Raw genomic sequence first — 124,692 nt, forward strand, 5'->3', positions numbered from 1 at the left:
ATTACATACCTTTCAACTTCCATCTATAGACAGAAAAAAAAAAGTTGTGGTGGTATCACGTTGGTACATAGAGATAGCTGTACTCATTAGACTTCTATTGCACACTTATTAAAGCAAGCCCCTATTCAACTATGAACCAGACAATGCATAATAATAGGCTAAGATTAAACAAAAACAAAAAAAAATTTCCTACCCTTTGAGCTAGAGCTAGGAGATTTGCAAGGTTTTTTCATCAATCTCCCATGGTTGGAAATGACTCGTCTTCGAGTCAAAGCTCTGCTCAATACATGTCCCATAGTATGGTTGCAAATCAGCAACCTAGAAAGTTGCTAATACCTCCATATCTCCAGGTAAGTCAATCTGGAATGCATTCTCACCTTGATCACGCTTAAGCACTCGAAATGGACCCTCAAATCTAGCATTGAGTTTGTCAAACTTACCTCTTGGGAAACTTTCTTTGCAAAGATTTTCGGTCTGAAAAGTGCATCTTTAGAATTGGGTGGAACGCCAAGTGGCTTTAGATTCCAAGGTTCCCTCTATAGCCAAACATTAGGGAAAGATCATTTATGCGGATACTGACAAGATAATTCTATCGGGCAATGAGGATACTCTAAACATTCCATTAGTTATATACCAACATTCCAACAAAAATATGTGTATGCACCAAAAACCCCAAGTTTAGCGAGGTAAATGAATTAAAAAGAGATAAATTTTAGCGAATGGTACTGCTATGGTTGGTGATGAACTCGCTTTGGGGAAAAAATGTATTAGTAGCTTATATGTCGTGGGCGGATTACTTTACTTATTAGTGAGCGTCTGATATATGGAGATATTTATACTTCTTTTCACATATGGAAATATGAAATTCAGACTCATGCATGTGACAAGCAACGGTCCTAAAAGAATTACGTACTAACGAAATACCACATCTAGAAGCCCATTAACTCCGCAATTTAGACAAAAATGGAATTGTGAGGCTGGGATCTTGGGTAAAGACGGATGATATTTTAGTAGGTAAATTAACGCCGCAGAGCATAATATCATGAAAAATGGATAAAAACTCTAGCTGCTACTTAGTATTGGCAATATCTAAAAAAGTATCTAAAAATATCAAATTTTGATATTTGTTTCCTATCGAAGTAAGGAACCATGGCATATATGTTTGGAATATATTCCATCTTGAGAGAGTTGAAAATGCACTATTGAAAGGTTCTATACATGTGCCCTTTCTCAAAGCATTTCTTTAGACAACAACCCCACTTTTTCCTCTTTTCAGATTGTAAATATTTTTCAAAACATGAAGTGTGAATCAAACCCATATATGAATTGAAATTGAGATACTGATGTGAGTTCTTCCCTTCTAAATCAAACATATTCATATCTAAAATGGGTTGGCAATAAGTTCTTTCAAAACTGACTATTTGTTCTTCTGTTAGAAGTGTCCTAGAAATGTCTGCGATCGAATAAATAGCTCTGCAAAAAAATGGATCAGATCAAATCAAAAAATGAAAAGATTTGTAAAAGACGTGCCCACGGTAAACGCTGGTAGCCAAGTGCAGAGCGGATAGCAGCTGAAAGCACTACTAGAAATCTGTTCATTTACATCACGTCATTTAAATCGGTCAGACTTGCACATGATGTAAAAAAGTAAGTTAACATCGTTTTAGAAAAATACCGATTTAAATGTATACCATTAACATCGGTTGTTAAAATGACCGGTGTTAAAAGTTTTGTTTGAAAATTTGCGGGAACCTCATTTCATGGACGCGCTAAATGTTTTAATGAATTCAAGGACGCGGGGACTAAAACTTAAAATTTTCACACTTGGAAAAAAATAGAGCCCCAAAACTGAAACAGAAACCCTAAGCTCATCTCGAGCTCCTCCCAAACTCCACTCGAACTCACCGCTCTTGTTACCTTCATCGCCTCCTTCATCTACCTCCTCGGCTCCTTCATCTACCTCCTCTGACCAACCCCGACCCCGACCACAACTTCCTCCTGCTTTCTCCGCCCTCCTACCCCATCTTCTGATGACAAGTATAATCTGTGATTGAAGGAGGTTGAATCGGTTCGACCCCGACCCCGATTGCGGTTTCTCCAACTATAATTTCCGACGACCGAACTCGAAATCGAAGATGGGGCACAACCGAAACGCCATTTGATGCCCAGATCTAGAGTGAAGAGAAGCAAAACGAAAAGTGAAAGCTAAACCAGAGAGAGGGTTAAAGGTCGAGGATAATGGATGCGAAGCTAAACCAGCTGACTCACAACTTTGGGTGTTTCAAAGCGGTGCTGATCCGTAATGATTTTGCACTTAGGTTGAATCGTAAAGGTAGCTCCTTTTCACTGAAATTGAATACCCTTTTGGCTCTTTTTTGCCTCAATGCTACTCTTTCTTTCTTGCAGGCAACTCCTACTTTTATGAAACTGTGCCATGATTATAATCATAATCAGAGTAGCAATCTAGAACGATGGAAGATGCTCCTCCGTACCCCATATTTGTTCGATTCAAATGTCTCCAAATTCCCACTCTTTGCATCATCTTCACCATTTCAACAACTCAGGATGGTGCTTCATTGTGTATAATAGCTTCCCCTGTTCTTGATATTGGGTAATCATTCTTGTATTAAAGTTTTGATTTTTGGATTTTGATCCAGTTCAGATCGTGTGATTTTGTGGTTTTATTGTGATCTTATTGGATGGTAGATTTGTATTATAATGATGCTTCTGTACTTATTTTTTGGAGTTGTGGACTTTATCCTTTGAAACATACAAAGTCTTGGGTTCATTGTCTTCTTCAGCATGAATTAGGAACTCATGAATTCTCTGCATAATACATTGCTGAGATGTAGGTCTTCTTTGTTTGCTTTGACTATGAGAGTACTCATTATGATTCCTCTATTGCAATTGTTTTGCTTCTCAGGGAGAACATTCCTGCAGTGTTACATGGGCTCTTAAGTTCTTTTAATTTACCCTATGAGTTCATGATTTGATTGATCAATCTCAATATTTATGTTTTCCATTGAGAAACCTCTACTGCCTAAGAAGATTGGAAACTGTAAACCTACAAATATCATTGCTATTCTCTATAGTTGCTTTTTGTTTGGCTACCGTGAATTGGCAGGAAGCAGAATCTGTGTCAATGTTTGCGGTTGATTTCAATTTCTTGGTTTTATGTCATCATGATTGAACTATATATTCTCGTTTAATCACTCTAATGTTTTTTTTTTTTTCCTTTTGGATCAGACAACCCTTTCTACATTAAGATCTTGAGTTGTTGCTTGCATAGTTCTCATCAAATTTTGGTGTGGAAGATCACGTTGGTCATTTGACATGGGTGCCGTGGTGAATTCCATAGATAAAGACGACCGTATTCCAAAAGAAGCCAAGGAGATTCTACAATCATTGGCTACCAAGTGGGAAAATGTAGCTGATTCCACTGCCTTGTAGGTCATCCCTCTCAAGGGTGCAATGACTAACGAGGTGTTCGAAATAAAGTGGCCAACAAGCACCGGGGAAGTCTCGCGAAAGGTTGTGGTTAGGATTTACGGTGAGGGTGTTGAGGTGTTCTTTGACAGGGATAATGAGATCCGAACATTTGAATACATGTCAAAGAACGGTCAGGGACCTCGTCTGCTTGGCCGTTTTCCTAATGGCCGAGTTGAAGAGTTCATCCATGCACGGGTACTTCATTCCAGTGTTTACTTATCTTTTCTATCATTCTGAAAATAGTGGCAATGCTTTACAAATTGTAGACAATTAATGCTTTTTATTTCCCCTAATATTATCTGTATATATGTGTGTTTGTGAAGCAGTGTTATTGGAATTTGTTTGAAACCTTTGTTGCTTATATATATGGACTTCTATTCTACTCTTGCAATTTTAAGACCGCCTACAATTTTTCTTCATGCTCGACCTGAGCTTAGGAGTATATAGTATGGCCATGTACTCTTTTCCTCAAAGCTTAGTATGTTACTGGTCGAGATCAACTTTATTATAGATAGTTATTTTCTGCGATTTTTTCAGTGCCATTCCTGTGTTACAATTATGTTTAGTGGTAGTTAATGTATGAGAATTATAACCACACTCATTTTAGTTCTAGGTTAAATGGCTAAATTGCATAGAAATTCAAAATTGAAGATTTTATACATCCTTGAATGCGTGAAGTACTTTTATTCCCTTCCTGAAAAATGTGCTACATCTTTCTTTTCAATTGTGAATTTCAGACACTTTCAGCATCTGATCTACTTGATCCAGATATATCTGCTCTTATAGCTACTAAAATGAAGGAATTCCATGATCTTGAGATGCCCGGTCCAAAGGATGTCGTCCTCTGGGGCTGATTGAGGTACATTTCTTTGTTCTTTCCTACATTCTCTGTAAAATTGTTACTAATATTTGTATCTTATTTTGAACAAGGTTACAAATTGTCACCTACATTAATCTTCTATTGATTTACGATATCTGTAACCAACACTTTGTCAATGTTCCAGAAATTGGCTGAGTACAGCTAAGAGATTGTGTAGCCAAACACAGCTAGCTTGTTATGTCTAGTATGTCTTGTCGATCAATTACATAGCAATGATATTTGTAGACCTGATAATCCTTCTTTTCCTCATCAGGATATACGTTTTTCTGTGGATTGTCAAAATGTAAAAGGTGAACACTACATGAGACAGTTTCCTTGTTTATTTTTGTCTCTCAGTTAAACCAAGTGCAGTTCTACCAAAAGTTACTTCTATCCAAAGGAGTAGTAATGAAGTTTTCCCAAAGTTGTGGAGTTGGAAGGAGATGGTACCTAGTATTGCTGATATTGATAACTGTTTCATGGACCACAGCTTTGTGCAACCTTTGCTTGTGGTATTTACCAATACTTGCGTGCGTCTGAGGTGAAGAAAAGGCCTTCCACAGATTACATGGCTTGTGGAGGTAATTGATCTTTGTTGATAGCTTGACATAGTTATTAATTAGTCTGTGTACATGGAATAAGGATCAGTTTTTTACCTTTAAAAATGGACTTTCTTAGAAATAAAGAAGAAAGAAAATACAATTCACTGATTCAAGTTTGACTGCAGCATATAATTCAAATTGTTATTGAATAGATTAAAACTTGTCTTTTTTTTTTTTTAGGGATTGTTTGGTGGAAGAACTGAAATAACACCTGATTAGAGGGAGAAGTTCTTGTAGCGGCTCCAGCATGTGCAGTAACAAGGTCACAGTACCATTCTTAGCATGCCCACTCTTGCTGATGGAAATTCTAAGCAGTTTTCTACTCAGTAGCAAAATCCACTCTTGCAATAGGTTCTCTTTACTGTCTTTGGTTCTACATATCCATCCTATAAGTTTCTTCAACAAGCAACTCATTTTAGGTTTAGGGTTTCTGCGTTCCTCTTTAAACTTGGTTCTCGGTTCTTAAGATTGAGTTTGTCATTCAAAATTTGTTGACTATTCTTTATATCAGCTTAAGGGATATGTTTTGTTCTGCAAAAGTAATTTATTTCTTAATTATGAATTACAGAAATTATTTTTGCACAACATGTACTAGTCTGAGCCATGTACAGCGTGCCTTAAGTAATTTACTTTTCTTTATATATATATATATATTTACAGGTTCTGGCATCGCTGGACAGTGCCATAAAGATAGAATATTTATCTTCAAACTTTGAGACTACCGGTGAGCTGCTATATTCCTCAAATGAAAAAGGACGTTCGTGTTACTAGCAATTTTTCTTTTCCTGATAGCGTTGTTGTGCTTCCATGGTACCACTTACAACAGTTGTTGTGGCTCTTAGGCTCATGGAGTTTGATATATGTGGCCATCGTAAACATGCTAGAGAAGAAGCTGGAGACTCCGAAGAACAAGGAATCTGGGAATTTTATAGTAAGTAATATCATAATATCATATAATTTATTTTAGAAAATTATCCGGAATGGGTATAATGAGGAGGAATGAATCACTTGGTTAGTGCATGCAGATGTTGTGTTCCTTAATCAAGTAATCAGTAATTTTCTCCCAGCCATTAAGCATTCAAGTTTTGTCAATAGAAGATAGATGTGTGTGTACAATTGAAGTGGAAATATTGAAATTAAGCAACTGTGATTAACTGCAATATATTTGATATCCATATACTTATTTGCTGGTCAGTGATCCTGATCAACTGTATTAGATCCTGATCAACTGTATTAAATACTTTCAAGGTGCATAAGTGAAAAGAGAGGTGGAGATTTTAATTATGGTTTTAAAAGACTTCTAGAGAGATATATATCTATTTGAGTAAAATAATGAGGGATGTTGATTGGACTTTGGGTTTGGTATAAGCACAAGGCTGAGAAAGAAAAAAGAACAAAGAAAACAATTAATCACAAGGTCGTAAGAACTTACATCCTTCTTTGTTTGCAGAGTGTTAAAATTACTTATGTATTGATTGTTCATCTTATATTTTGTTCTCTTTTACACTTGGCACATGATTTTGACAAAATACTTTATATTTCCAGAAAATATGAGGAGATCTGTGCACCTGGTTGAAGAATTTTGTTACATTACTTATAAAGTCCCTTATTGATAACACATGTTTTAAGGAAAGAGGTAAGACTTTATCCTACTTGGAGTGAACTGTGGGATTTTACCCAATGATTGTGACTTATATGTTGTTTTATACATTTTAGTGGGCAGTAAAGGCGTGCAAATCATATAGCCAAAATGATATTGACGAGGTGTGCATTGAAGTGGCTGATTATATACAGAGTTTGGTGTAAGACTTTTGGCTTCCATGATTTTGAGTAAGGCTAGTTTTTGCTTTGAAGCAAAGTTTGGTGTAGAACGTACTTTTGTAGTTGGTTGCTAATATGTTTCTAGGCTAGCCTTTGTAGGTTTGGGGTTTTATTTTGTGAACTATGTGGAATCATGAATTTGGAAAGAAAATTAATGGAAAGCCCCAATTTTTGGGTGATAAGAAATGTATTTCTTTTTCCAGCAGCTAGATGATTATTTGCACGTCATTCTTATATTTATATGAGCTGATGTATATAAATGGGAAACAAAACACTAATGTCAAAGAAAACGATGTCAATTCAAAGATTACAAATCAGTACCTAAAACTGGACTGATGTCTCATGATTATGAACATATTGAAATGTCACCCAAAAATCGATGTACAGAAAACCAATGCACATCGATATCTAAACACCAAATCGTTATCTACTGTCAACGTACAAATCAGCTGTTATAAAGTAAACCGATTTACCATGAAATACAGGACATCGGTTTTGAAAAATAGAAATGACGTCTACAAAACTACTAGACATCGTTTCAACTAACGAAAAGCAATGTTCCTAGTAACATAAAACATCATTCTTAATAGATTAACTGATGTTGCCTAAAGGCACATACATCGTTCTCATGAGAATAAGGCGGTAAAATGCACGTAAAAATGGACACGAACATCTAGTATTTTTTGGAGACTGATGTCTATGAGTGTATTAGACGTCATTTCTGAAATTGTAATCGATTTAAATGTTCACTTAGGTATTGTTCGAGATATACTTTATTAAGCATAAAATGTGAAAATATGAAGAATTAAATATAGTTAACATATAAGATTATGATGATTATAATGATTATACATCGATTTGTTTTTTAGAATCGATGTTGGTTGTTGTTTGGGACATCGGTTAAAAACGCGCTTATACTGATGTCTATATCTTTTACATCAGCCACAAAGACATCGGTCAGAATTTAGTTTTACATCAGTTTTGGACTGATGTAAATGAATAGAATTCTAGTAGTGAAGCATCTACGTAGTAAGCCCACCCCAAGATGAGTCCTCTCCTATTCTGACTTCTCCATATCCTCTAATAGCATAGCTAAGATGGCGGTGGGTTTTTTGCCCCTGCAGGGGTGGAGCGACAGAATTTTTGAGTATTCAAGAGAAGGTCACGGCGAGACAAACCGTTTATCATTACAATAGGTGTCAAGTGGAAGTGCAGTGATGTATGCAACTAAGGCATCCTAACAGACCAGAAGTTTTCTTCTTTGAACTCCATATATCTTTGATGCATGTCTGCTGCTGTTTTGTACTTCTTATTATTTTCTTCCAATCTCTTCTTAACTTATGAGTGCAAATTTTTCATATGTGCTGCCATGTCTTCAGCATCACCACTGAATTTGTTGGTGATTGGCAGAGGAAGTAAATCAAGTGGGTCATTTGGAATCACCCCATGGACTATCTCAAAAGGGCACTTTCCCGTTGATCTATTCTTAGACATGTTGTATGCGAACTCAGCTTGTGACAAAGAGAGGTCTCAATTATGCTTTTCTTCTCTAACAAGACTTCTTAAGAGATTTCCAAGAGATCGATTTACCACTTCAGTCTGACCATCTATTTGAGGGTGATGAGAGCTACTGAATTGAAGACGAGTTCCCATTTTACACCATAGTGTCATCCAAAAATGGCTAATGAACTTAGGATCACAATAAGATGTAATAGACTTAGGCACCCTATGAAGTTTGACAACCTCTCTGAAACACAACTGAGCCACATGAATTAAATCAAAGGTTTTGGTGCAGAAAAGAAAATGCGTCGTCTTGGAAAATATGTCTACCACCACAAGAATAGAATCAACCCCACATCTTGTCTTCGGCAAGCCCAAAACAAAGTCCACAGAGACATCTTCCTAAGGTGATTCAGGAACGGGTAATGGTGTATACAATCTTTTATTCTTAGACTTATTACTTGGCTACATGGCACATTCAACACCTCTCCACGTGCTTAGTAACATCTCTATGCATTCCATTCCAATAAACTTTTCTTCAACTTACCCCAAAGTTTTGTCACGCCCAAAGTGTCCATCAAGGCCTCCCTCATGCAATTCATATATTATAACATGTCGTAAAGAACATCTTGGTATGCACAAGTAGTTGCCATAAAACAAGTATCCATCATGCAAGAAGAACTTCAAAGCCTCTCCTTCTCGAAAATCTTTCCAAATCTTCAAAAAGTCATGATCGTCTGAAAATTATTATTTTAGAATTTTTATAAAAATAAAATTATTATCTTGTCTTCATTTTTTTTCATTTTCTTTTATGAGAAGTTTAAATACACACCCCTAATTACTTAATACACACTCCATACTTTTTTTTTTTCTCTTTTTAAAAAAATGATCAAAGGATTTCACTCCTACCCCCATGGTGACTCGAACCCATAACTTCGTCATTAGGTAGTGGGTGCTCTAACCACTAAGCTAACACCACTTCGTCAACACTCCATACTTAATACACCACCCATTTAATTTCTCATTCTAATATTCTACTAAATACACAACCAAAACTACCTAAAATATCCTTAATCTCAAAAATCATGAAATATCCTATTATTTGACTATATTAAGGCTACTATTTAATATGATTAGTATATTCCAGTATATTGATGTTTTTAATTGATGTTTTTAAATGACCATATTGATTACTTGTGTTACTTATTCAAAAATCCATAAAGATTTATTATTGTTCCCTTTAAATAAATGCATATAAATTGGTTTTATATTATTTGAGTTCTCATCCACCAAACACCATGTTGATCAAGTATAAAATTATGAGTTGAACATTTAACCAAAACTATATCACTAGTTTCTCTCCAATGGTGGAACTACAAAGTTGTCATTAGAGGGGCCAAACAAATTAACAATTACAAAGTTTTTTTACCCGTGATGTTTTATATTAGAAAATAAATGGATTAATTGTATCTCTTAGAAAAAAGAAAGAAAAGGAAATTAACTAAAAAATGGGAGTAAAACGATCTGTTTTAAAAACATTTAATACCATTGATTTTGCAATTCTAAATATTATGGCTTCTAACCTCATTTAATTACAATTTATTTTAAAAAAAATTAAATTAGATAGTTTCTAACTTTATTCTTGTACTAAACTAGGAGGCCATGTATATAAATTTGTTGTGTTTATCTAACTATTTATACATAAATTATTCTATATAAGGAAAATATGACTTTTTCTTCTTTTTTTCTAATGCATAGATGTCTGTTTTGGTCATTCAACCTACCTACAAAATCTAATTTGAAATATAAAATAATAGAGATGTGTATTAAGTGATTAGGGGTGTATATTTAAAATTTCTCTTCTTTTATGCATATTATTCTTTTAGGATTTCAAATCCAATCATAGAGACCTGCATAGAACTCAACATAAATGATATTCAACTCAATGCATTAGCAAATTTGTTTTGGAGGCCAGATTTATGCCGAATTGGATAGGTAAATTCCTGAAAGTAAGCCCCCCATTTTGCATGTCTAGCATTTACTTTGCATTGGCCATTGATGTACTTCAGAGCCTCATAATTTGAGAATAAAATGAACTCTATGTGAATCAAATAATGGCGCCAATGTCGCAAGAAATGAAAAATAGCATAGAACTCCACATTGTAAGTTGAATAGCGACGCTTTGCATCATGGAGCTTCTCACTACGAAGGCAAATGATTTTCCTTCTTGACTCAAAACAGCTCCTACTTACTTGTGGGGAAGCATCACAATCTAAAGAAAATATCTTCTCAAAATATGGCATTGCTAACACAGGGACAGTAGTCATTTTCTCTTTTACTAACTCAAAGCTTTTAGTAGCTTCCTTACTCCATTCAAATTCACCTTTCTTTAAGCAATCAGTGATGAGGGCTATAATTGAGCCAAAATTCAGAATAAATTAACCTCCTATAAAAAGGAGATAGTAAATGAAAGCTTCATACCTCATAGATATTACTAGGAGTTGGCCAACTGCGTATAACATCCACCTTGCTTGGATAAACTTTAATTCCCTCCTTTGAAACAACATAACCAAGAAACACCAAGCTATCAGTTAAGAAGTCACACTTCTTAAGATTGGCATATAACTTCTGTTCTAACAATACTTGGAATACTTGTCTGAGGTGATAAGCATGTTGTTTTTCATTCAGACTGTACACCAAAATATCATCAAAGTAAACCACCAAAAACTTACCAATGAATAGTCAAAATATTTGATTCATGAGGCACATGAAAGTACTTAGTGCATTTGACAATCTAAAGGGCATGACAAGCCATTTGTACAACCCATCTCTAGTCTTGAAGACCGCTTCCATTCATCTTCAAGTCTGACTCTTATTTGATGGTACCCACTCCTTATATCAATCTTGGAAAAAACCTAGGAGCCACTTAGCATATCAAACATATATCTGGATGAGGGATAAGTTAACTGTAACAGTTCTTCAGCAACGCACTTCTTAGCTGTGGGATTCTTGTTTTTATATCTCTTAGGGTCGTAGCTCTCAACCTTAGAACAATGACTTAATTGTGGTAACCTATCTAGCACCTTAAAAGAAAATAACTAAAAACAAAGCTCAAAGCCAAAAATCAACAGCCAAAAGCCCAAGCCCAAAGGCCAAACTCTAGCGACAACATGGGCCTGTGAAAGAACTCAAAACTTCTTTGGACACTTGGGTGAAACCTTAAAGACATTGGCGACCCCAAGTTCTATAAGCACCTAAGCCCTTGGAACCCAGAAATCTGTGGGAAGAACTAGACCTGCATCGCAATTCTTTGCCGCCCCTTCCTCAGCCAGGTTGCAGGGTGAGCCATGACAGCGCTGCCGCACACTAGCACTTGTATTGCGTCTCCATCAATCTATTACAAGGCCCATCAACCAGTGCACCTTGACGCAGCTTAGGGCCACCATCATCTGCAACTTCGTCAACTCCTCACAAAGCAACAACAATCCTCATTGCAATCGAGCCTCCTCCCTCCAAAATTGGTTAGTACAAGATTGACAAAAAACCCATCTCTCACTACAGCTTTCATCCCTTTACTTCAACTGTTGAGCTAAGGCCGTCGTGACTTGGTTTCCCAGTGATCCAGATCGGGCATAGCAGAGCCACCCCCATAGAATATGTGGAGGTTGGAGTAAAGTACTTGGTTGGTTGGAGCCAGATTGATGGCCTCGGTAGAGTGGGTAATGGCAGAGTAGACAGTATTGCCATTGGCTTTGGCTTCAGCTTCGTTGACCACATATGATCCTTGGCAACAAATAATCAGACGACTAGCAAGGTCGCCATAGATGCCAGCTTATAGCTCACTCCCATGAAGCAGGATGATAGTGATGACAATCATTAGTGAAGTTGATGGTAATTGACATTAAAAAGCAGCGGTGATAAAATACAAGAAACATCTAGGGTTTAGGAGAGTACAAGTCATTAAAATTCTCCATTGTTTAGATCAATTGGATGTCTAAATATAAAAAATAAATAATAAAGAATTAATATAAAAAACCACAAACGGATGATATTATAATTTCGGGAGGCTTTAGGTCAAGTTCAATTTAAGTGCCTTGCGGATGAATGTGTAGAACTTTATAATACACTACTATTTTTGGTAGGAGTCTTATCTTGTATAGAACCCATCTCGCTTGAGAACTACATGCTTGGTTATACTTCATCAAAGTGAACAAAACTACCAAAACTATCACACCTCACAGGGCAAGATTTACCAATGCAACCAATCAATTCACCCCAGCTACATAACAAGACCACACCAAAAATTTTCTACAAAAGTGATTACTGTTGTTTAGCTTGCCCAAAAGTAAAAGGTCTTTCATATTTTTTGACTGCTTGCTATCTTGGTAGATATATCATTTTATCTTTTGATAACATATCTTGATACATTTTGAAATAAAATTAAACAAATAAAAACCAATATTGGCAGTCAGTGAAACCAAAATAATTTAGTTGTAAATTGTGGGAGATGCAGAAGTCATGTCTATCTAATGCGAGTACCTTTTCCTGAATTCCACCTTCAATTACAACTGGGCTCTTCAAGAAAGAAATTGACAGGAGAAAGACTTTGAAAAACAAAGAAGATAAAGGTAATAACTCTTGTATAATTGCTTGATGTGTTCATGTACAGTAGGATGCTATTTATACAACATTTGATGAAGACCTAGCCACTAGTAGACAATAGATCACATGTGCTATCTGAAGGAGTTGTCTGATGTACAATTGAAGTGTGTGGTTTCGGTGAAGTCTGGAGCTGACATATAACAACAAAGAACTGGATTCTTGTACTATTGAGATAGTGCACGATTTGTCTCCTCTTGTGGGGAAGAATTCCAGATAGTTCCTTTGGGTAAGGATTGCCTATGTGCATCCTCATTGCTGAGGCTGCTATGGTGATCATCTTGCTATGAGATTACAGTGTTATTACTTCACCTCTACAACAGCTTCAACTTGGTTCAAATATTTTGGAGATTTCCTTAAGCATCATGATGCTCACATATTAGCTTGATCCCAACAAATCTGACAGTCGAGTCAGAAAGAGTAAATATCAAGCATTTCATTCACTCAAAATCAAAATCGGTTACGCAGTCTATTTTCTCACTTCAAACTAATACCAACAAATGAAAATTAAAGACAAATAAAGGTTTAAAAGGACAACCTTACACTGTTGTCTGCTGTTTTACCTCCAACATATAAATGGTTGATTAGGCAAAAAACGAGGAACAATTATCACTATGATGCTATTCTTAAGGGGGAGGAAGGAAAAACAAACAAACAAAGTGGATATACGCCAAATGGCAAGATTATAGAAAATTTTACCAAGCACCAAACAATGTACATAGTAGTGATTGCACAAGAGAAGTTAGATTCAATACACACTAAAAAGTCAGAATCATTCGAAATCGTGACGGTAATCATTCAACAAATGTGGGGAACTTAACCGAAATCATCGATCAGCATCGGAGGAGATGCAGACATCAGAGGAAGATGTCTACATGTTCGATATCAAAACGTGAATGGTGTGTTGTACTCTTTTTCTCGTTCGACCGGAGTTATTTTTTTCACACTGGATTTTTGTTACTCGGCAAGCTTTTTGACAAGGCAACGAGAGAAGCACCAACGTTTGGGTGACACAAGGGAGAGTGTTACCTAGATTATGTGTCTGCCCCAAACTCTAGTTATTTTTCCGAGTTGTAATAGGGTTAGTTTTACAGATATCATAATCATTGTACGATTGTGTTTGCTTATAAGACTCCAATTCTTTACTTGTATTCATTTATATAAAGAGACCCCTATCAATGAAATACACAATTCATTATCCAAATTCTTTCTTCTGCATAATTAGAATCCCTAAAACAAAAAGCATACATGCATGCAAATAATTGAAAAGCATACATGCATGCAAACATATGTTCGAATAACTGATCGCAACCTGTCCACCACCATCACCAACCATACTTTATTAGTTTATTTCATATACGACAACAACAACGTCGTACAACTTTAACACTATAAAAATGAAGGACCACCGACCTGATGGAAACTTCCCCACAAAGGCAGCAAAAGGCACAGTAGCTAGGTACGTGAAGATGGATTAGACCATCTTCAATAGATTGGTCTTTTGCCACCTGACATTCCAACGAATACTTTTGAAGGTCCAAATTGTTCTCCAACGGATATGCCTTATCCACGTGGATTTGACATTGGCCTCTCCTCTGTCAAATTTGACAGTGTCTGCTCCTTCTGTCTTTTATTTTTTTATTGTTTCTCAGTGCGTCTCTCTCCTTCATTCTCGCTTCTTTCTTCCTTCATCTCACCCAGAACCGATTTCAGCCTACGCACTTCAAAACGCAGCAAATTTGACCCTAACCCAGAAAAATGATAAAAATCTCTTACAACCCATTAGTTTTCTCAAGAATTTGGCTTTAAAGGAGATTCTTTTCTCACTTGGAATTCGAATTAGAGACTTGGAGCAACCGAGCAAGAGATTTGGATTATGGGAGTTCGATTGGCAGCAAATGATTTGAAGGTATGATATGAATGTGATTTTCGCACTTTGAATGAGTGATTCAAGACTTAGGCTTTGCTTTTCAAAGGCTTTGTGAATATGTGATTGTTGATTGTTACAACTGAGTACTTCTGCTGCTTAATTCAATCAAATTGGCCTATAGACGAATGGTTTGGTTTTTGCTTTTCATTATTTTATAGATTGCAGCAAAAGAAATTGATTAAGAAGTTCTATATCATTGACTCCTTGCCCAGATTTTGTTTGATAATCTTCAAATTTACTGCCCAGATTTCATTTGAGAGTCTCCATATTTGAATGAGTGATTGGATTATGAAATTTTGAATCCCATTATCAAACTTTGAATAGGATTATGAAACTTTGAATATGCTGCCCAGATTTTGTTTGATTGGAATCATAGAATTGTAAACCATGTCAAACAAATTGAAGGAATGAAACTTGTGTTAGCAAGCATGACATGGGTTGCGATAGATTTCCTATTAGAATCCAGAATTGGGTTGATGAGCATTATGCACTGTATATCTAAATAACAGTGCACCCTTTCATGAACCATACTGCTATATCACCCCCTTCATAAAACACTAAAGTCTTCCATTTGTACGTCTTGTTGTGGAGTGAAGGCAACAGTAGTTTTGTTAAAATTTTGATAGATTCTCTACCCTTTTTTTTTCTCTCCCTATTTTGAGAAAGAAACTGTTATTACTGATGCTATACTTCCTTTAACAAAACTAATGTTGTTCCCATGTGTGCTCTTATCTTCTTTAATTTTGTTGAATCGGGATGCAGTTGCGATGTAATGGCCTAGTTATTTCTCTTGCGGTACTCATTCTCTTGTTGTTAGCAGTCTAACTGTTTCTAGGCTAATAGGTGTACTTTATGCTTGATTAGTGTATTTGATGCAGCATGCGTGCATCTGATGTCTCATTTTAAGTGTCTTAGAGCGTACCTAAAAAAAGAGTGAGTTTTGGGAATAAGTATATCAGATAATCTCCTCTGTTTTGGATGTATTATAGCTCCGATACAGGAATAAGTTAACTGATTGTTGAATGCAAGTCTTGTAGTAAATTGGAAACAGAGGGCGAAATATGCAGAATAGCTCCCAAAACCAGTAGCCGGTCTTTCTAGGGTTGAGACCTGTGGAGGATACGATGGTGCTAGATAATGCAAGCAAATGATTAGGTTTACCAGTCCCTTTTTTCCTATCGTAACTCTGCAGCATTCCTTTTGGACTTTGTGGATTCTAGAGTCCCTTTTATTTTGATAAGTACAATAATGTATGATCCAAGTGACCTCTTGCGTACCCTTAGCTCCAGGCTACTGATTGTATGATCCAGGTTCTTTCAATTTGGTAGTCAGTAGCTTACAATCTGGTTCTTTCAATTTGTTTTCTTGTTTTGAGTTGCTGGTTTTGTAATTAGACGTGCAGGACCATACAACATTGATTTTTATGTTCTTGAGTTAAATGCCTCACTAAGCTGCATTGATTTTTATGTTCTTTTTCTGCAGATGAGTTAAATGCCTCACTAGATGTGCATGGTTTTTGCTCAATTCGATTGACGTTTAGCTGTTTTTGCTGGGATCTGGAGTTTGTATCAGTTTGTTGCTATATATTAGTTTGTATCAGTTTGTTGCTGGGAAGACGAGTTTGTATCAGTTTGTTGCTATCAAATTCAAGATGTTCCTGTTTGTTGCTAGTTGACTGCTACTTTTTTTTTGCTGTTTCTGTTTCAATTTCCTGCTGTGTATTCCCATCTTGATGTATTCTCATAATCTCAATTGCATCTCTTTTCTCATATCTCTTCATGCATCTCTTAAATGGAACCATTCATTGTATGATCTTAGATTACAAGATAAAAAAAAGAAGGAAAAACAACATAAATAGAATTTTATATATTAAAGTAATATTCAAATTTGACATTTCCATTGGAGCTAAAAATTGTCAAAATGTTGCTATATCAAATTTGCCATGTCATATGTCAAATTCAAATTTGACCAAAGCCAAATAACAAAGCCATTGGAGATGCTCTTAGATGGCACCCACCCAATGAGATTCCTGATAAATTTTTTTTTAATAAGAAACGATTAAAGTGGGTGACTGTAAAGACAACAATTAGAGAAAGAACAGGAAATAAAGCAGTACCAGCACCAATAACTCAATCCAGGAGATGTATTGCTATTGAAAAAGTCGTGCATTTTCTAATCTAAATAAGATAAAGAGGCCAGCCCAATAAGGAAGCAAACCAACCATTCTATTTTTCTAAAAGAAATATCCTCTCCGAGTCCAACATTTGATTGAATACAGAAAAACATAATAAAGTTGGAATCTTTCATTAAAACAAAACACGACTTGAATTGTTGAAATCAGACGAACTACAAATAATACTAGTTGGTCTTAGTCATAACTCTGGCTCCAGGATAGCAATGATCTGTTCAGTCATGCATGGAAGCACATACAAACATACTGACACAGATTTTATGCAAATGATTTTTGGAAACTTCTATTTCATTAATCGAATAACTGATCGCAACCTGTCCACCACCATCACCAACCATACTTTATTAGTTTATTTCATATACGACAACAACAACGTCGTACAACTTTAACACTATAAAAATGAAGGACCACCGACCTGATGGAAACTTCCCCACAAAGGCAGCAAAAGGCACAGTAGCTAGGTACGTATATATGGTTTTACATGATGACGCACGCTTGGGGATTTTCTTCACTGAAACAATCGGGGCGGGTCACGCAGTAACTAGTAGTATAGCTCCTCCCACCGCCGTAACTATCATAGACCGGCCTTCCATAGTAGCCATCGTACTGTAGGTAAAGGGCAAGCCTACCGTAACCATACCCAGTTTCACAGGGACCACCACGACGCCCTTCGTAACAATCCATACAACATGGGTTCACCGACCGCCGCGGAGGGCGAGTTTCGCAGGGACCACCAGGACGTCCTCCGTAACAATCCATACAACACGGGTTCTTCAGCTTCGACTCATCCTTCAGCTTCTCGCCGTCTTTGGTTTTTTCTTCCTTTTGTTTCTCTTTAGACACGTCCTTGGCTTCTTTGGATTTGTCATCCGTGGATTTGCCATCCGTAGACTTGGCATCCGTAGGAGGAGGCTTGAGCTTCTCGGGCTCTTTGATATCGATGCTCTTAATGGCGTCACCTCCTTTGCAGCATAGCTTATCCCTGATCTTTTCAGGACTGCAGCAGACCACTTTGATGATCACCAGGTTGTTCTTCTCGTCGTACGTCTGGTCTCGTATTTCTCTTGTTCACAAATATCCAACCAATAGTACCACAAATCACTTAGTTTACGTTTTTCACAATATTAATGAACCGAACTGGAAGAGAAAAGAGAGACTCACCAGGGAATTTACAGAGAACTTTCTTGACCTTCCTGTAGCATTTTTCACACTGAAGATCTACCTTCAGAATCATAGTCACCTGACATTAATACAATCATTTGCAGAAATTAGATAGATATAGAAAGGAGGTTTTTTTTCTGCAAAACAAGAAGGGCATGATTAAGAATTGATCGAGGTTGATGTTCTCCATCAGGTTCTGTGTTTCTGACAGAAGAATGTTGGATTGAGGTAGTATGTGACAAATTGAAGAAGAAACAGCGCAAAAACTTGAGAATCAAAATGATGAGTAGCAGCCACAAATTTTTTTTTTTTTTTTTCCTGAAGAGGAAAATAAAATTACAACACAAAGCCTCTAACTACACCAAAATTAAATTGGTCTAAGTCAAACGCTAAGCAAGCCGAAAGGGGTAGCTTATCTCGCCAGATAATCAGATCCAGAGCTTGATGTCCAAGAAAGGTAATTGTGTCCACCACAAAATTTGCTTTGCAAGGAATATGAGAGAGAGAGATTTCTAATAGAGTAGAGATGCCTTAGATATCACAAACAAGTGAACGAATTTTCCAAGGAGGGTCACATTTTTGCTCCTCACAAAAAATACATATTGAGAGGAGCAGTATTGATCAAATGGGTGATCTAGTTACCTATATCATAAGAAAAAGAAATGGAAAAGCATAAACAACTTTCTAGTGCATGGAGAAATACCTTCTTTTCCCCCATTGTTGTAGCAGTGAGTGCTCGATCAGATGAGATCTGATGTTTTGAATAGAGTCTTGGCTGAAATGATTGAATGCAGGGGAGGAACTACTATAAAATGGTGCAGGGGTACGTCAAGACCCCCAAGTCAACATCTGACATTTCTTCACTTAATTATTATCCATATACTAAAGGAAAATGATTTGTGGCATCAATCCTAGATGTCATGCCATGTCACCTACACACATCACCTATTTGCCAAATCATATCACGTAATTCTTGAGTAAAAAGACTATCTTATCCTTCCAAAATCTAATGGTTATAAATTATTTTGGTTTTCATCTAAAAATAAAATATATTATTTTAATTTCTTTTTCTTTTTCTTTTTTTTCGTTATATATATAATTATATATATATCTATACTATTATACCATATATATCTATACTATTATATATATATATCTATACTATTATACCATATTATCCTTATTGATTAATTATATTTCATAGTTTTTTAATATATAAAGGTTAAATTGGTAAAAAAAATTTAATTTTAGAGAGCAATTTCTCTTCTTTTAATCATAGTATAGATACATATCCTATCTAGAGCGGAGTTCCGCTTTGAAAATTAACGTGTGAAGTTTGAGTCTTTGGTCACTTTTTGGTCGCATATCCACATCTCGACCGTTTAGATTTTAGGTACTAGTGTATAGATCGTCTCTGCAAATTTTCAGGCAAAATGATGATCATTAAGACATTGATAATTGTCTTAAAGCTAGTACGGTTCAGGTTGACAGATTCAGTCCGTCCATTGGTTTAAACGAGTTAGATACCTTAACGATCATCAATTTGGCTGAAAATTTGCAGAGATGATCTATACACTAGTACCTAAAAATTGAACGGTCAAGATGTGGATATGAGACCGAAAAGTGACCCAAAACTCGAAATTCACACGTTAATTTCAAAGTGGAGCTCCGCGCTAGATAAAATCTGTATATATATGTGTCTGTGTGTGTGTATATATATAATTCGTCCAAAAAAAATTATATACAAATATGTGTTTGTGTGTATAATTACACTTCTACTATAACATTTCAATTTTTTTTTTAAATTTCTTTTAAGGGAAAGCTATTCTATTTTGTATTTGTAAATTTCTACAAATTATGGAAAATGTTATTATTTGCTGTATCTCATTTGTTGCTAATCTATTATTAACAACAAACAACAAAACAAATCATATTCTAAGTATCGCCGATATTTTTTAGATTGTGAGTATTCATCTATTATATATGAAACTTGAAAAAAAAAAAAAAACCCGTAGCACGCGCGGGTCAGTTTGCTAGTTATTAGTCTATATACTAGCATTTCTTCACACATGTTCTGCATGTGCAAGTTATTGTTATTTTTTTTTTTCAGAAAATAAAAAAGAAAAGAATTAGTTATTGCAGTGAAAAGATAATGGGGAGAGAAAAGTGGATTGTAGATACTTTTTTTGTTTATTTTTTAATAAAATTATATTTTGTAAATGTCTTAATTATCCTTATGATTTAATTAATTCTTAAAGTTTATTAACCTTCTAGGGTCATTTATGTCAGAATTCTAGATTTTGGCTGACAAACCCTATTCTCTTAATAATAGTATAGATTAAGCGTGGATGCACGGTTACACTGTTCTAAGGATAGTGTCCTTGGTTTTTTCTCATAATTTCAGGCTGTTGTTGGTGTGTTCTAGGCACAGTAAACAGTCGTTAGATGTCTGGAATATTATGAGGCTGCCATTCAGGCGGGTTGAAAAGTCGTTTTAGATGTCGGGGATATTATGAGGCAGTCATTCAGGGGGGCTGAAAACTCGTTTTTGACCCTGGTTTTCTCTTTTCTCCGATAAGATGAAGTTGCTATTGTTGATATTCACTGTTTCCCAACATCAAAATCAACAGCAGTGAAAGGTCGGTAAGATTGGAGCTTAGTAAAATCAATATCGCCGTCATAGCTATTCATCTGATTTCCTTTGATCGCGGTTATTTCTTTTCACTATCATGACTATGCTAATCCAGACCGAATTTTTACCTTTTTACATAGAGAAAGAGAGAAACTTGGCATGTCACTGATTTTGGGGCATTTGGATTTTCAATCAGTATCGAGATTGTCTGAGGTTTGTTGAGCCGGATAGTTGTTTTTTCATTTTCTGGGTATTTGTTCTGGGTTGGAGAATTATTGGAGGCTGTGAACTCCTTAATCTCTGTTGTTTTTGTTGATATATCACTAGCAGATCGATCTCGGCGATTGGGCCCTCCTTTCTCTATTGAATTGGGTTTGTCAAAATTATCAATAAAGCATCGAAATTTTGACCCCAAGTACTGTTTGTTAAACTGGGTTTCGAATTTAGGATTAAGATTATTGCCTTGCTGGGTCTCTGGATTTTCTTTAATGTGTAATGTATCAAGCATTAACATTTTGTTTTTAATCAGCTCATCTTTTTCACTTTTGACTACTTGCTCTCCTGTAATGCTTTAGCTCTAGGAATTTTTGTGTTTGTCTTTGGAACCATCACACCTTTTGAGCTTATGACTTCATAATAAATTATATGGCATTTTTCAAGTCAATTATATGTCTTCAGAATGCTTTCTTGATTGTACTGGTAAGAGCTCTTGGCCGCCTATTCTATCTATATAAGCGCATATTCTAATCGCGCTAACACGATTATAAGATATGAGAGTAAATATATAGTGCAGACAACTTCCAAAGCAAGGTTGAATAAATCAAATTAATCTCTGTTCTTCCATCCTAAAATTAATAGCTAACTACCAAATGTTTTATAGCTTTTTAGGAATAGAAACCAGGCTACAAACAACTATTTAATCACAATCAATACTTTCGATGAAAAAGATGCTGAATCATTATGGAGAAAGAAAAGAAAGTAGCTTCTTTGAATTGAAAGACATATTAACAGAGTGATATTTTTGATAACACACGACCTGGGAATTGAATCAATTGAAATGCATAATTGATAAATTGAATAGAAATCCTTTTCTGTATGTATATATTTCAATTGATGAATCAAATAGGAATCACTTTTCCCGATTGAAAACTTTACGAGTCCAAGTATAATACAAATATTTATTGTTTATACAAATTTCTCTTCTTTTACTAAAATCTGCTTTGATTTATTTATGTGCAGCTACTTCGTGCATGTAATTTCGCTGACAAAGTCTTCAATATCAGTGGTAAGTGGTAACTCATTTAATATTTACTGTTCTTATTTATCTTTGTGTTCATTTTATGATGTTTGTTTTAATGACTTATAATGATGTTTGTTTAGAAGTTATTCACTGCACAGCATATTGGTTTCTAATTATTTGAAAATTTTTGTGCTATTTACACTATGCACTTTTGTTCTGCATATACTCTTTACTTTAGTGTTGATGTGTTTGAATATAGCTTTTTAGAGCAGTCTCCTATTGAAATAGATGTCTCTGCTTTCTAAATCTTGGTTGATAACTAGATCAATGCTCCCACATCTCATCTATTTAGTTTCTCGTTCATAAAAGTACAGCAGCAAATAACTAAAGTCATCTTTGATATATTAAATTTTAAATTCTTAAGTTGTATTTGAATAATTTACAGATCTGGCCAACTCCTCAATTTCCAGAGAAATAGGATTTATATCTCAATAAAATATGTTATTTTCCTTATTATTATTTTTGAATATTTTCAATTTTGAATGGCTAGATATGAGGATTACATTGATATTTTTAGATTTTGACATCATTTTTTAACCTGTTTTGATTAATGATAAAAATGTTTTATTTTCAATACTCATTATATGGATTTAGTTTCATTTGCTTTTAACACTTTGAAATAGGGTGGGTGTATTCTACATCCTTTATTTGTTTTTCCGGAGAACATGTCTGAGAATAGCAACATTGCAAGGCCCATTGTAAATGACAGATGGATGATTTTTGGCTCTCTTTGCTGATCCTTTAAAGCTTATATTGAATAAATATATCTCTGTTCTGCAAACAGAGATTATTGACTGGTTGTTTTAGCTTCATCCAGGTCCATAGATAAGCTATTAAATTTTTTTTTTTCTGTTTCGGTCTATATGAATGTAAATAATCTTGCAAATGAAAGAAAGCTTCTCTTTTTTTCCCCCTGCCCATTAAGTTTTCCTCACATTTGTTTGAATCGTTAAAACTTCTGATTTCCCTCTTAATTAAAATTTGACCATCCCCCATCTGTACCCTTTAGTCAATGTTTAAATGTTAAAGAGTTCAGTGAATATCGACCTGAGTTACTGATTTTTTTTTTTTTTCCCATTCACTTTGGCCTATTGTACTACCTTAATATAACTGTTTGTCATACTCCAGACATTCATGTATACCAGTGACCTAGCTTAAGCTAATTTATATAGCATCGAGTTAAATAATATACCTTTCGTATAGGTTCTCGGATATATCTTGCATTGGCATTGTAAGCTTATCCCATTCACTCATCTGATCATATGTTTATTTTGTATTGCAATAAATTTTTAACTGCATTTTTTGTTTTATTTATTTATTTACTTCTCTTCTTGATACTTTTCTCATTGAATTTGAACTTCCACCATTAATTCAAAATCTGATATCCAGACTTTGCGCAATAAACGTCATGAAATGTCTGAAGAAGCATATAATTGTTATTGATTTTTTTGTTACGATTGTTTCATGTAGAGGTTGATTCATCTTGAACCAATTATACAATATGGAAACTGAACCAAAATAACAAATGAAATGAAGCAGTCAACTGGAATATTTTGTATGACTACAACATCTAACGCAGCTGCAAATGAAGCAATCAGCTAGAGGATTTTGTACAACTACAATTGGAGCGATTACTTTTTTGAACAAGCTCCAGCAACAGCTTTTGCTAGATTAACTTATAGCCCTTTTTTAGAACTAGGATTTATGCACCAGCTCCAGTTGAGTAAGCTTCAACTAAAATACTGTATAAAACCTCTTTTACTATTTCCATAGTATGTAGCAATTTCTTTTTTGTATTTCTTGAGTTTTGTATTTCTTAATGTTGTCCTTATGACAAAGGACAGTTGCTTAGTCAATGCATGCATTCATGTTTAAAATGCATGAGTTTATGATTTGGAACAAGTCCATATTTAATGCTTGAGATTGTACTTGATATGATTTCGACTCTTGGTATGGAAAAGTTTAAACATTTTGGAATTCCATTGAATTTTTGTAATCAAATTCTTTTTAACTTTGCTTGATATATAGAGCTTACTGGTGTTTTAGCTTAATAGTTTGAAACTTCCCCCCTACAGATATATCGTTCAATCTGAATGGTATAGATCGTTTTGTGTGGTTGGAGTGATATAAGAAGATTATAAGCCAAAGAGCATACCAGTTCTGCCATGGATATGAACCCCAATTGATGTCAGCACCTTGGACAAAAAACCCCACTCTCTTCTGCCTTGACCTGACCCCTGGTAACAAACTGAACATGTGGTTTTATGGTGTTTCTTTTTCTTTGTGAAATTTTTGCAGGTATGTAGTTTTATTTCAACTTACTATCTCCTCTATTTGTGCATCATTACATTGAAGGCCTTTGCCGACAAATATTTATGTGCAACCACATCCTATCAAACTGAAGCATAAACATAATTGTATTTGTCTTCCTCCTGATTCTTGTTAAAGTAATAGAGATTGGAGAGGTTCAAGATGAGTGTGATGTGCAGACCAAGTCTAATGTGACCAGTGATGAGTCTGATGTGACTAATGTTAATGAGCCAAAGACTAATATGCCAAAGGCTATGCACAATGAGGCTAGTGTGTGCAGTGGCGTACCTGAAGCTATGTCTACTACTAATGTGCCCAAGGCTGAGCCTAGTGAGGTTAATATCAGGCCTAGTGGGCCTAGTGAGGCTAATGTTTGTGCCTGCTGTGCGTGGAGTTATGGTCAGCAACAACTCATACTTAAAGCATGACTCTCTTCTCCATTTGATTATTTGAATCTCTTGCATGAAGTTTTAATCCTGAACGTAGCATGATGGTCACGTGGCATGATCTGCTTGGGTATCTGGAAGAATCCAATTCAATTTGTTGTAACAGCCTCTACTCCCTTCTAGTACAAAACTAGCAACAGTGCCCGCTCTTTGCTGCGGGTGAATCATAACCATAATATTTTTTACTACTCTCTAAACTTAAAAAGAGAGGATATAAATGATCGAACTGTTTTCATTACTGTACATCATCTAAAACAAAAGATGATCTTAGTGTTCAAAAAATAGGCCATCTAAGTTTGAGGTTTTACTTGGTTACAGTTGCTCTTGGAACATTTTTCAAAAAATAGTTGGTCTAGTTTTTTGATGCAAAAATAGTTGCTCTAGTTGTCCCAGGTAACATAAAAGGTGTTAGCCTATCCAAAAATTGCTTGCTCCAGTTCCATCTATACAGAATCTGGTGCAAGAGTTGCAATTATATGCTGCTTCAGTCAGTTTTTGGCTTGTTGGGTTGTGCAGCGTTAGTTGATGACATTCCTGGTTCAATGTTAGCTTCCCTGTCATTGTGAAAAAAGAAAACGTAGTTACTGTTTTCATACACTTAAGCTGTCAAGAAAAATGAAGCTGGATGAAGAAAATTTTTGTAGAGAACACCTGCGAGCTTTTTTGTCTGAGTCGGTGCTGAACAACTATCTTCAGCCTTTATTAGGGACTCTTTTTTGACAGGAAGAGATGGGCTAGTGTGCAAGTGCTTGGTTCATTTCCTGTTTGTGGTGTAAAGGTTTCCATGACTGGATGGATGCCTTTGACTATGAAGCCATTTGCTTCATTGATTTTGATCTGGAATATATGGATCTGGCCTTTTGTCTGCTCTATCTCTTGTGGAACTGTCTCTTGTGTTAGATATGGGTTCTTGTTTATCAGGTCTTTGCAACTTGTTCCAAAGAGTTGGTTGGCTTGTTTTTCCAGCAGCTATAGTGTAGCTTCATTGTTTGGAACCTCAACAACAACATGGACCCTATAACTGCATAGATAAGTATGGTTGATATCAATTCATCTATGTGTAAAGATAAATTAGTTAATAAATGTCCAATTTGCCATGGAACTTTCAAGAATTCAAGAAGACTGCAAATAGCCAAACCAAAAATTCACAGGAAAACAATATAACAATCTTGGTGAACTCAAGGAGAAAATTTTGAGGACTCAAAATTCATCTCTATATGTCTGTGGTGTTTAGGAAGTCTGCAAATAGCCAAATTAAAACCTCACAGAAAGCTAAAGAACATGATTAAGCAAGTTCTAAAGATGCTCAAAGGAATTGTATTTCTTTAACATAATGATGATTATGTTAAAGTTTGTCAAAGTTTAGTATTTGATTTTTTGGTTCAGCAAGGTTTTTGTAAAAGTAATTTACATGATAGGATGTAAAATTTCAATACCATGATGGAGTGAAGTGATAAACATGAAAGAGGTATTTGCATGCCGTGTTCAAGACAGATTCTTAGATCGCTGTTTTCTTACAGTTGTCGGTAACAATGTGGGCATGTTTCATATATACCACCAACCATCATGTGTTGCAAATCTGCAGATCGAAGCTTTGCAGTAGACCATTCGTTCCTGTGGTATGTATGTATTAAGGGAGAACATATTGGAGAAAAAGAAGTTAGTAGAGAGACGCAGAAATACAAATAGAGATTCTAGGCAAGATTAAAATTCATGATCATCAATCAAATTTCGAATCAGTAAGTCTTTAACAACAACCAAGTAGAAGTATGTAGATCTAATCCTTTTCACTATATAACAGGAGGAAACACATGATAAGAAGAAATTATTTAAAGAAAAAACATAATAAATATGAAAAAAGAGCAATGAGTGAATGTAAAAGATGCAAAATAAAGTTGCATCAGCACTAATTTAATAGTAAGAAGGATGCAGTTTCGAAATCTTAGAATGCATTGACATATATTCAAACGTACATTAGCAAATACACTGTACCTAAATATTATAATCTATCACTTATAAATGGACTGTAGAAGCTTGTTGTTCTCAAAGACACATTCTGCATAGATTATCATGATCAATAAATTCGTATTGGCATTGTATTGGTTTCACAGCTGCAAGAAACTTGAGTGTATGTTATTCAGCAGCAATTGTAGTTTCAAAAAGCCCAACTGATAAGCCCAGTCGTAAATCACTAAAAAAAAAAAGAGGGCAAAATGTTCCTTTCACTCAAACAGTGCTAGGAACAGTGCGAGCTCTAGGGGCTTTAGTATATGTATAATTAGCACCACACCAATTCTATTGGTGACTATATTTCTTTAAAAATAAAATAAAAAACATCTATTCTAGCAGCAGCTGAAATAAATAGTGTGAAAAAGACAATATCAAATCGAAATCCTGTGGAATGGTACAAAATTCAAGTAGCCTTTTGTTTCAGGAACTCACGGTCCAAAATCTCTCTCAAGCCATAATACTGAACAAACCAATACATTGACTAACACAACAAAAAGGAAGTGTATTGGCAAATTTGTAACTATTACCTTCTTAAGCTGCTTGGTTGGATATAATTCAGTTAATTCCTATCGTATTGCAGTTCATATTCATAATTTTGATGCACAACATAACCAATATATTTTTTCTTTTACTTTGAAAAGCAGAAACCACACCCCTCTGCATCTGGTCCCAATCTGCAGGAGCTCTTCAATATCGAAAAAGCTGTCACCATTGCTCCTCTGCTGCTGTTCAACATCAATGATTTCTGAGCCTGAAATTTAGATTGAAGTATCAAACCATTAAAAATGCATTAAATTCTCAATTAGCAATCACATCACCATGTGGAATAAAGAAAACTCATAATTGAACTGAACACTTTGTAATACAGTTCAGTACATTTGAGCAGAAATCAAAACATGCATGCACCTAAAGAGAGACGATTGATGACTTCCAGCAACATGTTTAAGGCTTCAAGCAACATAATTGAAGTAGGAAAGAATCTAATTTAAACTTAACACCTATAATGAGATGCATGGGAAACTAAAGTAGTTGATAATTAATTAAAGCGATGAATAATCTACAACCGTAAGTCTATATATACAGTGATAAAGTGAAAAGGATCTTCAGATCAGGTTTCTTATCATAGGGTTTCTACCTCTCTTCCAGTTAAGAAGTAGGAGATGAAGACCTGGGAGTTGACAGAAGAGAGTGAGCTCAGAGTACAGATTTGTAATGACAGAAAACAAAACATCACAGTATCTAACAATGCATCTCATTCATGGAACATAATCAGTGCATATCCAGAATGGATCATGTCTTTTCATCAGTTAACCTCCAAAAAAGAAAAAGAAAAGAGATTAAAGTAAAGGAAAGACATGCATGTCCGCATGTCCAAGTGGAAAGGAAGGAAATATGCCCATGTCCAAGTATAGTTACTAATTTGTGCATTATCAATAAATATTACTTTAAAAGCTACCAGTATGATTCTGTCTTAATTAACTTCTGATTTAAGAGCACTCAAAAGGTTTAAAGCATTAAAAAACTTTAATTTGAAAGGACATATTACTTCTAAGTGTTTCACTTAATGATTTGTATTGTTCGTCAACCATGTTGCTGCTCATTAAGCAGAAGAAGTATATAAAATAGAATTGATATTTCCAAGAAATGAAGTCAGGAAAAGAGAATTGAATTGAAATTGAAAAGAAAATTTTGTTCCAATTGTAGACAGTACAGCCAAATGAATCCCCAAAATGAAAAAGAAACTGCACATCACACAGCTAAGAAGGATCTAAGAAGAAAGAAAACCCAGATTCAATGGTCGTGTTGATCACTATAAACTATTAATGTCCAGATTCAATATGATAATGCAGTAACATATAGATTATAGTGATAAATGTCTGTGAGTTTAAAAAAGCTGGTCTCCACAATTTCTTGAATATATGTAACTTTTGAGCTCCAACTACAGAAAAAACAACAAATGAAATTTTCAATAGCTAAAGAAAAATAAAGTTAAAAGAAACAGCAACAACAATTGTAAACAAAACAAACGTAATATACAAAATTCAGAACCATTTTACTCACCACACATTCTTTTGTTGTTTTTAAAAAAGGCACATTTTTTTTTTCTTTTGATCAAAATGCATGGAATTGCTTTCATTAGAATGAAAACTGAAGCACAACTGACAGCTCTTAGTCAAAACTCAAAACAAAATGCTTAAATAGGTTATTCCTTCTCTACACCAACTGGATATATCTTCTCTGATAAGATTTTCAACCAAAAGGGAGGTTACTTTCCTTCTAAAAGGCTGAGTCCCTAATGTGTATGCCTTCTTTGGCTAAACGATGAGCCACTTTGTTTCCAAGTTTATTACTGAAATATACCTGCACAGTTGAACTTTCATTTGAGTATCATTCTCCAAGGCCTTGATATCTTGCACAGTTGTATACATCGTTAACATAACCATTGCTCGGTAATTCACAAAACCCCTGATCACTAAAAGCTAAAATTTTATATTAAATGTCAGAAATAGATTATATACAATTTCCACTTTAGATATAACAAAGACGAATCAGATTAAAAACCAGATCTTTTTTATTTGTTTTAGTTTCCTCTATCTGGTTTAGAGTGCCAAAAAAGTTTGGTTCTTGGAGCTATTCAAAAGCTACAGGAAACACTACAAAGTGAAACAAAATTTCATATACATACAAATAATTGAATTAAATGATCTTTAATTAACAAAAGAAAGAAAGAAGAAAGGTTTTTGTTTTGCTCAATAACAGTGCAAAGCTTATCAGAAAAAGGACTAAACCGTTATCCTCAAAAGGAAACCAGTATTATCAATTGCCTATTTCTATACTTTGGTTCAATCAATCAGAAAACTTGCTGATAGTTTTCCTGATGCCCGCTAAATCGAAATCCTCTGAGAGCAACAGGAGCATTATTAAGCTCACAAAGCAAAATAGATATTAATATCATCAAATGACTAACAATATATAAATTATTCACTTTGCAGCGGAAATTGAAGAAGTTTACCCAATAACAGACATGAAGTCAATATTGTAATTAAGACTGACGATAAAATTAAAGGAGTACAGAAAAATCGTAGCAGCTCAAACAACAATCTAATGTCAAATAGGGGGAACCAGGATTTGATAATAAATTGCACAACAGGCAAAACGATTTGCACATCTCAGTATATTAGAACTGAAGCAAAGCTTTTGATTTCATGTGTTGTTCTAATCAATGTTATAAATCAAAATATTGGTATGTACCTTCTCCAAAACAAACGTAAATTGATTTGTCCTGTGCTCTTTTGTACCTCACTCCTTGAACTTTCACAGAGACTGAAACGACAGAAAACCAATCTGACATCAATCGTTTTCGGAAAGACGATAATATCGGGTAAAAATCAAACAAAATCAGTTTGGGTATGTGAAGAAAAGATGGATAACGACGATATTGATGGCCGAACTCTTACTGTTGGTGATTTTGCATGATTGATAAGCCGAACTCTTACCGGTGATTTTGCATGATTGATAAGCCGAACTCTTACTGTTGGTGATTTTGCATGATTGATAAGCCGAACTCTTACTGTTGGTGATTTTGCATGATTTTGCATGATTGATAAGCCGAACTCTTACGTTAGGTAACAGTGATTCTGGATGTTGATGGAGGCTTCCCGAACACAATAATAGATTACACGTTTTGCTTACATACTCGGGCATCAATTGATAAGAATGGAAAGGAAGCAGGGACAAAATCGTAAATCCGATCACCAGCCCAGCTCGGCTAGAGTCAATACACCAAACGCCTTCATCAGAATAATAGAAAGAAATCAACGCAGAATCGCCGGCTCGGCTTGAGCCTATACAAAACAGACGGCTTATGAACAGTAGGAACGGTAAACCCAACTGTAGTATATTTAAAAGAGTAAAATCCTCATATAGTACCCGAACTATCACGAAATGCACTTTTTGGTACCTACAAATTTTCAAGGAGTCCAGTGGTACCTGTACTATCCCTCCATTAGCCCTTATAGTACATCCGTCCATTATTCCTTTAAAAATGCCTATGTGGCGGTCATGTGACACTCATGTGTGTAAAATAGTAAGGGTAAAATAGTCTTTTCATTCATAATTAGAATTATAGAATTTAATATATTGAATATCTATAATTAAAAAAATATTTAGACACATAAAAAAAGATAAATAATACTCAATTTATTCTTCACTGTTATCGGGACACTTGGGTCAATTAATTTAAGTACTTTTATTTTTGTTTAGCTTTTTTTATTTTATGAAAATTTAATATATACTAATTTGGAGATAACTTTTTTCTCGAACAATTAATAGGATTAATCAATAGAGATGGTAGGTAAATCTAGATATTCACTAAATTCAATTCTAGGTCTTTCTTTTAACCTAGTCTAATTTATTTTAATTTAGTTTAATAAAAATTTTGTAAAAAAAATATGAAAAATAGGTGTTTTACGATTTTACCTATACTTTAACGGAATAATTGATGGAAGTACTAAAATGGCTAACGGAGGATAATACAGGCACCACTAGACTCCGTAAAAATTTGTAGGTACCAAAAAATGCATTTCGTGATAGTTTAGGCACCATATAAAGATTTTACCCATATTTAGAATAGCTACTCTTTCTTTGTTAGTAGTCACGTCTCAACCATTTTGTAAAATTTTCGAGGTAATCAAAGGGGTTAATTCTTCTTCGTTTTTTGTTGTTGTTATTGTTTTCCATATATAAGTGTTCATTCATTGTCTTATATGTGAATATCCCTTTGGTTTTGATGTCCCATTGCAGCTGTATTTTTGAAGTTGTTCTTATTTTAAGGATTTACTCTTCTTCCAGGTTGGTTTGACTAAAAAAAAAAAAAAAAACAAAACAAAACAAGAGAAGAGAAGAGAAGAGAAGAGAATAGGGAAATAAGGGAAAGAAGAAATTCAGAAGAAGAAAAAAAGTGGAGAAATCAAGAAACCAAAGAAAAGAAGAAGAAGAAGAAGAAGAGAGAGATGGAAGGAAACAAGAGGCAGAGAAGAGAGGTATAATTTTTCCATTGAAGCTTCTCAGATCCCTCATTTCTTTACATATGATTATGTGACCTTTTATCTTTAGGTGCCACATGTTGTGTGCAAGTGATTGGGGGTTTTTAGAGTTTGGATCTCATTTAATTAGTTGTACGTTGTTGTCTTTTCTTCTTTGTTTTGCAAAAAATGATGTGGCTTTGCTGAATGCTTATAGTGGAATGCTTTTTTACTGTTAGTATTCTTAATAATTCATACTCTACTCTCTTCAACAGATCTGCATATCTAAAAAATAAAATAGCTTCTCACCAAAAACCCTAGGAGAGATTTTGTCTCTCACCTTAGCTCTCTACAGTGCCCTCGCCTCCTCTTCTCCTAGCTTTCTTCTCTACATCTCTCACCCTCAACCTTCACTCAGCCACATGGCCTCCATTGATGCTATCACCGCTAGTTGTGCTACCTCCCTTGCGCTTGCAGAGGGAGGTAGTGCTTCTGATCTGGGGAGAATTAGTGGCGGCCCTATTCGTCAGTCTTCCAAATCTTTTCTGATTGGGAAGCCTCAGACCTGTCGACCGGTCATCCCTACGGCCTTCAAGGCTCACCTCCTTTGTACCTGGATGGATGTCACTTTAGTGATGTTGAAGACGAAGTCGGGCAAGCTACTTGGGAGTAGTAACAAGAACCATCGCCCTAGCAAGAAGCCGAATGTTGCTGCTTTACGACTCTCTTACCCTGCAGTTACTGGTATTGATCCCAGCCCTAGCGACAAGGGCAAGGGAAAGCTTTAGGCTTTTCCAGGTTTCCTTGCCTAATACTCGAAGTTGAGTCTTCTACTACTTTCATCTTAGTTTCTCTAGTTGTACTCCAATTGAGGTCTCTAGACAGCTAGGTTACTACTTCATGGGAAGTTAGCAGGGAGGATTTTCTTTTCTGTGGTTAGTCTCAATAAGTGAGCAAATGTGTTAACAGTGAGGGTCACCTGTCCTTTGTCTGGTAGCTTATACCATTTATGATTTTGGTGTAAGACAACATTTGATGTACGTGTCTTCTGGCCATGGATAAATGAATAGAGTTATCTATTTTCTCAAAAAAAAAAAAAAAAGAACTGCATATCTAGGGTGTCAAAATGAAAACAAATTGACCTTTTACAAATTGTTCGGAGTTTGGCATGTCTTTCTTCTCAATCAATTTAGTACATATAAAATTTAGGAAGCAAAGAAACCCGCAACATCGCGTGGGCCTTTTCACTGGTACATATACTAAAGCTGGTCCTTGTTCATTACTGTTCATGTAACAGTGAAGTGACGGTTTTGCCCCGGCTTTTGATTGAAATTACAGTTATGCCATATCCTTTTTTTTTTAATTCTGCCATATGCTTTCAAATTTTTTTTATATTTATTTTTTTTTTTTAAGGAAGAACAATTATGTTTTGTATTTGTAAATTTCTACAAATCATGAAAAAAGTTTATAGAAAATTACTCATTAGTGTCATTTTAAAACTTTAATTAACCATAAGGCCAGCTAATTCTTCTTGTACGTATAAGGCCACTTGCATCTTTTCAGTTATTTTGTTTCTGACCATTTTTTCCTTCCTGAAAGAAAACCAACGGCATCATTCATTCTCTCTTTATTGCAAAAAGAAAGTCATTCTCTCTCTTCTCTCTCCCCACGGTGAGAAAACCCTTCCTCACGATCTTGCTCAGCTCCGGCAGCACCCTTCCTCACCCGTCGTCGATTTCGTTCTCCATTACCGTTCTCAGTCGGAGTCGACCCGAACGGAGACGATTCTGAGTAGTTCGGCCTCGAATTTTTGAATCCAAACGGCAAGCCCATCACCGCGTCGTCCAACTCCGGCAACCTGCGAGGCGAGGAGGCTGAAGATGAAGCTTTAACTGACGAGATCGAGTGCGCATAGAGCTCTCAACGGCCTGAGATTCATCAGCAAAGATTGAGTCCGGCATCGGCACCGTCGTCAACCACTTCCAATGTGGAATCAAAGCTGGCTTTTGGTAAAATGGAGGTTTTAGGGTTTCCGACGGAAATTGGGGCTTCGATTGTGAACTAGGACTTGGATGAGATCTGTTAGGGTGCAAATCGAGTCATCACAGCAGTGGTGCTTATGGGGACCCGGAGATGAACTTCAGGAAGGTTAGAATTTGACTTAGTTTGATTTAAAATAAGAGAAATTTCTCTGATGTTCAGTATCGTTTTTCTTATTCTGAGCATTATAGATCCTGTGATTTAGTTCAATTCAATCGGTTCTGACCGTTATGAACTAAGGCAGTACAGAAATGAGATTATAATTTAGCATTAAATTAACTATAAGCTTCGATTGTGCTTGCTTGGTTTCGCATATATATGATTTCGCATGTGATGCTCTTTATGTAGTTGGTATCATATTTGTTATTGGATTTGACAAGAGTCGTGATCACCTTGCCATTGGAGATCGAGGCAGTCGCTGTGGAAAATCAATGCTAGTTTAAATGTTCTTTTTGGGAAACCATGTTGACTCTAGATGCTTAGGCAATGTTGAATTTTGTGCTTTTCTGGTTTCTGTGATCAGGTTAAGGAAGGTAAGGTGAAGAAAGTAAAAGAAATGAACCCTGGTCCACTCATGAGTTCAGATAACGTGCTTCTGTCTAAAAAGAGCTTCATCAGTATACACTACACCAATTTTTCAATCAGACGACAGTTTTTCACTGTCGTCTGATTATAGGCATTGCTGTTGTCTATCTCAATGTCGTCTGATACATAATCAGACAATACCAGAAAACTGTCGTCTGATAATGTTTAGTACAACAGCAGCTACTATCATGTCTGTTGTCTGAATACCACGAAGAACAACAGCAGCTTATATACTTACTGTTGTCTGATAAAGTTTAGTACAACAGCAGCTACTATCATGTCTGTTGTCTGAATACCACGAAGAACAACAGCAGCTTATATACTTACTGTTGTCTGAAGGCTGTGCCAGACAACAGGGGCTTATATGCTTGCTGTTGTCTGAAGGCTTGATCAGACAATATGTACTTGCAAATCCCATTGTCTATCTATTATTGATACTATAGATTTCTTAAAAAAACCATTGTTTGTTGTTTTGCTGGACAATGGCTTTCTCGTTCTTTTAGTCCTTAAAGTATTATAGTTAGATGACTCATACAACAGTTTTTGTTAGGCATTTTATGATGATCAATTATTGGACAATAGTTTTTAGCTGGAATAGAATGGTCCGAGAGACATTCAAAAGACCTACATTCTGCATATATGGGATCCAAATGACAACCCAAAACACATTTATTTATGTAAAGATTCGATACATTCATCCATATATCCAACAAAGTCATTCTATCCCAACATTAACCCCCACGATACTTGTCCATAAATGTGATGCACATTAACCTTGCCTAAACCTCACAAATATGTGAAAACAATGCACCGGCAGCTTTAAGTACATCTTTTTGTTTACCCTCGGTAAGAACCTGCATATAATAATGTAGAGATGAGTGAATACATTATATATTAGTATTATATATCTTAAGAAGCTGTAAAGAGATTGTAGAAATATTAGAGATAAAGGCGTTCAATTAATCAAATGCAAATTAGAGTTATGTTACAAATAAGAAATCTCTTCCTTTGTGCAAATAGAACTTGCTTCATAGCTCATATATTGCTGGAACATATTGAGAAGAGATATAACTGAAAGACTTTGACCACAAAATTGGTTGGACCCCAAAATTGAAATCTGACTACTTAGCCATCATTCTGCCACATAAATAAAGAATACTAACAATCACAGTCTATTAGAAATTCAAGAAAGATAATTGAGGGAAAGGACAGAAACTTGGCCAATAAAGGTGGCCATGGCTTCAAAGACTAACACACCATATACGTATGGATGCTGCATAATACCAAAAGGTTAGGTGTAACTGTGTGGCTTGCGAGGAATGTAACAAGTCTGGAATCAAAAGATTTTGTAACTGGCAAGTTACCTGAGAACATGAACTCCACGCTTTGAATAATTCTCCTGTCAAAATCATTGGTGGCACCAAGAAAGGTAGACCAACTACTGTAGAGCAAAACAACATCTCCATCTGTGGATAAGATAAGATAGAGAACAACATTATAACCGAAGTCACAGCTTTTCCATGAACATGCATCTAATTCACTTTTAAGCACCCACGGAGAATGTGAATCACCTGTGTGGTTTCAGGATTCATGGTAAATATTGCTTCTTGCAAATTACCCAAAAACGAATCCATGACTAGAGCACCCGATACCATCACCACACCAATCACGCTGAAGTTGGGAGACGTTTGTGCATCCGCTAAGGTGAATAGGATCAGACCCACCACCAGAAGGATTGCAGAAACGTACTCATGAGGTGGGTACTTCCGCCTCAAACCTGGTATGAAGGCTCCCATTATCATCACAGGCAAAACCTGAAACCCCAAAAGGACCAAAATCATGAAGTTAACATGAGAGGCTGCAGAGTAACTGTAGTTTGACATATACAGCCAAATAGATATTTATAAACTATTCTTGTCCTATACCAAAGATCAAAAATTCCAACAGAATCCAAATGACACTAAAATCTTAGCTAGAGACCAACTTAAACCCTTTCCCCTAAATTAAGAACAATAATCTCAAACTGGCCATACTAAACAAAATAAAAATATGAAAGGGGAAAAAGAAACGTGTCTTAAGAGCCAGTCAAATTCCAAATCCTCTCTGTTTTACACTGAAATTGTTTCCACTTGATATGATTATCAAGTCAAAATTGGCTGCCTCAGAGAAACAAACAAAGTTTTTTAACATCGCATTTGCTTACCTTTGTTGATTTGAACATTAGCTGTGCAGGGTAGTTGAGAAAAGCCAAGGAGCCTTTGGTAAGTCCATGAGAGCCCATAAGCACAGCAGATAGCTTCACATAAGTCTTCCATGGGTTTACCATTTGCTTGGTGGTAAAGCCTTGAAGATAATCAGAAATAGATACATAAATCCTTGTACAAATGTGAAGTACCACCCATAACTGCAGCAAGGAACACATCAGAAACAGAATCTGAAACAAGCAGGGTCCTAATTGAATTCGAAAACCAAACACTCCACAAATCCAAAACCAAATACCCAGATGTTAACCATTACCTGAATTGTAGCCTGTTATACACATATTCCTGAAAATGGAGCAAAAAGTTAAGATTCAATCAGCAATTAAAAAAAAATACAGAGTGTACGAAAAATCAAGTCATCTCTGAACGTGCAACGAGCTGCATTCATTCTTCAAAATTATTACTTTGATTCCTCCAAAAGCAAACTCATAAAATAATCAAACCCATTGGTCCCATAAGCCAAAACAGAGGATCAAAACCTCATTTTAAAATTATCTGAGAACTTTAATCAAAACAGTAAAAAAAAAACTAATAAACAAAAACCATAAATCTCTTGGAACAAAAAGATTTCTTCCTCATAAGCTAAAGCATAACCCTTAGCTTGATTCAAAAGAAACTAAACACAAAAGAAAATTCATCCCAAAACAAAAAAAAATCCCAGAACCAAACCGAAAAAAAAACTTGAAACCAAAGAGAGTGAATTTACCTCACAGACACCATTAACCAGATAACCAAAGAAGAACCCAGAAGAGCAAAGCAGGAATTGCTGCCATTTGGGTCTATCAGAGAGCGAAATCCCAAACAGAAACCGAGCTTGTTCTTCGTTCTTCATCGTCTTCAACACCTTTTCATACACAAATGGACACCTTTTCACCTTTTCAACACCTTTTCACACACAAATGGACAGCCTATAACCCTAACAAAAAATAAGTGATTAATGGTTCAAATTCCATGGATCCGGAGAACATGACATACCTCTTCCTTCTTGCCTTTGCCTCCGGTGAAAAACTTGTATCCACTAAAGATAAGTGCACCCCATCCAGTCAAAGAGACAATTACAAACTGCAGAAGTACAGAATCCAATGAAAAATAACTTCAAAATTTCATGTATCCAGTAATTTCTCGTATATTAATGGTTCCAAGAACAATCAATACCCAGATTCCTGTTCTTCCCGTAATCAGTAACAACTGGAAAGGAGGAGAGGGTGAGAGAGATACCTGGAGGCTGGACCGCTGGAGCTCAGAGACGGAGAGGAGGAGATTCAACTGGAAATCCGAAATCGAACCCGGAACCCATTTCAACAATTCAACAATCGAACCCGGAAATTACAGATTAGAATTTTAGAATTCAGAAACCCAGAAGGCCAGAACTTCAGAAGAGAAGAAGAGGAGGACTGGAGGAGGGGAGGAGCCGTCGCCAACTCGCCGAGGAGGTCAGGAGGAGGAGAAGAGTAGGAGACGGAGAGGGAGAGGGAGATAGTGAGATACCTCGAGCCTGGAGGTGGAACTCGGAGACCGGAGAGCGGGAGAGGCGGAGACGGGTTGCTGGACAGAGTGACAGACTCTCCAACCCCGAGTTCGGCTGCCCTGCAACAGCCGAGGTGGATGAGGGATAGAATCGAACGGAGGCCCTGCAACAGCCGAGGTTGAAGCCAAATTGGGCAGGTGGACCTGTACAAGACCGCTTCCGATCCTTGTATCGTGGGACGGCTTCTTTGTTCTAGATCTTGGATTGGATGCAATCCATTTGAGAGAAGCTGATGGCTGAGGATTGAGGGCTGAGGATAGTGAGTATATTGAGATCCAGTAGTGATAGCTGAGGATTCGTGAGAGAGTTGGCGGTCACTGGTCACTGGGTGTGAGAGAGAGAGAGAGATGGCTGAGAGTACTGAGGACTGAGGGTTGGTGAGATCGAAAGTGATTTTGAGAGAGAGAAGCGGGAGCTCGGGTGTTTTGGTGGAATGGGGAGGGAAAAAGTTCAATTTTTGATTTTTGTCGAAGTGTTAAAGCAATATATCAACCCTAGCTAAAAGTCAGCTATTGTATCGGAAAAAACAAATTTAAAACTCAGACGACATCAAATATAAGGTACATTGTTTGAAACTCATGTGACAACAGACAAATTAAAAAGCATTGTGTGAACCACTCAAATCAGACAACATCTTTCAACAAGCATTGACTTAAAAGATATCAGACAACAGACACCTAATAACAGTTGTGTGACTAAAAATAATCAGACAACAGCAAAAATCAACCATTGTATAAATGAACCTTGGACAACATCACATAATAACTGTTGTCTGAATTAATTCATTCAGACAACATCAAAAAAATCAACCATTGTCTGAAATGCTATTGCACAAGAGCCAAGAAAAAACTGTTGTCTGATTCAAAAACTCAGACGACATAATTTTTCTTGCTGTCGTCTGATTAAATCAGACGACAGTTAAAATGTTTGCTGTCGTCTGATATGTGTTGTCTGATTCCGAAATTGGTGTAGTGATAGAAGATAAACCTATTGTGGAATCTTGAGATCAGTGATCAATGTTTCAATATTATAGAAATGAAGCCACCAAACATAGACGACCTGACTGGTAGTCTCTCGTTCCCTCCTCTAGCTTTGTACATGTGTTATAGTAGTTTTCTATACCTATGTCAGTGACTTTTTATTACTGGTTTAGTAACTTTATATACCTATGTTAGTAGCTTTTATTATTGGTCCAGTAACTTTGTACATGTTTTATAGTGGCTTTATGCACCTATGTCAGTAGTTTTTTATTATTGGTCCAGTAGCTTTATACGTGTGTTATAGTAGCTTTCTGTACCTATCTCAGTAGCTTTTTAGATTGCTTATTTTTTATTATCAAGTTGATAAAGAGTGCCACGTTTGCGGCACAATAGTAGATTGTTGTTTTTAATTTTCATTTCAAGTACTAATATTTTTTCGTATCTTTGTTCTTGCAGAATTCTTCCCCCTTTGCATTTGTAGTAGTAGATTTCAAAAATCATGTGAATTTGGATATTGAAGCCTCCATTGACCAAGAGATCATTTGGCCAACCAAGAAATGTGGAAATGAAGTCTCATGCTAAAGGTAACAAGATTATGCCTATGGGTTTAGAGGGTCACCATTGAAAAATAATAGTAGTATTACCACATTGGCAATAGCTTTATACAACTATTGTAATAGATTTTCATAACTAGGGTAGTGGCTTTTTACAACTATGGAAATTGCTTTTTACATAGTGATATCATTGTTGAACCCTGCATGCTTTTTATATCATTGAATATGTTTTCTTTTCTTGATTGCAATAGCATTTTTGTTTTGGTTGTATCCTTTATATTTCTAGCTTTGTTAATCTCTCAGAATAGCTTTGTCAGTCTCTGGGAGTAGCTTTTATTTTGCTTGGTAGTAGTTTTTGTTCTGCTTGGTTATAACTTTTGGCATTGATGAGAGTATCTTCTATTTCTGGTGAAAGTAGTTTATGGTGTTGATGACAGTAGTTTTTATTATTGGTGATAGTAGCTTTTAGTATTGGTGAGAGTAACTTTTGTTGGTAGGGATAATATCTTTTGGTTTTGAGGAGTGTTGCTTTTGTTGGTGACAGTAGTTTTTGTTGCTAGTGAAATTATCTTTTTTTGTCGGTGACAATAGCTTATATTGCTAGTGACAGTAGCTTTTGTAACCTCGTTGGAAATTTCACCAGCGTAGCTTTTGTTTGTGACAGTAGATTTTGTTGCTGGTGATAGTAGTTTTTGTGACCTCGCCAAAAATCTCACCAGCGTAGCTTTTGTTGCTAGTGACAGTAGCTTTTATTGCTGGTGATAGTAGGTTTTGTGACCTCACCGGAGGTTGCCAGAAATCTCATCAGAGTAATTTTTGTTGCTAATCACAGTACCTTTTGTGGTCGCTGGAGTTTGCCAGAGTTGGCTGGAGATCTTGCCGGAAAGGAGAGAGAGAATGGTTGTTGACTTTTTACTCTAGTGACATTTATGTAAATATGTTAGTTTTTATATCCAAAATATAACACAAATTTTAATCTAGTGGCCTTATGAGGGATAAAATTAGTTGGTGGCCTTATGACTAAAAAAACATTCAAAGATGCACTTATATGTAATTAACTCTTCATTATTGTTTGCATTTGTTGCTAATCTATTATTAACAACAAAACAAATCATATTCTAAATAGCGCCAATGTTTTCTAAATTGTAAATATTCATCTATTATATATGAAACTTGAAAAAAAAAAAAAAAAAAAACCTACAGCATCACGCGGGTCAATTTACTAGTATATACTAAATACATTATATACTTCATACAACTGTATTAAACTTAGCCTTAATTCAATAAACCCCTTAAAAAACCAACAACATCACTTTCACTTGGACCGCCAGAGTTCAAGGACTCGAATACTTTGACTAAAGAAGCATACATAGAATCGTAGGATTTCTTCCTGAGCTGTGAAGCTCTGGGGTTGTTGGGATTAAGAATGAGCAAACGGGGGATTCCCCAGCCCCACCTCAAGTTTCCCCCTCGCCCCTGTTTCCCATCTGGGGATATTTTCAAATGGGGGATTCCCCACCCCGCATTTGCCATTTTCTCTATATGAACTTTTTTGGTTTTCTATTTGGAAATTTTTTATTTTCTATCTTTTTAAATTTTTTTTCCTTTCTTTTTTTGACAAAAGATAACTCACAAATTATAATTATACGACAATCCAACGGTAGGATCCTCACAAATCACCTAAAGGATCATCTTTACCAATTTATACGATGATCTAAAGGTCGGATCTTCACGGATCACCCTTAGGTTCATCGTCTCAAAATTATACGAAGATCCAACTGTCAAATCCTCACGGATCACCTAGAGGATCATCTTTACCGATTTATACGATGATCCAATGGTCATATCCTCACGGATCGCCCTTAGATAAGTAGTAAATGCGTAATTAATGAGGAGAGAGGAGTGAACCTTTTATAGGTAGGGAAGAAGCTGACCTCTTCCTTGTTTTTGATGTGGGACTGATATGCTTTAGTTCCCAGTTTGTGGAGCTTCTGATGCTGTTTTGGCGCGGCACGTAGCAGCACGTCAGCGGTGATCTGGGGGTGAGCCGGGGCTCAGGCGGTAGCCTGCTTGGTTGTGTTTCCGTAGGTCACACCATTTGTGGTAGTTGGTACCTCTGGCGGTAGCATGAGCGTGGCTCATTATAGTTAATTATGCTTGGCAAATGCTCATGTAAGTACATAAACTTTGCTGCAACTAACCCCAAAGTTTTGTCACGCCCAAAGTGTCCACTAAGGCCTCCATCATGCAATTCAGATATGATAACCGGCACATGAAAGTACTTTGGTGCATTTGACAATACAAAAGGCATTACAAGCCATTCGTACAACCCATCTCTGGTCTTGAAGGTCGTCTTCCATTCTTCTCCAAGTCTGACTCTTATTTGATGGTTTCCACTCCTTATATCAATCTTGAAAAACACTTGGGACCACTTAGCAAATCAAACATATATTTGGATGAGGGATAGGTTCTGTAATAGTTCTTTAGTAGCACACTTCTTAGCTTTGGGATTCTTATTTTTATATCCCTTAGGGTCGTAGCTCTTAACTTCATAATAGTGACCTAAAAAGCAAATAACAAAAACAAAGCCTAAAGCCCAAAATCAATCGCCAAAAGCCCAAGCCCAAAAGCCAAACCCTAGCTACAACATGGGCCCGTGAAAGAACTCAAAACATCTTTGCACACTTGGGCCAAACCTTAAAGACATTGGGGACCCCAAGTTCTATGAGCACCCAAGCCCTTGGAACCCAGAAATCGGTGGGAAGAACTAGACCTGTATCGCAATTCTTTGCCGCTCCCTTCCTCAGCCAGGTTGCAGGGTGAGCCACGACAGTGCCGCCGCACACTAGCACTAGTATGTATTGCGTCTCCATGAATCTATTGCAAGGCCCATCAACCAGTGCACCTTGACGCAGCTTAAGGCCACCATCATCTCTGACATCATCTGCAACTTTGTCAACTCCCCAACAAAGCAACAACAATCCTCATTGCAATCGAGCCTCCTCCCTCCAAAATAGGTTAGTACAAGATTGACCCATCTCTCACTACAACTTTCATCCCTTACTTTGACTATTGAGCCGAGGGCGTTGTGACTTGGTTTCCCAGCGATCCAGATCGGCCCTAGCAGAGCCACCCTCATAGAAAATGTGGAGGTTGGAGTAAAGTACTTGGTTGGTTGGAGCTAGATTGATGGCCCGATGGAGTGGGTAAAGGCAGAGTTGAAGTTGCCGGTAGAGTAGACAACGTTGCCATTGGCTTTGGCTTTAGCTTCGTTGGCCATAGATGATCCTTGGTGACGAATAATCGAATGACTATAAGGTCGCCATAAATGCCAGCATTTAGCCCGCTGCCAACAAGCAAGATGATAGTGATGAAAATTATTAGTGAATTCGATGGTAATTGACATTAAAAAGCAGTGGTGATCAAAAACCAGAAACAACTTGTTAATGTTTGAGATTCAGCAGTAGTTAAATCTTGTTTAATGCTAGTTCACACTTGGACCGCTACTGAGGAGGTCGCAGCACTTCCGCTATCTGTCAAGTAAAATACACAGGGCGTCAAAAGGAGACCGCAGTTGGCGATCTTCTCTACTCCGATGCCTAAGTCAGTCGATGTATTTATGTTGACAGAATAATGTTAGGTAAGTAGTAAATACGTAATTAATTAGGACAGAGGAGTGGAACTTTTATAGGTGAGGGAGAGAATGATCTCTTCCTTGTTTTCGATGTGGGACTGATGTGCTTTAGTTCCTAGCCTCTGATGTTTCAGCGAGGTGACCTTGGCTCGACGCGTCAGCGGTAATCTCGGGCTGAGGCAGCGTTAAGGTGTCAGCTTGCTTGGTGGTGTTTCCGTAGGTCACACCCTTGCTGCTTGTTGGTACCGCTGGCGGTGGTATGAGCATAGCTCATTATAACTAATTATGGTTAGACAAATGCTTATGTAAGTACACAGCTAGGGTTTAGGAGAGTAGAAGTCATTAAAATTCTCCATTGTTTAGATCAATTGGTTGTCTAAATATAAAATAGAAACAATAATGAATTAATAACTAAGAAAAACCCACAAACAGATGATATTATAATTTCGGGAGGCTTTAGGTCAAGTTCAATTTAAGTGCCTTGCAGATAAATGTGTAGAACTTTACAATACACTACTATTTTTTGGTAGGAATCTTTTCTTGTATGGAACCCGTCTTGCCTGAGAATACTTATACTTCATCAAAGTGAACAAAACAACCAAGACTATCAGAGCAAGTCCACCCATTGAGGTTGGCAAGTCAGATACTGTTCACAAAAAGTCACTCTGGGTCAATTTCTTGACCTGCCAACTGACATTCGGTGACCTTTTGTGAACAGTATCTGACATGGCAACCTAAATAGGCTAAGATTAAACAAAAACTAAATTTTTTTTCCTACCTTTTGAGCTAGAGCTAGGAGATTTGCAAGGTTTTTTCATCAGTCTCCCCTGGTTGGAAACAACTCGTCTTCGAGTCAAAGCTCTGCTCAATACATGTCCCATAGTATGGTTGCAAATAAGCAACATAGAAAGTTGTTAAGTCAATCTGGAATGCATTCTCACCTTGACGCTTAAGCACTCGAAATGGACCCTCAGCTCTAGCATTGAGTTTGCCAAACTTACCTCTTGGGAACCTTTCTTTGCAAAGATATTCGGTCTGAAAAGTGCATCTTTAGAACTGGGTGGAACGCCAAGTGGCTTTAGATTCCGAGGTTCCCGCTATAGCCAAACATTAGGGAAAGATCATTTATGCGGATACTGACAAGATAATTCTATCGGGCAATGAGGATACTCTAAACATTCCATTAGTTATATACCAACGTTCCAACAAAAATATGTGTATGCACCAAAAACCCCAAGTTCAGCGAGATAAATGAATTAAAAAGGGAAAAATTTTAGCGAATGGTACTGCTATGGTTGGTGATGAACTCGCTTTAGGAAAAAAATGTATTAGTAGCTTATATGCCATGGGCGGGTTACTTATTAGTGAGCGTCTGATATATGGAGATATTTATACTTCCTTTCACATATGGAAATATGAAATTCGGTCTCATGTAACAAGTGTTGGAGACATCATTGAGTATGAAAGTGTGTGCAAATTTGGTATATGATGTTCCCTACTCCCAAGTATAAGAGGTCAAGTTTTAGTAAAGGGGAAAAGTAAGAGTATCGTACCGAAAGGATTGAGTAACTCTACCCTAGCTAGATCACCGTAAAAATAAACCTAGAAAACATATGTAAAGTCTACCTTTTACAAGTTCACAACCTTAGCCCTTTGGAAGCTAAAGATCATGAGGATGATATTAACAATTGTGGTAGTGAGAGGCTTAATTGATTTTAATTTGGATAAAGAAAATTAAATGCATAAAATAAAATAAACAAATAAAAATGTAGAGACTAAATCAATGAGAAGAATAGAGAATTAGACATCGCACCTAACCTTACTCATGCACAAAATGTAACCCATATTTGATGTAATAACATGCTTTGACAAATTTCCCCTTAGTGCTTTGGTGAAGCTACCAAGAAACCAACTAATCATGCAATTCAACAAACTTTGCTGAAGCCAAGTTAAATTACACAACCTTAGTCCCATTTGTATTTCATTAAAACACAAGTGGGCTATGAACCACAAGTCTAACACCCACTTAGAGTAATTAAACTCACGACATATGCATTAAGTTTAGCGTAAGAAATTCAAGCAACTTAACAATTTCCGTAAGAATCATTAAGCCACCACCTAAAGGCTACACATGCTCACGGATTCAAGAAGTGGTCAAGTTCAAGTTTTCGATTCATTAGTTTCCTGAACATGCTTTCTAGGTGACTAAGCTAGTAAACACGTTTAGTAAGCATTAAAGTTTAGAAGCCCATAGATTCAAAACATGCATAAACATCAAAACACATGGAAATCTACATTATTTGCACATAAGTTTGCCCTAGCCTCAAATCCAACTACTCATAACACATGCTATTACAAATACAAGCCATGAACATCAAATTAAAGAGAGAAGGAAGAGAAAAGAGAAGAACTACCCAACCTCCCACCTAGCTCTCAATGATGTCAAGTGATGAGAGAATTGTTTTAAGGTATGGGATTTTTGGATTTTACAACCCAAAACACCATACACATCCACAAAACTCAAGAACAAGGGCTTGGATGTGTGAAAGCAAGTGTTGTGATTGATTTAGAGTGTGTAGTAACTTCGGTTTTGGTGAAACCTAAGTAGCTACACACCTATTTCTCACACAAACTTATAGAACTATGTACAAGGTATGAAAAACTAACCTAAAACTAGAGAAAAGAGAGATTTTGATACTCCAAAATGGGGGAGCCAAGGGGATGCACGGTTTTGGGGAGAGAGAATGAGCTATTTAAAGGCCAAGGCAATCCAAATCAAGGATGGAGATCAAAGGGAATGAAGGGCTAGATGTGATTGACAAATATGTAAGCACAAAATGTGGATCTAGTTTTTTACTCCACATAGAAATGACTTAGAAAGCCCATAGATATTTTGGTGAAGAGAAAAATTAAGGGTAGAATGGTCATTGTGCAGGGGAACAAGGTAATAAATGGGAGACAAAAGTGTAAGAATGAGACTACTTGTCCTCTTTCAAATTTTGAATTTCAAAATATCCTAGATTTAAAGTCTTCCCACCTAAAGTCTCTAACCCTAGTCAGCTCATCCTTGTCCTCCACACATGTTCTCGGCCGGCCAACTCGGCCGAAAATGTCCTGAATCCTGCGTTGACCACCGTTGACCAATTTTTTGTCCGTTTGCGCACTTTCTTCTCCTTTCTTCCTTCAATTAAATCTCCACCGAGAGTTAGGAATTGGCCCTCGACTTCTTCATACCAAATGTTCCTCCATGAGTTTAGATCATCCATGTAAAATATCAGAGCTTATTTCACAGTGGTTTGGCCGGAACTGCTGCCGAAATCAGTACAGGTCCAGTTTTGCTGTTTTCGTCTTTTAGTCAGAAACTTGGGATGATTTCTTTGAAGGCCTTCCACTCAGAACTAGCTCTTAAAAAAAAAAATTTAATTTTTTAACATTTTTTTATGTTGAAATGACCATTTTAGCTCTCAAAAGTCAAACTTAACGTCCAATTTGGATGAAATAGTAGAAATTAGACACGGCTGATTGAAATTGGAAAGTTTAGGGGGTAAAAATTCAAAATTGAAAGTACAAGGGGTAAAATGATGACAGCCCCAAACCTCAGGGGGGTAAACTGAAATTAATCCAATATTTTTCAAAACATGAAGTGTGAATCAAACCCATATATGAATTGAAATTGAGATACTGATGCAAGTTCTTCCCTTCTAAATCAGACATATTCATATCTAAAAGGGGTTGGCAATAAGTTCTTTCAAAACTGACTATTTGTTCTTTTGTTAGAAGTGTCCCAGAAATGTCTGTGATCGAGTAAATAGCTCTACAAAAAAATGGATCAGATCGAATCGAAAAATGAAAAGATTTGTACAAGACGTGCCCACGGTAAACGCAGGTAGCCAAGTGCAGAGCGGATAGCAGCTGAAAGCATCTAAGTAGTAAGCCCGCCCGAAGATGAGTGCTCTCCTATTCTGACTTCTCCAGAGCCTCTGGTAGCATAGCTAAGATGGCGGTGGGTTTTTTGCCTCTGCAGGGGTGGAGCGACAGAATTTTTGAGCATTCAAGAGAAGGTCAGAGCAAGACGAACCGTTTATCATTACAATAGGTGTCAAGTGGAAGTGTAGTGACGTATGCAGCTAAGGCATCCTAACAGACCCGAAGTTTTCTTCTTTGAACTCCATATATCTTTGATGCTTGTCTGCTGCTGTTTTGTGCTTCTTATTATTTTCTTCCAATCTCTTCTTAACTTGTGAGTGCAAATATTTCATTTGTGCTGCCATGTCTTCAGCATCACCACTGAATTTGTTGGTGATTGGCAGAGGAAGTAAATCAAGTGGGCCATTTGGAATCACCCCATGGACTATCTCAAAAGGGCACTTTCCCGTTGATCTATTCTTGGACTTGTTGTATGCGAACTCAGCTTGTGACAAAGAGAGGTCTCAATTATGCTTTTCTTCTCCAACAAGACTTCTTAAGAGATTTCCAAGAGATCGATTTACCACTTCAATCTAACCATGTATTTGAGGGTGATGAGAGTTACTGAATTGAAGACAAGTTCCCATTTTACACCATAGTGTCATCCAAAAATGGCTAATGAACTAGGATCACGATAAGATGTAATAGACTTAGGCACCCTATGAAGTTCGACAACCTCTCTGAAACACAACTGAGCCACATGAATTAAATCAAAGGTTTTGGTGCAGAAAAGAAAATGTGTCATCTTGGAAAATTTGTCTACCACCACAGGAATAGAATCAACCCCACATCTTGTCTTCGGCAAGCCCAAAACAAAGTCCATAGAGACATCTTCCTAAGGTGATTCAGGAACGGGCTATGGTGTATACAATCTTTTATTCTTAGACTTACTACTTGGCTACATGGGACATTCGACACCTCTCCACGTGCTTCGTAACATCTCTATGCATTCCATTCCAATAAACTTTTCTTCAACTTACCCCAAAGTTTTGTCACGCCCAAAGTGTCCATCAAGGCCTCCCTCTTGCAATTCATATATTATAACATGTCGTAAAGAACATCTTGGTATGCACAAGCGATTGCCATAAAACAAGTACCCATCATGCGAGAAGAACTTCAAAGCCTCTCCTTCTCGACAATCTTTCCAAATCTTCAAAAAGTCATGATCGTCTGAAAATATTATTTTAGAATTAAAATTAAAAATAAAAAAGAAAAATAAAATTATTATCTTGTCTTCATTTTTTTTTTTCATTTTCTTTTATGCATATTATTATTTTAGGATTTCAAATCCAATCACAGAGACCTGCATATATAGAACTCAACATAAATGATATTCTACTCAATGCATTAGCAAATTTGTTTTGGAGACCAGATTTATGCCGAATTGGAAAGGTAAATTCTTGAAAGTAAGCCCCCCATTTTGCATGTCTAGCATTTACTTTGTGTTGGCCATTGATGTACTTCAGAGCCTCATAATTTGAGAATAAAATGAACTCTCTGTGAATCAAATAATGGCGCTAATGTTGGAAGAAATGAAAAATAGCATAGAACTCCACATCCTAAGTTGAATAGCGATGCTTTGCATCATGGAGCTTCTCACTAAGAAGGCAAATGATTTTCCTTCTTGACTCAAAACAGCTCCTATTTACTTGTGGGGAAGCATCACAATCTAAAGAAAATACCTTCTCAAAATCTGGCATTGCTAACACAGGGGCAGTAGTCATTTTCTCTTTTACTAAGTCAAAGCTTTCAGTAGCTTCCTTACTCCATTCAAATTCACCTTTCTTTAAGCAATCAGTGATGAGGGCTATAATTGAGCTAAAATTCAGAATAAACCTCCTATAAAAAGGAGATAGTAAATGAAAGCTTCATACCTCATAGATATTACTAGGAGTTGGCCAACTGCGAATAACATCCACCTTGCTTGGATCAATTTTAATTCCCTCCTTTGAAACAACATAACCAAGAAACACCAAGCTATCAGTTAAGAAGTCACACTTCTTAAGATTGGCATATAACTTCTGTTCTAACAATACTTGGAACACTTGTCTGAGGTAATCAATATGTTGTTTTTCATTCAGACTGTACACCAAAATATCATCAAAGTAAACCACCAAAAACTTACCAATGAATAGTCGAATACTTGATTCATGAGGCACATGAAAGTACTTAGTGCATTTGACAATCCAAAAGGCATGACAAGCCATTTGTACAACCCATCTCTGGTCTTGAAGACCACTTCCATTCATCTCCAAGTATGACTCTTATTTGATGGTACCCACTCCTTATATCAATCTTGGAAAAAACCTAGGAGCCACTTAGCATATCAAACATATATCTGGATGAGGGATAAGTTAACTGTAACAGTTCTTCAGCAGCACACTTCTTAGCTTTGGGATTCTTGTTTTTATATCCCTTAGGGTCGTAGCTCTCAACCTTAGAACAATGACTTAACTCTAGTAACCTATCCAGCACCTTAAAAGAAAATAACAAAAAACAAAGCTCAAAGCTCAAAGCCCAAAATCAACCGCCAAAAGCCCAAGCCCAAAGGCCAAACTCTAGCGACAACATGGGCCTGTGAAAGAACTCAAAACTTCTTTGGACACTTGAGCGAAACCTTAAAGACATTGGCGACCCCAAGTTCTATGAGCACCCAAGCCCTTGGAACCCAGAAATCGGTGGGAAGAACTAGACCTGCATCGCAATTCTTTGCCACCCCCTTCCTCAGCCAGGTTGCAGGGTAAGCCACGACAGTGCCGCCGCACACTAGTATTGCGTCTCCATCGATCTATTGCAAGGCCCATCAACTAGTGTACCTTGACGCAGCTTAGGGCCACCATCATCTGCAACTTCGTCAACTCCTCACAAAGCAACAACAATCCTCATTGCAATCGAGCCTCCTCCCTCCAAAATTGGTTAGTACAAGATTGACAAAAAACCCATCTCTCACTATAGCTTTCATCCCTTTAATTTGATTGTTGAGCTAAGGCCGTCGTGACTTGGTTTCCCAGCGATCCAGATCAGGCGTAGCAAAGCCACCCCTATAGAATATGTGGAGGTTGGAGTAAAGTACTTGGTTGGTTGGAGCCAGATTGATGGCCTCGGTAGAGTGGGTAATGGCAGAGTACACAGTATTGCCATTGGCTTTGGCTTTGGCTTCGTCGGCCACAGATGATCCTTGGTGACAAATAATCAGACGACTAGCAAGGTCGCCATAGATGCCAGCTTATAGTCAACTCCCATGGAGCAGGATGATAGTGATGACAATCATTAGTGAAGTTGATGGTAATTAACATTAAAAAGCAGCGGTGATAAAAAACAAGAACAGCTAGGATTTAGGAGAGTACAAGTCATTAAAATTCTCCATTGTTTAGATCAATTGGATGTCTAAATATAAAATAGAAATAATAATGAATTAATAAAAAAAACCACAAACGGATTATATTATAATTTCGGGAGGCTTTAGGTCAAGTTCAATTTAAGTGCCTTGCGGATGAATGTGTAGAACTTTATAATACACTACTATTTTTAGTAGGAGTCTTATCTTATATAGAACCCATCTCGCCTGAGAACTACATGCTTAGTTATACTTCATCAAAGTGAACAAAACTACCAAAACTATCACACCTCACAGGGCAAGATTTACCAATGCAACCAATCAATTCATCCCAGCTAAATAACAAGACCACGCTAAAATTTTTCTACAAAAGTGATTACTGTTGTTTGGCCTGCCCAAAAGTAAAAGTTCTTTCATATTTTTTGACTGCTTGCTATCTTGGTAGATATATCATTTTATCTTTTGATAACATATCTTGATACAATTTGAAATAAAATTAAACAAATGAAAACCAATATTGGCAGTCAATGAAACCAAAATAATTTAGTTGTAAATTGTGGGAGATGCAAAAGTCATGTCTATCTAATGCGAGCACCTTTTCCTGAATTCCACCTTCAATTACAATTGGGCTCTTCAAGAAAGAAATTGACAAGAGAAAGACTTTGAAAAATAGAGAAGATAAAGGTAATAACTCTTGTATAATTGCTTGATGTGTTCATGTACAGTTGTATAATTGCTATTTATACAACATTTGATGAAGACCTAGCCACTAGTAGACAATAGATCACATGTGCTATCTGAAGGAGTTGTCTGATGTACAATTGAAGTGTGTGGTTTGGGTGAAGTCTGGAGCTGACATATAACAACAAAGAACTGGTTTCTTGTACTATTGACATAGTGCACGAGTTGTCTCCTCTTGTGGGGAAAAATTCTAGATAGTTCCTTTGGGTAAGGATTGCCTATGTGCATCCTCATTGCTGAGGCTGCTGTGGTGATCATCTTGCTGTGAGATTATAGTGTTATTACTTCACCTCTACAACAGCTTCAACTTGGTTCAAACATTTTGGAGATTTCCTTAAGCATCATGGTGCTCACATGCATATTAGCTCGATCCCAACAAATTTGACAGTTGAGTCAAAAAGAGTAAATATCAAGCATTTCATTCACTCAAAATCAAAATCGGTTACGCAGTCTATTTTCTCACTTCAAACTAATACCAACCAATCAAAATTAAAGACAAATAAAGGTGTAAAAGGACAAGCTTACACTGTTGTCTGCTGTTTTACCTCCAACATATAAATGGTTGATTAGGCAAAAAACGAGGAACAATTATCACTATGATGCTATTCTTAAGGGGGAGGAAGGAAAAACAAACAAACAATGTGGATATGCCTCAAATGGCAAGATTATAGAAAATTTTACCAAGCACCAAACAATGTACATAGTAGTGACTGCACAAGAGAAGTTAGATTCAATACACACCAAACAGTCAGAATCATTCAAAATCGTGACGGTAATCATTCAACAAATGTGGGGAACTTAACTGAAACCATCAGGATCGGAGGAGATGCAGACATCAAAGGAAGATGTCTACATGTTCGATATCAAAACGTGAATGGACTCAAATATAACGAGATTGAGAGAATGAATTTTCTGATATATAATTACACCCATTCTGTGGTGTATATAAACAGATTACAATTATACTACAACGTACTACAACTATTGTGTACTACTGTACTACACAACATATACAAGGTAAGTAGTTACAACAATATATTCCCTTGTAGTCTATTCCTAATAGGGAACGATGACTCACACTAACACTCCCCCTCAAGTTGGCGCATATACATCAACCATGCCCAACTTGCTTAGTGAGTCATAAAATGTCTTCCTGGAAACTCCTTTGGTAAGTACATCTGCAAGTTGCTCTTCAGTTGGAACAAAAGGAAAGCTAATAATTTTGGCATCTAGCTTCTCTTTTATAAAGTAACGATCAACCTCCACATGCTTAGTACGATCATGCTGTACTAGATTATGTGATATGTCAATAGCTGCCTTGTTGTCACAATACAACTGCATGGAATTTTTGAGTTTGAAACCCAGATCACGTAACAGATTTCTCAGCCACAACAATTCACACACTCCGTGAGCCATACCTCTATATTCGGCCTCAGCACTAGAATGTGCCACAACTTTCTGTTTCTTACTCTTCCACGTAACCAAATTACCTCCCACAAAGGTAAAGTAACCTGATGTCGACCTCCTATCTGTGATATTTCCAGCCCAATCTGCATCTGTGAAGCCACAAACTTCAAGAATATTGTTGTGTTTAGAAAACAGTACTCCCCTTCCTGGAATTGACTTCAAGTACTTCAGAATTTGCATAACAACATCCATGTGACTCTCACTCGGATTATGCATGAACTGACTCACCACACTCACTGCATATGCAACGTCTGGTCTAGTATGAGCCAAATAAATCAAGCGCCCAACTAACCTCTGATAGCGAGCTCGATCAGTAGGTACCTGATCTGGATACTCAGCTAAGAATTGATTCTGTTCAATAGGAGTGTCAATAGGTCTGCAATCCAACAAACCTGTCTTTGTCAACAAGTCAAGAACATACTTCCTCTGGCACAGATAGATTCCCTCTCTCCCCCTGGCTACCTCAATTCCTAAGAAGTACTTAAGCTCACCCAAGTCCTTCATCTCAAACTCAGAGGCTAGCTGTCTCTGTAGTCTATCCATCTCAACAGTATCATTACCAGTGATTACCATATCATCCACATAAATAATTAGAGCTGTTACCTTACCTTGTTGATGCTTGAGAAACAAGGTATGGTCTGAGTTGCTCTGCCTATAACCAACCTTCCGCATGAACTATGAAAATCTTCCAAACCAAGCATGAGGTGACTGTTTGAGACCATACAGAGACTTTCTCAATTTGCATACAAACTCACCAGGAGAAGCAACTACATACCCTGGTGGAAGGCTCATGTACACTTCCTCGGCTAACTCTCCATGAAGAAATGCATTCTTGATATCAAACTGTCGGAGTGGCCAGTTTAAACTAGCAGCGAATGAGAGCAGAACCCGAATAGTATTCATCTTGGCAACAGGAGCAAAAGTTTCATCATAGTCTATACCAAATGTCTGAGTAAATCCTTTTGCAACAAGACGTGCTTTGTATCGATTCACTGATCCATCTGCATTATGCTTCACGGTAAACACCCAACGACAACCTACAACCTTCTTGCCTTGTGGTGGAGGCACAAGTTGCCAAGTATTGTTCTTCTGCAACGCCTCCATCTCTTCATCCATAGCCTTCCTCCACTTTGGATCCCCCAATGCATCCTGCACTTTGTTAGGTACTGATACAGCAGATATTTGATTCACAAATGATTCATATGACTTCGACAACCTCCTAGTGGACATATAGTTGGCTACTGGGTATTTTTGATTTAGCAGTAAGAGTAGATTCATATCTTTTGGCTGATTGACCCCGAGTGGTCCTATGTGGTAATACATATTGCTCAACATTAGACTCACTACTACTAGTATCAATGGATGGACATACCTCAAATGGGTGATCTTCAGTACCAGGAAGCTGTGGGTCAGGGGTAGAAGGGTTGGCAGGAGGGGCAGGCCTGTCTTCAACCTCATTCTGAGTGATCGAAACTGGTGCTTCTGCTGCTGGAGGCGGCGAGCAAATAGTCTCAATCGGATCCATCAAAATACCTCCTGGCTGTGTAGGTTCTCCTTCTCCTTCTGATTCCTCCTCCTCTCTATGATATAGCTCTTCAAAATATGAATTCTCCCCCTGAAGAGCTGTATCTGAAGAGGACAAATAACTCATGTCTTCAAAGAAAGTAACATCCATAGTGACATAATACTTGCTGGTTGGTGGATGATAGCACTTGTATCCCTTCTGATAGCCTCCGTAGCCAACAAACACACACTTAAGGGCTCGGGCATCCAACTTAGACCTCTGATTTTTTGGTACATGGACAAAAGCAACACAACCAAAAACACGAGCTGGAAGATTGTGAAAGGAGGGTAAGGAGACATGAGAGGCGAGAACCTCAAATGGAATTTTTCCTTGAAGGACACTGGATGGAAGACGATTGATAAGGTGAGAGGAAGCATGTATAGCATCACCCCAAAGATACTTAGGCATATGACCACTAAAAAGAAGGGCACGAGCCATATCAAGTAAATGACGGTTTTTCCTTTCGGACACTCCATTCTGTTCTGGTGTGTGCGGACACGTGGTTTGGTGAACAATCCCATTGGTTTTAAAAAACTCTTGGAACACATGGTTAACATACTCCCCCCCCATTGTCAGAACGAAGGACTTTAATGGTGCTATGATATTGTATTTGAACCAGATTACGAAATGTTTGAAAGGCAGGGAAAACCTCATCTTTGGTTTAAGAAGAACAACCTATGACAATCTCGTACAATCATCAATAAACAACACAAAGTATCGCATACCCGATATAGTGGGCTCTCTAGAAGGTCCCCAAACATCAGAATGAATCAACTCAAAAGGAATAACACTTTTATTAGAAACGCTAGGAGAATAAGTAGCACGGTGACTCTTTGCCAAAACACATGTTTCACAATGTAAAATAGACTCATCCACACCAATAAACAAAGTAGGCATGGTCTTTCTCATAAGACTAAAAGAGGGATGCCCTAAACGGAGATGCCACAACCAAATTTCACTTAGCTTATCAGAACTCGAAGTCAAAGTGGCGCGGGACTGTGCTCCTGGTTTCTCTCCTGCGTATGTCTGATCCAGATGGAACAACCTGCCCCTCAGATACCCCCGACCAATTATCTCCCTGGTGAGAAGATCCTGAAAAATTACATACATAGGATAAAAGGTTACGGAGCATTTAGACTCAGTATTCAACTGGGGAACAGATATCAAATGGTGAGACAAGTCAGGCACATATAACACATTATGAAGTTCTAAGGTGGGAGTAATACGAACTGACCCTGACCCTAACACAGGAAAGGCCTCACCATTGGCATTGGTTACAAAGGACACTGGTGGGGAAGACAATTCAGTAAAATATGATTTATCATAAGTCATATGATCGGAGGCACCAGAATCAATAATCCATGTATCAGAACCAACAAAGGTAGAAATCTTTAAAGCCATACCAATTTTACCTCGACCAGCTATAGAGGCCGTAGGAGTAGCTCCACCTGCTGTATGATGATCTTGTCCAGCCACTCCATAGAAATTTGGTTCTTGGACCAATTGAACAGCAGCTGCTTTCGCCTTAGGACGATAGCCTTGCTTCTTAGGTTTTAAGATGTGGGTTCAACTTCCAACAAGTCTCGCGAACATGCCCAAGGTCGTTGCAATAAGAGCATTGGGGATGAGGGTGGTTGGTGAAACCTTGTGGGAAACCTTGCTGATGGAGTGGGGCTGAATTCTGCTGCTGAAGGAAAGGTGCTGGGGGCTTGGCATGAATGGCTAGGCTGGATACTTCAACCTGTGCATGTTTGACACTTTCCTGCTGTGACTCATCCTTGCAGATGTATGTAAAAGCTGTGTTCAAACTAGGAGGGTCTGTCATTCTGAGCAATTCTCCCTTGGCACTGCTATGTTTCTCATCAAGCGCTCTCAAGAATATATGAACCTTCTCAAGTTCCTTCTCTTTCTGGTACCACACAAGATCTTCCTGATTCTTGATCTTGCAATGACGCTTCTGATCAATTTCAGCCTATACACTCTTCAGCTTGGTGAAGTACACAGCTACTGGTTCCCTATTCTGTTGCATACTGCCAGCTTTGCACATCAATTCATGAACCTGTATAAAATCAGACTCATTTGTATACAAATCTCCCAATGTCTTCCAAATTGTTTCAGCAGTCTCACACTCTTCCACCAACTGTAGCACATCTTCAGTCATGGCTTTGAATAAAAGAGCCATCACATATCCATCATCATCCTCCCAGTTAGCATAGGCATCTGCATCTTCCTTTCTAGGAGCTTTGGTTGTCCCAGTTACATGCCCCATCCTGTGTATGCCACGAAGATGGACAGACATAATCTTCTTCCATGTTCGAAAATTGGTACCATTGAGTTTCAGACCCCTGAAAGAACCACCGTCTGAATTTCGGACAGAAACCTCAATCTTTTGAACCTCATTGATCTTAGAATTTCCACCTTCATCACCACCCATCGTAACAATATAGTAGCAAAACCACAGAGTATGCAGCGGGATAAGAGAATTAAATAGAAAAGTAACAAAAAGGATCGTGCAACAACTTTCTTTCTTCTTCTTTTTTTTTTTTTTTTTTTTTTTGCTGCACGGGTTGGTGACCTGGAGAAGGGCGGATCTGGCTTCTGAATTGAGATGGAGAACCGAACTGGAATTGATGGATCTGAACTAGGGAGATGTCAAGAGAGACGGATCGCCGGGGCTGGGCGACGGAGTCGGAGTGCTGGGCGACTGCGCCGGAGTTCCGCAACGAAGGACGAAGCCGGAGTGTTGAGCAGAAACGACGGAGTGCCGGCGACAGCCTGGGGACAGCAGCGGAGTGCGACCAACTCTGGACAACAGCGACGACCTAGGGTGCGACGAACAGGTCTGAACTTCATCTGATGCCGATCTGATGCCGGATCTGATGCACAGCAACCTGGAGATGACGCCGAAGTCAAAGACAAAGTGATTGTTCTTTGACGGACGCCTAGGATTACAAGTGGAGATGATGGCGCCGAAGTCAAAGGTTTGACGGACGCCGAGGATGCAAACAAACCCTAACAACGGGGTTCTAACTGAATTTAGAAAGAACAAGAGACAAAGTCCTTTCGGATCTTTGCTCTGATACCAACTCAAATATAACGAGATTGAGAGAATGAATTTTCTGATATATAATTACACCCATTCTGTGGTGTATATAAACATATTACAATCATACTACAACTATTGTGTACTACTGTACTACACAACATATACAAGGTAAGTAGTTACAACAATATATTCCCTTGTAGTCTATTCATAATAGGGAACGATGACTCACACTAACAAATGGTGTATTGTACTCTTTTTCTCGTTCGACAGAAGTTATTTTTGTCACACTGGATTTTTGTTACTAGGCAAGGTTTTCGACGAAGCAACGAGAGGAGCACCGACGTTTGGGCGACACAAGGGGGAGTGTTACCTAGATTATGTGTCTGACCCAAACTCTAGTTACTTATCCGAGTTGTAATAGGGTTAGTCTTGCAGATATCATAATCATTGTACGATTGCATTTTCTTATAAGACTCCGATTCTTTACTTGTAATCATTTATATAAAGAGACCCCTATTTTCAATGAAATACACCATTCATTATCCAAATTCTTTCTTCTGCATATTTAGAATCCCTAAAACAAAAGGCGCGTATGCATGCAAATAATTGAAAAGCGTATATGCATGCAAACATATGTGCAGGACAAAAAACATATGCAAATGATTTTTGGAAACTTCTATTTCATTAATCGAATAACTGATCGCAACGTGTCCACCACATCACCAACCATACTTTATTTCATATAAGACAACAACAACGTCGTACATCTTTAACACTATAAAAATGAAGGACCACCGAGCTGATGGAAACTTCCCCACAAAGGCAGCAAAAGGCACAGTATAGGTAGGTACGTATTTATGGTTTTACATGATGGCGCACGCTTGGGGATTTTCTTCACTGAAACAATCGGGGCGGGTCACGCAGTAACTAGTTGTATAGCTCCTCCCACCGCCGTAACTATCATAGACCGGCCTTCCATAGTAGCCATCGTACTGTATGTAAAGGGCAAGCCTACCGTAACCATACCCAGTTTCGCAGGGACCACCAGGACGCCCTCCGTAACAGTCCATACAACACGGGTTCTTCGGCTTTGACTCATCCTTGGGCTTCGACTCATCCTTCGGCTTCTGGCCGTCTTTGGGTTTATCTTCCTTTGGTTTCTCTTTAGACACGTCCTTGGCTTCTTTGGGCTTGTCTTTGAGCTTCTCGGGCTCTTTGATCTCGATGCTCTTAATGGCGCCACCTCCTTTGCAGCATAGCTTGTCCCTGATCTTTTCAGGACTGCAGCAGACCACTTTGATGATCACCTGGTTGTTCTTCTCGTCGTACGTCTGGTCACGTATTTCTCTTGTTCACAAATATCCAACCAATAGTACCACAAATCACTTAGTTTACGTTTTTCACAATATTAATGAACCGAACTGGAAGAGAAAAGAGACTCACGAGGGAATTTACAGAGAACTTTCTTGACCTTCCTGTAGCATTTTTCACACTGAAGATCTACCTTCAGAATCATAGTCACCTGACATTAATACAATCATTTGCAGAAATTAGATAGATATAGAAAGGAGGTTTTTTTTCTGCAAAACAAGAAGGGCGTGATTAAGAATTGATCGAGGTTGATGTTCTCGGGTTTGAAGATTAGAAATCGAATCCATCAGGTTCTGTGTTTCTGACAGAAGAATGATGGATTGAGTAGTATGTGACAAATTGAAGAAGAAACAGTGCAAAAACTTGAGAATTAAAATGATCAGTAGCAGCCACAAAAAATACTTTTTTTTTTTTTTTCTGAAGAGGAAAATAAAATTACAACACAAAATCTCTAACCACACCAAAATTAAATTGGTCTAAGTCAAATGCTGAGCAAGCCAAAAGTCTCGCCAGATAATCGGATCCAGAGCTTGATGTCCAAGAGAGGTAATTGTGTCCGCCACAAAATTTGCTTCTCAAGGAATATGAGAGAGAGATTTCCTCAAACATACTAGAGATGCATTGGATACGAACGAACAAGTGAACGAATTTTCCAAGGAGGGTCACATTTTTGCTCCTCACAAAAAATACGTATTGAGAGGAGCAGAATTGATCAAATGGGTGATCTAGTTATCTATATCATAAGAAAAAAAGAAATGGAAAAGCATAAACAACTTTCTAGTGCATAGATAAATACCTTCTTTTCCCCCATTGTTGTAGCAGTGAGTGCTCGATCAGATGAGATCTAATGTTTTAGACAGAGTCTCGACTGAAATGATTGAATACAGGGGAGGAACTACTATAAATGGTGAAGGGGTACGTCAAGAGCCCCCAAGTCAACATCTGACATTTCTTCACTTAATTATTATACATATACTAAAGCTGGTTGCATTGTTTATCACTGTTCATTACTGTTCATATGACAGTGAAGTGACGGTTTTGCCCTCGACTTTTGACTGAAATTATAATTCTGCCATAACCTTTCAATTTTTTTTAATTTTTTTTTTAAGGGAGAGCAATTCTATTTTGTATTTGTAAATTTCTACAAATTATGGAAAATGTTTATTATTTGTTGTATCCCATTTGTTGCTAATCTATTATTAACAACAAAACAAATCATATTCTAAGTAGCACTGATGTTTTTTAGATTGCGAGTATTCATCTATTATATATGAAACTTAAAAAAAAAAAAAAAAAAAACCCGCAGCATTGCTCGGGTCAGTTTTCTAGCTATTAATATATATTAAGCGTAGATACACTGTTACACTGTTTTAAGGATAGTGGATTGACGGTTTTGTCCTTAGTTCTCATAATTTCAGGCTGCCATTGATGTGTTCTAAAGTGCGGTAAACAGTCTTTAGAATGTCCATTAAAAAAAAAAATACAGTCGTTAGAATGTCTGGGATATTATGAGGCTGTCGTTCTTGACCCGGAGAAGTTGCTATTGCTGTATGGATAAGGATGATTGGGAAAAAGGGCTTCGTTGCGGGTTTGTTGGTACTGTTTCCCAACATCAAACGTGGCCATCATCTGATTGAATCAACAGCGGTGAAAGGTTGGTAAGATTGGGGCTTAGTAAAATCAATATCGCCCCATTCATCTGATTTCCTTTGATCGCGGTTATTTCTTTTCACTATCATGACTATGCTAATCCAGACCGAATTTTGCCTTTTTCTCTCTTCCTCCCTCTTGCGGTCCTGCCTCCTAAATCGAACAGCAGCAGCTGCAGCTCTCGCTCTCAACTTTACATAGGGAGAGAGAAACTTGGCAAATTTATCAATAAAGCATCGAAATTTTGACCCCTAGTACTGTTTGTTAAACTGGGTTTCGAATTTAGGATTAAGATTATTGCCTTACTGGGTCTCTGGATTCTCTAGCTTTAATGTGTAATGTATCGAGCATTAACATTTTATTTTTAATCAGCTCATCTTTTTCCACTTTTGACTACTTGCTCTCCTGTAATGCTTTAGCTCTAGGAATTTTTGTGTTTGTCTTTGGAACCATCACACCTTTTGAGCTTATGACTTCATAATAAATTATATGGCATTTTTCAAGTCAATTATATGTCTTCAGAATGCTTTCTTGATTGTACTGGTAAGAGCTCTTGGCTGCCTATTCTATCTATATAAGCACATAAGCACATATTCTAATCGCCCTAACACGATTATAAGATATGAGAGTAAATACATAGTGCAGACAACTTCCAAAGCAAGGTTGAATAAATCAAATTAATCTCTGTTCTTCCATCCTAAATTTAATAGCTAACTACCAAATGTTTTATAGCTTTTTAGGAATAGAAACCAGGCTACAAACAACTATTTAATCACAATCAATATTTTCGAGAAAAAGATGCTGAATCATTATGGAGAAAGAAAAGAAAGTAGCTTCTTTGAATTGAAAGACATATTAACAGAGTGATATTTTTGATGAATTGAATCAATTGAAATGCATAATTGATCAATTGAATAAAAATCCTTTTTTGTATGTATATATTTCAATTGATGAATCAAATAGGAATCACTTTTCCCGATTGAAAACTTTATGAGTCCAAGTATAATACAAATATTTATTGCTTATACAAATTTCTCTTCTTTTTACTAAAATCTGCTTTGATTTATTTATGTGCAGCTACTTCGTGCATGTAATTTCGCTGACAAAGTCTTCAATATCAGTGGTAAGTGGTAACTCATTTAATATTTACTGTTCTTATTTATCTTTGTGTTCATTTTATGATGTTTGTTTTAATGACTTATAATGATGTTTGTTTAGAAGTTATTCACTGCACAGCATATTGGTTTCTAATTATTTGAAAATTTTTGTGCTATTTACACTATGCACTTTTGTTCTACATAAACTCTTTACTTTAGTGTTGATGTGTTTGAATATAGCTTTTTAGAGCAGTCTCCTATTGAAATAGATGTCTCTGCTTTCTAAATCTTGGTTGATAACTAGATCAATGCTCCCACATCTATTTAGTTTCTCTTTCATACAAGTACAACAGCAAATAACTAAAGTCATCTTTAATATATTAAATTTTAAATTCGTAAGTTGTATTTGAATAATTTACAGATCTGGCCAACTCCTCAATTTCCAGAGAAATAGGATTTATATCTCAATAAAATATGTTATTTTCCTTATTATTATTTTTGAATATTTTCAATTTTGAATGGCTAGATATGAGGATTACATTGATATTTTTAGATTTTGACATCATTTTTTAGCCTGTTTTGATTAATGATAAAAATGTTTTATTTTCAATACTCATTATATGGATTTAGTTTCATTTGCTTTTAACACTTTAAGGGAGGGTGGGTGTATTCTACATCCTTTATTTGTTTTTCCGGAGAACATGTCTGAGAATAGCAACATTGCAAGGCCCATTGTAAATGACAGATGGATGATTTTTGGCTCTCTTTGCTGATCCTTTAAAGCTTATATTGAATGAATATATCTCTATTCTGCAAACAGAGATTATTGACTGGTTGTTTTAGCTTCATCCAGGTCCATAGTTAAGCTATTAAATTTGTTTTTCTGTTTCCATCTATATGAATGTAAATAATCTTGCAAATGAAAGAAAGCTTCTCTTTTTTTTCCCCCCTGCCCATTAAGTTTTCCTCACATCTGTTTGAATCGTTAAAACTTCTGACTTCCCTCTTAATTAAAATTTGACCATCCCCCATCTGTACCCTTTAGTCAATGTTTAAATGTTAAAGAGTTAAGTGAATATCGACACGAGTTACTGATTTTTTTTTTTTCCCATTCACTTTGGCCTATTGTACTACCTTAATATAACTGTTTGTCATACTCCAGACATGTATACCAGTGACCTAGCTTAAGCTAATTTATATAGCATCGAGTTAAAGAATATACCTTTCGTATAGGTTCTCGGATATATCTTGCATTGGCATTGTAAGCTTTTCCCATTCACTCATCTGATCATATGTTTATTTTGTATTGCAATAAATTTTTAACTGCATTTTTTGTTTTATTTATTTACTTCTCTTCTTGATACTTTTCTCATTGAATTTGAACTTCCACCATTAATTGAAAATCTGATTTCCAGATTTTGTGCAATAAACGTCCTGAAATGTCTGAAGAAGCATATAATTGATATTCAAACTAACATTCCATTTGATCAATATCACAGCTTATAATTGTTATTGATTATTTTTGTTACGATTGTTTCATGTACAGGTTGATTCATCTTGAACCAATTATACAATATGGAAACGGAACCAAAATAACAAATGAAATGAAGCAGTCAACTGGAATATTTTGTATGACTACAACATCTAACGCAGCTGCAGATGAAGCAATCAGCTAGAGGATTTTGTACAACTACAATTGGAGCGATTACGTTTTTGACCAAGCTCCAGCAACAGCTTTTGCTAGATTAACTTATAGCCCTTTTTAGAACTAGGATTTATGCACCAGCTCCGGTTGAATAAGCTTCAACTAAAATGTAAACTGTATAAAACCTCTTTTACTATTTCAATAGTATGTAGCAATTTCTTTTTTGTATTTCTTGAGTTTTGTATTTCTTAATGTTGTCCTTATGACAAAGGACAGCTGCTTAGTCAATGCATGCATTCATGTTTAAAATGCATGAGTTTATGATTTTGAACAAGTCCATATTTAATGCTTGACATTGTACCTGATATGATTTCGGCTCTTGGTATGGAAAAGTTTAAACATTTTGGAATTCCATTGAATTCTTGTAATCAAATTCTTTTAACTTTGCTTGATATATAGAGCTTACTGGTGTTTTAGCTTAATAGTTTGAAACTTCCCCCCTATAGATATATCTTTCAATCTAAATGGTATCGATTGTTTTGTGTGGTTGGAGTGATGTAAGAAGATTATAAGCCAAAGAGCATACCAGTTCTGCCATGGATATGAACCCCAATTGATGTCAACACCTTGGACAAAAAACCCCACTCTTTTCTACCTTGACCTGACCCCAGGTAACAAACTGAACATGTGGTTTTATGGTGTTTCTTTTTCTTTGCGAATTTTTTGCAGGTATATAGTTTTATTTCAACTTACTATCTCCTTTATTTGTGCATCATTACATTGAAGGACTTTGCCGACAAATATTTCTGTGCAACCACATCCTATCGAACTGAAGCATAAACATAATTGTATTTGCAAAAATTCTAATATGGACCAAGGTGTAGGTGGACCATAGACAAAATGATGGGCAAAATGGGGCATTTGGTGGCAAAATATCTGATTTTTTTGCCTAGGTGCAAGTGGACCTTGGTCCATGGAAGTCTCTTTGTTGTATTTGTTTTCCTCCATTCTTGTTAAAGTAATAGAGAATGGAAAGGTTCAAGATGAGTGTGATGTGCAGACCAAGTCTAATGTGACCAGTGATGAGTCTGATGTGACTAACGTTAATGTGCCAAAGACTAATATGCCAAAGGCTATGCACAGTGAGGCTAGTGTGTGCAGTGGTGTACCTAAAGCTATGTCTACTACTAATGTGCCCAAGGCTGAGCCTAGTGAGGTTAATATCAGTGCTAGTGGGCCTAGTGAGGCTAATGTTTGTCCTGCTGTGCATGGAAACCAAGTTATCTCAGCAACAACTCACACTTAAAGTCTTCTCCATTTGATTATGGGAAAATCATCCGTACAGTAATTGACCTTTGCCCCATTCTAAACTTCAGTACCTCACGTTTAGAAAATATCAGAACGGTAGCTGACGTTCTAACCCCAACAGAAGATTGGTACCTGGAGCCGTTAGCTCCGTTACAAAAATTGATAGCTGCCATATTTTGATAATTAAATGACCAATTTACCCTTTTTTCTCATATAATAAAATAAAGAAAAAAAATTTTGTTTTATGAAAATGCCAAAATGAAAGGGTGAAGACTAAGGAGGGCCGTAGGTGGGAAGGGGTCAAGCAGCGACGACGGGAAAGCTCAAGTCGTGATCTGCCCCCAGCAATTTCAAGGCAGCGGTGCAACACAACAGCACTCCAACAAAGTCGGTGAGCAATCATCCATCAACTACAACCACCATCACCATTACCACAACAACACTCCAACAGAGTCGCTCGAGAGGCGAGAGTGGCTGGCTTCGTTAGAAGGTAGCGGAGGAATTGGAAAGTCATCATCCATCAGCCACCATCACCATCACCACAGCCAAAACCACAACCACACGACCCCGTCCCCAAACTTTTGATTCAAACAACACCCATAGCAAATTCAACCCAAAACACCACCAAAGTGATTAAAGGAAAACAACTTGAGAAGATTTCCATCTTGATCACTTTGATTTCCCGAAACCCAGACAAAGCCAAGTCCTTGAGCTAGTCATTGGGTTTACTTCTTGGCCAGGTTTAAAGTTGGGTCCGACTCTGATTCAACGCAGAGCAAGAAGAAAGTGGAGCTACTAGAGAAGATAGTGGAGGAGAATGATAGGAGCATTTTAATGCGACGTTTTAATTGTTATTTCCTCATATTTACTTAGTTATTTCCTTAACTGAATCTGTCTTGTTTAGGAAAGTTACTATTTTTAGAAAGTTTCCATTTTTAGTAATAGTTTCTATTTTCAGGTCCTTGGAGCAAACAAGCTGGAATAAGCTCCAAAAGGGAAAGAAAAGCTGGAGAACGTTGGAGGGAGCTCAAGGACTGCATAAATGAGCTGAAACGAAGAAATGAAGTTTTCCTGGTCCAACCAGGAAATCCTGTTTCAACCAGGAAACCCTGTTCAGAAAAGGAAACTTTGTCAAAGCAAGACTCCTGAGCAAACAAGGAAGCATGAGTGGAAAAATAAAGGAAATTGACGTTGGAGGAAGATTCCTGGAGGCACTAGGAGACATCATGGCTTGAAGATGACATGGAGGCCCAAGAATCTTCTAGATTAATGTGGATTTTCGGCAAATGAAGAAAGCCCATTGGATTTTGGGTTTGTGACGCATGAGAGATATTTTTAGAGGATTTATATGTGTTTGCCGTGAAATACAAAGAGGAAAAGAAGGAGACAACGTTGAAAATCATAAATATAATTGAAGATATGCCTTAGAGATTTTCTAGGGAGAGTTTTAAGGGAGGAAATATTCTTGGAGGAGTTAATTGTGTTGTTGCCATAAAATACCAAGAGGAAAAGAAGGAAGTAACGTGAAAAATCAAGGAGATTGGCTCCATACAAGGAATGATATGCCTTGGAGGAAATCAAGGGAGAGTTTTAAGGAAAGGAGGAGTGTGTGCAACAAATAAAAGATATTCTTGGAGAATTAAAACTGATTTTGCCGTGGAAATAAGGAAGTTAACGTGAAATTCTCAAGAGGAAATCAAGGGTGACGTTGGAGATAAGGTTTGGAGAGTTTTAAGGAAGGGTGAATGCTCAAAACAAGTCTAGGTTCATCCCTACATTCCCTAAAGGAATTTTGGTCGAAAATAAGGAAATAAATCAGATTTAATTCATAGATATTTCGGCAAATATATATTAAGGGATTATAAACTTATTTTGGAGAGTTATTTTGGAGAGTTTTGATCAGATGGACGACACACCAAAGGTGACATGGCACTCTATGATTGGTCGAAGCTATGTGGAATTTTCTGAATGCTTGGAGAGCCTTGGCCGTCCCCTATATATACTCCCCTATTCTTGACGTTAAGAGTTCCACACTCCACGCACCCCATAATTCAGAAAAATCTCTCCATAACGTCAAGCTCTCTCTCCGCCCTCTAGTGCAATCCACGGTTTCAAGCAAGGAAGAAGAAGAAGAAGAAGGAGCTGTGAGCATCATCATCCATCCTCCACCTTGAAGACTTGCTTCCAAGATTCAAGCATCCAAACGTCAACCCTTCATCCTCATCTCCATCTCATGGTGTAATTCAACCTCTTTCTTTGTAACCTTGTTTGATTTCGTTGGAATTGTTTCTAGTTGACAATAATATTTGAACAAAGTTTAATTCTGAATTTCTTATGATTAAATGAATTTTCGATTCCTATAATTGTGATTCGAAGTTGCTTTTGTGAGATTGTCAATTAAATTTGTTTTACAGAAAACTTTTATATGTTTATGTTCTTTGGTGGCCGACTTAGTATATATGCATGTAATTGATGCTAGATTTAAGTTTGTGATTCACCTAATAGTTTTGTAAACTTGAATCAAAAGTAGTAAAGGTTTTGGACAAGAATCGAGTTTAATTGAAAAGGATTGCAATTAGATGAACTTTTTCATATTAAGTTGTTCACTTAAGTTGATAGCCTTTCTCTATGTGTATTGCGTTGAATATGTTATGATTAGCTAGCTTTCTAGACTTTGATTGCATGTTTGATAAGATTGATCTAGGTGCTTTCACTTAGATTAATTAGCAAGGAAAGTAAAAAATGGAAAATCATTTGCTTCAAATGTTTTACATGATCAACTTCTTTCTCATGACTTGGAAGAACAATTGTAGGGTTGAATCGAATTTGATTATGGAATTGGTTTTGATTTTTGTTTCTTATGTTTCATTCTTGTACTTGTGTTTGTATAGTTTTATTTGTTTTAATTCTTTTAATTTTTGAAATCCAATTCCAAAAACCCCTCCTTAATTCGTAAATATGTGTATACTTGTATATATTCTTGTAAATATTATACCTTGTTTTATTTTAATTCTTTATTTGTCTTACAATGACAGATGTACCCTCAATCCCCAGAATAGAACGATCCCTACTTGCTTATACTACTAATGATAGTTTTAGGGTTAAATTATATGCTTGCTTTGAGCGTATCAGAGAATGAGAGGATGGTGAGTCTGGTGATTAAACTGGTTCACCGAAAAAACAAACCCGGCTACTAGGGTCGCTGTTGCAAAGGGTAAAGCAGCTGGAGAGGGTTCTCATCAATGAGAGATTTAGGAGAAGAGGAGACATGTTGTAGAATGCAGAGAAGGGTTCTTCTAGATTCTGAAAAATTGTTTCTGGGTTTGGTGGGTTTGACCCAAAGACCCCAAAATCTCCATCAGCTCCGTCCAGCTCCCTTCCTTCTCCATCCTCAACTCCACCATCAACTTCACCTTCTCCTAATACGTCGTCGTCCGCAACCCTAGTCGCTCGCCGCCTTCCGCCACTACCACAACACCAAATTGGCTTCGTGTTCATCCCTCCCAGCAAAACCGAGCCCCGTTAGACCCAGTACATAGCCGCCACTTTCGCCGTCAACTCTTCCCCGTTTCCGATCCCAATCTTTCCAAGGCGGTCCATGGCCTGATGGTCTCTCCCGAGTTCGTCGACGGTCTGAGCGGATTTAACTGCTGCGGAGGAGGCGGGTCCACGATGGAGATAGAGTCGAGGCTGCAGACGAGAGAGAGAGAGAGAGAGAGAGAGAGAGAGAGAGAGAGAGAGAGAGAGAGAGAGAGAGAGAGAGAGAGAGAGAGAGAGAGAGAGAGAGAGAGAGAGAACAAATGAACAGTAGGGAAGAGAGAAAAAAATAGAAAAAAAATGAATTAGATAAAACAAAAATGGATTAAAATATGAAAGGACGAAAATATCCTTTAACTCTTAGTTTTTGTAACGGAGCTAACGGCTCCAGGTACCAATCTTCGGTCGGGGTTAGAAGGTCAGGTACCGTTCTGATATTTTCTAAACGTGAGGTACTAAAGTTTAGAATGGGGCAAAGGTCAGGTACTGTACGGACGATTTTCCCTTTGATTATTTGAATCTCTTGCTTGAAATTTTAATCCTGACCGTAGCATGATGGTCACGTGGCATGATCTGCTTGGGTATCTGGAAGAATCCAATTCAATTTGTTGTAACAGCCTCTACTCCCTTCTAGTATAAAATAGCTACTCTTTCTTTGTTAGTAGTCACGTCTCAACCATTTTGTAAAATTACCAATTATCAATATCAATTACTTCTTTCTCTCTCTACTTCTCCTTCTTCCTCAAATTAGTGTGTGATTCTCTGCCATTGTTATTTTGTCCTTAAGCTTTTTACTATCAAGACCATGAATTTTAGCAATTCTAACCTCATTAGTGATGTCAAAGTGAAAAATTAGTCTCAAACAAACTCTATTTTCGAGGTAATCAAAGGGGTTAATTCTTCTTCTTCATTTTTTGTTGTTATTATTGTTTTCCATATATAAGTGTTCATTCTATAAACACGGGAATCTGGAAACAAATAGAATGCAGACATGTGTACAAAAAATAATAATTTTATTAATGATTTAAGTGCGGGTTACAATCTTTGGTAATCCTCTGATTCTATCTCCGACGATGAATTGCACTCAAGGGCTTGACGCTTGATCTTGAGTTGTACGATGGTCACGATAGTTGACACGTGATGAACATTTTGGCTTGAGGTTGGTGAGGAATCGGCTATTTCGCAGCTTGATGGTTCTTCACAAGCTTGGGAGACTTTTGAAATTTTGAGAGTGTTTTCTTCTTCTTTTTTTGCTGAAGTTCTTCTCTTGATTTGAGAAGAGCCATTTATAGTGTTGGCGTCTCTCTCAATTTGGAATGTCTTGATGACATGTAATTAATTGCATTTTCCTTAATAGCATACGACCATTAAGGAATTAGCCAATTAATTTGATGGCTGATTTTAATTGTATTTCATTAATAGCATAATCAAATCAATCAGCTTTAATTAATCGATTTAATCACAACTATTAAGAAATTTAGCCAATTAATTTGATGGCTGATTTTCATCTTGAGTATCAATTTAAATAAATTGACATCTAATCAGCAGACAAAATTTAATACTTGATTTGACCCAGAATTAATTGATTTAATTTGGTTGATCCGCTTTAATATCAATTAATTTAGTCGGAACAAATTCATTTATTGTCGGCGGGCCTTTCATGTGTCACCACGTGTCATTCTCTGAGTCCGCTTGGTTTTGCTTACTCACAAGCCACGTGCACATTTTGTGGGACCCACATGCCAACTAAATTTGTTCGATCATAATTTCAAGTGTTAACATAATTATTTAACGAATTTTATTTTCATTAAATTTTTTGGCGTCTACAAATACTCCCACTTCAAGGTGCGCAGTAAACATGTTATCACGCGTTGGAGGTGTGACTTGAAGTATGAATTTGACTTCATTTGTTTTTTTATAGCTTGACGCGGCACTTTGCTTCACCGTAGCCAACTTCTAGAACTCCAAAGTTGTAGAGATTCCCCTGGAATCTTGATTTAAAATTGTAGAGAGTCTCCCGAAATCTTAATTTAATTTAGTAGAGATTCTCTTGCAATCAAGATTTAATTTTGCAAATATGACAATGACTCCAAATGGACAGGTAACAAAGCCCATAATACAGGAGTATTTATGGAATGGGTCATTTATTATTTTATTTTTTTTGCGAATGAGAAATTTGTTTATAAAAATTCAGCAATCGATATAAGCATTACATAAATTGGTGCCATATATAGCAGGAAATTTTAGATTCCCGCCATATTTTTCTAGTCTCAACTAGGAAATTAATGAAGTAATCCCTAGACCTTTCAACTATAAAAGGACGGCGTCCTTTGTATTTTGAACACAAACTTGTCACCGTTTCCTATCGATTGACGCTCCTCTCAACAGAAGACAAAACTTTTGGCCTTGCCCATTTTTGACGGCGACTACGAGACTTGGCTGCTAGCTCTTAACTTCTCTACTTCGTTGCCTTTTGTCTTTGGTATTGCAGAAGATCATCAAGCAAACAATTAAGGTTATTTGTCTTCATGCGTTTCTTCATTAATAATTGAGATGACCAATGGCCTGTGCTCAAGGTTCTAAAAAACGACCTAGGCGCCTAGGCGCTAGGCGTCGGCATCCCTTTCCGATTTTGGCCTGGGCGAAGTGGTTAGGCTTCGAGCCTCCAGGCGGCCGCCTAGGCGGGTTAGGCGGACTCGTTGGGCGCTGGGTGCTGAATTTTTTTTTTCTTTTGATTCTGGCCAGGTATCAAAAGGATGAAGAACAGAAGAAGAAGATTCAAAACTCAAAATCATTTAGAGACTACCCTCTGAACTGAAACCCAGTCCTCGACTAAACCCTTGATTCAAAATTGACAACCCAACGCTGGCGACTTGATTGACAGTGGTGGTTCCGACGATGAACCCGATGAGAGAGAAAGCTAGAGACCAAAATTCAAATCTTGAGTCTGAACCCGATGACTGGAGCTTTCCTTGGTGAAGGCAGCGAAGATCTTAGGTGCTTGGTTGTCAATTTTGGCGAGAGAAAGAAGAAGGATGACAAGAGATCGAGGTAGAAGACGAGAGACTGCAGAGAGGAAAATGGGAGAGTTCACGAAGAAGAAAGCAGATTTTTCTAATCACACTTAATTGAAAAATGACAATTATGTCCTTACACTAATTAATATAATTACAATCAGTAACACTCTGATAAGAGAGTGGAGATAATTAAAACTAAAAGAAAAAAAAGAAAAAAACACACACTTATTTATATATATATATATATATATTATAAAAATAAAATAAAGTAATAATAAAAAACCGCCTAGTCCATCTAGGTGCTAGGCCCCGAGCTACCGCCGGACTAGCGCCAAACGTTTTTTAGAATCTTGCCGCCTGTGCTGACTTCTTTTTTTTTCCTGACAGATAGAACTTACTTGCCACCGACTCCTTGCCTTGGGCTTCGCGAGTTATTAAAGCATAGAGGAAGCTGAGGTACGTTTCTCTATCCTCTTCTGATAATTTTTGTTTTATATATTTTCATAATCTGCCTAATCAATCTTTGTTCAATTGCATGTCCGCATGTTCTGACGACATATATAAATAGATGCCCCCATGTGCAGACCCAAAGCATGATTCCATGATTCATGCTTTCCTTCTAATCATTTTCTTTCACATGCCATGACGTCATAATTTTTTTTTTTTTTTTTACACGTGAACACGCAAGACGCAGTGATGGTTAAATCAAAGAAAGTCCATCTTCAGTTCTTTTGCGGGAAAAATTCACCAACGGTGTCTGGACACTTAGGGGACTTTCAGAATGATACCTGAACTTACAAAGTTATCAATGTGATACCTGGACTCATTTTTTCGTATCAACATCGTACCTATGACCAATTTCCGTAACGGCTCCGTGACGGAAATTGGCCGTAGGTATCACATTGATACGAAAAAATGAGTCCAAGTATCACATTGATAACTTTGTAAGTTCAGGTATCATTCTGAAAGTCCCTAAGTGTCCAGACACCGTTGGTGAATTTTTCCCAATTTTACACGTGCGATGCACGTGAGTCACTTAATGAAGACAAAATGACCGATTTACCCTCAAATTCTTTCTTTCTTTTCTTTTCTTTTTTTCTTTATTCTTCTCTCTTTCTTTCTTTCTTTTCTTGATTCAAATCATCTTGCTCGTCCGATTCCCACCGCCGATCGCCGATCAAACACCGCCGCTGCGTCTCAACCCATCTTCATGCACCACAGATGGTCAGTTGTTTCTGGTTCCCCCAACTTCAAATCCTATAGCAAATTGAAATTGTGGATTGAGGCTTCACCGCTCACTCCGAGTTCATTCCCGCCGCCGCCGCCAATGACTTGACCACCACTACTCTCGTTCTCTCCTCCGACCCCCTTTTATACACCATTGATCAGAAACTCAGACCCCGCCAGCCCTCCACTCTCAAATCACAGCTCCAATCTCACCGCTCCATCCTCTCCTTCTTCCCGACATGCAACACCACCTCCACACCATCCTCACCTGCAACTTCATCGGTTTAGCCGACAACTTTGGCCTCTAGCCCAACTTCGATCAGAGGCAATTTTAGGCAGACAAAGATTAACAACTTCGGCCTCCACACCATCCTCACCTGCAGAAAATTCGAGCTGTTCTTATTCACCAGCTTCGCCACTCCGCTGCTACCCACCATTGTGCCTCTCCGATTAGTAAACAAAGGACTCGGAGCCTCCACCATCGAGAAATTGAGGCTCACGTTCTGCGTGTCCTGCGCGGCGGATATCGGCATCGTCGGAGAAAATGTTGTGTGAACATAAATTTAGTTTGGGTTCCACGGTGGCAGCTAGTCGAGCTCGTTGATTGCGGCCTTGGCTTTCTTGATTAGCCAATCGACGACCTTGCTAGGTTGGTCGTATCCAAGCCGGTCCTACATGTCGTAGAATTGAATGGCGGTGTGGGCGACGAGCCTGATGCTGCCATCCCTGGGGCCTTTGGTGGTGCAAACCTTGCTGTGGCTATCCTTCCGGCCGGTGGCCCTTAGAATGTGGCCTTGAGCCTCCACGATTTCGCTAGCGGTGGAGGAAGAAGCAGTCCTTATCCCCAAACCCAATCGAGAAGCAGCGGAGGATGACGTTGTTGTGCGGTGGTGGAGGTTGTTGTGGTCAAGTCATTGGCGACGGCGGCGGGGATGAACTCGGAGTGAGCTGTGAAGCCTCAATGCACAATTTCAATTTGCTATAGGATTTGAAGTTGGGGGAACCAGAAACATATGTGGTGCATGAAGGTGGATTGAGACGCAGCGGCGGTGGGAATTGGACGAGCAAGATGATTTGAATCTTGATGATTCAAATCAGGGGAAGAAGAAACCAGAAAAGAAGAAGAAAGAAAGAAAGAAAGAAGGAAAGAAGAATAAAGAAAAAAAGAAAAGAAAAGAAAGAAAGAATTTGAGGGTAAATCGGTCATTTTGTCTTCATTAAGTGACTCACGTGCATTGCACGTGCAAAATTGGGAAAAATTCACCAACGGTGTCTGGACACTTAGGGACTTTCAGAATGATACCTGAACTTACAAAGTTATCAATGTGATACCTGGACTCATTTTTTCGTATCAATGTGATACCTACGGCCAATTTCCGTCACGGAGCCGTTACGGAAATTGGTCATAGGTACGATGTTGATACGAAAAAATGAGTCCAGGTATCACATTGATAACTTTGTAAGTTCAGGTATCATTCTAAAAGTCCCTTAAGTGTCCAGACACCGTTGGTGAATTTTTCCCTTCTTTTGCATTCACTATTTTTATCTTCTGTCCTGGCACCAAAAAGGCCATGACATCATTGCCCTTTTTTTTTTTTTTTTAATTTGTCATTGCTTCTTTTTTGTTTTTTTTTTTTTATGGTGAACTTGACGTGAAGTCAAGACAGGGCACTTTCTGAAAAAATATATTTTTTCCTCTCCCTTTCACTACTTTGGTGATAATTGAAGTACTCCATTCCTGCTTTCTCTATTTACTGATAGGAATCCACTGCTAATGGTGTGATGCTTCTCCTGGGACCGTGATTTGATGCAGGTTGTTGGTAGCGACAAGGTAAGCTTCTCCGTCTTCCTCTGTTTATTAACTTTTATTTGATTACTATTTCCTTCGTACATACTGTGACTTTAGCCATGATTGTACCCTCTGACATACATATGAACATATATGATTATAGTATGTATGACTTAAGCCATGACTCATGACTCCACCCCTGCACGTGCAGCTTATATCATGATCTTCTTTTTTTCTTTTATTTTTTCGGTAACAACCAACACATGATTCATCCATCACTAATCATTCTTGTTCACATGTCCCCTTCACCTACTTGTCTCATGACGTCACTTTCTTTTTTTGTCTGAGTTCAAAGCCTGATTCTCTTTTTTCTTAATTATACTCCGTCACATGCCCCACGCTCTTCTTTTCTCAATGATGCAGCAGTCACCTTTTTATTTTTTATTTTTTTCATATCATGCATCCATTCTGAAAGTTGTTTTAAATATATATATATATATATATACACACACACACGGAGCCGTTCGAGAGCGGACGTCCGCAACCCAGAAAAAGTGAGGACGTCGCTCCTTCGGCCTTGATCAAGAGGCGACGGCGCGGCGCTGCTTGTGTGAGGGACGTTGGGGGTAGCGTGGAGGGGTCTGCGGTCCGGTGGAGTCACCGGCGACGGTTCTGCGGTGCTGCACAGAAACTGCAACTTCAGGTGAGGTGGCTGCCCAGAAACCGGCAAGCCCGACCTCCTCCGACCTCAAACGCCGCCCAGAAGAGCTCTGGGACGCCTCCGGCCTCCCTCCAGGCAGCCCCGCGCGGTCGCCGCCTCCTGGAAGCCGCCTGCCGCATCGACACCCGCACTTTAGCGAAAGTGCGGACGTCCGCTCCTGATCGGCCCTCTATATATATATATATTTCTCTTTCTTTTCACATCGTACATGCATTTTGAAAATTTGTTTTAAATATATATTTTTTCTCTTTCTTTTCAGGATTTTTAGTGACCATTGAAGAATGTGGACGATCTAAGTGCTTAGATTTTTCCACTTCTTGATTGTGGGAAAATCTACTCAAATCAGTTAGGATTTGCGTGTTTGCTGACGTCAAAAAGAAGAACGCGAACATTCTAAGTGCTTGGATTCCTCTACTTTTGTACGTGGTAGGGTCCGCTAAAAGTAGTTAGGCTTTGCGTATTTGGTGGCTCACGAAGAGAAGAACGCGAACGTCCTAAGTGCTTGGATTGCTCCACTTTTTGTACGTGGTAGGGTCCGCTAAAAGCAGTGAGGCTTTGCGTACATTGTCAAGCATTCGTTATCACGCTTCTCGTCCTTTTGTGGCCATGGCTTTCTTCAAGTGCTTCAAGAAAGGGACAGTCACCATCCTCAAGGATCCGGAGGACACTCAAAGTGACGACACTACTCTGCAGGTGTATCCATCGTTGACTAGGCCTCAAGCAATCAATGTCCCTCCTTATGACCCTTCGGCTCACATCCTCCAGTGGACTTATGTGGCACCTCACCAACTAGCTAAACAGAGATCTGGCCACGACAAACAAAGCTCAAACGTGTTGCTGTTGAAGTCTTCGCATCATGATCAGAACAACCCTCAGGTCCCATTCACGCTTCTCAGCGATCGTATATACAACGGTTCAGTGCAGTTGAGTAGTGCATTTCGAGCAAACGAGGGCTTCTCTTACATAGAGTTCTACTGGGAATGGGTAGAAGATATCTTAAGCAGGAATGGCAAGCTTATTTAGGAGGCCGGTCTCTATCGAGCGATATTCGCCTCACTATTCATCTATGACCGTGTTGCACCTGTCATACTGGCTTTCTGTGAGTATTGGTGTCCTACGACGAATACCCTCCACACTTCTAGCGGGGAAATGTCTATCTCCCTCTGGGATTTGGACCAACTTGGAGGTTTGCCCATTGTCGGACTATTTTATGATGAGGTTGTTCCAGCTGCTGAAGAACTTTCTGCAACAAGCAAAGGGAGTCAACAAAGCCGCTATTTGTTTCTTGCCTACCATAAGCTCTGCAAGGAATGTCAAGGGCAGAAAGTGAAGATAACTTCATGGATACGATACTGGTATAGAGGAGCTTTGCGCTATAAGAGGCCTCTGAACAAAAGCAACAGGAACAAAAGAGATCTGCCCCCGAATGCGTTTAATCCATTTGGCAAGATCCATGAGATCCGACAACGAACTCCTGCAGACCTTGCAATATTTGATGACTTAGGCATGGAAGGTGAAGATATAGAGCCCACCTATTTGGCTGCCTTTCTTGCTTGTCGGTTGTGCCTGTTTGTTTTACCCAGAGACAACACCGGTTTGATTCGTCCGGGAGTATTCAAAGTTGCCAGCAAAATGTCACATGGTCTAAAATTTTGCCTAGCAGTACCGATGTTGGCTAGCATTTATCACGGTTTGAACGAGATCTCTATTTCCGGTGATCCAGGTAATTGTTCAGCTGCTGTTCCTTTTCATTATATATATGTATGGCTAGCAGAGTACTTCGGCACCCACTTTCAATCTCCATTTCCCAACAACTTTAGGCCTTGTATGGTTAGCTTCTCCGGAGAATTTACAGCTAAGCATTTTGGGGACCCATAGGCTCTTTCTTTGTTCAATGCATGTGATAATGTGAGGATGGATGCATTTGCCAGGGTATTTTCGAAGAGCAGAGTGATTATCAACCGCGATAATTTATACTAATTATTAAAGTTTCCTAATAAAATCATAATCTGATTTACTTCCATTTTCATAATTTTTTTCTTTTAGTTTCAATGTTCGTCTAATTTAATCCATGTTAAAAGATTCGTAAGTTAACAACTATGAGCAATGAAGAAGAGATTGATTTTTGTGTGTGTGTGTGTGTGTGTGTTTTACAAAGGGTATTACAAAGATGAGGAATTTAATACTAACAGTTTTGTGAATTGAATCATGGATTACATTGAGGAGGTAACAAAAAGTTATAAAAAAAATTAGTAACTTCAAATTTGGGTGGAGAAGATAAAGATTAATGTTATCCAAATGAAAAACTAAGTAGTCTTTGTATTTAATTTATTGATTATACATTTAATTTTCCCTGCATATTTAGATTTTACAAAATTAGTGTACTTGTTAGTCATTTTGCATTTGAGTAATATAGTCTTTTAATAATTCAAATGTTAGTAGGGTTAACTAAGAAAATAATAGGGTGGTAATAACCGCACCTATAGTTAAAAGGTAAAGAAGGGAAAGAGATTACCAAATTGAGCAATTTTGGGGGCGCTTCATTGATATCTTATCTCTTTCTCCTTCCATAGTATTTCTTTGATCTAACACCTGAAACAAACACTTACTAAGCAAAGAAGATGCAATGTAAAAAATGTACAGAAGAAAAAAAGAACAATAGGGCATGTCCTTTTGATCTTTTACTTTAGGGGATTCCTGTAATTGGAGTGCAGAGATTATGAGATGAGATTATTAGAAAACTGAAGGATCTCTACTGCTTACCAATAAAGAGGTTTTGTTGAAAAGGAGTGGGAGGATAATAACTGCATATCAGTTTGAGTTTTTGTATTTCTCAGTTCAACGTGAGAAGAATCTCAACCGTGTTTATCCTCCTGCAATTTGAATCGTAACCAACTGCAGTTTCTGACATTGGTTTCTATTTTAGCTTTTGTTTATGATATTTTTTAAATTACTCTCATATCCTTTGTACATTAGATCCATATCTTTTGAGTGTTAATAAACCGTGGGCATTATAGGTACTTTTAAAATTTAACCATTCTCTGTAGAATTGGCTTAATTAATATATATATATATATATATATATATATATATAGTACAAGGCGCTACATTTTCATCATTTATGAACTCAAAACCTACCTTCTCAAACGTTTAATTGGTTGAGAGTGATCCATGTATAAGAAATCTAGGCTATCTATTCATGCAACAGCTTGCTTTTTGTCAAATCAAATGGGATTGGCCTTATGTTTTCTGTAAACACCAAATAGGATTGGCCTACTATCACATGTTATACACCATTGAACCATTGCTTTTGTCAAACCAGTGTTCCTAATTCATACCTACACTAACACATCACCAGGACATCAGAAACATTCCAAATTTATCCCAATTGCTTTCAAATCGATACTCATATAATCATGGAGGGTTCTAGATCATATGCTTTCATATTGATCCTTATATAACCATGGAATCCCCAATTTTTTAGATTCGGCAGTTTAATCTATGCTATGATTTATCCCAAATAATGAATTTGATGACAGAGAGAGATGGTTACCTCCAAATTGAAGCGAGAAGACAAAGAGAAGAATTGGAGCATCTGTGCGTGGAGAAAATTGAATCGTCTGTGCATTCCAATTGAAGCATTGAAGGTTGTTTTGTGTCTGTGACTGGAGAGCAGCTTCTCTTCTTCATGGCTGTGCGTAAATTGTTCAAGGAAGGGAGGGCAACCACTGGTATTATCAAAGATTTATTTATCTACAGTGAAGCGCTATAGTTGCACCGTGCGGTTTCTGGCTTCCAAAAGCAGGGATCTCCAGGCTTCTGCTTTTCGGTGGAAAAAGCCAAGGCTTCGCTTAGAAGTTGGCTGAACTCTAAGTTACCAAACGCTACACGATGCCATGCTTATAAGCGGGGGAGTAAAAAAGCCCCCCCAAACGCAGCCTAAAGTTGGTTGAACTGTTCATCATTGTTCATGTAACAGTGAAGTGACGGTTTTGCCCCCAGCTTTGGACTGAAATTATAGTTCTGCCATATCCTTTATCCTTTTAAAAAAAATAATAATAATTTCTGCCATATCTTTTTATTTTATTTTTTTAAGTGAGAACAATTATGTTTTGTATTTGTAAATTTCTACAAATCATGGAAAAAGTTTATTATTGTTTGCAGTTGTTGCTAATCTATTATTAACAACAAAACAAATCATATTCTAAATAGCGCCGGTGGTTTTTAGATTGTGAATATTCATCTATTATATATGAAACTTGAAAAAAAAAAACCTGCAGCATCGCGCGGGCCAATTTACTAAAATATACTAAATATAGTTATATACCTCATACAACTGTATTAAACTTAGCCTTAATTCAATAAACCCTTTAAAATACCAACAACATCACTTTCACTTGGACCAACAGAGTTCAAGGACTCAACTACTTTGACTAAAGAAGCATACCTGGAACCACTGCAAGTGGCCTAGTGGTTCTTGCCTAGTTGGGTGTGCTCCCCAACCTAGGTTCGAACCCCGAAGCTGTCAAAGTAGCCAGGCACTGTGCTGCAATGCACAGTTGGAGCATTTCACATTCGCCGAAGGGATTTTATCTTGGGCCTAGGAAGCCTTTGGATTCCCCTTGACAAAGTCAAAAAAGAAGCATACCTGGAAACGAAGGATTTCTTCCTAAGCTGTGAAGCTATGGGGTTGCTGGGATTGACCCAAATATAACTTTTCGGAGAAGACTCGGAATTGCCATCTGGGCTTGGAGGGTTTTCAAGTCTTGGAAAATCTGGGCTCTGGGTTTCTTGTAAAGATACATGGTTTGTTTGGAGATAAATTATGGAGTGCAAGTGTAGGGAAGGTGAAATTGAAGGTGTGAATATCAGAGTTAGTTGGCCTGAGCTTTCTAAAGGAGGAAGAAAGTGAGTGAGAGAGGGCGTGGAGGACACATGATAAGCCATTTTCCCTCTTTGTCTTTGCTCACTCACTCCGTCTGTGACTATGAGATGGAAGGGTCTAGTTTTATTATATTGACCTTGTGAGTGAAAATATCTTCCGGTGGGTTATCTACCGTCAAAATATCTACTTGCTCCAGAAAAAGAGCAATGGTTTTGAGCCCCAAGTGATTACTGTTGTTTGGCCTGCTCAAAAGTAAAGGTTCTTTCATATTTTTTGACTTGCTATCTTGGTAGATATATCATTTTGTCTTTTGATAACACATCTTGATACATTTTGAAATAAAATTAAACAACTAAAAACTAATATTGGCAGTCAGTGAAACCAAAATAATTTAGTTTTAAATTGAGGGAGATGCTGAAGTCATGTCTATCTAATGCGAGCACTTATTCCTGAATTCCCCCTTCATTTACAACTGGGCTCTTCACCTCTGCAGCAGCTTCAACTTGGTTCAAACATTTTGAAGATTTCCTTGAGCATCATGGTGCTCACAAATTAGCTCCCCACAAATCTGACAGTCAAGAGTCAGAAAGAGTAAGTATCAAGCATTTCATTCACTCAAAATCAAAATCATCTCCGCAATCTATTTTCTCACTTCAAACTAATACCAACAAATGAAAATAAAAGACAAACAAAGGTGTAAAAGGACTAGCTTACACTGTTGTCTGCTGTTTTACTTTAAACATATAAATGGTTGTTTAGGCAAAAAATAAGGAACAATTATCACTATTTGTTGAAGGAAAATCGACTTAGTGTGCCTTATCAAACTAGGATTAGTTTCATGGTTGTAATTGTCACGCCCCTGATTTTACACACATTAAAATCGAAATATATAATCCCATAATTATACATGCGTGAATGTTCAGTCATCAATACAAAATACCTGGAATCTTTTTCCCTTTAACTTACACACATATTGATGCCCTGAACCTACTATATCAATATTGACCCGCTGCACAGAGTCATATATTACATAAGCTTACGAATTAAATTGTCAACAACAAGATAAAACGTAAATGCTTCTCAGAGTTTAACTACAATGGAAAACCTTATCAACGGTAAAGTCACAAAAATGGCTTCCTACCGTAAAGCTGCAATGGCGCTATCTCCGATTCAACCTCGATTATCCTAACCTGCAGGATTAATCCCTACACCGTTTGAATAGTGTACTGGGTTGTCACACAACAAACCCGGTAAGCTTTTGCAAGCCTGTATGAGTAACTCAAAAAATATACATGCACAACTCACGCCAAAACGAGGAAAACAACTCATGCTTTGATTCCTTAAAACACGAAATAAAGGAGAATAACTCACACTTTAATTTCCTTTCAAATCGAAACATAGAAAACAACTCACTCCTTGGTTCCTATCATTTGTACCAAAATCATACCATAGAAAACAACCCACACTTGAATTCTATCAATAAAACATAGAAAACAACTCACACCTTGGATTCTATCAGTTGTACCATAAGCGTACCATAGAAAGCAACTCATACCTTGATTTCTATCAATAAAACATAGAAAACAACTCACACCTTGATTTCTATCAAATCGTTAATAAGGAAAACAACTTGCACCTTGTCCCCTTAAAAACCATTAATAAGGAAGCAATTCACACCTTGTTCCCTGAAAATACGTAATGTCATGAGTTGTCAATAACCAATTCCCGTTACCCCATGAATTACCTATATGGCAGACATATTAGAACTCTAATTGAAAACGTAACCACTCGTCCGGCCAAAGACGTGATTACCTGATATTCTTCCCAAGGTCATAGACCTTCGATCCTCGGGCCGCACTGTCCCTTGGAGCAAAACATTAAAGGAGTCGCACTGGACCCAAAATGTTACACAAATCTCAACGCTTTTGAATACAATCGAAATCAACATTTCCATAATCATTGTTTTCCGAAAAAGCCATAACACAAAACAATAAAAAGCATCAATTCATGCCTATTGTTTTCATACCCAAATCTCAACGCTTTTCTCAAATCTCAACGCTTTTCAAAAGAAATCGAAATCAATCATTTCCACAAATCATTTGTTTTCCAAAAGTCACAACCAAAAACAATAAAAAGCATCATTTCATGCATATTATTTTCATAAATCCACAAACCACCAAAACATATATATTTCACGTAAATATATATATATATGTAGTCATCCGCTCAGGAATGCCTACTAATACCAACTATAGTTTGCAGTTAATAAATAACTCTAAAAACAATAAGGGTATTCCCGTTCGTGAATGAACTTCGTGAGATTACTCACCTTGAAACTCCTGCTGCGTCTTCAATATAGAACAAGGCAGCCAAACCACCAAAAATAGCTGTCCAAAGAATACCTCGTCACGTACCTAAGGAATTACAGCTCTGATTCAGTCAACGAATCACAAGGAATAACGTTCGAAACCCTAAATCGAATCAAAATTCCCAAGGTGACGCCAAATGAGGCGAAACCACATCCGAGACTACCCAATGTATCTGGAATACTTATACGATCGATATGTCAAAATCACAAGTCGATCGGATGCTCAAATCCTCACCGATCGAATCATCGAACGGTCCGAAACAGTAAAAATCATAACATATTCATTCGATCTCCAAAATTTATGTATTATATATCAAAACGCTCGTATCGACGAGTAGAAGATATATAATAGCAGAAAATATCCCTTACATGGCCGGAAGGCCGCCAAAACGCCACCACAGTCGGCGGTGCAACCACCACAACCACCACCGGCCAAAACTCAAAACCACAACAATCAAGCCATCCAGAAATGTTCATCATGAAGAGTAGAGCAACTTTCATACCTGGAGCTAAGTCTGATTCGGCCTAGATCGTCCTAAATCAAGCTTGCAAGATCGGCCAATCGCATCCGTCTGATCGAACCCCAGATTCGTTGTGCACTGCTGATTTTCAAACCTAGATCTTCCACTCCACATGCAAAATCGTCCTACAAGGCGGTTATGAGGATGATCAGAAGGAGGAGGAGATTCCGAAACTGAGAACGATCGGCCGAGGAGTCGCCGGAAACTGAGAAAATCCGACAGGATCCGACTACGTCAACTGTAGCTCCTCCGATCTCCACTTTCCGATGGTCTCCGTCGCCGTCAAGCACCAGAGGGAGGACGGCGAGATGGTGGCGATCACATCTGCGTTGGTTTCGTCGCCGGCGGACGTCGGGAACGGCAGGAAAAGTGGGGTCGGGTCGCGCGGAGGCTGAGGAGAAAGAACGGAGAGAGAACGAAGAGAAAAGGGTTTCCGAAAAAGGAAATATGAAATTATGAAATTATTTTCAGAAATTCCCTATTTATACCAAAATGGAAACTTCTTCCAATGGCCATAACTTTCTCATACAAACTCTGATTCTCGCGTTCTACATATCCATGAACTTGTATCGACGCGCTCTACAACTTTCGTGAAGGAAGTTTTCGGAGAATCTCAATGCTTCAAAAGTCAACCTTTGCAACCCCCCTAAAGTCATACTTTCCGAATAAAATTCATCCGAAACACTTCCACTCCATCCACGAGACACGAAACCGTCCAATAACCACAATTTAGATTTCCGGAAAATCCTCGAAAAATAAATGTGAATTTCCGGGGCATCACAGTAATAGGAAAGAAGGTTCTAGAATTCCTAGTCCTACTCGGATTAGTTTTCCTTAGAACATTAGAACATGTACTTTGTAATCCCTATATATAGGGCTCCTATTCTCAATAATGAATACACAATTCTCTTATCAATCTCTCTCAATTCCATTATCTTTAAACACGTTATCAGCACAAGCCCGAACCTTGAGATCAAAAATCCAAAACCAGAAAATTCTTCAACATTACCTTTTCCACCGTTGCACCTAGCTCGTGCTAGACTAGCCGCTGCTGCCCACCTGCGCGCCCCTGCACTGCATGCTACCCCTGCAGCCCTTACGCACCTATTTTGCTACCTATTTCCCCTGCAGCAACGCCGCACGCCTGCTGCCCTTGCAGCACAATAGGAGGCTCGTTCCTGTGCAGATCAGCCTTATTGTAAGCCCTGAAACATCTTGATCGGGACCTCAGATCAAAATATTTCCTTCAACAAAGTTGTTTGTCTCTATCTCTTCCATCTGGCCTCCAAATTTTAGCCTTATCAGAGTTGTCTTGAGACCTGTAAACTAATCGAAGTGAAAGCTATTCAGAGGCAAATCTGCTCAGAATTTCAACAACAAAAATCCTTGAAAACCGCCGCTGCCACCTTCAAGCATCACTGCAGCAGCTCCTAGCCCACGCTAGCCTCATCTGCGTGCCTGCCCCTACAATGCCTACATGCCTCTGCGCACGAATCAGTCGGCCAGCTCCTCGTCTTACCTCGGCCAGACCTGTATCGGCCACACAGCAGGGATTGAAAGATAGTTTGGAATCCCAGACCCAGGATCGATAGCACACCTGCAATCCTACACGTTTGCATCAACAAATGCATGTATTGAGAATTTCAAATTCCAAAATTCATGAGTAAGTTTTCACAAGTAAGTTATTCTCGTTTTTCAAATTTAAATTTACTTTTCATTGGGAACTTACAAAATCCCTTCTTCTACATCCCACATTTCTGTAACGTGGGTTCGATTTGCTAAAAGCAGAATCGTAGGGATTCACGCTATATACGAACTAAGAGCATTAGTGATATTCGGACTAAGAGCATCCGTGAGCATCAATTTAAACGAACTAAGAGCGTTCGTGATCTTCGGACTAAGAGAATCCGTGAGCATCGATTTTTACGAACTAAGAGCGTTCGTAAGTATAAAAATTTGACCATATAAACATCATTGATTTCAATCCAAATCCAAAATTTGGAAACTATCAACAAAGATAGTGGTTATAACTCTTTCTCACTAGACGTACTCAAAAGTAATTGTGATGTCTAGGAAAGGTTTGAACTGAGAGAACGGTTTTAAAAGTGAGCAACGCTCCACCAAAATCTTGCCTTACCTTACCTGGTCACAACCAAATTGGAATTACCAAACGGATTGAGTAACTACTACTTGTCTAAGCTTGATTATCCTTTTTGGATTAAATTTAGAAACTTTGGCATAATCATTGGCTTTCATTGAAATAAAGTGTAGATTTTGATTCCAACTTTATTCATTCAAGTATGTTTCCCGGAGAGCTAGAATGCCTCGTGGATAGTGCTACTACGCACACTATACTTCGAAATAGGCAGTTATTTCTTGAGATGACGCCTACTCGATCTTCAGTGACTATGATGATAGGGTCATCTAAATTGATACATGGTCGAGGACCAGCTCAATTCTTGTTGCCACATGGCACAATCATTAATGTCACTAAAGCTCTCTACGCTCCTAGGGCTGAAAGAACCCTTTTGAGCTTCAAAGACATAAGAGCCAATGGTTTTCATGTGGAAACACCTTGTGAGAATGGACAAGAGTTCCTTTGCATCACCTCTAATGACTACGGACATAAAAGAGTTTTGGAGAAACTTATGTGTCTATTTAGTGGGTTGTATACTTGTATGCAACCACTATTCGAATAATTGAATCCAAACATGTTATGAGAGATGATTTATGGGATTCTGACACATATAGGTTTTGGCATGACCATCTGGGACACCCAGGTCGTGATATGATGATCTGTATATTAAAGACTTTACACAAACATCCATTCTTCAGAACGAAGAGAAGTAAAAACCAAAAATTGGTTCGAGGAGATGCACCTGCGCCTCATGGCGCCAAGACTGTGCACAACCGGCCACTTAGGGCTGGTGCCGTCTACCCCCTACGGTAACAACATGGCTTTGACGCCATGGACCATTGTTTGACTCCTCCTTCTACTTCTAAAGTCAATTGTGACTTCATGGCTTAACCAAAATCCTCATTGTTGTTTCTCAAGCCCATCATTCGTTCTGCAGAGCTTGCTCTTTAGCAAAATTAGGATCGAGACCATCCTATGCAAATGACACTAAAGAAAATATACCATTCTTGCAAAGAATCCAAGGTGATATTTGTGGACCTATTCAACCACCATGCGGACCATTTAGATATTTTATGGTGTTGGTTGATGCATCGACACGCTGGTCACATGTCATGCTATTGTCCACAAGGACTGCTGCATTTGCTAAACTCCTAGCCCAAATTATTAAGTTAAGGGCTCACCACCCTGATCATCCTATTAAGTCTATAAGATTAGACAATGCTGGGGAGTTTACATCAAAAACTTTTGATGATTATTGAATGTCCATTGGGATTGAAGTTGAACATTCTGTTCCTCATGTTTACACCCAAAATGGTCTTGCAGAAGCCGCCATTAAAAGAATACAAATGGTCGCTAGAGCATTGGTAATGCATTGGTAATGCGCACCAATCTCCCTATTTCTGCTTGGGGCTATGCAATATTGCATGCACCTGTGCTTATTCGTCTGAGACCTATTGCCACTCAACCCTTTTCTGCATCCCAGATGGTGACTGGGTATGAGCCTAATGTCTCAGAGTTACGCATATTTGGGTGTGCAGTTTATGTGCCAATTGCGCCACCACAGCGCACCAAAATGGGTCCTCAAAGATGATTAGGCATTTATGTTGGATATGACTCTCCAACGATTGTCTGCTACTTAGAACCCTTGACAGGCGATCTCTTTATAGCTAGATTTGCGGATTGTCACTTCGATGAGACAGTCTTCCCGTCGTTAGGGGGAGATAAGAACATCAATGTTCAACATGAGCGACAGGAATTGTCGTGGTCTTACTCACTCTGTCTCACCTTGATCCTTGAACCGCACAGTCGAAATTGAAGTGCGCAGAATTCTCGATCTTCAGAACATAGCAGAATCGAGGCCTGATGCGTTTTCTGATATCGCTAAAGTGACGAGATCACATATACCTGCTGCAAAGGTGCCTACAAGGATTGAAGTCCCTAAAATTAAAGGACATGACGCCATCTCAAGGACACTTGAGCATGGTGCCAACATCCCCACCCTTGGTGACGTTGTGGATAGGCCCATGGCTCCTGCCAGGAAGCGCGGGAGGCCCATAGGTTCGATGGATTCTCGCCCAAGAAAGAAAGCAAGTTTAACACAAAATAATCCTTTAATCATCAATATAAATAATCCATCTCATGAGAATATTCCGGATTATGGTTCTATTCAAGAGACATCATTGGGGGACACTCCAATGTCAGAACTAACTCCAGAGAATAGAGAGATCTCCATGAATTACACTAGTGTACATGAGATGATGGATAGAAATTCTATGGCTATTGATGATGCATTTGCATATCATGTTGCAAAAGGAATTATAGAATATGATGATATTGAACCTCGCTCTGTCGAAGAATGTCAACGAAGAGCGGATTGGCCTAAATGGAAGGATGCGATCCAGGCTGAATTGGATTCACTAGCAAAGAGACAGGTATTTGGGCCTATAACGCAGACATCCCAGATGTAAAACCCGTTGGCCAAAAATGGGTCTTTGTTAGAAAGTGTAGTGAGAAAAATGAGGTGGTTAGATATAAGGCCTGCCTCGTGGCGCAAGGTTTCTCACAACGCCTTGGAATCGACTACGATGAGACATATTCTCCCGTAGTGGACGTTATAACCTTCCGCTACCTTGTCAGTTTGGGTAGTTTCCAAAAAACTTGACATGCAACTTATGGATGTGGTTACAACATATCTCTATGGGGATCTAGATTCAGAGATATATATGAAGGTTCCAGATAGACTTCAATTACCCAAATCAAGTGACTCTAAACCACGGAGAGCGTTTTCAATAAGATTAAACGCTCACTATATGGATTAAAAGAACAAGTTCCAGATAGTTCCAGATTTTCAATCGTAGCAGTTTATGTCGATGACATGAACCTAATTGGAACTCTAGATGAGTTAAAGGAAACTGCTAAATACTTGAAATCCGAATTTGAGATGAAAGATCATGGGAAAACACGATTTTGTCTTGGTTTAGAACTCGAGCACCGTAGTGATGGGATTTTGATCCATTAGTCTACATATACTCAGAAAATCCTGAGGCGCTTTAATGAAGATAAAGCAATGCCTGTGAGTACTCCCATGATCGGCCGTAGTCTTGAGCCCGGAAAAGATCCGTTTCGCCCAAAGGATGAGGACAAAGAATCATTAGAGGCCGAAGTGCCCTATTTAAGTGCAATAGGTGCATTATTGTACTTAGCTCAATGCACAAGACCGGACATCTCCTTAGCAGTGAACTTGTTAGCTCGACATAGCTCTACGCCAACACGCCGCCATTGGATTGATGTAAAGACAATCTTTCGATACCTAAGAGGTACGATTGATATGGGCCTATTCTATCCCTACAGAGAGAAAATGAATGACGGAAATTTGGGATCGCACCCCAAAAGGCAAAAAGCCACCGTGGCCGACGACCATGTTGCCGGCGCCGTCCATGGTGGCCGGCATCTTCGTACTCCTCTCCATCAAAACGACAATGATGTTTTGATGGGTTTTGTTGATGCAGAGTATCTCTCTGACCCTCACAAATGTCGCTCCCAAACGGGTTATGTCTTTACCATGGAAAGCAATGCGATATCTTGGAGGTCTACAAAATAGACCCTTGTTGCTACTTCCTCAAATCATGCAGAGATTATTGCTCTACATGAAGCCGTACGTGAATGTATATGGCTTAGGTCTGTAATTAGGCATATTCAAGGAAGTTGTGGTTTGAAGTCTACCACAGATGAACCTACATGCATTTATGAAGATAATGCAGCTTGTATTGAACAAATGAAGTTAGGTTTCATCAAGGGCGACAACACAAAGCATATATCGCCTAAGTTATTTTATAATCAGCAACAACAATCACTTATAAAGATTGAAGTGAACCAAATCTGATCAGAGGATAATGTAGCGGACTTATTCACTAAGTCGTTACCTAAATCCACTTTTGAGAAATATGTGAAGAGCATCGAATTGAGAAAGTTATCCGAACTCCCATGATTATAGCAATCAGGGGGAGATATGATGTCTATATGTTCGATCTCGAAGAGTGAAGGACGTGTTGTACTCTTTTTCTCCTCCTCAAACATGTTTTTGTCCCACAGGGTTTTTCACTCGAGCAAGGTTTTTAACGAGGCAATGGATGAAGTGTCACCACCAAGTTTGAGCGGCACAAGGGGGAGTGTTGAAGGAAAATCGACTTAGTGTGCCTTATCAAACTAGAATTAGTTTCATGGTTGTAATAGGAGTGAAGGTACTAGAATTCCTAGTCCTACTCGGATTAATTTTCCTTATAACAATAGAAAATGTACTTTGTAATCCCTATATATAGGGCTCCTATTCTCAATAATGAATACACAATTCTCTCATCAATCTCTCTCAATTCTCATATTCTTAAACACGTTATCAGCGCACGCCTGCTGCCCTGCAGGAAAAAAAGGAAAAACAAACAGACATAGTGGATATGCCCCAAATGGCAAGATTATACAAAATTTTACAAAGCACCAGACAATGTACATGGCAGTGATCGCACAAGAGAAGTTAGATTCAATACACACCAAAATTTCAGAATCATTCGAAATCGTGACGGTAATTGTTTTCATAAGTAAACACTAACAATCAGGTGATTAGAATTTGACAATTGGGAAATCAACAGATGTGGGGAACTTAACCGAAACCAACTCCACATATCACTAAATTAGAATACAAACTTTGTAGTCTTAAGAGTTACTTTCCATTACATAGCAATATAGCAACATTCTGCTCAACTCCACAAAGATAAAACAAATTATCCAGTTTACGTTCTTCTAGTTGAGAGATATTGAGGCCACTGCCAAAGGCCTCGAATTGTTCCAAAGTGCCAAATCATTAAACTTTTAGGCACAAATACATATGCCCCTGGACACAGTTCGTTTTAGTACAGAAAAGTAACAAAACCAAACTTCTATTGCAGATAACACAAACTCTGTGAGGCTTAGTACTAGATTTGTTCACAACTCAGCAATTCACAACTTAGTACTTAATCAATATAAGTTTGGTAAGATAACTAAAATTCCCAAAACAAAAAGTATCAGAAGTGGAAAATAGATTCAGTATATGAATCAGTTTCCAGTAACCATGACCAACCTAGGAACATGATTAAAAGGCATTTCAATTTCAATTCCAACTTCCAACAACAAGTTGATGGAAGAAAAACTTCTAAGTTGAAATCCATCGATTCAAATATAGTTTTCATTAGCAAAATAAAAAATAAATGAAATCATACATGTCAGATTCCCAAAATTTAAGGGTGAAGAATGAAGAATGCATGCTTAACTTAGTTTTCCAGCAAATATTCTTGTCTACAAGAATGTGAAGAAGAAAAGTCGCACAAAGCTGGAAGCTGAAGACAGTGGGCATGTCACAAAATGGCATAAGAATAGGCAATAATACCGGTGCGTATATAGTACTCCTCTTTTAAAGTAAATATACAGCAAAATAATCAAAGACAAAGAAGAGCACTATTATGACCTTAATTTTTTATTTTTTTTTGGCAAGGGTCAAACTCAGTTTATATTACTATAGTAATAGAATGTTAATCATATTCAACAGAAAGAGCAAATGAAAACTCACAGTGTTGATCTTAGATGTCTGTAATACCACTGGTGATTGGTGAAACTAAAGTCTCCCTGTAAATGACTGCATCAAATTTCCATTTGTTGTGGGTCCTAAAAACATTCCTAAATGTCCGTTCCTTGAAGCTATATAATACTAAGGACTCAAAATCATATCTCTTGGCGATCAAACCTTCCCCATTCTCTAATATGCATAGAGGCGTCACGAGTGAGAATTGAGAATCTTTTCGTAAAATATCTAAAGAAGCAACTTCAGTCCACGATTCCTGGACCCCATACTCCTTCATCATCCATATTCTAAACCTGATGATCTCATTGCATGTCCACATTGCTATATTCATATACACCAAGATAATCTCCGGGAATAAAGTTGCATCTACAACCAGTCTGAGAGGGCAATGGAAGCATCTCCTGAAACTTTTCCTCTGCTAAATCGAAAGAGATAATCCTCGACCCTGTTGCACGAAAATCATTGAATAAGGTCTCTGGCCAATGCAGAGCACCATTTAACAAGCACCCCGGCCCTGCGAAGAAAAAGTAACCGAGACCCTCATGGGTTCTCCATGAACCTGATTTTAAACTAAAGACCTGAACCACGGTTTCCTTAGAACCCCTAACTCTATGATTGTACCCTCTCACTACCTTATAATCATCATTAGTGGAATCATAACCAAATCCGCAAAACTTCATAGTGGAATTAAAACCAAATCCGCGAAACTGCGGAATGCAATGATCAGTAAGTTTTGGCAACAAATTGGATTGTCCAGTACAAGGGTTCCATAACACCATGTCTTTCTGGTCAATTTCTACGCAAATCAGCCCATTTCAAGAACTCACAATTTTTCTAATACTTGAATCAGGAAACATTACCAGAAACTCCATCATCCTTCAAGTCCTTCAATGCTTTACAGTCTAGGGATAAATCCTTGGATGCTTCACATGCATCAAATGACACACAACATGGCCCCATAATATATCAACATGCTCATATGGACGAGCAGAAGACAACAGAAGAAACAGAAGCACAAAAATTAGTCGGACGTGTCGCCACCAGTAGCTGCGCTGTCATTAATTCTACCGTTAAAATTGAGGGTATATTTGTCAAGGCACTTAAAGAATCATTTCCAACTTAAAAAAAAAATTCTAAATTTATTAGATCTTTTTTTTTCTCAATTTTTTTTTAAATATCTAATAAAAATGATTTTTTTAAATTGAAATAAAATTTGAAAAAATATTAGTCATTTTTTCTTCAAAGAAAAAAATTTCAAGTTAGAAATGTATTTTTTCAGTGTTTAGACAAATATACCCTCAATTTTAACGATTTCTAATGGTAGAATTAACAACAGTGAGTTAAGTGAAAGACGGATGTAAAAGTGAGTGAGTCAAGTGATATTGTTGAAAATATCACTACAAGAATAAGTTAATCACACGACACATGCGTTTTTTCTGTCATCTGAGTTAGTCAGACAACAGATTTCTTAAACTAGTCGTTTGTTCTCTTCTTAGCCAACACATGGTCAGATTCCATCTTTTTATTTAAATTGCCAAATTCCGGACAACAGCAACAACTACATCTGTTGTCTGACAAACCCCCAAAAAAAAAAAATTAACTTACATTTATTTTAAATTGTTTGAAACCAAAACACACACTCAAATGCCTTGTTTTTTTTTAGGTCAGTCCCGCACAAACCTCTTTCCAATATTCCTGTCGCACAGACCTCCCTCACTCTGAACCCTAATTCCATTCCCGCACAAACCTCCCTCGTTCTCAGCCTCTTCCCTTAATTCCATTCCAGCATAAACCTTTCGCTCTCAGCCCTCATTCGATGAGTTAAGGCTCAGCTCTCACTCGCCCTCTGCGTGTACTTGGACCGGAGCTCACAATCGTTTGCTAGAGGACAAGTGAAGACGCCGTCGGCGAGCTCGGTGACCGGAGCTTCTTTTTCATCATCTGCAACGAATTGAGGTACTCGTTGTTTAGTATCTCCAGCCCTGTTCCAGATCACTGCGACACTGAAGACTTCTACTCCTACCTCGTTCGTGGCATCCTTAAGCCCCTCAACATTCAACGAGGATGTGTCATCTGCCCCGTCTCCATTAAACCTGCTTTTATTGTAAAGTTTTCCATGATTCGTCTCTCCGTTTCTGTTTAAATTTGTAAGCTTTTCCATTGGTTTGTGTTTGTTCTGTAAAAAGGAAAAAAAGGTTATGAACTGGGCTCTCTATAGGGGAAAATTGGAAGCAAAGATTAGGACCCCTTTTCAAAATTTGCTTAGATTCAGTTCCTTTTAGTCGATTTCTAACCTGGGTATTACTTAATCTGAGGCAAAATAGGACACTTTGTTAGACTAGACTAAAGGTTTGACTTTTTATATTTATTAGAATTTCACCCGTTTTGCTCACTATGTGTTACTCTAATTGAACTTGAATCTTGGTATCAAGTCTTTCATTCGTGAAAAAAAGAAAAGGGTGGGGAACAATGGGTTCAATTTGATTTGTTTCTATGCATTGGCTTGGCAACAGAAGCAAGGGAATGACGTTTTGTTTCATGAATCTGTAGAACTTTTTTGGTGGATTGAAAGAGCTATAGCTTCTGTTGCTGAGGTTCTATTGGTAGCTACTGCAAGAACGGTTGTGGCTGAGGATAAGGAGCTTTTTCTAGGGGAACTAAGCATCTTTTACCTCTCTTCTGCTCCAAAGAATGTGAGTAGTATCTATATTATATCATGTTTGACATCTATTACTTGCAAAGAAATGTTCTGTTTTTTTCCCGTAGAGTTTATGGGTATGATAATATTCTCATGATATATTGAAAATAAAATTGCAGTTATTTGTTAGTTACTAGTTGTCAAAAGTGAAGGAAAGTGATATCTAAAGGAGTTCTTTCTGTCAAATTTTCTTGGCTGCATTAAATGGAACACAAAGTGGGGTTTGGGATAATGCGAGCTTCTGTTTGGAACTTGGGACTTGAAATTCATATATAGGTCTGATGACATGTAATGTATGGTTGGTACGACTGTAATATCATTGTGGTTTATACTGAAATGTATGGTGTGCTTTACGAAACATATTTGTGTTGATATTGCTGGTGCAAATCCCATTATTTTATTAATAAGGTATTAAGCAACTCATTGGTACTTTGATATTGATGCATGCAGCTTTCTAATTGAACTTTCTAATGACAGATTGATTTACTTTCCAAAGGGACTGATTTTAATTGTATTGGTGATTGGGTTGTGGAGGCCACTGTAAAGTAAAATTAGTTTGCATGCACCTTTTCTTTTACTAGTATCTATTTAAAAGAGTTTCCCTTGGTGCTTGTTTGTTTGCAATGTTATGAGCGTTCACTTGACGAGTGCAAAGTCTTTGGATGGAGTAGTTGGAGTTGCACAAAAGGAAAAGAAGGTATTTACTTCTCAGTTTATGTGCATCTGCATTTGTGAAATAACATTAAATTGACCAAAGCCATTCAAACTAAGTTCTTTGACTGTTTTTGGTGCCAGGAGCGGGATGTGTATGTTATGGTGAGCTTCTTGATGGGAATTCTGGAAGTTTACTTGGTACTGATTATGTGGTTTTGTCAAGTGAATTTAACACTTTCAGATGAAGAATTTTTTACTCAATGCCACTGCTTTTGGAGTGTATAGTTTTTATGAACTGCTGTGAATTTTATTGATTCTCAGTATATCACTTCACATTTTAGATTTTAACTAGTTGACTGAATTGGTAATCTAAGATGGTGTCTGTTTGATTTGTAATATTTGGTTCGATTGAGTGTGTTGAATTAGTTTTTAAGTTCACTTGGTTGGAATTGGATCTGTAGGAATTGGAATTGAGTGTATTGAACTGGTTTCTGAGTGTATATATAGGTGCTCATTATTGTTGCAAAGTGTGCTGGACTGAATGTGTTCTCTGATTTAAATTGGATTGAATGTGTTTTTTGTAGGCAGCAAATCCAGACTCTAGCTAATTTAAATATTTCTCTCAAAGGGCACACACCAAATGCTTTCACAAGCATTATAGTGCTTTTAACAGATCACACATTTTTGCTTTTCTGGGTAAGCTTGAATGTCGTTGCCATCATATTTAGATCCGAACACAATTTGATTCTATACCATTTGATTTTATGGATATTTATGGCTTATATTTCATCTTCTGGTTTGAATGAAAGTTGAATCGTAGACTCAAATTTTTTTTTGAAATGAGGGCTTGGTGCGGCTACCCTCCAGCCTTAATTAATGAAACTGTCGAATACAAGGGGGGGACATTGAGCCTAAACCCCTGATTACAATAAGCATCTATAGCGCGTCCTGAAATAATATCAGAAAACTCTACAAAATACATATATTCTAACAAGCACCAATTAGCAAAGAGTGCACTATTGGCTACTCTATTTGCTTTGACAAAGCGGTGAGATAACGGAAAGATAACTCGATTACAGCGAAGCATAAAGACCAAAATCACAGCTTTCCTACTATGTTGCAGCCGAGAAATAAATCCGACGACACTCAGTTTCATCCTGCCACTAGGAGATTGCGACCATTTAACAATTGATCGTCTCCTCGCTAGGCCAGACAAGGCACTTAGAGTGCATACACCGGCACAAGGCCCAACTAACCCTATAGAATCTAGATAGGGACTTATTGCTCGCACATGGCGCAAATGAACTAAAATATAGAAATAAACAAAAACAATTGGAAAAACATAGCAACAGAAAAGTAAAACATGGCCAATCCGGGCCCAATCAGCAAAGGGAACAAACCAACCCACTAGCCAAGCCCACAAACCAGACATCAAACCCGCCACCGTGATATCACCTATCCAGTCGCATAACCCCCAGACCACCATCGCCCCTCCATCGTCGCCCTACCCACCATGATCTCCGCCCCTCAGCCCATCCTCCGCCATCCAAATCGCACCTGGATTGCGTGCTGCACCACCTGTTGAACCAAGGGAGCCCGGAGCCCGACCTTTCCGGTGTCGTAACACCGCCCTGCGCCTGCACTCGCATCCAGATCCAACAACCCACCATCGCCCTTCCGACCAGAGAAGAGCCCGCGACCCAAACCAGATCAATCAAGCCCAGCCGCCCAACAAACCACCACCACTCACCACTAGCCGTTGAGATTGCCCCTTCCATCAGACTAGCAGAAACCATGCTCGCACGTCAAAGAGGAACGGCGAAATAGAAGGTCACCCATCCGACGACGCCGCCGCAAGGACGTGCCGCCGGACGAGCACAGAAAAGTTTGGTGAAAACCCTAGCGCGTGCAGCGCGTTCTGTTCTGTATGAATGATATTTGAGGAGTAGTTGTCTTAAGTTTGATATTTGGTTCTGGAGTCTATTTAGTTACAAGTGTGATGCAGCATTTAGCATTTGTACTATTGTGGTTATCTTACCTATTGACTAATGATCGATCTATTCTATTAGTTTAAATAATTTCAAGTAGTGGCTTGGGTAAGATCAGGGTTTTATTTTTATCGCTGCTTCGTATTGCTTGGAATGCTAGAAGATTTCTATTTGAACTATTCAGTATGAGTTTTTTTATTCAAGAGCACAACGTTTTTTATTGCAGGCCATGCAAATACTGAAAGGCACTTTTCATTGTGTCTTCATCAAGATTAGGTATCAAGGTGGGCTTTGCTTAAAAATTAGGATCAAGAAGGTTGGTAGTTTTGCTCAAGTATATAGTGTTATAGTTTTGTCTGCAGTTTGAGTTGATTAAGGATTACCTTAACCAGTCTTGGGTGGAAGCATCATTGATGCTAGTTGTGGGAGCGGCTTTGCCTTTGTCCTATTTTTGAGGGAGGGAACCAAGGTATATCCTTTAAACTCGGAACCTGCATCATTCCAGTGTTTGGGATTCTTCTTAGTGTGCCTTATGGTTTGGGATTATATTTACACCTTGAAATTAGTTGTTCTTTTCTTTTTTTTCCTCCTTGTTCTGTTGTCCATTGTTTCATTATTTCTGAGACTTTCTTTTCTTTTTTTCCTCCTTGTTTTGTTGTCCATTGTTTTATTATTTCTGAGACTATATAACAGGAAGAAAAGTTTTCCAAACCTTGTAAGATATTCAATTTAACACGATGTTGTAATGTATTGAATGAGATGCATCATAATATATTTGTCTGAAAAGCATGCATGTGATTTGGCTATTGCTGATCTGTAGCTTTATGTGTTGAACAGCTTCTAAAACAGTTATCTGTCATTTTTTTCAGCCTCCCTTTTCATAACCAGAGATAATAATAAAGGCATACAGAGGAAGCTTGCCTTGACCACACTGTTGGCTTAGTTTCTGTGCGTAAATAGTACTATCCTTGATCGTACAAGATAGACAATATTACTTGCTAGATTGAGGTTACTTTTGGTTAGGATTGCTAGATTTGATCATATCTGGATATAGATATGTATTTTTGGAAATGTTTTGGATTGGCAATTTAAGAGACATATGGCATTGATATATGATGATGTCTTATTTTGGATTTGTTTGGGATATAAATGTTAATACTTGCAACAATTATGCAAAGTCAATTTAGACAACATATATAGGTAAGATAACTGTAGTTTCCAAAGGTATCACACAACAGATGGGTTCACAAAACCATTGTCTGAGATCCACTCATATAACACATCTAAAGCCAACAAATAATACATGTTGTCTGAACTTCATTTCAGACAACACAAATAACAAATTAACGTTGTGTGATCTCCATTCCGGTAACCTGTATAATAAAATTACTGTCATCTGATACTGAAATCAGTTAACAGATATAATAATGATATGTTGACTAAGATTCATTTATCACAACTAAATATATAATAAAATGGCTAAATACTATTTAGTACCCTGTGGTTTAGGTCCAAAATCAATTCAGTCACTGGACTTCTAATTTCATCAAAAACACCCCTGCACTTTCAATTTTGATCTAATAGGTCCAATTCATTAATATTCTGTTATGGGTTCAAGTTATAGTTGGATTATTTGTTGAAAAACTATTTATTTTTAATAGTAGGACTCACTCCTAAATTGACTATACAGACCACCTCGACACCACAGTATAAAACATAGGCCATATATGAGCCGCATTAACAAGTTAAATAACTCAATTGTCGGAAAACTAACAAATTGGACCTACTAGATCAAAATTGAAATTCCAGGGGTATTTTTGATGAAATTAGAAGTTCCGGGACTGAATTGATTTTGGACCTAAACCACAGGGTAGTAATTTGTATTTAGCCCATAATAAAAACTGCGTCTGAGTTCCTATTAAACGACATATCTCATCAGCGAACTGTTATACCTTATGCAAATCCTACAACACAAACAAATTACTAACTGTGGTTTGAGTTCCTATTAGACGACATATTCCTAAATCTTCTGATGTTTTACTTGCATAAAACACAACAAAAACAACACTAACACTTGTTGGAGATTCATTTCAGACAACATAGTCATTCCAACAGTGTGGTGTGATATTCATTTCAAACATCATATAGTTGTGTTGCTATTGTCTGAGATTCATCACACACAACACAGTTTTCCTAAAACTGTTAGTGTAATATAATGTTTCTCAATAGTCAATAAATGAACTGTTATGTGAGTTTGCAACAGACAATAGTTTAATCTAATTATTTTCATTTGGAAATATTCAGACAACACATGCTTAGCTATATATGTTGTGTGAATTTTGAACAGACAATGATTTTTAACTGTCATCTGAATGAGGTCAATCAGACAACAGGCTACTAGACAACAGCAGCTTTTTCATTCAGACGACAGTTAATGTCATTATGTTTAATTTTGTGGTATAGTGAGTTAAGTGTCGAACATGTCATAACTAAGTGACCATTTGTGATATTTTTTCATTTCAGTATAATAAACTTAGTTAGAGAGATAGTGGAATCTAAAAAAAAACCAATTCAATACAAACCCCACCCCCCCCCCCCCCCCATCACTCTCTTCCTTTTCCTCTAGAGAACACTCAGTAAACTATAATTTTTTCATCATTTTTTAAAAACCCAAATAAGCACAATTCTCTCTCAGAAGTCAGAAGTCAGAAGTCAGAACCAAAAACTGAATTCAATATATATCCAAGTCTCTCTCTATCTCTCATATTCTTTTTTCTCGAGGGCCAAAAGACCCATCCTATCATTAACTTGAAAATCCAAGTCTCTCTCTATCTCTCATATTTCTCTCTCTCCCAGCTTGAATCCGTTGTAAGAATTCTTTTTTCTCGAGGGCCACAAGACACATCCTATCATTAACTTGAAAATCCACCGCAATTGCACTTTGAGATATATCGAATTCCAATTAAACTGAATTCATAGTCCAAAAGTTTACATTCGTCAAATTTTTTTTGTAAAAGAAGAGAGTATTATAACCCATTTTGTTTTTGTTAGGTTATGATTTATGAAGATGATCGAATTGTTAGCTACGCAAGGGTGGAAGATTTAACATAAACCTGATCATTGTTAGCCTAGGTGTTCAAAGCTCGCTACTTCCCCTGTACATAATTCATGCAAACTGAATTGACTAGAAGTGCATCGTACACTTGGAGAAGCATTATGGCAGTAGGGACTTGCTTGGTAAACCTGATCATTGTTAGCCTAGGTGTTCAAAGCTCGCTACTTCCCCTGTACATAATTTATGCAAACTGAATTGACTAGAAGTGCATCGTACACTTGGAGAAGCATTATGGCAGTAGGGACTTGCTTGGTAAACCTGATCATTGTTAGCCTAGGTGTTCAAAGCTCGCCACTTCCCCTATACATAATTCTTGCAAACTAAATTGACTAGAAGTGCATCGTACACATGGAGAAGCATTATGGCAGTAGGGACTTGCTCGGTAAGGTTCTCAGGTTTCAAGTGGGCAATGGTGAGGGTTTCGGTGTGGAATGACCCTTGGCTTTCTCTATCCCTTATCACTTGAGGTCTTTCTCTCCCCTCATGCAAGGTACAGAGGACCTGGATGTGGTGGAATTAATTGATCATGACATCAGGGAATGGTTAAAGTGAATGCTCACATAGCTTTTTCATGATTGAGGAACTAAATATTATTTCCAGGATTCCTTTGGGCTTAGGAGGTAGTAAGGACCGATGGCATTTTGACAAGAAGGGACTTTACCGTGTTAAGAACGATTACCATGTAGCAATAATAATGGAGAATTTGGCTGCTAGAACATCCTCGTTGGCTGGATCTAGTGTTAAAAAAGACAAGTTCTGGAGGAGATTATGGAGCGTGAATGTTCCACCCAAGATACGTATGCATGCATGACATCTGGTTAAAGGAATTTTACCTACCAGGGCTGCCCTTGCAAAGAGGATTCAACTATATGCACACTCGTTTTTTGTTTGAATTCGTTTGAGATGGGAAACATCTCTTCAAGGACTGTCATGCTATTATTGTCTTTTGGTCGAATAGCCCTCTTAATCTCAAACCTTGAGTCCACCCAACTCCTTCATTATTGATTGGGTATGAGAGATGGTCGAAATGCTTACTGGGGAGCAGCTTGGAATTTCTTGATTTCTTTATGGGTGGTGTGGACATAGAGGAACACTACTGTTGGGACGAGGGGCTTCAATCCCTTGAATATGCCAGTTAAGGCGAGTTCCCTTTTTGAGAAGTATAAGAAGCCACACCCGTGCATAATAAATTAAGGGTTAAATACTATTTACTCCCTGAACTTTTACCCAAAAAACATTTCAGTCCTTGTTCTTTTAATTTCACACGTTTACTCCTTATACTCTCAATTTTAGACCAATAGGTCTATTCCGTTACTTTCCGTCCAAAAATTCTGTTACATCGCTGACGTGACAGACTTTTTGCTGTAAAGTGTCTATTAATTCTACCCTCATTTTTTTAATTTAATTAAATTTTTTTCTTTCTGTTTATCTTTTTATTTATTTATATTTTTATCATCAATCATATCTTGTTCACATTTTCGAAAGATCAAATTTAGTTCAACTTCGGCAACCATTCGGCCCTTCTTCGTCTTCGTTCCAGAGCATCTCTTGGCATGCCTGATCTCTTCTTCTCTCTCTCCTCCAGAAACATAGAGCATCATTACCCAAAGAAACCAACTCCAAAGAATAAAAACAACCCACAAAGCAAAAAAATTAGAGAGAAAGAGAAAGAAAGATAGGGTTTCTTTTAGCCTTTGAGAAAGAGAAAGAGCTCTGCTTCCTCTGTTTTGATTCTGATCCCTGAAAACACCGTCGTTTTCGTTATTGGGCCTCGGGGTCTACTCTCCCTCTCATACTGAAAAATCACACAGATCTGTGTTGACGAAAATTTAGTTTAGATGTATCCACCTGCTGTGCTGAACATGGAAGATACGAAGCCGGAGGTTTCTGCATTCAACAATTCGAATTCGGGAACTAGAGATTTGGACCATGTTAGAGCTAGATTTACTTATTTTTGCAAAAATGGTTGTCATTGGACGAGAACACGCTGATGCAAGCTATCAAGGTGGAGGCCGAGAGTGAGACTGTGTCACTATGAGAGAGTGCGGAGGATGAAGGCAGAGGGCGACGGAATCATGGCTCTTCCTACAGAGGTATGCGCAAGGTCCGGGACTGATAAAGTTTGGGAATTTGAGGTGAGCTTCTGGGTTTTGAATCAAAAGTTGAGTTTGATTGTTTGAGGCTTTGAGTCACCTGAATCCACGAAATCAACTCAACCCCACCAAATTGACTGATCCTAATTCACAGCATCATCCCTGAAATGAATTGGGCTTTCATTGCTTTGGTTAATTTTGAGGGAAAATTGAGGTTTAGGGATTGGGATTTCGTAGTCATGTTGGGTTGGAAGAAGGAGAAGGGAAGCTGCTTTTGCCTTTAATGCTAACCAGGAATAGATAGAGAGAGATCTGAGGAAGGAGGAATCGAATAGATGAAGTGACCCAAAAAAAAAATCCTTTTCCAAAAAAAATAAAATAATTAATTAAATTTTAAAAAAACAAGGGTAGAATGGACATTTTACGTCAAAAAAGTTTGCCACGTCAGCGATTAATGGAATTTTTGGACGGAGAGTAACGGAATAGACCTATTGGTCTAAAATTGAGAGTACAGGGAGTAAACGTGTGAAATTAGAAGGACAAGGACTGAAGTGTTTTTTGAGTAAAAGTTCAGGGAGTAAACAGTATTTAACCCATAAATTAAAGAGAATTAAGAGGTCGCTCACCAAGTGGAAGTATCATCCCCGTAGTAGACTGAAAGTCAACATTGATAGTGTGTTTTGAGCTGATATTGGAAAAAGGGTATTAGAGTAGTGGTACGAGATTATAATGAAAACCCCTCAAACTTACAGGCTGGGCACAAACTTGCAGGGGTTGAAACTTGAACGCTAGATATGAGGATTATGGATATCCCAAAAAAACCAGACTAATCCCCCGCCGCGGGTGCACTAATTTGAAGGCCCCTCAAACTTATTGACCACAAACTGGTGAGAGTTAGGACTTGAACGCTAGACATGAGAGTTCCATGCTAGGCCACTCGATCAACTTCACTGCACCAAATGGTTTTTAAAAAAAAATTAAGTTTTGATCCGAACAAATCTAAAAAAAATTTGTGAGTGAACTGTGCTCTTTTAGTTATTTGAAATTATTAACACCATAAAAATTACCGTCAAAATCATGGAAGAGTGAGGTAAGAATGAAAAAAATAATAAACTACCAAACACTCTTGTTTTATTTTATATCCAATGATACCTGGCCATAAATTTTATGATCGTTAATGACCAAGTGAACATCTATGTATTTAAGTATCTTTGTATTTTAATAAAAGTGAGAGTGTTTAGTGATTCTAGGCATGGTAATACGTTGAAGTGTCAAACCTACCAAATTCTAACTCAATGCCAACTTGCTCTCTCTAGTGCCCAACAACATCTTAATAGTTGCCTAATCAATGACCTCACCAATTGAATTGCGACCACATCGTTCGGCAATCTTATAACCTAATTGACAAATTTCACCACCACTTCATCAACTACTCTATACAAGTCTAATCGGTACCTTGCTAACCAGTCGGCTGTCGGCCAACTAACAAATCCTATTGCCACCTCACTAGGAACCGCATGACTTGTAGACACAATGGAATCACATCAATGATTTAATGGGTACTCCTTGAAACTCCTTTCTATGTTTTGTACGAGATTTTAGATTTGGCTTGTTAAATAGACCGGATGCAAAAGAAAACTGATGTATCTAAATATTTTTTGAATAAATCAACACTTAGATTTTCAATGATTATAAAACTCAAGCCATAATGAATATTACATACCCTTCCTCTTCCAAATATAGACAGACAAAAAGTTGTGGTGGTACCACCGTGGTACATAGGGATAAATCCACTCATTAAACTTCTATTGCTCACTTATTAAAGTAAGTCTATTCAACTATAAACCAGACAACGCATAGTAATAGGCAAAGTTTAAACAAAAAACTAAATTTTTTCCTTATAAGCTAGAGCTAGGAGATTTGCAAAGATAAGCTAATTCCAACACTTCTTAGCTTTGGGATTCTTGTTTTTAGGTCCCTTAGGGTCTTAGCTCTCAACCTTAGAAGAGTTATTTAACTCTAGTAAGCCATCCACCACCTTAAAAGCAAATAACAAAAAACAGAGCCCAAAGCCCAAAATCAACCACCAAAAGCCCAAGCCCAAGCCCAAAAGCCAAACCTTAGCTACAACATGGGCTCGTGAAAGAACCCTAACTTCTTTGCACAATTGGGCCAAACCCTAAAGACATTGGGCACCCCAAGTTCTATGATCACCCAGGCCCTTAGAACCCAGAAACGGGTGGGTAGGTCTTCATCGCAGTTCTTCACCGCCCCCTTCTCCAGCTAGGTTGCAAGGTGAACAACGGCAGTGCCGCCTCTCACAAGCGCTAGCATTGCGCCTCCATCTATTGCAAGGCCCATGAACCAGGGCACCCCGACGTAGCTTCGAGCCACCATCAACTCCGATGTCATCTACAAGTTTGTCAAATCCCCAGCAAAGTACCAACAGTCCTCATTGCCATCGAGCCACCTCCCTCCAAAACCTGTTAGTACCAAATTGATGAAAAACGCATCTCTCACTACAACTTTCATCTCTTTAATTTGACTGTTAAGCCGAGTCCATTGTGACTTGGTTTCCCAGCGATCCAGATCGGCCCAAGCAGAGCCACCCCCATAGAATATGTGGAGGTTGGCATAAAGGAACCTGATACGCCTCTTAATCTCCCTGCTTGACCTGTCTCTTCCTAAACTATAGTCAGTAAATCTTTTCCTTTACATTTCAAACACCATATTTTACATAAATTTTGACATGCCTTATGAGCCGTTAGATTTTAAAACGTCTAATAGTTCAGATTTATTGTTTGAATGATGCCAACACAACACCAAGTGATGTAGAAATTACATGGCATTACATACTTCTAATCTGAAATTAAATTTTTCTTCATTAAAAGAAAAAAATTAAAATTTGAAAAATCAAAATCAACAGAACCTAAAAAGAAATAAAAGAGGAAGAAGAATAATAGAATAAGGTGTACTATTCTTATGAATACTATACTCGTCTACACGATCAAAAGGAAAAAAAAAAAAAAACAGAAGAACACGCCAAACACCATAAGGAACATCGTCTTCTCTAACTTTAAGCTTTCATCGTCCTTTCCAACTCCAAGCTCTCATCTTCATCCTTCCAATTACTTTGCTAAAATGGAACTAAATTACAATACTTACAGCAAGAACATAGGTACGTATTTATCTTGTCGACATAAAAACAACTAAATCTATTATTCAAACAATAAATCTGAACCATTGGACATTTTCAAAATCATTCAACAAATGTGGGGAACTTAACTAAAATCATTAGGGGGAGATGCAGACATTAGAGGGAGATGTCTACATGTTCGATCTTGAAACATGTAGGGTGTATTGTACTCTTTATTTTTGTCATACTAAGTATATTGGTATTGAGAGAGATTGATGAGAGAAGTGTATTTCATTATAGAGAATAGGAGCCCTATATATAGGGATTACAAAGTGCATAATCTAATATTACAAGGAATACCAATCCGTGTAGGATTGGGAAATCTAGAACCTTCTCTCCTATTCCTATTCCTAGTTTGATAAGGCACACTAAACTTGATTTTCCTTCAACACTCCCCCTTGTGCCGCTCAAACTTGGTGGTGACGCTTCATCCGTTGCCTCGTTAAAAACCTTGCCAGGTAACAAAAACCCTGTGGGACAAAAATAATCCTGGTCGAAGGACAAAAAGAGCACAACACGTCCTTCACTCTTCGAGATCGAACATGTAGACATCATAACTCCCCCTGATGTCGATATCTCCCCCTGATTGCTACAATCGTGGGAGTTCGGATAACTTTCTCAATCCGATGCTCTTCACATGTTTCTCGAAGGTGGATTTAGGTAACGACTTAGTGAATAAGTCCGCTACATTATCCTCTGATCGGATTTAATTCACTTCAATCTTTAGAAGTGATTGTTGTTGCTGATTATAAAAGAACTTAGGCGATATATGCTTGGTGTTGTCGCCCTTGATGAAACCTAACTTCATTTGTTCAATACAAGCTGCATTATCCTCATAAATGCATGTAGGTTCATTTGTGGTAGACTTCAAACCACAACTTCCTTGAATGTGTCGAATTACAGACCTTAACCATACACATTCACGTACAGCTTCATGTAGAGCAATAATCTCTGCATGATTTGAGGAAGTAGCAACAAGGGTCTGTTTCGTAGACCTCCAAGATATCGCAGTGCTTCCCATGGTAAAGACATAACCTGTTTGGGAGCGACCTTTGTGAGGGTCAGAGAGGTACCCTGCATCAGCAAAACCCATCAAGACATTATTGTCGTTTTGATGGAGGGAGATAGGAGAATGCCGGCCACCATGAGCGGTGGCGGCGGCGGCGGCGGCAACATGGCCGGCGGCCATTCCATGGACGGGGGCGTTTTGCCTCTTTGGGTCCGATCCCAATTTTCCGTCATTCCTTTTCTCTCTGTAGGGATAGAATAGGCCCATATCAATCGTACCTCTTAGGTATCGAAAGATGGTCTTTATACCAATCCAATGGCGGCGTGTTGGCGCAGAGCTATGTCGAGCTAACAAGTTCACTGCGAATGAGATATCCGGTCTTGTGCATTGAGCTAAGTACAATAATGCGCCTATTGCACTCAAATAGGGCACCTCGGCCTCTAATGGTTCTTCGTCCTCATCCCTTGGACGAAACGGATCTTTTCCGGGCTCAAGACTACGGCCGATCATGGGAGTACTCGTAGGCTTTGCTTTATCTTCATTAAAGCGCCTTAGGATTTTCTGAGTATATGCAGACTGATGGATCAAGATTCCATCACTACGGTGCTCGAGTTCTAAACCGAGACAAAACCGTGTTTTCCCAAGATCTTTCATCTCAAATTCGGATTTCAAGTATTTAGCAGTTTCCTTCAACTCATCTAGAGATCCAATTAGGTTCATGTCATCGACATAAACTGCTACGATTGCAAATCCGGAACTTGTTCTTTTAATGAACACGCATGGGCATATTTCATTGTTAATATATCCCTTCCCAATCAAGTAGTCACTTAGACGGTTATACCACATCCGTCCGGATTGTTTTAATCCATATAGTGAGCGTTTTAATCTTATTGAAAACGCGCTCCGTGGTTTAGAGCCACTTGATTTGGGTAATTGAAGTCCATCTGGAACCTTCATATATATCTCTGAATCTAGATCCCCATAGAAATATGCTGTAACCACATCCATAAGCTGCATGTCAAGTTTTTCGGAAACTACCAAACTGACAAGGTAGCGGAACGTTATAACGTCCATTACCGGAGAATATGTCTCCTCGTAGTCAATTCCAGGGCGTTGTGAGAAACCTTGCGCCACAAGGCGGGCTTTGTATCTAACAACCTCGTTTTTCTCATTACGCTTTCTAACAAAGACCCATTTATGGCCAACAGGCTTTACACTTGGGGGTGTCTGCGTTACAGGCCCAAATACCTGTCTCTTTGTTAGTGAATCCAATTCAACCTGGATTGCATCTTTCCATTTAGGCCAATCCGCTCTTCGTTGACATTCTTCAACAGAGCGAGGTTCGATATCATCATATTCTATAATCCCTTTCGCAATATGATATGCAAATGCATCATCAATTGCCATAGAATTTCTATCCATCATCTCATGTACACTAGTGTAATTTATGGAGATCTCTCTATTCTCTGGAGTTGGTTCTGACATTGGAGCGTCCCCCAATGATGTCTCTTGGACATAACCATAATCCGGAATATTCTCATGAGATGGATTATTTACATCGATGATTAATGGATTATTTTGTGCCAAACTCGCTTTCTTTCTTGGGCGAGAATCCATCGAACCTATAGGCCTCCCGCGCTTCCTGGCAGGAGCCATGGGCCTAGCCACAACGTCACCATCACTGTGAGAGGGGACGTTGGTGCCATGCTCAAATCCTCTTGAGTTAGCGTCATGTCCTCTAGTTTTAGGGACATCAATTCTTGCAGGCACGTTTGCAGCAGGTATGTGTGATCTCGTCACTTTAGCGATATCAGAAAACGCATCAGGCATCGATTCTGGTACGTTCTGAAGATCGAGAATTCTCCGCACTTCAATTTCTGACTGTGCGGTTCGGGGATCAAGATGAGACAGAGTGGGGACAGACCACGACAATTCCTGTCGTTCCTGTTGAACATTGATGTTCTTATCTCCCCCTAACGACGGAAAGACTGTCTCATCGAAGTGACAATCCGCAAATCTTGCGGTAAAGAGATCGCCTGTTAAGGGTTCTATGTAGCGGATAATCGTTGGAGAATCATAACCAACGTAAACGCCTAATCGTCGTTGTGGACCCATTTTGGTGCGCTGTGGAGGCGCAATTGGCACATAAACTGCGCACCCAAATATGCGTAAGTGTGAGACATTGGGCTCATACCCAGTCACCATCTGGGACGCAGAAAAGGGTTGAGTGGCAGTGGGCCTCAGACGAATAAGCACAGCTGCATGCAATATTGCATAGCCCCAAGCAGAAATAGGGAGATTGGTGCGCATCACCAATGCTCGAGCAACCATTTGTAGTCGTTTAATGGTGGCTTCTGCGAGACCATTTTGGGTATGAACATGAGGAACAGGATGTTCAACATCAATCCCAATGGACATGCAATAATCATCAAAAGTCTTTGATGTAAACTCCCCAGCATTGTCTAATCTTATAGACTTAATGGGATGATCAGGGTGGTGTGCCCGTAACTTAATTATTTGTGCTAGGAGTTTAGCAAATGCAGCGTTCCTTGTGGACAATAGCATGACATGTGACCAGCGTGTCGATGCATCAACCAACACCATAAAATATCTAAATGGTCCGCATGGTGGTTGAATAGGTCCACAAATATCACCTTGGATTCTTTGCAAGAATGGTATATTTTCTTTGGTGTCCTTTGCATAGGATGGTCTCGATCCTAACTTTGCTAAAGAGCAGGCTTTGCAGAACGAATGATGGGCTCCAGAAATAACCAATGAGGATTTTGGTTGAGCCATGAAGTCACAATGGACTTTAGAAGTCGAAATTTGAGTCAGAGGAGCAGAGGTGGCGTCAAAGCCACCCTTGAGCCGCAGGGGGATGGCGGCGCCGGCTAGTGGTGGCCGGACTTGAAGGGGGAAGGCACCGTGAGGCGCAGGTGCTCCTCCTTGATCCAAATTTCGAGTTTTACTTCCTTTCGTTCTGAAAAAGGGATGTCCGGGTGAAGTCTTTAATATACGGATCATCATGTCACGACCTGGGTGTCCCAAACGGTCGTGCCAAAGCCTATACGTGTCGGAATCCCATAAATCATCTCTCATGACATGGTTGGATTCAATGACTCGAATAGTGGTTGCATACAACCCACTAGAGCGACACATAAGTTTCTCTAATACTCGTTTATGTCCGTAGTCATTAGAGGTGATGCAAAGGAACTCTTGTCCATTCTCACAATGTGTTTCCACATGAAAACCATTGGCTCTTACATCTTTGAAATAATAAAGTTCGAAAAACATGTCTACGACATGAGATAAAATAAATCGATACTTTATTAATAATATCCAATGATGACACCAAAGTTTCGTGACCATAATCTAATCCAATATAAAAATCAAATCGTAGACAAATCGTAGTCACTCTATCCGTTCGGGAATTTCAATTTAGTTGTGACCAGGTAAGGTAAGACGAGATTTTGGTGGAGCGTTGCTCACTTTTAAAACCGTTCTCTCAGATCAAACCTTGCCTAGACATCACAAGTACTCTTGAGTACGCCTAGAGGGAAAGAGTTAATACAATAAGTCATTTTATTGATATAAGGCATAATTGCCATGACATAATTCTTGGAAAAATAAAAGACTATAAATAAAAATCTGCGGTATTTTGTCTTCATCGCCAGATTTAAAGTCTTTGTGAACTCGAAGTCTTGATCACCATGATGCGACTACCTTCGTAGGTACATTGCAAATTCAGGTCCATTGATCAGACGTTCCATATCAGAAATAGACACCATAAAGAGGATTCTCCCTTGATTGAGGCGCATTGGCGCAATATGCATAGTCCCTAGGACTGGTGGCGTTGGAAAGTGGTGCCCATGGCCAACGTTGGCTCCATGGTTTCCAACCCTATTTCCCTCAAAATCACGGCTCCTACGGTCGTGGGATTGTCGCCTTGAGCGATTACCTTCTTGAGCATTTCGATCGTATGGATCATGACGTCGATGGCGACTTTCTCTAGCCATAGGACGATGCTCTTGATAGCTATCTTGAAGCCTATCAAATCTTCTTTTCACAAGTTCATTGCCATGTCTTTCAGTAGTGACCATAGCTTCAATAAGCTGTTGAAAACTTGTGATTCGCCTTGCATTTACATGAGTCCGGAATAAGTCAGAGGACCTCATAGCATAGACGGGGAAGGTATTGAGGGTTTTCTCAATCAATTGGTCTTCTGTGATTGTTTTTCCACAGAGACTCATCATTGCTTTGATGCTGAGAGCTTCCGAATAAAATTGCATGACAGTGTCAAATTCATAGAAGCGAAGATCGTTCCATTCTGCTTCTGTATTCGGAAGAATGGAGTCACGAACATTGCCATATCGTTCGCGAAGCGCATGCCAAAGCTTTATGGCGCTATCCTCATTTATGAACTCAAACTGGAGGTCACTATCCATGTGACGTTTCATAAAGGCAAGTGCCTTGGAATTATCTTTCTCAGTTTGAGGGTCTGGAGCTGTTTCTATAAGACAAAGCTCTTGGATTGTATGCAATAAATCACGGGCAATGAGGTGGATCTCGACATCAGTGACCCAAATTAAGTACCTTTTGCCTGCATAATCCAATGGAACAAAATCGAGTTTGTTTGTGTTTGACATCCTGAAAGATGAAACAAAAACAAGTTAGTTTCGGAGTCAATGCTTCCACGAAAACTAAATAAGATTTCCGAGCTATGCTACCAAGAAATCGATTTCCAAGAATAATTGGATTAGACCGAAACAATGATGTTTAAATGGTCAAAATCTATGCTCACGAACGCTCTTAGTCCGTAGCTTACGAACGCTCTTAGTTCGTTAAATCGATGCTTACGGACGCTCTTAGTCCGAAGTCTTACGAACGCTCTTAGTTCGTTAATTGCGTGAATCCCCACGATTCCGCTTTTCTCAAAAATCGAACCCACGGTAAGGTTTTTGACGAGGCAACGAGAGGAGCACCAACATTTGGGCGACACAAGGGGAAGTGTTTAAGGACACCTAGATTATATGTGTCTAGCCCAGACTCTAGTTACTTGTCCGAGTTGTAATACAATTAGTCTTATAGATGTCTTTTTAGATATCCTAATTATTATACAATTATGTTTCATTGTAAGACTGTAATTCTTTGCTTGTAATCCTCTATATAAATAGACCCCTATTATCAATAGAATACACAATTCATTCCCCAAATTACCTCTCCTACGTATTTAGATTCTCTAAAACAAAAGGCATATATGCATGCAAACACATGTGCAGGACAAAATATGCAAATGATTTTTGGAAACTTCTAATTCATTAATAGAATAAAAATTGTAACAACTTCATTTTGGAAACTTCTATAGTGGGATGGCTGGGATAATCTGATCGCGACTTGTCCACCACCATCACCAACCGCACTTTATTCTTTACTTCAACGTCGTACAACTTAAAAATGAAGGACCACCGATCGAGCTGATGGAAACTTCCCCACAAAGGCAGCAAAAGGCACAGTAGGTAGGTACGTATGGTTTTATTACATGATGGCGCACGCTTGGGGATTTTCTTCTCTGAAACAATCGGGGCGGGTCACGTAGTAACTAGTACTATAGCTCCTCCCACCGCCGTAACTATCATAGACCGGCCTTCCATAGTAGCCATCGTACTGTATGTAAGGGGCAGGCCTACCGTAACCATACCCAGTTTCGCAGGGACCACCAGGACGCCCTTCGTAACAATCCATACAACACGGGTTCACCGGCCACGGAGGGCAAGCAGGAACCGGAGCCGGGGCACGCCCACAGTAACCATACCCAGTCTTACAAGGTCCACCAGGACGCCCTTCGTAACAATCCATACAACACGGGTTCACAGGCCACGGACGGCAAGGAGGAACCGGAGCAGGTTTTGGCTCCGGAGGTGGAGCTGGTTTAGGAGCAGGAGGTGGAGCCGGAGCAGGTTTCGGAGCCGGAGGTGGAGCCGGAGCAGGTTTCGGCTCCGGAGCAGGTTTCGGCTCCGGAGCCGGAGCCGGAGCGGGTTTCGGTGCCGGAGGAGGAGGAGGAGGCCTGGGCTTCTCGGGCTCTTTGATCTCGATGCTCTTAATGCATCCACCTCCTTTGCAGCATAGCTTGTCCCTGATCTTTTCAGGACTGCAGCAGACCACTTTGATGATCACCTGGTTGTTCTTCTCGTCGTACGCCTGGTCTCGTATTTCTGTTGTTCACAAAATATCCAACCAATAGTACCACAAATCACTTGGTTTACGTTTTTCACAATATTAATGAACCGAACAGGAAGAGAAAAGAGAGACTCACGAGGGAATTTACAGAGAACTTTTTTGACCTTCCTGTAGCATTTTTCACACTGAAGGTCTACCTTCAGAATCATTATAGTCACCTGACATTCATACAATCATTTGCAGAAATTAGATAGATATAGAAAGGAGGTTTTTTCTGCAAAACAAGAAGGGCGTAATTAAGAATTTATCGACGTTGGTGTTCATGGGTTTGAATATGAGAAATCGTATCCATCAGGTTCTGTGTTTCTGACAGAAGAATGATGGATTGAGTAGTATATTTGTGACAAATTGAAGAAGAAACAGCGCAAAAACTTGAGAATTAAAATAGTTAGTAGCTGCAGCCACAAAAAAACATATTGAGAGGAGCAGAATTGATCAAATGGGTGATCTAGTTATCTATATCATAAGAAAAAGAAATGAAAAAGCATAAACAACTTTCTAGTGCATAGAGAAATACCTTCTTTTCCCCCATTGTTGTAGCAGTGAGTGCTCGATCAGATGAGATCTGATGTTTTGGACAGAGTCTGGGCTGAAATAATTGAATACAGGGACGGAACGACTATAAATGGTGAAGGGGTCAAGACCCCCCATGTCAACATCTGACATTTCTTCACTGTATAAAGTACTAAATATAGTTATATACCTCGTACAACTGTATTAAACTTAGCCTTAATTCAATAAACCCTTTAAAATACCAACAACATCACTTTCACTTGGATCACCAGAGTTCAAGGACTCGACTACTTTGACTAAAGAAGCATACCTGGAATCGTAGGATTTCTTCCTGAGCTGTGAAGCTCTAGGGCTGCTGGGATTGACCCAAATATAGCTTTTGGGAGAAGACTCGGAATTGCCATCTGGGCTTGGAGGGTTTTCAAGTCTTGGGACATCTGGGCTCTGGGTTTCTTGTAAAGAAACATGGTTTATTTGGAGAGAAATTCTGGAGTGAAGTGTAGGGAGGGTGAGATTGAAAGTGTGAATATCAGAGTTAGTTGGCCTGAGCTTTCTAGAGGAGGAAGAGAGTGAATGAGAGAGGGCGTGGAGGATACATGATAAGCCATTTTCCCTCTTTGTTTTGCTCGCTCACTCCGTTTGTGACTATGAGAAGGAAGGAAGGGTCTCGTTTTATTATATTGACCTTGTGAGTGAAAGTAGCTTCCGGGATTCCACTGGGTTAAAAATGTCCGTCTACCGTTAAAAATATCCACTTGCTCCAGAAAAGAAGCAATGGTTTTGAGCCACAGGTGATTACTGTTTGGCCTGCTCCAAAGTAAAGGTTCTTTCAAATTTTTTGACTTGCTATCTTGGTAGATATACCATTTTGTCTTCTGATAAAATATCTTGATACATTTTGAAATAAAATTAAACAACTAAAAACCAATGAAATAAAATTAAACAACTAAAAATCAATACTGGCAGTCGGTGAAACCAAAACAATTTAGTTGTACATTGAGGGAGATGCAGAAGTCATGTCTATCTAATGCGAGCACCTATTCCTGAATTCCACCTTCATTTACAACTGGGCTCTTCACCTCTGCAGCAGCTTCAACTTCGTTCAAACATTTTGGAGATTTCCTTGAGCATCATGGTGCTCACAAATTAGCTCCCCACAAATCTGACAGTCAAGAGTCAGAAAGAGTAAGTATCAAGCATTTCATTCACTCAAAATCAAAATCAGTTTCGCAATCTATTTTCTCACTTCAAACTAATACCAACAAATGAAAATCAAAGACAAATAAAGGCGTAAAAGGACAAGCTTACATTGTTGTCTGCTGTTTTACTTTCTACATATAAATGGTTGTTTACGCAAAAAATGAGGAACAATTATCACTATGATGCTATTCTGAAGGAAAAAAACGGAAAAACAAACAAACAAAGTGGATATGCCCCAAATGGCAAGATTATAGAAAATTTTACCAAGCACCAGACAATGTACATGGTAGTGATTGCACAAGAGAAGTGAGATTCAATATCACACCAAAATTTCAGAATCATTCGAAATCGTGACGGTAATTGTTTTCATAAGTAAAGACTAACAATCAGGTAATTAGAATTTGACAATTGGGAAATTAAAAAAATGTGGGGAACTTAACCGAAACCAACTCCACAGATCACTGAATTAGAATACAAACTTTGCAGCGTCAAGAGTTACTTTCCATTACATAGCAATATAGCAGCATTATGCTCAACTCCACAAAGATAAAACAAATTATCCAGTTTATGTTCTTCTAGTTGAGAGATATTGAGGCCACTGCCAAAGGCCTCCAATTGTTCCAAAGTGCCAAATCGTTAAACTCTTAAGCATAAATACATATGCCCCTGGACACAGTTCCTTTTAGTACAGAAAAGTACCAAAACCAAACTTCTATTGCAGCATTGCTTATCCTCTAAACTGGCAAAAGCAATATTCAAATAACTAAAACTACACAATCAGAAAAATGAAGATAACACACACTCTGTGAGGCTTAGTACAGGATTTGTTCACAACTCAGCAATTCCGAAGAGGTTTCCAAATTGGGAAACTTTTTACCATTTGAATCAATATAAGTTTGGTAAGATAACTAAAATTCCCCAAAAAAAAAGTATCAGAAGTGGAAAATAGATTCAGCATACAAATGAGTTTCCAGTAACCATGACCAACTTAAGAACATGATTAAAAGGCATTTCAATTCCAACTTCCAACAATAAGGTTACTGGAAGAATAACTTCTAAGTTGAAATCCATCGATTCAAATATGGTTTTCATCAGCAAAATAAAAAAAATAAATGAATCATACATGTCAGATTCCCAAAATTTAAGGGTGAAGAATGAAGAATGCATGTTTAACTTAGTTTTCCAGCAAATATGCTTATTGTCTACAACAATGTGAAGAAGAAAAGTCACACAAAGCTGGAAGCTGGAAGACAGTGGGTGTGTCACAAAATGGCAAAAGAATAGACAATAATTCTAGTGCCAAGGGCCAAACTTAGTTTATATAAATTTAGTAATAGAATGATAGTCAATCATATTTGACAGAAAGAGCAAATGAAAACTCACAGTGTTGACCTTAGAGATGTCTGCAATTCCACTGGTGACTGGTGAAACTAAAGTCTCCCTGTAAATGAGTCCATCAAATTTCCATCCGTTGTGGGTCCTAAAAACATTCCTAAATGTCTGTTCCTTGAAGCTATAGAATACCAAGGACTGAAAATCACATCTGCTGGCGATCAAACCTTCACCATTCTCTAATATGCACAGAGGCGTCACGAGTGAGAATTTATAATCTTTTGGTAAATCAAAAGAAGCAACTTCAGTCCACGATTCCTTGACCCCATATTCCTTCATCATCCATATTCTAAGCCTGAATGTAGAATGCTATATTCATATACACCAAGACAATCTCCAGGAATAAAGTCGCATCTAAACCCAACCAGAGAGGGCAATGGAAGCATCTCCCGAAACTTTTCCTCTGATTTTAAACGAAAGACCTGAACCATGGTTTCCTCAGAACCCCTAACTATATAATTGTACCCTCTCACTACCTTATAATCATCATTAGTGGAATCATAACCAAATCCGTGAAACTGCGGAATGCAATGATCAGTAGGTTTTGGCAACAAATTGGATTGTCCAGTACAAGGGTTCCATAACACCATGTCTTTCTGGTCAATTTCTACACAAATCAGCCCATTGAATTAGGGAACATTACCGGAAACTCGAGCTTTCCAATTGCAAGATGAGCATCTCCGTCATCCTTCAACTCCTTCAATGCCTCACAGTCTAGGGATAAGTCCTTGGATGCTTCACAGTCTTGGGATTGGAGAGGACTCATTGATATCAAGAGCCTGGAGGTGTTCTCGGTGAAGCCTTTGCTTGCGTAGTTGAAGTGCTTGGTGACAAAATGAGACTGGGAGATGAGAGCACGCCATGACGTGCAGACGCAGCGAAATCGCATCAGTGATTTGACCGGTAGCCTTGCCAGTATCTCATCAAGGACGCCGTCGAGGTCGGCGACACCTCGCTTGTGAACGCCGCCGTCGTCCGCCATGGAATTGGTGGCCATTAATTTTGAATTCGGAGGAAGGCCGATGCGGTGCGTTTTGGAGGAGGGATCTTCGAATTCTTGTGTATTTTGGATTTTGAGTTCGATCTTGGTTGGTTTTCATCTCAGCATTTCTGCTCTGTCAACTGCTTCTCATCAGCTCTTCAGCCACTGTCTAAGAGTTTATAGGTTCAAGTCACTGGGAGTAAAATCCTTTCATTTCTTTTTCAGTTAAAAAAAACGCGCTCTCCCTTCTAAGCGTGTTGTTTTGGCCCGAAATGAAATGCGTTTTGTTTTTTTTTTTTTTTTTTAAGTTGAAAATGTCATCGATTATCCACTATGTAATTCAGCGAGCAGTTGAATTAACCCAACATACTACTCATAATGTCTTGCTCATAGGGCTGTCAGAAAAAAAAAAAAAAAAAAAAACAATTACATAGAGCGCACTATACTAGATTACTAGGAGTCTAGGACACCCCTCACACAAACATACTACTCAACACACCTCTAACACATCCACTTTTTTTGGTTAAGCAAAAAACCAAGTAGCCCCTAAAAACAAATAAAATTAACCAAAAGCTACTAGTATCCTGTCGATCTTTCCTACTCAAAAAAAGATAAAAACCTAACACTCTTCTGTAAAATAGAATGCAAGCGCAAAAGTAGAACAAAAATAAAAAAGCTATAGCCTAAACAAGCCCAAAACCACACCCAGGAAAGGCCCAAAGCCCAATCTGGGATCCCCACCCCAGGAAAACCCTAGTCAACATGATGATCCCAACCCCTGCAAAGACACTGCTATCGTAGTATGAAGAGCCACCACGCCCACTGACGTCAAATGAACCGGACCATGCCCGCCACCAAAGAAGACATGCTATAACCCAACGCCAGTCAAACGACCATGATCAAACTAGTCACCACAATAAGACAGCTCCGCTCATTGTAGTTGAGCACCACTATCCCCTGATGGAGCACCAACCATGATATCCTGACCAACCACCTCTTTCTCACTTCACACAGGAACAATAAGAGGAGGCCAATGAAGTCCTCAAGCCAGTTTCCAATCCAGCCTAAACCCAGACGAACTTAAAGACCACCCAAAATCAGATCCATCAAACCCCTCACCTGCCATGACCAGAGAGAGTCTTTGACTAGATCCCAACACCGAATCTGGGAACACACTGTCAAACCCAAGCTTCGATAATACAAGCGGATCCCTACCGCTTCCAAAGCCAATTCAATCCACCACCAAGCCATCACCAAAAGACGGAATCACTAAGAGAGAACAAAGGACAAGGACTATCAGGCAAGCTAATAGGAAGGAAGCCATCAATGACGGCAGGTGTTGGGAGAGACATCACTTTCCCATAAACCCGAGCAAAGCAGTCTGCTAGGTCATATTGAAATGTGTTTTGCTAGTAGCACGTTTTTGAATATAAAATGAAAAAAATCCGAAGACTTTTTTTTTTTCTTCCCTTCTTTTCTTTTTAAATTGTGAGTGTGGTAGCAAGTAATCTCGGCTAAGCTAGCGAGTTAGTAACACAATCATCTAGTCAGTATTCAGATCGAGATCCACAATGGTATCTTAGCAAAGTCAGACTAATCTCCCGCTGCAGATGAACAAATTAGAAAGCCCCTCAAACTTGCTGGACACAAACTGGTGAGTGCTGGAACTCAAAAACTAGACATAAGGATTCTGGATATCATAGCAAAGCCAGACTAATCCCCCACCGCAAGTGCGTGAATTCAAAGGCCCTCAAACTTGCTGGTCGTAAACTAGTGAGAGTTGAGACTCGAACGCTAGACATGAGGGTTCCTCGCTAGGTCACTCGAACAACCTCACTACACCAAGTGGTTAAAAAAGGCTAATTTTTTATCCAGGTGAATTCAAAAAAAAAAAAAAATTTGTGAATGTTATGTTAGTTATTTGAAATAATTAATGCCATAAAGTTTAGGGTCGAAATCATGGAAGAGTGAGGTAAGAATAAAAATAAAATAAAAACTACCAAACACTCTTGTTTTATTTTATATCCAATGGTACCTGACCATAGAATTTATATATGATCATTGGTAACTAAGTGAACATATGTGTACTTGAGTATTTTTGTATTTTAATAAAAGTGATTGTGTTCCAAGTGTTCTAGGCATAGTAGTACATTGAAGTGTCAAACCTACCAAATTCTAACTCATTGCCAACTTGCTCTCTCCAATGTACTTACATAAGCATTTCCCTAAACCATAATTAGCTATAATGAGTCACGCTCATACTACTGCCAGCGGTACCAACAACTATTAAGGGTGTGACCTACGGAAATACCACAAGACAGGTTATCACCTGAGCTGCAGCTCAGCCCAAGATCGCTGCTGAAGCGCTGCCACGCTCCGCACCGAGATCACCTCGTTGAAGCATTAGAAGCTGGGAATAGAAGCACAGAAGAGATCAATCTCTTCCTCACCTATAAAAGGTCCACTCCTCTCTCTTAATTAACTACACATTTACTACTTACCTAACCAATGTCTCACAGTCAGGTAGGCTTATACCATTACGCTCAACAGTAGAATCTCAACTTGAGCCTCTCTTCCTCTTTTTTTATGCCAATTTTTTGGGCCTGGTCCAATTTCGCTAAAGAATTTCATTCACCTCATGCATTACGCAGTCTTCTGCAAGTTTTCAGCATTGAGAGTAGATAAAAAGAGTAAAACCTTGGAGTGGTAAAACTCGACGGAACAATAGAGACGAGAAATCTCATTGTTACTGCAATATTCATAAACAAAAACCTGTAATCCTGTACACATTGATGTTTTGTAGAAGTACAAAATAGGGAGAGATCAGTAACGGCTTTCACTTCGGAACTTATTTTCAAGTGGAGACACAATTCTCTCCACCCTCTTGCCGAGTCCCACCTTGAATTCCAACTAGGGAATGCTTAACTTCTTCATATTTCTGTTTTTCCACAAGTGGCGTTTTTTTCTTCACTCACTCAAAAGGAAAAGCAGTTCTCTCCACACTGGCCTTTTCTTCAACTTCTAGCCACCAACAGATCTGACAGTCAAGATTCATAAATAGTACTTATGAGTCATTTCACTCACTCAAAAGGAAAAGCGGTTAAACAAGCAATACCATCAAAAGGAAAAACAAAGACAAAGTAAGCTCAAGTAAACTGATATTAATTGAAACAATGGAAGAGGAAAGGATGAGCATAATGTGCTTGTCACAGGACTTCAGCAGCTGTTTACAGCCATCTGGATCTTAAAACATTTAGTTGAATTCCAACGAAGAGGTAAAACTTTAAAAAAGTCACGCCAAGATGCCAAGGGAAAAAAGTGCCATAGGAAAATTAAATAACCAATGCATGACACATTTACAGACAAACAGAAGTTAGATTCATTTGAGACAGTAATGGTTTTCATATCAGAAGTCATGACTAAACAAGTCAGTGAAGCTGGACTTTGGCATTGGAAAATCATCAAATGTGGATGACAGAAACCTGACCAAGTCCACAGATCACGGGATTACAATACAAATTTAACTTTCCTTTACATAGTGATAAAATCAACGATTCTGCTCATCGCCTTATAGGTAAAACTAACAATCCAACAAACTTTATCATCTATTTGATAAATAGTTAGGCCATTGGCAAATGTGTTCCAAAATGGCAAATCCATGAACCACTAGGCAATTTTCAATGAGAATAGACAGCAATTTTCTCTCAATTTCCGTTTCTCTAAAACACGTTATCAGCACGAGCCCTAACCCTAGCCTTAGAAATCAAAACCCTAGTAATTGATCTAGCTTCACCGGATTAGCCTCGCTGCCCCAGCAGCACTCGCAAGCCCTGGTTTCCTTCTGCCCCTCGCGAACCCTCGCCTGCCCTAGCGAATGCTCGGCTTCCCCTGCGAAAGCTCGCCTACTTCCATTGACGCCCACGACACCTGTGAAGCCCGCGACACCGCGACTCGCCCTCGACTCCTCAACCCTGTGACCCCCGCGACTCCGCACTCTCGCGACTCTACAGTCTCGCGACCCCGAGGTCCCGCAACCCCCGCGACTCGCCCTTGACAGTGCGACCACCGCAACTCCTCAACCCCGCGACTGCCATCTCTCTAGACTGCTCACCTAGAATTGAAGCTCGCTCTACAATCCTAAGAGGTATGTTTTACTAAAAGTTCCCTTTTTTTAGTTTTTCTCTTTTTTCTCTTCTTTTTCTCAGGGACTTGCAATCTCCCTTCTTCTATCCCCCTTTCTTCATCATAGGGGAGACCAAATTAATCCAAACTGTGGGGGTTCATGCTCACTCCAAGCTTAGAGCTTGTAGAGTCCTCAAAACTTAGAGTTTGTTAAGAAGAAACGATCGACCACATACATCGTTGTTTCGATCTAATCCAAACCCCTCTTGGAATCGGATTTTCTTGGAAGCAACTACGCTAGGAAATTCCTAATTTCTTGGAAGCGAATGTGCTCAAAAATTTTATATGTTTTCGTGGTAGCTTTTTCCGCTCCGAAACTATCCCTTTTTCTTGTTCTCTTTCAAAATGAGTAACCTGAACAAATTGGACTTTGCTCAATTGGGAACAGCTGGCTCTGGATATCACAGGTGGGTTCTTGATGTCCGCCAGAATCTCAAGGCCGATGGAATCCTGGATACGATTCTCAAGCCTAGCCAGGACGTGCTTACTGTTGAGCAAGTTCAAGCTTTGGAAGCAAATAGAGCAGCCTTAGAGGCAAATAAGGAGAAAGCCATCATCCTAATGACTCGTCATATGGATGATTCGCTCCAATACGAGTGTATGAATGAAGAAGAACCCAGAAGGTCGTGGGTCTCACTCGAAGAAAGATTTGGCAACGTCCGTGACTCCTTGCTTCCTAACCTAGAAGTGAGATGGCATAGCCTCCGATTCTGTGATTTCAAGTCAGTTCTTAACTACAACCCGGAAGCACTTCGCATTAAATCCTTAATAGAATTCTGTGGTAAAGAGATCACAAATGCGATGTTGATTGAGAAGACTCTCTCTACCTTCCCCGGCTCTGCGTTGATGGTTGCTAAGAACTATCGAATCGATATTACTGCAGGACGGATCACAAGATTTCATAAGCTTATTGGAGCTATGAATGTCACTAAAAAGCAAGACAACATCCTTGTGAGGGACTATATATAATTTGAGATCTGTGGAAACAGAGTATATTCCAGAATCCAATTATAGTCGCGCCCCTAAGAGAGGGCTCCAAGAGCAAAATCCTAATCTTAGGAATACTTCTGGACGTTCTGATCCATATAATCGCTTTATTTGGGAAAGTAACCGCCAAGATAGGCGAACACGGAACCAAAGATGTCAACGTGGAAAGAGAGAGGGAGGCAATGCCTCTGGCCATGTTGATGGCGCCACCAACATTAGGAGCCATCTAAATGACGCTTTCAAAGCGCCTCAATCAATGGAGTCTGAGCAAAGACATGTATGTTCTCAATGTGGAGTATCCAGTCATTGGGCACACATGTGTAGAGCTCGTGAAGAAATTATCACCGCCTACAGCATATTGTGAAGCAAGAGAAGCTCACTATGTGGAACAAGAAGATCAAGAAGATGATCTAGAGTGAAGGGTTGAAGACTACAAATCTGGCTGGGATCAATAGATTGCCAATTCTGTTTAAGTCTTTATTTTTCCAAGAGATGTAATAGGCAATTGCCATATACTTTGTGGTAGATGCCAATAGTTTAGTCTTTCTTCAAAGTAGGCGTACTCAATGTGAATGTGATGTCTAGGAAGGTTCTGAGATTAGTGGTACTTAAGCGAGCTTCGCTCCACCGACATCTCTCTACTCACCTAGTCACATTTATTTTGAATTTACCAAAAAAAGTTAGACTACTACCATTGTTTTGCATTAGCTAGCATTTTGGATTAGATTTTCTTTGGTCAAAGAGATAATGATGTAATTCCATTGGCTTATGAATAAAATTTCGAGTTCTTTTCATGACTCCATTTTGATTCTGAGCATATGACTTTGTGACTACGATGGCTTGGCCATCAGTATTAATTCAAGGACATGGAATAGCCCAAGTTCCCCTTGCCAAATGGCACCTTGATTACTGTCATAGAAAATCTCTACGCTCCTAGGGCAAATCACACCCTATGAATAGCCAACGGATATGAGTTCCTTTGCAATACCTCTAATGATTGCGAACAAATGCGCATCTTAGAGAAGTTTATGTGTCTCTCTAGTGGACTCTATGCCACTATTCGAGCTACTAATCTAATAAAGTCATGAGAGAAGATCTCTTGGATTTAAACACATATTGGCTTTGTCACGACAAGATAGGTCATCCTAGTCATGATATGATGATCAATCTACTAAAACCTACATATGGACATCCTTTCTCTTGAGCGAAACGAAGCATGAATCAAAAGTTGATTCCTAGACTAAGTATGACCACCGCCGCTGCCTAGGGCATCGCCGCCGTCCACCATCAGCTTAAGGCTGGCACAATCCCTATCCATGATGCCATGGATAGCGTCCATCATGGTGATGGCACCCCAGATGATGCTGCAATCACCAACTTACTTCAAATAGCGTTTCAGATGCTCAGGCCCAACCAAAATCCTCATTGGTTGCTTCTAAAGCCTCTCCCTCGTTTTACAAAGCCTGTTCCTTATGGAAATTAGGACTGAAACCATCCTATGCAAAGGATATGAAAATACTCATTTTGTTCTTACATAGAATCTATGAGGATTCTCTGGACTGATTCAACCAACTTGCGGATATTTAAATATCTCATGATGTTGGTTGACATGCAAACACGCTGGTCACGTGTTATGCCATTGTCCACTTGTAAATGCTGCTTATACTACACTCCTAGCATATATCATACAACAACGGGCTCACTCCCCGGATCATCATATTCAGTCAATTGGATTTCACATTGCTAGAGAGTTTACATCGAAGACTTTCAATGGTTATTGCATTGGGACTGATGTTGGACATCATACTCCCATGAACACACCCAAATGGTCTCGCGGAAACGACTATGATGGTAGTCCGGACATTGGTAATGCGCACCAATCTCCTTACACCAGCTTGGGGTGATGCAATATCGCATGCAACTATGCTAATTCGTCTACGACCCACCGCCACTCAATCTACCTCTGCATTACAGCTAGTGACTGGGTACAAGTATCGTCCTTACGCATCTTTGAGTGTGCCATTTATGTGCCAATTGCGCCGCCACAACACTCTATGATGGGTCTTTACAGACGAATGGGCAACTACGTTGGATTTGAGATTCCAACAATTGTCTACAACTTAATGCTCTTGCTAGGCAGTCTCCTTACCGCTAAATTAGTGGATGTCACTTTGATGAGACAGTCTTTCCGTCGTTGGGGGAAGATAAGAACACGAATGTTCAGTAGGAACGACAGGAATTATCAGGGCCTGTCCCCACTATGTCTCATCTCGATCCCTGTTAAAGTGACGAGATCACACATATGCTGCAAATATGCCTGCAAGGAAGGACGTCCCTACCAGAGGACGTAGCGCCACCCTACACGAAGGTAGGCATGGCGCCAACGCAATAGAGAGTGGCACTCTGGCGTTACAGGCCATAGCCCCAGCTAGGATGCTTGGGAGGCCCGTGGGTTCGAAGGATACTTTGCCACATTCCAATCCTTTGATCATCAACACTCAAAATCCGTCTCATGAGAATCTTCTGGATTACTGTTATCGTTGGAGGACGCCTTAACGACAGAACCTATTCTTGAGAATATAGAGCTCTATGAAAATTACACTAGTGTACATGAGACGTGGGATAGACACTCCATCATAATTGATGATGTAGTTGCGCATGAGTTTGTTGAGTCCGACGACATCGAACCACACTTCGTTGATGAATAAATGCCAACATAGAGAAATTTGGCCTAAATGGAAAGATGTGATCCAGGTTAAGATGGATTCTCTAACGAAGAGGAAGGTTTTTGAGCTAGTGACGCCAACACCTCCTAACATAAAACCTATTGACTAATGGGTCTTCATTAGAAAGTGTGATGAGAAAAAGAGATGGCAATCTCACCTTATAGAGCAAGGCTTCTCACAAAACGCCCTGGAATCGACTACGATGAGATGTATTCTCTCGTAATGGATGTCATTGCACTCCACTACCCTATCAGTTTGGTAGTTTCCAAATAACTGATCATGCATCTTACGAATGTGGTCACTACGTATCTCTATGGAGATCTAGATACGGAATATACATGAAGGTTCATGGTGAACTTCATTTACCCAAGTCAAGTGGCTTTAGACCACGGAGCGCGTTTTACAAAGAGGTTGAAACATTCACTAAGTGACTACTTGATTGGGAAGGGATATACCCACGCGTTTTCATAACAAGTTTCGGATTCTATCGCGGTTCATGTTGGACATGATCTTCATTGGAAGCCCTTAAAGAGTTAAGGGAAACCGCTGAACACTTGAAATCCAAGTTTGAGATGAAGGATGTTGGGAGAACACGATTATGTCTCAGTTTGGAACTTGAACATCGTGTCGATAGATGCTTACGCATTTTGACAAGGTCAAGCATTTAAGCACCCCTATGATCGTCCGTAGTCTTGATCCTAAAAGGATCTTCTTCATCTGAAGGATGACGACGAAGATGTGCTAAAGGCAGAAGTGCCTTACTTGAATACAATAGGCGTATTATTGTACTTAGCTGAATGCACAAGACTGGACATCTCATTTGCAGTGAACTTGTTAGCTAAGGTATAGCTCTACTCCAACGCGACGCCATTTGATTGGTGTAAAAGATATCTTTCGGTACTTGAGATGTACGATTGATATGGGCTTGTTCTTACCCTACAGAGAGATGATGGATTTGGACCCATCACACACCAGGAACGCCGCCAACACTGGCCTGCATCCACTATCCCCATCCCAAAACGATAAGCGTTTTGAAAGGTTTTGCTGATATTGGGTATCTTTCTGACCCACACAAAGGTCATTCCCAAACTGGTTAAGTGTTCACCATGGGAAAAGACTATGATATCTTGGAGGTCTACAGAACAGACCCTAGTCGTTATATCTTCGAACCATGTAGAGATTATTGCTCTTCACGAAGT

General features: G+C 38.4%; 2 protein-coding genes, 4 long non-coding RNA genes and 2 pseudogenes across 13 annotated transcripts; 4 read left to right on the plus strand and 4 right to left on the minus strand.

Moving 5' to 3' along the window:
* Positions 1-3,103: 3,103 nt before the first annotated feature.
* LOC112178713 lies at positions 3,104-4,358 on the plus strand (annotated as a pseudogene).
* A 352-nt stretch (positions 4,359-4,710) lies between these two features.
* On the plus strand, positions 4,711-6,010 carry LOC112178723. The gene is made up of 4 exons (XR_002927504.2): positions 4,711-4,929; positions 5,131-5,301; positions 5,611-5,707; positions 5,793-6,010. It is a non-coding gene; the product is annotated as an uncharacterized LOC112178723 (long non-coding RNA).
* Positions 6,011-14,259: 8,249 nt separating this feature from the next.
* On the minus strand, positions 14,260-115,125 carry LOC112173832 (keratinocyte proline-rich protein-like). Of its 6 annotated transcripts, none has more exons than XR_005806829.1 (5): positions 114,608-115,125; positions 112,029-113,186; positions 111,588-111,669; positions 17,460-18,112; positions 14,260-14,336 (listed from the first exon to the last, which is right to left on the minus strand). XR_005806829.1 is itself a non-coding variant. In XM_040514946.1 (5 exons), exons 3-5 carry the CDS (start codon positions 112,041-112,043, stop codon positions 110,810-110,812), a joined length of 774 nt encoding a protein of 257 aa, XP_040370880.1. In that variant the 5' UTR covers positions 112,044-112,100; positions 112,335-113,186; positions 114,608-115,103; the 3' UTR covers positions 110,578-110,809. The 6 variants fall into 6 exon arrangements, 4 of the variants coding, with proteins under 4 accessions (XP_024167301.1, XP_040370880.1, XP_024167291.1 ...); XR_005806831.1 differs by lacking the exon at positions 14,260-14,336 and adding an exon at positions 16,878-17,365 and having other exon boundaries at positions 17,467-18,112; XM_040514946.1 differs by lacking the exons at positions 14,260-14,336; positions 17,460-18,112 and adding an exon at positions 110,578-111,486 and having other exon boundaries at positions 112,029-112,100; positions 112,335-113,186; positions 114,608-115,103.
* LOC112173880 lies at positions 20,612-24,126 on the plus strand. 2 transcript variants are annotated; one of them, XR_002925760.2, is made up of 4 exons: positions 20,612-20,851; positions 20,985-21,057; positions 22,084-22,129; positions 23,615-24,126. It is a non-coding gene; the product is annotated as an uncharacterized LOC112173880 (long non-coding RNA). The 2 variants fall into 2 exon arrangements; XR_005806835.1 differs by lacking the exon at positions 20,985-21,057 and having other exon boundaries at positions 20,617-20,855.
* On the minus strand, positions 27,264-30,554 carry LOC121051756. 2 transcript variants are annotated; one of them, XR_005806838.1, is made up of 3 exons: positions 30,408-30,554; positions 30,163-30,234; positions 27,264-29,271 (listed from the first exon to the last, which is right to left on the minus strand). It is a non-coding gene; the product is annotated as an uncharacterized LOC121051756 (long non-coding RNA). The 2 variants fall into 2 exon arrangements; XR_005806837.1 differs by having other exon boundaries at positions 27,264-30,234.
* On the minus strand, positions 35,198-37,674 carry LOC112173825 (annotated as a pseudogene).
* Positions 58,357-59,938, minus strand: LOC112173852 (protein PYRICULARIA ORYZAE RESISTANCE 21). The gene is made up of 3 exons (XM_024311541.2): positions 59,805-59,938; positions 59,081-59,159; positions 58,357-58,982 (listed from the first exon to the last, which is right to left on the minus strand). Exons 1-3 carry the CDS (start codon positions 59,817-59,819, stop codon positions 58,501-58,503), a joined length of 576 nt encoding a protein of 191 aa, XP_024167309.1. The 5' UTR covers positions 59,820-59,938; the 3' UTR covers positions 58,357-58,500.
* Positions 60,455-63,767, plus strand: LOC112173872. The gene is made up of 3 exons (XR_002925755.2): positions 60,455-60,662; positions 61,736-61,781; positions 63,302-63,767. It is a non-coding gene; the product is annotated as an uncharacterized LOC112173872 (long non-coding RNA).
* Positions 115,126-124,692: the final 9,567 nt, after the last annotated feature.

Source organism: Rosa chinensis, chromosome 1 (assembly GCF_002994745.2).
Source record: "Rosa chinensis cultivar Old Blush chromosome 1, RchiOBHm-V2, whole genome shotgun sequence".
Classification (NCBI taxonomy): domain Eukaryota; kingdom Viridiplantae; phylum Streptophyta; class Magnoliopsida; order Rosales; family Rosaceae; genus Rosa; species Rosa chinensis.

Bases quoted from the DNA above. Each gene is read 5' to 3' on its own strand.
- LOC112173852 (XM_024311541.2), bottom strand. The intron at 58,983-59,080 runs GTGAGTCTCTTT...TGTGAACAAGAG, and splicing joins AGTTCTCTGTAAATTCCCTC to AAATACGTGACCAGACGTAC.
- LOC112173832 (XM_040514951.1), bottom strand. The intron at 111,487-111,587 runs GTGAGTCTCTCT...TGTGAACAACAG, and splicing joins AGTTCTCTGTAAATTCCCTC to AAATACGAGACCAGGCGTAC.